Source organism: Corythoichthys intestinalis, chromosome 1, assembly GCF_030265065.1.
Source record: "Corythoichthys intestinalis isolate RoL2023-P3 chromosome 1, ASM3026506v1, whole genome shotgun sequence".
Taxonomy (NCBI): domain Eukaryota; kingdom Metazoa; phylum Chordata; class Actinopteri; order Syngnathiformes; family Syngnathidae; genus Corythoichthys; species Corythoichthys intestinalis.
The window spans coordinates 56,982,142-57,126,320 of NC_080395.1; the positions used below are offsets into that span (position 1 = coordinate 56,982,142).

General features: G+C 38.7%; 2 protein-coding genes and 1 long non-coding RNA gene across 7 annotated transcripts; 1 reads left to right on the plus strand and 2 right to left on the minus strand.

The window, feature by feature from the left end:
• The first annotated feature begins 16,778 nt into the window (after positions 1-16,778).
• On the plus strand, positions 16,779-30,581 carry LOC130916114 (uncharacterized). Its single transcript, XR_009063228.1, has 4 exons — positions 16,779-16,927; positions 17,100-17,173; positions 29,466-29,575; positions 29,840-30,581. It is a non-coding gene; the product is annotated as an uncharacterized LOC130916114 (long non-coding RNA).
• LOC130916094 (C-Jun-amino-terminal kinase-interacting protein 1-like) lies at positions 18,250-78,194 on the minus strand. 4 transcript variants are annotated; one of them, XM_057836531.1, is made up of 14 exons: positions 78,050-78,160; positions 72,859-73,041; positions 71,328-71,384; positions 63,828-63,939; positions 55,979-56,233; positions 44,451-44,532; positions 40,784-41,920; positions 37,203-37,278; positions 32,892-33,064; positions 32,487-32,590; positions 32,262-32,378; positions 28,158-28,228; positions 27,709-27,807; positions 18,250-22,659 (listed from the first exon to the last, which is right to left on the minus strand). In XM_057836531.1, the coding sequence occupies exons 3-14, from the start codon at positions 71,381-71,383 to the stop codon at positions 22,587-22,589; spliced, it is 2,355 nt and encodes a 784-aa protein (XP_057692514.1). In that variant the 5' UTR covers position 71,384; positions 72,859-73,041; positions 78,050-78,160; the 3' UTR covers positions 18,250-22,586. The 4 variants fall into 4 exon arrangements, with proteins under 4 accessions (XP_057692514.1, XP_057692507.1, XP_057692500.1 ...); XM_057836524.1 differs by having other exon boundaries at positions 71,328-71,490; XM_057836538.1 differs by lacking the exon at positions 71,328-71,384 and having other exon boundaries at positions 18,251-22,659.
• Positions 78,195-83,267: 5,073 nt separating this feature from the next.
• Positions 83,268-90,719, minus strand: LOC130914374 (guanylyl cyclase-activating protein 2-like). Of its 2 annotated transcripts, XR_009062916.1 has the most exons (5): positions 90,455-90,719; positions 90,210-90,359; positions 87,419-87,537; positions 85,318-85,426; positions 83,268-85,226 (listed from the first exon to the last, which is right to left on the minus strand). XR_009062916.1 is itself a non-coding variant. In XM_057833531.1 (4 exons), the coding sequence occupies exons 1-4, from the start codon at positions 90,650-90,652 to the stop codon at positions 85,099-85,101; spliced, it is 585 nt and encodes a 194-aa protein (XP_057689514.1). In that variant the 5' UTR covers positions 90,653-90,719; the 3' UTR covers positions 83,270-85,098. The 2 variants fall into 2 exon arrangements, 1 of the variants encoding a protein (XP_057689514.1); XM_057833531.1 differs by lacking the exon at positions 87,419-87,537 and having other exon boundaries at positions 83,270-85,226.
• Positions 90,720-144,179: the final 53,460 nt, after the last annotated feature.

Here is a 144,179-nt window from a genome sequence, read left to right on the forward strand (position 1 = left end):
ATAATTATTTTTTTGTCATGATGACAGGTGAGGCTCTGCCTCCCTTGCCTCCCCTGACCACACGCCACTGATTATTGTACATGTTTTTATTTGTTTTGTTAATGAGTATTTTTTTATATTTCTTGGACTCCAACTATAACCGATAATTAAAATTATACTGTATATCATATACTGAGGATGAATGTTGTGATGAACCACTGCGAAAGCACCTGGGTGGGAAATATAAAAAAAGTAAGCAGGGAAAATATAAAACCCACAAAATTACACATTACTACATGGTAATTTTCATGTGTGCTTTGCAGCGTTGTGCACCCACAGCATGCACACTCTTAATTTGGAAGCTTTTTTTTACGCATAGCAATGGGCTACAACTCAAATGGTGCAAATTTTTTATTGATCTAGTGTTAATATTGAAAACTCATACTGCATACTGGCAGTATCGAAAGCAAATTGTTCCACTTTTTCATGAAAAAGGTATAATAAAAACATCAGCCGTTACTATAGTATGATACTACATTTAACTCTCTCTGTGATATGAAGAACAAAATAATTCTGAGCGGTTCACTTTCTAGATAATGTGACATTTTTTGTATGTAAAATATTTACCTTTCCTCAATAAAGCTTGAGAAAAACTATGTTACAGCACTCATCCAAACACCACGACCTACAAAAATTCAGCATTTAAAAACACCTGACCAGAATATTATGAGTACTGACTTGCCCCTCCTTCACCATATAAGACCTTCAGCAGCCCAATGGCAGTCACACTAAGTGTACAGTTGGCAAAGATGAAAGTCTGTCCGGCTTTCACCTGTCTTGGTGTAGTGATTTTTCCTCAGCTAGGACTTGTAGGATTTATTCCAGCTAGATAGCTAACCTGCTCAGCCTGAGGTCTAGCTCTGACAGCTTCCATCCTGATAGTTCAGGTGGATAACTCCTGTTGCTCTTGTACCCCTACAATGTTGGTTACTCTCCGCAAATGCTTCTGCAATGGTGCTGCCCGGATTACCATCTTGTGATCATCTTGTCTCTGTAAATCAATGACTATTTGAAATTGGCTCCTACATGCTACTGCCCCCCCATCCTTCCTGATAATTCTGTTTTGTACCATATTAATTAACATAAGTTAAATCATTACTTAATGCATAACTAGACAGTAACTAATGGTGTGGTAAAATTCAAAATAAGGGACACGTGTGCTACCTTTACAATAAGGGTCCAAAAAGCATTCAGTAATGGTTAATAAAGGTTAAGCGTATGTGGGGGACTTAAGCATTTATAATTTCTTAGCTAAGGGACATGTGTGCTACACTTTACAGTAAGAGTCCAAAAAACATACAGTAATGGTTAATTAAGGTTAAGTAATACTTATGAGGTATGCTCATGTGAAATAATTCCATACTTAAGGTTAGGTTAGCAGCACCCAAGGACTCACAGAGCAATGTTTCTTATTTTAAAATAACAATCACTTACCAGTATACATTAATAACTATTTATTAATGCACTAATGTATATGTTAATTCATGTTAAGTAATGTATAATATATATATTATATATTATAACCTAACCTTAAGTATGGTATTATTTCACGTGAACGTACATCATAAGTATCACTTAACCTTAATTAACCATTACTGAATGTTTTTTGGACCCTTACTGTAAAGTGTAGTACATGTGTCCCTTAACTAAGAAATTATAAATGCTTAAGTTACCAAACCCTAACCCTAAACCCTAACGCCACTCCAGCTCTACTGTTGTTTTGGTTAGAGAAAGTGTAGAACGGAAGTTGCGAGCAGAAATGTGGAAGTAAAGTGGAAGGATCTCGGAAACTTCTCTATACAGAACGCATTAACTAGTAAATTTTGTAGGTAAGCCTCCTGACATGATTTACATGCTCTATTTTTCGGACTTTAAGGTGCATTTAATATCCTTTATTTTTCCCATAATTCAGTGTCCCTTATGAATGAATGCTGTTGGTCCTAATGACCTTGAACCTGTTTTATTGAAACATAATTACTAACAACAAAAGAAATACAGCATATTGATGCTCTAATGCAGCTTATAATCAAGTGCACCTTATGTTTGAGAAAAAAAAAAAACCTATAAAAATCAAGTGCACTTTTTAGTCTGAAAAATACAGTATGCACTGCTATTGTTTTAATTATGTATGCACTGCAGTTTACAGTCATGGTATTTGATAGCAAACAGTTGAGTGGGGTGTGGTTTCAGTGTGTTCAGTTGACAAGCCCACAGCATTTAACAGCAGAGACGCCAGGCTGATTTTTTTTTTTTTTTTTACAATTTCACGATATAATTGATGATTTTTTTTTTTTCATTCATTCATTCATTTTCCATGCCGCTTCTTCCTCACGAGGGTCGCGGAGGTGCTGGAGCCTATCCCAGCGAACTATGGGCAGTAGGCAGGGGACACCCTGAACTGGTTGCCAGCCAATCACAGGGCACAAGGAGACATACAACCATTCACGCACACACTCATACCTACGGACAATTTAGAGTGTTCAATCAGCCTACCATGCATGTTTTTGGGATGTGGGAGGAAACCGGAGTCCCCGGAGGAAACCCACGCAGGCACGGGGAGAACATGCAAACTCCACACAGGAAGGCCGAAGCCCGGGATTGAACCCTTGATCTCAGAACTGTGAGGCAGACGTGCTAACCACTCAGCCACCGTGCCGCCGGTGATTATTTTTTAACCATTCAAATATCGCAGATATATTAACAGCCCTCTGTTGTGCGTCAAAGTTACAGCATGTTTATTTTTGCATTACAGATTCGTCTAATATATCTAGATGAGGTTATTTAATCAAACCGATGAAACAGAATCCTAATTCGGAAAAAAAGATACAGTATATGTATGCATACGTAAGCTCTGTGGGCGTGAGCGCGCGTGTGTTTGTCATGAAAAGTGGTTTGTGAACTTTCCCTATTTGAAGGCGTTCAGAAGGCCAGCTGACTCTATAAATACACTGCAGCACTTTACATAAGCTTGGCTGTCATTAATGTGGCTCACTTACCTCCTATCCAGAAAGCACGCACCCCCCCACACACAAACATACGGATAATTTCAGATATTTTCCTTGAAGAAACCAATCATGCATCATAATTGCATACTATTCTATTAACACAATTACTGTGTAATTATTAGAGATGTCACACAACCATGATTATAGGAGTTAAGAATGGAAAACAGGAATAACATGAAATTATCCTAACAATTTTTTTCTAATGTATATGACAAATACTGCAGAAAACAAAATTAGGGACTTAACATTGCTGGAATTTGATTCAACTGGCAAGAAGAAACCCCTCAAGATTTATCTCGGTCAAACAATACGACTGAAAGAAAGTATCCAATGTCATGCTGCGCACCTCAAAATAAAGGCTGCATGCATGTCCTGCACTTTGGCCCTGTATATCAACTTACTTTAAGCGTAAATTTGGCATGCATTGTATGATCCATTTTACAGTATAAAGGAGTATAGTATAAAAGAATAGTAGACACTGAGCACAGCATGTGGCAGTGAAAGAAGAAAATGGGTTAAAAAAAAAAAAGAAAAAGGAAACATCAAAAGAAGATGGCTTGATGGCGCAAGCAGGTGGGGGTGGGGCAATAAAACACCTCCTTTATGTACACAAATGCTTACTGTGTTTCACTCATATGTCAGAGGACAGTCCAAATCCCCGCAGGAAATTAATAACCTAGTGCCATTAATATGAGAGATTTGGGATTCCCCCTCCCCCCTCTTCTCCTAGTCAGTGGACAAGCGCTTCTCCCAAGACATTTTACTCTCAAACTATTTCAGATACCTGCAGGGCAAGGAATTTTAAAATAAATCATATAAGGAGGAGAAAACAAGCTACACCCCAACTAACCAGAATGAGCTTTACCTAAAAAAAAAAAAAAAAAAAAAAAAAAGATACATTGTTTTGTGATTTGTTGTTGTTATTTGCATTTCAAGGCATTTGCATCATATGCATGACTCAACAATGTTGATGGCAAGAATTGCCATGTACTTGTGTTATTGAATCTTGAATGGGCACTGAAAGAGTAATATATAAACACATAATACATTTCATAAAACACTGTTACATTGAAAATCTTTTCCCCTCTTTATTTTCTTCAGTAGTGTCACTCGGCTATGCAACCACGAGCCATTTCTATTTTCTATATATTTCCAACTACTTAAGTTAGACTCTTGTTTTTCAAGAAATGCTCTTGAGGAGATGGACAGGAATATAATTAAATATGAATGACAAGCTATTAAGATAACTCTAAAAAAGTTACAATATTTCACTTATTACTAATTTACCGCATTTTCCGCACTATAAGGTGCACCGGATTAAAAGGCACACCTTCAATGAATGACATATTTTGAAACTTTTTCCATATATAGGGCGCATAGAATAAACACTACAGTAAAGGCTGGGGTTATTTTATGCATCCATTAGACGGTGCTGCGCTAAAGGGAATATCAACAAAACAGCAACACAACAGCAAGGTAAACATTTTGTGTTAGATGGGTTATAATTTTTCCACTGTTTTGTAATGTATGCACTGTATTTGACCAGAGCATGTATAAAGGCCAATAACGCCTATGACTATACCTGCTGCTTATGTTGAATTATCAAATATAAAACTATTTATTCAAATTTTGGGGGGATTTTTTTTCTCTTTTTGGTCCCAAAATGTTGATTTATAATTATTATAAATGTTTAATTTATAATTGGTCGGTAAAGAAAAAAACAGTTTGGAAATGAAGTTCAAGGTGTCCTGAAAAAAGGAACCAAACCAGGCCATTGTGAACAAGATTTTGTATATTATTATGGAGAGTGTTATTTATGGTTTTCTTATAATAATGGTGCAATTTTGTAAGCCCGTTTTTGTTTGCAAATTTGTATAAATCTGTCAAAAAAAAAACAACAAAAAAAAACTTGCGGCTCAATATTGATTCATATTTAAGGCGCACTGGATTATAAAGCGCACTACTGGCTTTTGAGAAAATTTAAGGCTTTTAGGTGTGCCTTATAGTGCGGAAAATACGGTACACGTATTTCATTGTTATTTTTAAAGTTAAATAATACCCTCTAGGCCAAGGCTACGTGTACATTAAGATGAACGTCATACTGTATTTCACACCTGACTTTATATTACACAGATGTTTGCATTTCACATGTGTGTGGAAAAAAAATAGAGGCAATGCCACAAAGTACTGTCACCTTGATTGAAAATAACACATTGATGATCCTGAAATGAACATGATCATGTCTTGAAATAAATGAACACCAGTATTAAATTGAGTGAAGAAAACAGCAATTTTACACAGAAACAGACAACAGGAAAAAAACGAGTATCCATCTCAAATTGTCACAGTGAATAACCCGAGAGCTGCCATAACAGAATAGTTTTGAGGGGCGGGCGGTTATTTTTTAAAACTACTTGTTTTCATTATTATGCCTGAACGTCTTAAGTTGTATCTCAAACAAACCTGCAAATACTTATAGATAAAACACTAAATTATTTGATTCCATGTAAGCTCATAGGCACACCCTTTTGTTGCTATGGCCTCTCCATTGTCATTAAATGACATTTGTGTCTTTTGACCCTTGTTTAAATAATCTTTAAGTGACACTATGTCAAAGATCGGCCACGTCTTTTCCCATCGCCTTTTGAAGTTCATACCTCTTCGTTGTACAGCGTAGAATCATTTACAGGTGCTATCAAAACTGTCAGTCCGTAACTCTACACAATGGCAAATGTGGCTCAAGGCCAAATGTGTATGAATGATACAGTGTAGCCTGTGACATGACTATGATCAAACTCAACACAATGGTGCTTTGTGTATATACGCGCGCGAGTTTGGTTGTCAGATAGGAATGTGGAACGAAAAGGATGTGCCAGATGCCCCTGAGTGTTACCTGAATTTACTCTGAATACTTAGTCTCTTGTTTCTGTGAATTTCCCTGCCGCAATCTCCTATCTTCCTTTTTCTTAAACTCTTCTCTTATTCCATATTTATCTCCTTCACACTAGAATATCCATTGACACATTCTTTCACTGTTAAGAGGTAATGTGACTTGCTTGGGGGGGGGGGGGGGGGGGGGTCAAAGTGTTATTTTGGAGTATGATGGTCCAATTTCATACATTTTCTAAAGGCATGGTGGCCGGGTGTTATATTGTGTGAAGCCTTCTGTGAAAGCTATTGAGATTCAAACAGCGATTAGCATTACATTAGGTATATATTATTTAGCACAGAATATAACATGTTGTCACACTTAGACAAAGTGGAGTAGTCCTTTTTCCATTTGAACACATTCGAAATAAGAGTTAATTGACAGATATCACTCGGTCACAATTTAGCATTACCTGTTTACAATTCAGGCATATCGGATTTCTGAGAGCAGTGGTTAGAAAAGACAAAAGTGGGACAAAATGAATCCATGGGTGAACATTTGGATCTCTTGTTGGATCATTAATACTTGCTCTGGATAAATAATTAATATGAGGATATGTTTTTTAATTGTTTGTTCCTATAATTTAAAAAAAAAAAAGTTTTACTTTTTTTACTTACTTAAAATTTATACAATATTATGTACACTTTAAATGCCCGTTCAACTAAATCCATATTAATGACAGTACAATTAACAACAGTATCTATGAATGTACCAATGACAATGATATCAATTTATTTAAAAACAAGAAAAAATATAAATGAGAGGATGTTGTACAATATCATAATAAGTTCCTCAACTGACACAGTGGGGGACAGGAGGATGATGGTTAAGCTGTCAACTATGTTGGACAACCGTACCCAACCTCTCCAGGATACTCTGAGAGCTCCTTCAGCGATAGGCTTTTTACTCCCACAATGTGTGAGAAGAGATTTTGCCGCTCCTTCCTGCCTGCAGCTGTCAGAGTATAACACTAGAACATTGCATAGTTGCATAGATTGTCTTGGATAGATTGGTGTTTGCACAGACAAAAGTTCATGATTCTATTTTGCGCAATGTGTTTGTTGGTCGAATGTAGCTCTTGTATGCTATTTTTATGTACTGTATCATCTTTTGTTTCTAGAACAATTTGTATTTTTTAATTAATGAAGCTTCATTTATTTTATTAGATCTGAAGCATATCCAGTGCTTATTGAATCCCCGCCCTTAGTGTACAGAGAAGGTGTAAAATAACTAATGATCAAGAATTTCAGCCTAAAAAACAAATGAGTGCAGCATGTTGGAACGGCGCTCTCTGCTGTCACACAGTGTTCTTATTTACCCAAGGCTCCCCAAAGCCTTTGATTAAAGAACTTGGTCTGGGCCTGACAGACACAAGTCTCAACAAGCTAGTGAAGCAGTAGATCTGTCACGCAAAATTTAATGAGCATTACTAATTGAGTAATTACATCATAGATGTTGTTGTTGTTGTTATTGAATATTGTCTGACTGATAATTTTAATTAATTAAACAAGTTCATTTTAAACTTTAATCTCACTCCCTAAACATTTCAACAGGCCAGACGTGTAAAAAGCACACCTGAAGAGTGTGACTGCCATCTACTGACTAACTCGGGAACCTACTGGCAGCAATAAATCCCAAATTTTAATAACATTATAATAACTATCTGATATAACTACAGTATATCATTACTAAACTGTTAATAAATAATTTATTGCTGAGTTGTTAAGTGTGTGATAACAGTTTGTTAAGCATTTATAAGGATGCCTTATAGATGGTCAATATATCATAAATAAACTGATGGTTAATGAGTAATAATTGACTTGTCAGCTGTATGTTAAATTATTTATGCCTACACCTTAAAAATTAGTATGTTGTGTTTGTTAACACTGTGTTCAAAATTTATAATGATGCCTAATGGAAGAAATGACTTGTGACTTGACATAGTTATGTCAATCATTGATACCTACTCCTTATAAATTATTATTACATTATGAACAAGCTATTAATAACTTACTGGCTAGTGAATTACTAAGTATCAGTTGATAGTTTATTTATGTTATTGGGATGTTATTCTTAAGTTGCAACTACTCATTTCTTAACTGTTAGCAAATGAGAAAAAGTTTAAACTTTAGACTAACATTCCAATAACATACATAAATAATACTTAACTAATATATTAACTCACAATTTACAGATCACTTGTTAATAGTTTGCTAACTATCTTCTAAACCTTAAAGAACAATAAATAGGTTGAACAATAGGTTGAACAAGTTCAAGGTACAGAAATTTGATGTGATATTTAAAATATTTAAATTTTATCATAATCCAAAAAGACACAAAACCTAAGCTTTCTTAGACCGAAGAATCAGTTCCCCCTTTTATTTTGCTGTTCAACATCCATTATAAATAATTATAAATGCTTAAATGTTTACAATTAACAAATCAACAATAAATCATATATTAACAGTTTACTAATGGTCTATTAACTAGTTATAATGGATAGTTACTCTAAAGTGTTACAAAAAAAAATAAAAAATAAAAAAAATCTAAATCGAGATGTATGCATTCCTAAAATATGCCTACCAAGTGTCATTGTGGTCGGTCTATAAATAAAGGATGAGTTGTAATTTTTATTAGTGTCCTCACTAAGAAGAAAAAGATAAAGGAAGCGAGTGTGAACATTAGCTCTCCTTCCCTGTGGTCTACAAATTGCTAGGTATATGCATTAGGGTTTTAGGTTTTAGTACAAAAATAAGGCTGGGCTGTCAGGATTCGGAAGCTGTAGAAGTGTCTACAGACTGTGCTCAACCATGCCTTGCACTGTGCCAAATATCATTCAACTATCCCAACTTGTTACAATATGGAAAATGGATGCCATCAAGGCTTTTGGGAGTACATCCACAGCGAGAAGTCTCACTGTCCCACTTCCATGTCACCTCGGCTTTATGTGTGCATACTTGGGGTGAACATCCTTTCTGAGCCACATTTTAAGCACTCCTCGCTTCTACTTCCACAAATAATACTAGTATTCTGGGCATAACTTGCTCATTATTGTGTGATATGGTGGTTGCTAAAGAGCTTGCCATGTTAAGAATGGAGAAGTTGCACTAGCACCGAATGGCTACAAACAGTGCTTGCTTCTTATATAGTAGGAGGAGCAGGCCATGAACTCAGGGATCTGCAGATGTCTGCCCACAAAATTTGCCTGCTGAGGAGGTGAAGAGTAAGTCTAAAATTTTACACAGTTCTCAGCATTTGTCACTTTTTTTCATCATTTATTTTTAGTAAAGACCTCCATGAACCATGTGAGTGTGTTGGCATCAAGTGAGTGAATGCTTTGTTTAAGCAGAAATAAAGATTTTGTAAAAAGGAAGTCATAAACCATCGCCTCTTGACTGAAATACACCTCTCTGCGTGCACAGAATTCCGCTGAAGCGGGTGTGTGAAGTGGTTGAATATTTTATTTTTGTATAATTGTGAATTAGCAAAGTTTGGAATCAATTAGGGGAGACTGTAGTCTCCTCTCCGTAATGTGTGTAAGTCATCACACGCATTGTCAACGCCCAGGAGCTACCCACTGACACACTCACTCCACTGATGGCCAAAAGAGTAAGCAAAATAGCTCCTGTCAGCCGCATAATAATGAGAAACTGGATTTTGCAGAAGGGCTAAGAAAAAGCCTAACTAAAATGGGAAGAAAAATGACATTCTGAGCACTGTTATGCAAGGTTATGAAAAATAACATTTAAAAAAAAGAAACGAGTGCCATTTTTGATAAGTAATTACAACAAAGATTTTACAGGATTTTTAAGGATGAGAAAAAGTCACACAAAACATTTATGGTGAAATATTTGACTACAGTTCTACAGGAAATAATTCATTATTTTTTTTAAGCCTATTTTTAAACAACGTATTTCATAGTTCCTTTTTAAGGCATGTCATGGAATGTTATTGACAGGCCAATGACTCATCTCAAATGATATGAATGCTTCCAGTTATTTTAGCAAAGTTTACCGTGTGTAATAAGAACAGGAATTTTTCTAAATTCTGACCTTAGTGGCCTTTTTGATGAATCGAGGTTATCACAGCCTGAGTCTGGAATCTCCAATTACAAGAAAGCCTATTTCAAGTGACTAGTTATTTGATTTAGGAGAGGTAAGATGAACTCACTTGGATAGCCAAAGGGCTGTTTAGGTGATAACAACATTACACATTAAATATCATAATATATCATCAACGGACATTTAACAACTTGAAACATCTGTATTCTGTTAATCTAAAAAGCGTTTTTTCCTCTGGTGTGCACATACACTAGTAGTTCAGCAGATTCAAGTATATTTGGGTCAGATGCAGTGCCGTTTGACGATGTATTAATATTTGAGATGGATTTCCAAATTAGCACAACATAGTGGCAAAAAGCAGCACATCAGTATCCGTTTTACACACATTATATTTGGCCTTTAATGTACATTATTTCTTGATTTCTTGATTGTCTTTGTATTTCTTACTAATTTTGGCACTCCTGTGACTCGATCATTAAGCTACATTCACACGCAGCTGGTGTCATAAGCGGCCAGGCCACCCTGGTGGCTGAAAAGTCTCATTGCATGTAATTGTCTTTCCTATACTGTATATGATTTTAAAATTAAGAGTTTTCTGGTTAAATATTGTCTGTAAAGGTTGTAAAGCAATAATACAAACAACAAAAATGAATGAAATTAATAAAAAAAGATATTTTTTTAATGGGTCAAAATTATTTTTCGAACAGATCATGTGACTAGCACCTTAGATGTTGCCAGCTATATCATCTGGCGACTGTTCGGCGGATAAAATTCCTAGGGCGGAGCAAGCCACAGCAAACAGACATCAAAGTGGACCAATCAGCGACGGGCGGACGTGCCGTTGATAAAGCGACAAGAAACTAGTGCAAGGGAATGAACATGAAGTTTATTCAACATGGCTAGCGCGAGACAGACTGATGGTTTTAGCGACTTGATGTGTTTTTGGTCATTTAAAACTGTATTTACCGCGGACGGAAACATATTCTCGGCTCTCCCGTTCGCAATCTGTGTTGTTTTGGAGACGACTTCCAATGTGCAAGAGTGACTTTGCTCGTTAAGAAGACGTCATGCAAATAAATGAATGTGATTGCACGGATGATTTCGTTCGGGCTTTAGAGGCCAATAAGGAGATGGGTCCCAGACTCTTCTCACAGTGTTTGAAAAATACAAGGGGAATAGTCTGGCGGTGCCAGACAACCTTTGATGGCCATTTGCTTTGCTTAGGCAAAAGCACCCGAGGACCTATAGGCAAAATATACCTAGTTTTATTTTTTTAACTTAAGCTTTCAAAAGCCACAACAACTACTAAGCAAGAACCAAGGATTGAAAATGTGGACCATCAAACACTAGAGACCATCGTCAAAATGGTGAGCGAAGTTTCAATTTGCCCCACTAAAGACGCTAATTGTACAACAGAGCCATCACGGGGTCTTGCCAATGTAGTTACCCCCGTCAAAAATTGTGTCCCCTGGCCACTGGAGCACACACAGACGCAAACCAGTTATGAGTTATGTTAACTTAAACAATTAATTGAAGCCAGAAAAGAACCACAATTATGTATTTTGGACATCGACGTATAGTAAACTGGAAATACTCCATACAGGACTTGAATTACATTAATAACAGTTATTGGTCATCCTACGAGTAAAACAGTGAAACATTGCCTTTTTTTTACGTTCAGTACGTATGTCACATTATACAACAGAAAAAAAGTTTATTTATTTATTTTTTTTTAATGGATGGACCATGTTTTAAAACATCGTAGATAACTACATCACCTAAACAGGGAAATCAAGCAAATCAGTGCAGCAGCGCAGTGGCTCCGCCCAGTGAATACAATTTTTGACGGGGGTAACTACATTGGCACGACCCCAACGGGCGTACGATATTCAATGGATGACGATCTTGCCGTAAAGTATAGCTGTCCTATGCAGCCTGATATAGAATTCCCCTCAGGAATGATGGGAAACAAAAAACGCTCACTTTTAACGTATTATTATAAATATTCTTTTAAGTTCATTTTATTGTTCACGCTGCATCTTGGGGTCATCAACATGCTGTGCCCCCCTGGCACAAAACTCAAACTCCGCCCATGTAGAGACTGTTTTAACTTTATTGTAGTTGTCAAATGTCTAGGTCTTGTGCAAAAAATAAAATAAAATAAAATAAAAAATAAAAAAAACATTTTAATTCAGGCTTATAAAGTGAAGCATTGCATATATATTTGAAAATGTTCTTTAATATTTTTAATGCAGTTGGTGATGGTGTAGGTGTACAATTGCCCTACTTCAGCGCAGGCAGTGTGAGATCAATTCCCACTGAATGGAGGTGTGATTTTGAGTGCGAATGGTTGTCTGTCTGTGTGTGTGACCTATGAATGAATAGCGATCAGTTAAGGGTAGGCCTGTCGCGATAACAAATTTTGGTGGGTGAGAAATTCTCTCATAAATTATTGCGATATGCGATATTATTGCACCCCCCATTTTTTACAATAACACAGTAAAAATACAGTATATATTAACAATACTAAGTAATATTAAGTACACCCATTTAAACACAATGAACGTTTAATCTTAAATTCAAAAATACCTTTTAAGAAATCCCAACTAAAAACAATAGACCATGCCTCATTTAAGTACAGTGGGGAGAACAAGTATTTGATACACTGCCGATTTTGCTGGTTTTCCCACTTGCAAGCCATGTAGAGGTCTGTAATTTGTATCATAAGTTCTTTTCAACTGTGAGGGACAGAATCTAATACAAAAATCCAGAAAATCACATTGTATAATTTTTAAATAATACATTTGTATTTAACTGCATGAAATAAGTATTTGATACATTACCAACTTGTAAACATTTCGGCTCTTAGTTCTTTTTTAAGAACCCCTCCTGTTTTCCACTCATTACCGGAAGTAACTGCACCTGTTTGAACTTGTTACCTGTATAAAAGACACCTGTTCACATGCTCAAACAAACAAACTCCAACCTCTCCACAATGGCCAAGACCAAAGAGCTGTGTAAGGACATCAGGGATAAAATCATAGACCTGCACAAGGCTGGGATGGGCTACAGGAAAATAAGCAAGCAGCTTGGTGAGAAGGTAACAACTGTTGGAGCGATTATTAGAAAATGGAAGAAGTTCAAGTAGACGGTCAATCTGCCTCGTTCTGGGGCTCCATGCAAGATCTCACCTCATAGGGCATCACTGATCATGAGGAAGGTGAGGGATCAGCCCAGAACTACACGGCAGGACCTGGTCAATGACCTGAAGAGAGCTGGAACCACAGTCTCGAAGAAAACCATCGGAAACACATTACGCCGTCATGGATTAAAATCCTACAGCGCACGCAAGGTGCCGCTGCTGAAGCCAGTGCATGTCCAGGCACGTCTGAAGTTTGCCACTGACCATCTGGATGATCCAGAGGAGCAATGGGAGAAGGTCATGTGGTCGGATGAGACCAAAATGGAACTTTTTGGTCTAAACTTGCCCGTCGTGTTTGGAGGAAAAAGAAGGATGAGTACAACCCCAAGAACACCCAACCGTGAAACATGGAGGAGGAAACATGATTTTTTTTGGGGCTGCTTCTCTGCCAAGGGTACAGGACGACTGGACCGTATTGAGGGGAGGATGGATGGGGCTATGTATCGCGAGATCTTGGCTGACAACCTCCTTCCTTCAGTGAGAGCCCTGAAGATGGGTCGTGGCTGGGTCTTCCAGCATGTCAACGACCCAAAGCACACAACCAAGGCAACTAAAGAGTGGCTTCGTAAGAAGCATCTTAAGGTCCGGGAGTGGCCTAGCCAGTCACCAGATCTGAACCCGATAGAAAATCTATGGAGGGAGCTGAAAGTCCGTGTTGCCCGGCAGCAGCCCCGAAACCTGAAGGCTCTGGAGAAGATCTGCATGGAGGAGTGGGCCAAAATCCCTTCTGCAGTGTGTGCAAACCTTGTCAAGGACTACAGGAAACGTTTGGTATCTGTAATATCAAACAAAGGTTTCTATACCAAATATTGTTTGATTTTTGTGATGTATCAAATACTTATTTCATGCAATTAAATGCAAATTTATTATTTAAAAATCATACAACGTGATTTTCTGTTTTTTTTTTGTATTAGATTCCGTCCCTCACAGTTGAAGAGAACTTATGATACAAATTACAGACCTCTACATGCTTTGCAAGTGGGAAAACCAGTAAAATCGGCAGTGTATCAAATACTTGTTCTCCCTACTGTAAAAGACAACAATACCAATACTGCAAAGAAACAGAATAAATAAAATGTTTTTCAAGAAAAAATAAAATTGCACTTCAATAACTTAAGCATTTAGGCACATAGGCATAAAGTTGTAGTAACACAAACAATTGCACTTCAACAACAACAGAGAAAAATAGATTAATTAAGTAGCTTTAACAACAATTTGGCTTCACTCAGGCTAGATTCATACTGCCGGTCTTAATGCACAAACATGACTTTTTGTCATGTCTGGTTTTTTTTGGTGTGCCCGTTCAGACTGCCTTTGTCCATGGAGCCCGTTCAAGTATCATGCATGATCACTAATTCGCTGTCTGAGATGAGCTCAGCAAAGTGACCCGCATGCCCAGGAGCATCAAAACAAATTAGACATGCTAGCTGTATGTCATTCCAGGGTGATCATATTTTGATTTCCAAAAAGATGACACAAATAACAGACATTAATAATCCCCATTTAGTCTTTTTTTTTAAAAAGTTTATATGGACTGATAGAACGCATACACGCACGCACATAAGCATTGACTTGTGTGCGTGACATGACGTAGGTGTGTCAATTTGCCCGTCTCAGCCATGTAAGCAATACAGTATAGAATGAAAATCAAAAATTGTCAGGCTTATCCTTTTCTTCATTATTTTTTTTATGACTGTGGTCAAGCCCGCTTCGTGCATAAAAGCAAAGTTCAAGCTAGAAGCTAATGCTCAGCTACATCGCTCCCGTCCTGCCTGCTGCTTTCGCTTTGCTGACTTCATTGCTGCATGAATTCCGATTCAGGAGACTTGAAAGTTCAGACCGCCAGCCAAATTCTGGAAAAATGTGGCCCAGATTGGATTTAGACCTCATACGAAAGTAAACCAGATCAGATTTGAAATGATCCACTTCTATGCGACTTGTCACGTTCAGACTGTCAAGTTAATGCTTCACTTGAGTCGAAAAAACACGAAAAAAAATTGGATTTGTGCATTAAGACCAGCAGTATGAACCTAGTCTAAGTGTTAAACAACATTAAACAGAGGTAAAACAGTCTCATTTCTTCAGCAATGTACGCTGACAATGTACTCGGCCCCGCCTCCCCCATTGAATGATGGTCACGCAAACTCAAATGTATAAAACGAACATACCCAGAAGTCAATAAAACACAAGGAATCCTCGTCACAGCATATTACGCTGTTGCTAACAAACAAGCCGAACTTTTAACAGCACGTCCGCCGCACACGCACGCACGAGAGGTGATAAATCGCAGCGGGAAAATTACCGCCTTCATTTTCATTTACCGTGCGATAAACAGAATTATTGCATATCGCGACAGGCTTAGTTAAGTGTGTAGTCCACCTTTCATTTGAAGTTAGCAGTGATAGGCTCCAGCACCACGGACAACCCTGACAACTTGACAAGGCCAAGTGGTGTTAAAAATGGAGGGGTGGTTGGATATTTTGAATGCACACCACTCCTCAAAAGACAAACAATAAGAAAAAAAATCAAATTTTAAAGCAGAATTTTGAATAGTTTATTTTGTAGTTTGATCTATTTAATTTTCAAGCGCTCTGTTCCAAAATAAAAAATAATGGTGTGCAGACCCTAAAAGATTTATTTTAGCCTTGTTTATTGTGGTATTTAGCAGATTTGGAAACATCCACTTTGTCAGGAAATGCGAAAGAATGACGTTACTCATAGAAGGCAGGGCTTTTTTTTTTTTTTTTAAAGACGTTTTATGATTATTACCCAAGTTGTCTATTATTTTGAAGCAATATTATTTAATTCAAATACTTTAATAACAAATCTATTGTTACCCCGAAATGCTCAGTCTAGCTGAGATGGGAGGTCATCATCTTATTTCCATATTCTATGGATCAATGCAGGTAAATGTCTTTCACTTAATTTCCACCTATAAACAGTACGTGAGCTGTGCGAACTTATTATTGTATAGACTGTATCACTCATGGCTTTTGGCGGAAAAAAAACGCTTTGAAGATGATGTAACACAGGCAGTTCTCAGGGTGCCACACATGGCTTCATCTCCTACTGTGTATTTTACTCCTATTTCCTTTTATTTAAATGCTTCTGAGGCATCTACAGAATGAACAGTCTCCTCCCAATAATTGTGTTATGGCTAGCAAGGATTTGGTTTTCGATGCTGTATAGGCTCTATTACAGCCAGAGATACAGTTCGGTGATGTGTCTTCCCTTAAGGAGAGACCGCTTTTCCCAAATATCTGTTTTGAGTGTGTGTAATGCTCGTGATCCTTCAATATGGAAGCTGTACTATAATGTGCTGTATTGGAGTATAATATTTATTAGGCAACATTTTCCATAGATATTATGAGTGTTAATGGTAGTTTGTCTGTCATTCTTGATCCTTTTCATATCAGTTACATCACATCTACATGTTTTTCGCATTCTTGATGAGCTGTGAAGTTGCATCATTTAACATCATCGCAACTCTTAACTCAAAGCTCTATGATGTGGTAATAGTCTGTAGTAGGTACTGTGCCAAGGCCGAATGTGTGAGAGTTTCAGGTATTTGCAGTTAAAACAAAACAAAAAAAAAAAGATTATTAAGGCACGGTAAAATTACAGGAATGTTACATCTCCTGCTTCTCGCTCTTTTGCTCAGGGAAAGTATGGGAGGTCCCATATTTAGAAGGTAAATTGTATGTTTTTAACGTCATTACCTAAACCTATGTCATTCTATTGTGGAAACTGCAATACCGAATTTGAAATATCCCTTGATATTATATAACATACATGGATGCTACGTAACAAACAATGCAGTTTTGTTAAATCAACAGCATACATTTGACATCTTTTTTTTCCAGGACTAATGATCGTACTCCAGATACTGAGTTCTATTATTCCAGCAACCTTCGACCCTATATTGGTCATACTGATGGTACGATACTCATCTACTCAACTACCATTCTTGCTGCATCAGTTGCATTAACATTGGTTACCAGGAGCTTAGCACTTTTTCATTTAGGATAGCTTTTTATCCCTTTTTGTTTGCAGCGTTATCTGCCAAGGAAAACTATCTACCATGTAATTTTTTTAAATTGCAGATTACGGCGAGAAGCCCCTGTCTTATGTACGTGATGCAGAGAATTCTTATTCTCCAAAACTTGAAGATTAATATTATTGAAAGAAACATATTCAGAGCTTTCCTCATCAGATAGAAATGATCACTTTTTAAATTATTTAACCATTCCACAATTGTTACTTGTTGTGAAAATAAAATATCGGCAAATCATTGTCACCTCTTGGCACAGCCCAGGGAGACACAATTAAGTATCAAACATTAAGTGAACAACATGCACACTAAAGCACAATGTTTTCATCACTTTTAATGATTTACTGATTGTTTAAAGTGTGTACGACAGGATAAAAAAAGTCTTAAATAGCATTATTATGTGAATTAGAATCATATTTTGAGACAATTAGATTATACAGTGGTACCTCTACATACGATCGCTTCGACACACGAACTTTTCGACATCCGACGTAAAATTTGACTCGCCATTTGTTTCTACATCCGACGACATGCTCGAAATACGACGACAATGGCAGCACCGCAGACGAATGCACGGCGGATTTTCTTGTGTGACAAATCAACACTGGTTTCAGAAAAGGTTGGTACAGGTGGTGAAACAAGGAAAAAGTTGACACTTACCTTCTAAATGAAGATGCAAATGACAGAAAAATATGAGCGTAGGGTGGGCATCCGTGAAATGGCTCAACAATACATCTCCACGGTCCTCCTCCGACCATCGTTCGCCAGTCTTTATAAGTTAAGCTGACAATTCCTTTTGTGGTAACATCTCCAGAGAAATCGCCAACTTCGCCACGTTTTTATCATTTATTTCACAACTTATTCAAAACAAAAACACCTTCTGTCTGCCGCAATTGAGGTGTTCTCAAGAAAACATTCAAAGTGAAAGTGAAACTCAAGCTCACCGGTCTGTCTCTGGCATGTGAGCCCCGCGGTGCGTTCAGGGTCAGCAAAAAACGTCCGCCACATTAGAACCCGATTCGTTACATTAATACAGGAATTATTATTATTATTATTATTATTATTATTCCGATTTTGATTTATAATTTATTTGTTTTGCTATGTGTAATTGCCATTTGTAATAGTACCAGCAGTATTTTTTAAGGATTTAGTGAAGGTTTTTGGGCTGTGGAACGAATTAATGGAATTATAATGTATTCCTATGGGAAAATCCTGCTCGACATACGACCATTTCGACTTACAAACAAGGTCCTGGAACGGATTAACTTCGTATGTAGAGGTACCACTGTATACAACAATTTGTCAAAGCGCAGATGATGAGAAATTAGTCTTTAAATCTGTCGTTTAGCCACGCCTACCATCATAGGGCTCTAGCGTCCCCAACAGGAGGATGACGTCGGCAGGGTTATGGTTTCATCTGATTTAGAATTCAGCCCATTGAGGGGGAATCATTCAGAACGAGGAAAATGCGACGAAGAGAGCCACAAAATGTCATTGTTTCCGTCTCTCTACTCCAATATTTGTACAGGATATTCTTTTTATCGAAGTATTTTTCCCCAATTGCTAAGTAAATGGCATGGTCATGACAAATAACAGTCTTGTGCTAAATGGAATATGAAATAATACAAATGCATTTATTCAGTACATGGAAAAATTACTCCATAATGGTCAAAACTGTCGACTTCACCTTTACTGTCGCACCTACCGAGCGATATTTTATGCCACCGTAGTTAGTCAGGCTTTGTCATTTCCCTGCCGTGGCTTCGGAGAATGTAAACAAACAAAGAGGCTTGACAGCTAACAGACATGCTAACCCAAACCGGGTGACGTCTCAAAGTCCTTTTTTTGATCATGTCACACGGCGGCGGGGTTGTCGATTGTCTTCGCCGATCGGTAACCTGCCTGGCACCGAACAACTTACAGTTTGTTACCCTGCTATGGACAGGAGAGCTCGCTGGGGAAGCAGCTGGAGAGTACCGCCGGAAAAACCGGCCGACGTCGGAGGAGCGGGTAGCTGCCAAATGGTCAACATGAATATGGTGTAAAATAATGTTTTACTACACGGCGAAGACGTAAACGGAGAGCAATATGCAGTTGTTGTGCAGCTAACATGGCAGGATTTGTCTGAGGAGAACTTTTCTCTTCATGTCCATCCATGATCAAACTTAAGTAAACAGTCCTTTATTCAAAGTTTGTAGTGTTTACTTTGCAATCGCTGTATTCGCGTCCATTTTTAACACAAAATTCTGATGGGGCCTGAAAATTTGACAACACCAGGCACATGAAGAGGGCAATAAGCCGAATGTAGCGCTCTTCCGGCGGGGGTGGGGGTGTGCGACAAGCCGCTGGTCATCTGCCGGGTGGCATTTTCGGTGGACAATCAGCCACAAAATGCAAGCCTCCGTATTAAAATGTGTACCATGATCCCAGTATTTGACAAAATACAATGTTTACTCACTTTCTCGTAAGTCCAATGGTCCTACAGTAGTTGGGCTTGTTTTGGCCCATAGCCGCGATGAACGGGAACCTTTTGAAAACCAAAATGGCTCACACGCCTCTCCCTGGTGCAACAACAATTTTCTGCAGCCGTTTGGCTGGTGTGGAGCGAAAAATAAACAAATTAATCCGCAAAATCAGCTGAATTGCAGTCCAACTGCATGCTATAAAGCAATGCTGTATTGTGAAATGCTGACCTGGGTGACGTCACATTCGCATTCATCCTAAACCCGAGACTGAAGCCAGAAGTCACTCATTTTCATGGTGGGGGATACAAAAATTGAATATATAAAATGATCGTTTCCACACACATCCAAGCAGTCCATTTCATTCAGGAGCATAAAACACCACGTGAAATATGAAATAAACATGCTTTTTGGTGTCAAACGCACTTTAAAGCACTGGTCCTGAACCCTTTTCTTACTGAGGACTAGTAAAGGCATTCGAATTTTTTTCATCTACGACGGGTAGGGGGGAACACAATCGCAAAAGACAGGCCTCGCCGCAGCCAGGAAAAGAAATCTTAAGTACAAATACATTTATTTTTCATTGTCGTACGAGAAAGCCGTGACTTTTATCATTGCAAAGAGGAGGGCAAAATTGAAAATGCCATACTAGATTTGGTGAGACCGTTGTGCTAGAGCAACTTTTTGAGCATCCCACATACAAAATGAATGGGTTTTTCCATGCTGCAAGCTGGGCACTGATGTTGCAACAGTGGTGTTCCGCGCAGTGTTCCGATGACTCCTGAGAGTCTGTTTATTACACACCAAGCACCGTTGTGACTGTTACCAAAAGATGAGCTTTTGAACTCTACTCAAAGTGTGCCGCCATATTTGTTGTATGAAGAGCACATGTCCAGTGAGTGTGTCGGTGCAGCAGTGTTGACAGATTGGGTAAACTTGGGTAAACAGATGCGGTAAACTGAGGTGCAGCATGCTGCTGAATCCGAATTCCCCATATTTGAGTGTTGATGGTGCACATGATTTAAAGTCAAAATATGATTTCTCTTGCGGACCAGTACTGGTCCCTGGACCGGTGGTTGGAGACCACTGGTTTAGAGGATGTTAGAGTTGCGATTTAGTAGTGACAAAACAATGACCATTTTTAGTGACCAGTACGGGAATTAGTAGTGCAATGTGTAACTTAATATGATTGTTTTCAATGTGTTATGATGTAATAGTAAGAGGACACAATGATTTACTTATTTTTTAATAAAGAAGTCACATCTGGGAAAAAAAAAAATCAAAAATAAATATTTCACTTCCTACATGTTAAATTGATACAATGTTTTGAATTACAGATATTAAATTTATGACAGATCTGTACACCTTTTTTATAGCCCCCCACAGCTGAATACAGTATTTTGTCTGGATGCTCGACTCGCTGTACAAAGTCACTTCATGATTAGCAACAGCAGATTTTTTTATTCCCAGGAATTAACTGTGTGGGGCTTTAAAATGGCCATATCCTATATATTAAAAAAAAATCATGTATTAGAAACATCCCGTTAAATATACAGTATATCCCATAAAACGATCTCTTACAAATAAATGTTAGTGAAAGGATGTAGAGAGTGGTTATTTTTTCCCTACTGCAGAACAACAGTGCTGTGCTAGTCATTGTTCTGTTTGGCATCTATTTGATTACCCTTCATTGCAGAAAACGATCTTTGGGGTAACAAATACATACTGGGAAACAAGGCATGTTTTGAATAGTGTCTAGCTCCAACAAAACTTTCACATGTTGCCATACATGGACTGTACTTGCTAGCATGTGAGGGGTAGTGGGGCAAAAGCTCATTAAACACTACATCATCAATATCATCATCATCATCATCATCATCATCATCATCATCATCTATCAATCCCACACTCAATAACGTCATCACCTAGCATAATTGCAAATGTTGTGGACATGATAGAGGAAGGTCCTAATAAAATTATGAAAAAGAGGCACTAGTAGTGAAGTTCTCTGCTCCTGTGTATCTGCTGCACAGGGGCCTGCTGTATCTTATTCAGTGAAGTGACTCCCCCCCACCCTTATTCTCTCTAAACGTGATTTCTTATCTGATATCCTCGTATCCCACATACTGTAGTTGACAATTTATTCGATTCCTGGTCTTCTAAACATTCTTTGATGTGATACTTGTATTTTTGTAACACTAGTTAAGCACAATATGTCTGGGTTTTAAAGGTAAGTTCTAAAAGTATCAGCACACGATGTCAAGTACTCAATAAGTTGTTTGCATACAATGCCTAACTTTAACTTGACTGTTTCATCCTTTACTACCTACTGTTATTTGGGTTGGTAGTTTCCTTCATAACATAATGACTTTCATGCCAGAGAAAGCCAACTCATGCATAGAACCTCATTAACGCTGGATTCTAGTCTCTTGTCTGCCCGTAGTGTCAATGCAAGAATGGTTATTTATATATACACCATCATCATTTTTTCCACATTGATCAAGTCCAAGGACAAGGCAGTTCAGCTTCATTTTAACCTTTTGAAATGTTTGCTTCTTTCCTGACTGGCACCGCAAGGGCTTCGGTGATTTATGTGCTTCTTCATGGACACCTTTTTGTTGCCGGTGACAATTTGCATAATATTTCTTGCCTTTGAAACGCTTCTGGCTTCATCCTATCTCCTCTTGCTGCACAACCACCCTTTAAATACTACCTTAGTCCACTTATTTTCCTGCTTGCTCCTCAGAAGTGTTCTTAGTTTTCTTAGATGTATCCTTCATGCAACATCATATTATACAGTGTACTATACAAAGGCTGTGGTTGAAAGCAGGACTGGGCTACTCCAAGTAGATATCTTCTGTGGGGCACGAGAACTCCACAAATTCTTTGTAATACAACTGGAAGGCTTTCCTGTAAGGTAAAACATGACAGTGAAAAAAAAGATCATACATTGAACAAAATAATTATATATTATTATACAGGTAGTCCCCCGATTACGAACGAATTCCTCTCCTACCCTGGCGACGTAACCCGAATTTCCGCAACAGTCGGAATTAACCCTTTAAGTACCCTTAAATACCCCTTAAATCTCAAAATAACTATCCAGAAACATGTATTATATGTCATTGTACTGTCCTCGCTAAGATGTTGGAGCTAAGTCCTAGCTAGACAGCGAGCTAAGCTGTAATCTTTTCCCTCGCTCTCTCATTTGGCTGCGCGACTTCTTCATTGGAGCTAATTCCTCATATGTGCGTGTGTACTTTTCTTCGTGTATGCAAATATGTTCTTCCTTATGTGTACATGTGCTCTTACTCGCGTGCGGAAGTAAAACTGGTCTACGCTTCCTGCACCAAAATAAAGCATGCATCACAAAAGTCAACATTATAGTCAAATACATTTTTTGCCAAAAGGCAGAATATTCATATTCATAAAATTAAGTAAAAAAAAAAAAAAAAAAAAAGATGCTTTGAGGTACATTTAGGCTGTATTGGCTGAGCAAAATTGTGTTGTTCGTTCGGCTCAAATGGATCTACACTGCTGGCCAAAAGTATTGACACCCCTGTAATTCTTTCAGATAATGCTAAATTTCTTCCAGAAAATGAATGCATTTACAAATACTTAGGGAGCAATATCTTCATTTATTTTGCTTGCAATGAAAAAACACAAAAAAGAAAAAAATAAATCATTATCATTTTGCACAAAACTCTAAAAATGGGAACATAAACTCTGCTTCATAATATATATACGTTGCTAATTAGTACCCAAAAAAAAGTTCTACTCAAGGTTTCCAGTCTTTTTTTTTTAATAATTAGCATTTTTCTGTCTTTTTTTTTTTTTTTTTTTTTTTTACTGTGGCACAGTGATATTGATATGGCGGAGTCGGATTTGCAGTGCATAAAGTGGTTTTAGGTCACGTGCACCAATAGGAGACGAGAATTGTTGCCATGGTTTAAAAAACACACAACATGGCTTCGATTGTGTCCAGCTCCGACACGAGCGAATATGAACAAAAAAAATAAGGAAGCCGCATTCCAAATTTAGTCAAAAGGCATCGAAACAATGCTATATGTATCTCTCATCTGTCCAAGGGGTGAAAAAGTGCAGGAATTTAGACAAAAACAGTGGGATACTTACAGAGCCTGCGTCAGACAATGGCTTTGTCTCCAGGCTCCGTCAAAGGATCTTGCTAAAAATGATGAACATTGCGTAGACGTGGATTTTGTTAACAATATTGACTACAGGTAAGCCACACACACACACCTTTTGTTATGAATAATAATGGGGCTTGGAGGGCTTCTGGTCAGATCACATATGAAGTTAAAACTTAAAATGTGAATTCTGGGCTGTAACAGTGATGGTCATTTTAAGAACTCACCATTATTATGTTTGATTGTTTTACATTGTGCAAAAAGTTTGAGACTTGTATAGCATTGCCATTAAAAACCTGGGAGGGGGTCTTTTGTGTTTTGAGATGGTACAGCATATAAAATAAAAAAAATGAGGCTTTGACAAAAAACATAGTCTTTAGTATGTTTAATTATAGTTCCAAAAACCCATTTCATAATTTTATTCAGGAAAAATGGGAGGATTAGATCAGATTGGATAATTTTGTTTGGATGGTTATGCAAATATGGCATGGATAAAACGGTTCCCACATGGTTTATGTGTGACACAAAAACGCTAATTATTAAAAAATGACTGGAAACCATGAGTAACACTTCTTTTTGGGTAATAATTAGCAACTTATATATAGTATAAACCAGAGTTCATGTAGATCCAATTGAGTGGAACGAAATACATTTTCTAAGCACTTTTTCCATGGTCCCCATCCAGCCTAATTAAGTTACTGTTTACATGTAATAAATGAAAAATAAAAATAAAAAAGACGAGACAAAATGGCTGACGAGTAAGTTAGGTACGTCGTAAATCGGGGACTACCTCCACTGAAATTATTAGAGGGGACATTTTATGAAAGATTTGACAAATAGAACAAATGTGCAAATCATTTACTCTGCCAAAAAACTTTAATAGTTTCATTAGACCATGTGGAAAAAAACCCTGCCTTTTTTTTGTCAAATAGAAGCTCCTCAATTTACGTACTTTAATGATGAGACAAGATGCTAAAAAATGTTAGTAATGCAATGCTTTCATTTTTTTGGCCTGAGCAAAAAAACTGGATTTGTATAGACTAGTAAGCCAGCCTGACTTTTTGCCATGTACAAAATACATGGCAAGTCAATCTGGTGCTCTGTGGAGTGGGTTGTATTTCAAAATTGATGCTAGAGGTAGGGCTAACAAGCACAGACTGAATCTGAGAAACATTCAAAGAAGCACAGGAAATGGAGCATGACTCATGCTGTTGGTTGTAGTCAGTGATGTGCCGTCAGAGAAGGCAGGATTTGTCATTAAAATACTGGGAAGAGACTACGCAACGGACACTGAGGAACATAGCACAGCACAGTGCTGCACCGCCTACATCCGGAGGCCCGGTTTGACTGGTCCTCATATGAGGGTGGTGCTCTCTCTTTAAGTTGCTATTATGTTCAAATACATATACTATATGAACTACATTTTCATAGTTTAGCTGATTTATATACAGTAATGAGCCGTGTTTTTTTCAGCAGCTATACTTCTGTAATGTGTTTTTTGCCATACAATCGATGGCATAAGGGAGCCCAACATTTCTCCGGCCTTGTGTTAGAGGGCACTAATGACAGCAGGGACAAGCAGTGGAATAAGCGATTTACAGATAGTGTGTCAAGTGGAGAGGCGATTGCTCTAAGACTGTAAAAGGAAGCTCTGCTTCCCCTAAAATAAAAAAAAAAAGAAGTGATCAAATGCATACTGTTGTATATTGACAAAATATGCACTGCAACGCGCTCAGCTTTTGTTCAGAATCAGATCCTTTATCACTGATTAGGACGCAGCTTATATTTTGTTCATTAGTGAATATTCACAGTCCTTTAAACAGTGTGGATGCTGTGCATCTCCAGAGTTGTGAGTGCATTGTTCCACTACTGTGAAATGAGAAGAGTCATTGACTGAATGCTAGATTTATCCCGCCCGCGTCTCTGGAGGTTATTAGGCAGTGGGCGGAGCTTGGCCGGCCAGGATGCTCAGCTTCTCTGCATGATGATTGGATGATCTGTTTGAGGCTAGATTGACAGCAAAATGAGCAAATCAGCATGGGAAGAATTTTTCAATTTTATTCAGTTGTTCTGAGTTGAACTGGAGACTTTCCTAATCATCCTAGCGTCACTTTCTTTATTAAAAACGATAAGTGAAAAATTGAACTTCTATTTTTATTTTTATTTTTTTCAATTTTTTAGCCGCTTGTGTTTGGAGACTAACTTCTACTACTCTAGTTTCTTTCCCTACCGAGCAGCAGGTGTCGTCGAGCCTCTCCACCATCACAAAGTACTCACAGGCGGACACAATTTAACCTTCCCATCCTTGAAATACCAGCATCCGCCACTGATCAAGTGCTGACTGATTTTATTTTCTTCTCGCCTTGCTGTACATTTAATATACGTAGAGGATTATATTAGAAGCTAAAATAACTTTGTTTTCAATTTTGGATTTCCTCTTGAGCAGGAAATAATATCCAAAGGAATACTGATGAAGGTAGTTTTTCTTTCTTCTCACATTGCTGTACATTTAATATGGAGGATTATATTCAGAAGCTAAAACAACTTTGTTTTCAACTTTGGATTTCCGCTTGAAGCAGGAAATAATATCTAAAGGAAGACTGACAAAGGGAGCTGAGGGATTTGCTTCAGAGCGCGGTTCAGAAAAAGTTGCTCATGCTCGTACCCACGGTCCCAGCTACGACTGTGTCAGTGGAGAGGTCATTTTCAGTGCTGAAAATACTTAAAACACAGAGAACAGGACTGACCAAGGACGACTTTCTCCCTGGCACTGATTTCCATCGAGACAGAACAACTTTTAAAACCCAAGGCAGACAAGGACGACTTGTACAAGCAGGTCATCGATGCATTCATTCAGAAGGAACAGCGTATGGACTTCATTATTAACGTAAGACCGTAATGACATTTTCTTTTAATTAAATGTGCTTTTTTGTAAGGGTAAAGAATGCAGATGGAAAAATTTAAACAAAAACATTTAACTGCTGCCAATGAAATGGTGAATACGTTGCTCCGGAGAACCCATATGATGTTTGTAAATCTTACTGATGACGTCAGTGCCTCCCCAGCCATGAGCCTTACCGCATGTTACTGGTTGCAGTTCTCAAACAATCATGGCACGCTGTTATGATAACTGCTGATTGTGTGTGAAAAATCTATGGATATATGGTGTATTGCCAGGTAGTACTTGTTTTTGAAAAGAGAACAAACGATAAAAGTTTGTTCAAACGATTTGCGGACTTAGGTATGCCCCTTTGACTTGGTGTGCAAAGTTGTGCAGTTTCTTGTTCTCTTGCGCTTTAAAGAAGACTTTATGTTGTACAAGCAAGAGCAGGACACTGTAAAAAATGCCATACAGAAGAAGCCTCTTTGTAAGATATACGAGAAAAAAGACAACACCTTCCCAAAACTTGCAGGAGTGTAAAACAGATTTGCTGTCGCTCCCCATCGTAACGCATCACCAAGTCCCACCTTGCGTATTTGTCGGTCTATATTGGACCAGAATGGAGAGCCAATTGAAACCACAGGGCACCAGAGTGAATTCTCATATATTTTGTATATTGCACAAGGCTGGCTCACCAGGCAAGAATTTTTAGCAAATATCAGAAGATTGCTTCCCTAGATGGAAAATAATGAAATGCTGTGAAAGAATAGATGGTTGTTTTGTCCGCTCACCCCAAAGAATAAATGAATAAAAATATGTGGCATGGAAAATGAATTTATGAATGAAATAAATCTGTGACTTTGCTAATTTCTGAATGCTGGAGCACAACTATGTAGGGGTTCATTGTATAAGAAAAAATGACAAACTTACCCAACTGATTCAGCAACAGCCTTGGTTGAATCTTCAGACACAAACACATGGCAGGCAAATCTCTGGTCTGCCGGGTGCTTGGTTATAAACCCAAAATATCTACGGAGAGGCAACAAAAGAACATCACACGACGTCTCCTTTGTTTTTCAACAAAGTGACCCTGGCAGTCACGGTTGGTATTGTACTGAAGAGATGTAATGCTATTTACCTTAACCAAAAAAAAAAAAACAACAAAAAAACAATACAAAACCAACTGAATAAGACAAAACAAAAAGCAGCCATGTATGATAATGTCGAAATAAATAAAAGTAAAAATAACTCTTATGACAACATGATTTCAACAAAGATTAAAATCTAAAAAAATCTAGCTTACACATGATCCAAAAATCTTTACAAAACAAATAAAGATAAGAATCTGGATGGTTTACTTTACAGTATAGTTGACTCACTTGCAGTTTTTGGGGTGATAACCACAGAAGGAGACATTTTTTAACTGGAAAAAGTGACTGCATTCGTTACTCTAACAGAGACATAAAAGGAAAAGGCAGGGTTAAGCACAGAAAAAGCCCCAACAATGTTTTAATGAACTGGAAAACCAATTTGTAGTCAATAATTGCAATGCTGTATATGTTGCAAAGCAAAAGGTGCTGCAACTTTCACTTTTATATGTTAATCTATAAACCTCTTTTGAGTTTACTTTGCTGTGTTTTGTCCTGAATTTACTAGTACCAATACGGTTTGACTTTGGGGTTACTTCAACCAACTGCCAGAATGAAGAATGCTATAAGTACATTTCATTTGAGAACATATTGACCAAATCCATATAAATACAATTTGTGTACTTGTTCAGTAAGACTGTACTCTCCACTGTAACACTAGAGCACACTAGAATAGGGGTCCTTGCTCGAGTCCGGACCCCCACACCATTTTGTGGTGAAACATTTTCTTTCAAATCAATAAAGGCAAATACAGTATTACTTTTTTTATTCAAGAGATTTTTGAATAGCTGCATGGAAGGGCATCTATGCTGGGTCCTTTGAGCAGAAGCCCAGATGGACTGACCTCCAAGCGGTCACGGTTGTGCTGCTGTTGTCGTGAAATATGCAATGAGAAGCTTGACTGAATCGTGCTGTTTTTTAAAATTAGAAAAGTGAGCTCTAAAAGAGAGATGATGCTAAAAGGTAAACTGCACACAATGTAGGAGTCACAAAGTTACGCATGGGTTTTCTTGAAATACTTGTATACTTCAGTTCATTTAAGTTAATGCGCCATCTGCTGACTTACTAAGGCGGGATTTTGTCAAGCAGAGGAAGCATTTTTGTCATTGTTTACATCACTAAATTGTGCATCTTGACTAACTATATATCAAGCTCTGTAAATATTGTAGTCTCATATTTGTATGATTCAAATTTAAATTTAAAATGTACCTTCCTCAATTTATGACCTGAAGTAAATATGTGTGTTGTTATTTAGTATGTTCTTAACATTTGTGTGAACATTTACTTGGCTTAAATTACGTCAATAAATAATTGCTTTAGACATGACAGATATACTGTGACACTAGGGGTGGGAACCTCTTGGTACCTCACAATACGATGCGATTTGTGATACAAAGCTCATGATAACGATTATCTCACGATATGGGGATACAATTATCGATACATTAGTTAGGAAATTATTCTAGGATATTCTACAAAACAACTAATAAACAAAAAAGAGCTATGTTCGTCCTTCTGATGTACGTTTATCACTAATAGAAGGACAATCCATTTGAACTGAGAAGGTGGCAGCGAATGAACCCCTCCTACTTCAAACGAGCCCCTCCCACTTCTATGGCCATCAGTGACAGCCAATGCCAGGCAACGAGGTAATTATGGGCCATTTCTGGTCATTACTTATTGATTTTCCTTCACTTCCTCTGGATTTTGGGGCCTTTTATGGGTCACTCCCTGTTGATTTTGGGTTACAGAAAAGGAAATGACCCAGGAATGAAAACGCAGTGACTCAAAATCAACAAGAAGTGACCTGTAAATGCCCTAAAATGAACAGAAAATGCCTTGAAAATCGGAAAGAGTGACCTTGAAAATTATTGTTTCGATTGAAAGAAAGTTAATTTGCCCTGGAACAAAAGTTCCAGCATCATCACCTTGTCAAGAGTCAAGAATCTGCATTGGACAAGGTGATGACGCTGGAACTTTTGTTTGGTGCCGTTCCAGTGAGATTTACAAAGACGACTGCCTGAAGAAAACATCAAAATTCCTTCATTCCTTGATGATATGTGGCTGCATGTCAGGCAAAGGCACTGGGGAGATGACTGTGGTTAAATCTTCAATAAATGCACACGTTTACATTGAAATTTTAGACAGCTTTTTTATCCCTTCAATTGAAAATATGTTTATCATTTTCCAAGATGACAATGCATCATGCCACAGAGCTAAAACTGTTAAAGCATTCCTTGGAGAAAAACTCATCCAGTCAATGTCATGGCCTGAAAATAGCCCAGATCTCAACCTTATTGAAAACCTGTGGTGGAAATGGAAAAAAAATGGTCCACAGCAAGGCTCCGACCTGCAAGGATGATCTGACAACTGCAATCAAAGAGAGTTGGCACCAAATTGATGAAGAATACTCATCATGACCATGCCTCAGAGACCGCAAGCTGTCAGAAAAGCCAGAGGTGGTGCTACTAAATACTAGAGATGTGTTTTGATTGTTTTTTTCTTTGTTTCTCATGATTCCATATATTTTTCCTCAGAATGGAGTGATTCCATATATATTTCCCTGCACTTGCTCTATAAAAGTAACATTTACTGACCAGCACAATGTTTTTATTCATTTCTTTTAGTCTTTCTGAATGCTAAAGAGTTGCACTTTTGAACAAATTCATTTTTTTTTCAAGCTTTTTATCTGAGTTTGTTCTACATGATAAAATATCTGAGTGAATACTCGTCCGAGACTGGTTGTTGTATACTTTTTGCTAGGGGTTGTAGATATACAGTGGGGCAAATAAGTAATACCACACAACCACTAATTGTGCAAGTTCTCCCCATGAATATATTAGAGAGGCCTGTAATTGTCAACATGGGTAAACCTCAACCATGAGAGACAGAATGTGGAAAAAATATCCAGAAAATCACATTGTTTGATTTTTAATAAGTATTTGATCAATAACAAAAGTTCATCTCAATACTTTGTTATGTACCCTATGTTGGCAATAACAGAGACCAAACGTTTTCTGTAACTTCACAAGCTTTTCACACACTCTTTCTGGTATTTTGGCCCATTCCTCCATGCAGATCTCCTCTAGAGCAGTGATGTTTTGGGGCTGTCATTGGGCAACACGGACTCTCAACTCCCTCCACAGATTTTCTATGGGGTTGAGATCTGGAGACTGGCTAAGCCACTCCAGGACCTTGAAATGCTTCTTATGAAGCCACTCCTTTGTTGCCCTGGCTGTGTGTTTGGGATCATTGTGATGCTGAAAGACCCAGCCACGTCTCATCTTCAATGCCCTTGCTGATGGAAGGAAATTTTCACTCAAAATCTCTCGATACATGGCCCCATTCATTCTTTCCTTTACACAGATCAGTTGTCCTGGTCCCTTTGCAGAGCGGGTATGGTGTTCTTTGGATGCAATTCAGTATTCTTTCTCCTCCAAACACGAGAACCTGCGTTTTGACCAAAAGTTCTATTTTGGTTTCATCTGACTATAACACATTCTCCCAGTCCTCTTCTGGATCATCCAAATGCCCTCTAGCGAACCGCAGATGGGCCTGGACGTGTACTTTCTTCTGCAGTGGGACACGTCTGGCAGTACAGGATTTGAGTCCCTGGCGGCGCATTGTGTTACTGATAGTAGCCTTTGTTACTGTGGTCCCAGCTCTCTGTAGGTCATTCACTAGGTCCCCCCGTGTGGTTCTGGGATTTTTGCTCACCGTTCTTGTTATCATTTTGACACCACGGGGTGAGATCTTGCATGGACCCCCAGATCGAGGGAGATTATCAGTGGTCTTGTATTTCTTTCATTTTCTAATAATTGCTCCCACAGTTGATTTCTTTACACCAAACGTTTTACCTATTTTAGATTCAGTCTTCCCAGCCTGGTGCAGGTCTACAATTTTGTCTCTGGTGTCCTTCGACAGCTCTTTGGTCTTGGCCATAGTGGAGTTTGGAGTGTGACTGACTGAGCTTGTGGACAAGTGTCTTTTATACCGATAATGAGTTAAAACAGGTGCCATTAATACAGGTAACGTTTGGAGCCTCGTTAGACCTCGTTAGAAGAAGTTAGACCTCTTTGACAGCCAGAAATCTTGCTTGTTTGTAGGTGACCAAATACTTATTTTCCACTGTAATTTGGAAATAAATTGTTTAAAAATCAAACAATGTGATTTTCTGTTTTTTTGCCCACATTCTGTCTCTCATGGTTGAGGTTTACCCATGTTGACAATTACAGGCCTCTCTAATCTTTTCAAGTAGGAGAACTTGCACAATTGGTGGTTGACTAAATATTTTTTTGCCCCACTGTACAGTATAAATCGAGGAAGCAGTCTTACTCGGTCACAGGCGTAATAATCTTCCTGAACAGCCAATTTGATTCCCTTCACGCTGATTTCCAGGATGCAGGATGAAGGCGGGTTGTGCTTGACCGTCATTCTTCTGTTTGTAGCAATCTGGGAAAATCAGTTATCTCATTAAACTTTGACAAATTTTGAGTGCCTTTTTAGACATACTGTAAGTGTTAAAAGACCACATCGTGCCAACATGGAAATAAACTGTACCTTTTGCATAGCTGCGCAAAGAACGTCGTTTCCTTTGTGGTAGGGCACTTGGACTGAGCCCAGGAACTTTAGCCGATATCTATCGAGCCACTCACTGCTCTTTGCTGAAGTAGATAAAAGATCTTAATAACATCAACATTTGCGCTGATTTTAAAATGATTTATTAACACATTATTTTATTTACTAACAACTGCAAAAAAATGTAGATTTCGAACTAAAAAACACTAGCAAGCAATAATCTACACCTATCAGTGTGTGCCCCTTGCTTTGACTGTAAGGAGTTGCTTTTGTTGTTACCGACAGATGGCTTTTATGTATTGTGGTGTGTTCTGGTTGACACATAATCGGGTTATTATTATATCCTTTTTCTTTGTGATGGATTTGAATGTTTGATGTGCTAATTACCTTTAAAGCTCTCAGCCTCCTTCGTCACCTCTATAGCATAGTAAGCAGGGAAGATTCCCCGGGCACCAGTTCTCATGTTGAAGCCCTCATACCAGTAATCCTCCCCTTGCACCTCCACCAGCAATGGATCATCCACTTCTAGCTCCAACTCATCATCATGCCGAGGGACAAACCTGTGATTAATAAAAAAGAAGAAAAAAAAAAGAAAAAATGTGATGAAGCTGAAAATCTGAGGGAGGTTGTACAGTATATGCTAGCTATGTGTCTGTGAATATTCTCATTCATCCAGGTCATTTCATTGTCATTGCTCATGACATTGTTTCGATCAAATACACATTGTGTGTCTTGGATGATGTTTTGACTCTCTTCTGTGCAGGCTTCATAAAAAAACAAACAAACAAACAAAAAAAAACTTGTGATATTGGTGGAGGATTCTTTCAAATGTGTAGCTAAGAGCAGAGATCACTACAGCTCAATTGGCAACTTTTTTTTTTCCATAGTCTGTTTCAAACTCTTGATGGTGAGTAGAACCTCCACTCAATATATTTTCATTTTTGTTCTTTTTTTGTCAGTGGAACAGAAATCGGGCACTTTGATAGGTCTGTTTTATTTATTTACAGTATACAGTGCTGCTCAAAAGTTTGTGAACCCCCTCAACATTTTGGAATTTTCTATTATTTCAACCTGATTTCCTAATCAATCAATTCAGTAGTTTTTTTTTGTTTTTTTAACAGTTGTGTTGTCGAGACTAAATTAAAAAGAGTTTTCATCAACTGATGTAGGTGCAAAATTGAACTGTTTGGTCACAACCAAAACCGCCATGTCTGGCGAAAAGTCAACACTGCATACCACCAAAAGAACCTTCTCCCAACAGTGAAGCATGGAGGTGGGAATGTCAAGATCTGGGCTTGCTTTTCATCCTCAGGACCTGGACAACTCCACATAGTCCAGGGAATCATGAATTCTGAGGAATATTGTCAAATCCTAGAACATAACCTGACACCATCTGTTTTGAAGTTAAAGCTTGGCAGAAGGTGGATCATGCAACATGATAATGATCCAAAGCATTCCAGCAATACAACCAAGGAATGGCTGAAAAGGAAGAAGATTCGTGTTCTGGACTGGCCCAGTCAAAGTCCTGACCTAAATCCCATTGAAATGCTGTGGCGGGACCTGAAGCGAGCAGTTCATGCCAGACGCCCATCAAACCTCTCTCAACTGACTGCGTTCTGCAAGGAAGAATGGGCAAAAATCCCCCAAAGTAGATGTGAGAGGCTGATTAGTCACTACAGAAACCGTTTGGTTGAGGTAATCTCTGCAAAAGGAGGCGCAATATCCTATTAACTGAAGGGGTTCACATACTTTTGCACACATGATACCTGAGTTTTTCTTAAATCAACCACTTTTGTTAAATAAAGAATGACAATATAGCTATTTCTTTTGTTTCAGTCCATTATTTGGAATGTCAGTATTGTGGATTTGGGTATAACTTAACGTTTAATAAGGTTATTTTAGTTTTTTTTTACAAAAAATCTGACCATCCCTGTGGGGTTCACAAACTTTCGAGCAGCACTGTATATTATCATTAACAGAAGCATGAAAAAAGTTCAGTGTCCAATACTTGTATTGCTCAGAAATGTCAATCAATGATTCATGGCAAAAAAGCTTTTTCATCCAAATGAATTTGACATTTTTATATACTCATATGACAACAATGGATGAAGGGAAAGAACTTAAAATCAAGCACAAAACTAAACACAAAGAAGTGGACAGTGGAAACTCCTCGAGGAAAATGTAAAAATCCTAATCACAGTCTGAGGCCATAGCAAAAGATCATTAAAAGAATATACATAATGTGCAAGTAATGTAGCATACACAACATCATTCACTTGAAATTTGGTAGAACGCCCCCTGGATGGGTGATGGTGGGGACAGAGAAAAACCTGGAGTTCATTGAGGAAATCCTGCTCCTGACCATGTTAGATCCATAACCCAATTGCCTGAGGAACACACGTGGGGTTTTAGTTACACCTCTTTGTGTAACATGCTCGAGCTTCCCCTCGCTCTTAGGTTTGATTACCTCTCTTTGCACAACCAGAATCCTGGAATTACCCTTATTGCAAAGTTAATAGACTCTAACGTTTCATTAAATCTGCTTTCTGAAATAGAATCCTGCTGGTCAAAAATAATGTTTTCAGAGAGCACTTGGGACCACACACAACTATGAAAAATGTTACAATTTACGAGGAAATTGGGACTTCAAAGAACCCAGATAACGTACAACCAGAAAAAGATGTGCTTATCAGTATGTGTGGTATGACTACTGAAGAAATTTAGGGTGGATTTAAAATAATGTACAAATATGGGACACTTTACGAAACTGTATAAAGGTATTATTTTCCAAAAATATAAGAATAAGGGTGATGTGGATAATAACTAGGGTGTTGTGACAATTGTGACACATAGTTTGACGTGGAATATTCGTGTTATTTATTTATTTATTTATATATGCTTTTCCGGGTTTGATTTATGGACTAGGCTTTTGTGACATTTGTGTATAGGTAACATGTAGGGTTATATGGTGGGATTGTATACAGTATGTATTAAATAATCAAAGAAAAAACATGTTCAAACAAACAAACAAACAAACAGAAATACAGGGTGAAAAAAAAAATTCTTGAAATGCGAATTGCGTGACAGTGACCTTGAACAAGTAAACACTCCACCATTTTAGTAATCATGGTGAATTTGGAATGAAATTTACAGTGTCGCAGCTGGAATGTTGCTATGTTAAATGAGGAATCTCAACAGCAGATTTCAAGAATTCAAAAAAGAGGACAGGATCTAATGGACATCATTTAAAAAAAAAAATGAAAATCATTGTTTCTTAAATGGTATGTTTTAAGATTTTAATTGCTATGAATAAAACATTTTTCTTCCATCACACTTGGTCTATTGGATTTACAAAAAAAGTTTCCGCTTTTTTGTTTTCCCCTCCATGCAACAGAATATAAACAGTAAAGCTTCTATTGTTTTGTGCAAATGTTCATTGAGATTAAATGACTAAACCCAAAATTTGTAGATACTATTTTTTTATGGCATTACATGAACAATAGGATTTGACCAAGCCAAACACTGTTGTTGTGAAACAGTTGACTAATTGCACATTTTTCAAACTGTTAACACAACACAAGGATTTATTTCCACAGAATTGTAGGCAGGCAGCATAGAGACAAAAAAAAAACAACAACAAAAAAACATCCTAGGCAACCACAATGACATTTATTGTAGTGTATTACCCAACATTGAAAGGAGGTGGTTGGTCAACACTCACATAAATGCACAGGTGATAGGTCATAGTCAGCAGTCAACTGTGCCAAAATAACATCTCTGCTCTCTTTTAAATTTTGTGCTTAATGTTACTCAATGGGTGACTACATCCTCCTATTCAGCCATGAATGTTTGATTCAACACAAATGAATGAGAGACATGCCTCAAGTGAGTCAAACCATTTTATCATTGCAAGGATACACTTCCGTTAACATGTTTCCAAATTCACTGGCAATGTTAAGTCACTTAAAAACCTCGATCCCATTATTTGAACAGACTACTAGGCTAGGGTAACTACAGACAAGCACGTGCATAGGCCAGGCTTTATTTTGATATTTACAGTAAACGATTGTTAAAAAGGACACAGAAGGTAGAGAAATGGAAAAGAAAGAATAATGTACTTTGGCTAACCCCCAGTGGGACAGACTGAGATGGTGGTCTTTTCCCAGTTTTGGCCTTAAGACAATACCAAACATGTTTGATGTAATCAAAAGTCTTTCAGGTTTTTTTGTGACGTCACACAAACAACAACCAACAGATAAGAGCAAATAACACAAGAAGCATGAAACTGTAGTAGTTTTCTGTTAAAAAGGTAGGAAACAATCATAGCAGTCAAACTCAAACCTTATGTGACAGATAAAATGAGTTGGTCAGGCAATCATTACTTAACAAATGTCCACTCCAGACAAACTCTCTGATCAAAACACTATGCTTGGTTATGTAAGCAGTGAAGCACACATTATTAGAGATATTTCTGGTTCCTGCCAAATCAAAGGGTTTAGATAATCTGGATTATCTGTTGGTTTGCTTATCCTTTCCAATCCAATGAAAAAACACATTTCTTGCCCTGAAATAAGGGGTCATTGTTCATGCTTTTGTTTGTTAAATAGAAATAAAATGTTCAGCAACTTGAAATATTTTCCCCATCAGTTTTAAAATAGATTTTAGGTAGCGACACATTTTCAGACATTTTCTTCTCACCTGTAGACAGCTCTATGACTCTGATCCTGTTCCTCTCCATTTATGGTGCAGGAAAATAAACCAAAAGACTCTGCACCTAAATCACCACAGAAATCGAGAAACAAATTACATCAGATTTAAAGACACAATTTCCAGCAAACATGCATGATGATGACAAAACAGTTACAGGTTTTGCTTTTGTTGCATTCCAACTACTAGGACCTTAAGCAAACCTGTACAACACAAAACAATGCTAATTTCACCCGGACAGAAAGTAAATTTAAAATCAAATTTAATACACCACAGAGAGGAGTGTTGACAGTCTCTTAAATCAATGGAAACATATCGGTAAAGGTATTTCAAGGTAGTTCAATAAATAATAAGTATTTACAACAATCTGGTGAAATGTTTTTCAATTGGTGAACTGAACGCAAAGTTAGAAACTTGATGACACAAAATGTCTAGAGGGCTTGTTGGAATCTTAACTTTTTGAGTTCTATGACAAATTGTCAGTCAGGTATCAAAAAATATGTGCCAAAACAAAGTCTAAGAGATTGTGAGAGGGTAAAAGATGTTCTAATGTCGATTTTTACACCCTGTTGAGAAAATGTAATCATAATAAAAAATAAAAAAAATAAAAAATGGAATGATTTTGATTAAAGATACATATTATGATACTTATTGTTTTTAATTAAGTTCAGATAATTGAGGGTCATTATATTTTGGAAATTAAATAACTAAGAAAGTCTTTTATGAGATATAAATTCTGCAACTACAGTGGGGAGAACAAGTATTTGATACACTGCCAATGGGTTTTCCCATTGGCAGTGTATCAAATACTTGTTCTCCCCACTGTATGTCTGTGAATGTGCAATTTTAAATTTTGCCGGATTTTGATGACAATTGTGCTAATTTAGATCCAACCAGTGCTGTCACTAACGCGTTCCTAAATAACACGTTATTGCAATCTGATTACTTTCTTTCAGTAACGAGCAATCTAACGCATTCCTTTTTACAAGCCAGCAATCTGATTAAAGTAATTAGTTTCCTTAGTGTCAGTGCGTTACTAATTTGTTATTGCCTCATAATGTATGTAGAATGAAGAATATTGTAGTCATGTATGAAGAGAATTTCGAATAGAAAATGTTGCGCTTGAGTTTGGGATAGACATCACATGTCACGTTTTTTCATCGGAGGACAAAAAAAATGGGTCAAGTGAATCACCATGCTGTGTGAGCGCTGGGAGTCTGCGGCCAAAACAACATAGCCTAACTACCTCGTAAGGACACAAATAATGAAAGAGGCAAGAGAGATACCGCAAACGACTGCATTTTCTCACTGGAAACACAGCCATTACTGTATTTTTTTGTCCAGTAAAGATGACAGAAATATCTCCTTGCGTTGCAAACTTTGCTCTGGCTCAAAAACACTGTTGACCGCTAAAAACTCCACATCCAATTCAAGGAACCACTTGGAATTACAGCACAGCGCGATACAACTCAAAGCAAAGCCTACAGGTAACGAGACAGCCAGCGCTTCTACAGTTTGTAACCAGCCTTTATGTAGATTTTATTGATAGTTTGTAACCATAGGAGGAGTTTGACTTTTGTGGGGGGTGGGGGGGGGGCAAAACATGTTGAAGACCATGAAACGCAGTGTCAGCAATAAAATGAATGTACATTATATTAATTCATTCATTTTCCCAGCCGGTTATGCTCACGAGGGTCATGGGGGTGCTGGAGCCAATCCAGGCTATCTATGGACAGTAGGCGGTATATACAGTGCCGCCATAAACATAAACACATATTATATATATATATATATATATATATATATATATATATATATATATATATATATATATATATATATATATATATATATATATATATATATATATATATATATACCCTTGATCTCAGAACTGTGAGGCAGACGTGCTAACCACTCAGCCACAGTGCCGCCATAAACATAAACACATATATATATATATATATATATATATATATATATATATATATATATATATATATATATATGTGTTTATGTTTATGGCGGCACTGTGGCTGAGTGGTTAGCACGTCTGCCTCACAGTTCTGAGATCAAGGGTTCAATCCCGGGCTTCGGCCTTCCTGTGTGGAGTGTGCGTGTTCTCCCCGTGCCTGCGTGGGTTTCCTCCGGGAACTCCGGTTTCCTGCCACATCTCAAAAACATGCATGGTAGGCTGATTGAACACTCGAAATTGTCCGTAGGTATGAGTGTGTGCGTGAATGGTTGTATGTCTCCTTGTGCCCTGCGATTGGCTGGCAACCACTTCAGGGTGTCCCTTGCCTACTGCCCGTAGTTAGCTGGGATAGGCTCCAGCACCTCCGCGACCCTCGTGAGGAAAAGCGGCATGGAAAATGAATGAATATATGTTTATTACGTTTACGTATATATTTTGTACGCATTAGTTCTGCAGGTTAGCAAGTTTAATGTTATACTAACTGTGATGCATGTCGGACTTTCAGTAGCAAAATTATTGGTGTGTCCCCCACCTCTACAACATTGATGTCTTTAATATGATTTACAGTGGCTGCTGCTGGCCCCCCCAAAAAAACTTCTAATATCCCTCCTCTCCGAAGGGGGTGGAGGAGGTGGCATATTGTCAACATGAATCTGTCAGGGCTGTGTGAGTATGTGTGTGTGTCTTTGTGGCGGGACAGGGGGATTCAAGTCATCAGCCAACCAAACGTTCGTTTGAGGGGGGAAAAAATGGACCAGCACATTCAGCAAGTGAAAAGGGATAAATGTAAGTCTGAACATAATGGAAATAATTCATTTAATAATGGTAGGGTCTATTCCATCCTTACAACATATGGGAAGACAATGTCATTTACCTATATAGCTGAACTCTTTATATAAGCAAATAAGGTTGCTTAAAAGTTGATGGGGACAATTTGAGCATCCTGAAAAGTTGGTAGTGTTAATTCCTTATCGTCCCTATGCAAACCTACACCCTTGTCTTATTGCAACATTCTACCTCCGCTCTCAGTCATCATGGTAACAATTTCTAAATTGTGAAAATACATGGTTTGTCTTTTAAAATAGACCTCACAGAGAAGTTTCCTAATACCTGCTTACTTTTTTATATATATATTTATATACACAAGATGAAGAAATTTATTTGACTAGATTTAAGAAAAAGAATCTGATGAAGGCATTATACATTTGCAGTGTAATATTTATTTAAAATAAGTGGAATAATCTGACAGATTAATCTGTTAACTTGTCTTTAACACTCAAAACAAGATAGAGACAATTATTTGACTATATTTAAGAAACATAACATCATTAAGACGTTATAAATTTGCAGTGTGTTTGACTGTATAATTAAATAAACCCTTTTCCTCCCCACTTTACTCATTCAGCAGTGCACTTGAATCTCAGTCGAAACATGAAAAACAAACAAATGAACATGTGACAGCTCAAACCTAAAAAAAAACAAAACAAAAGCAAAACATAAATTGGGGCACACACTTGTAAGTGGTAAAATTACTGTACAATTTCATTATTTCCAATTAGTTGCACCAAAATAGTGTGTTTAGATGGTATTGACTTACTTGATGAGCTAGACCGTCCGTTCATAAAAACGTTAAGGAACTTCTTGGAAAAATGGAGGTCAACATCTGGCGTGGAATCTTCTGAAAGACAAGCTGTGGCCTCTCGTCTCACTCCCCCCAAACGATGGCAATCTTCCTCCTCGTCTCCCTCCTCATACTCTTCCCCAATAGCAGATTCGTAGGGAGAGGAGACGCAGTTGTCATAGACTGTGGCTGAATCACTGTCGTCGCTATAACCTTGATAACATTGTCTTAAACTTACAAGCTCTAGCTGAGAGTGTTCATCCACCACCAGAGTGTATTTGACCGAGTCATACGACAGGCCACTGGCATCAGAGCTCATAGAAGTTCTTAGCAGGGTGGATCTACTGTTGGCGCTTTCCACCTTTCCAACCACTTTTTTTATTCTTTCATCCATAATTATTCTGTCCACATCCTCATCCTCCCCACAGTAGCTTTCGTCCGTTGCGTCAACATACTCTACCGATGAACCAGTTCTCAACATTGCCCGTGCGCCTGTTCCCAACCCTTTGAGATTGAAATCCAGAGCCAGGCCAGGATGAGATGACAGAGCCATGCTAGGTGGCGTGATAAGCGATTCAACACAGGACGCGTAAGAAGGTGGGGCGATATAGACTTCGTCCTCCTCGTAAATGGAGGGGTTTGACTGGTCAGGGAGTGGCTGGTAAGGAGGTGGGCCTTCTGTGTCAGAGCTAATTGACATACGACCCTGTTCGCTCAGCTGCGAAAGGAAAGGTCGGTCGTGCGTGCAAGGAGGCTCCGAGGGGTCAGAACAGCGCTGCACTGGTGTTAAGTAAATTTCCTCTGTGGGTTCCAGAGGAGCTTCTAAGTGGTGCTGGATCCTTTCCTGCTGGTAGCTGCTTCCATCCACTTTTCCAACTGGATAGAGAGGAGCTGGCTTATAATTCTGTGGCGGTGGCGGCGGCGAAGGTGGCTTCTCCTGAAACTTTGGTCGTGTCGACGCTGCTGTTGCAGAACTTTGCGAATGTCCAGACGTGTGTGATTTTCTGCAAGGAGCGTCAGTGGAAGTGCCTCGATCTTTGGTCTGTGCCCCGCCACTCCGTACCTTGTCCTCGTCACTCAGGCATCTGTGCTCACGTGGAGGTGTTAGCTCACCTGGAATAAGAAAAAAGACACATAGCAAGAAAAACATGAACGTGATGAAGACCAGCAAAACCGATGGATCAAGAGTGACGATAGACATGGCACCAAAGTACGGAATGTGGAAAAGCAAGAGAGGAAAGTATATAAATGGTTAGGTTACATATGTTAGGATTACTCAGCTAAATCTCCATTACTCATAAAAAGTCAAAGCATGCCTAAGGGATGGTGATTGACCGGTTATGTCATAATCCAGTGGTAGGAAGTGCAAGCACTATCATTTTACTCGGGATGACAGGCTGACATCGGCCACAGATTAACACTCTCGAGTGAGTATTTTCATCCAACTGAACATTTGAGAACCAAAATGGCCAAATGAGGATTTGCACTGTAGATTGAGCATTATCTTGTCACACATTTTTTATTTGAATGTACAAAACTAGTTTTATTTAGAAATAGTAAAATTCAAGTCTATTTTTGAATAACGTTTTTTTAAATAGAGATTACACTTTGGTTCTAAATTATGTTGGTAATTTTTAGAATTTTAGTTTTAGTTTGTCTTTAAGAGACCAGTTAAAGAAATACTAATAATGAAATTAATACAGGGTGTCCATAAAGTCTCTTTACAATTTCAAAAATTTATTAAAAATTAAACTGATTAGATATTTTATTCAGATTTGTTCCATTGTATTCAGTGTTTATTGAAGTTTTTTTTTTTTTTTTTACCTCTTTTAATACACTTCTACATGGGCACCATTAGTTGCACGAAGCACATCAAGACGGTACTCGATTTCTTGCCGTGTTCGCTGTAGCATAGCCTCATCAATTGTGGCAATGGCATTAGTAATCCTTCGCTTAAGGTCAGCAATGTCCCTTATCGTTGTTCGATACACGGTATCTTTAACATAGCCCCATAGAAAGATGTCCAGGGGAGTGATATCTGGTGAACGTGGCGGCCAAGGAATTGGCCCATCCCTTCCAATCCATCGGTCTGGAAATGTTTGATTGAGGAACCCACGAACATGCAGCCCCCAATGTGGTGGTGCACCATCTTGCTGAAAAATGATGGTTGGTTGAAGGTCATTCAGTTGTGGTGCCACATATTCAGTTAAAAGGTCAAGGTAAACATTTGCAGAAATTGATGTCTCGATGAAGAAAAATGGACCAATTATTCGATAAAAAAAACTTTAACAAACACTGAATACAATAGAACAAATCTGAATAAAATATCTAATCAATTGCATTTTTAATACATTTTTTAAATGGTAAAGAGACTTTATGGACACCCTCTATAGTTAAATAAAAAAAGTAGTCAAAACATAAGTATGCAATTCCACTAAATAGCAACTAGTTTGATAACTTTGACAATGCCCAAAAAGATATTGTTTATGATATTATTGGAATGATAATGTTTTGGGACGTGTCCCAATACAGATTTCCTGTGCTATGTCACAAAACTCACTTGATACTGTATGGCTACTGTATGTGGACCTTATGGAAGCAATGATGCATTGTTATTGAATCTTAAATTCTCTATTAAAATCTAAAATTTTAATAAAACTGAAATATTTCTTACTGAATTCTAAGACAAATTAGGCAATAGAGACAGAATGGTAAGGTTTTATAAGAGAGCTGCCATTTGTGGTCAGTGAGAGGCACTTTGATAGTTGCATCAATAACAAGGTTCATGAATGAAAATAAAGAAAGCACTGGTACTGTATTGATTTAAAATGAAGGTGAATTTTCGATTGTGGATAATGTTTGATTTTGAGTCTATAACCTCAGCTGCTGCTTGAAGCTGCAGCGATTAATGTGTAAATTTGCCATGAAAAAACTAAATATTACCTAAATATTAAATAATTAAAAAAACAACATCAGATTTAATTTATGTTATGAAGCAGCAGCGATTAATGTGTAAAGTTTCCATGAAAAAAAAAAAAACTTTATCCTTAAATAATTAAAAAACAACATCAGATTAAATTTTTGTTATGATGCCCCCCCCCCCTTTTCATTATTCATCTTCGAATGTGACCAACTGTTTCCCCTACACAGGTAAAAAGAAAAAATATGACAAGAACACATTTACCCTTTTGTATAGGTACAACCTCACAAGGTGAGTCAAATAAGTTGAAATAATAGGAGCGACAAACAAAAATGGGACAAGGACATGAGAATTGCGTGTGTTAGCTGGAAAGACCTATCAGATGTCCAATCATGATTTTAGATATTCAGGAATATCGTTCCTCCATTCATCACCAGTTGTAATACTCTTGTAATTGAGGGCCTGAGGCCAGGGTCACCTAATATGTTAAAGGAGCTCTAGCGATGACTTGTGAAAGCTCACTTTTTTGCACCTATCCACACAAACATTCAGCAGTTTGACTTGCTATTCAACACGCAACAATGACTACCGGTATAAATCTTAATATTATCATTATTATCTTGGAACAGATGTTAATGCTAAGTTAAATCTGGAAAATGCACATATGGTTCTCAACATCAGCAAGGAGATTGTTCAGATAATGTGTGAGGCACAAAAACTTACCAGTTTTGAGAGGTGAAGATGAGCCTGAAACCTTTTCCTGCCATGTGTACTTCTTCCCAAATGAGTTGTTGTTTAATGTGTCCTGAGGAAGAATAAAACGCAAATGAGGGAAGTGGTGGGAAAGCAGAAGATGAAAAGCAAAAAGGGACTAAACTCTGAAATCCTGAGACTCCACCTTTTGTCCCCAACTCACCACACAAAACACACAAAGCTTTTTTCTGGTGAATATGCACTGAATGAGGCTTTTGTCTGTGTGTAGTGGTGTGAATTTAAAGGGAACCAGTCCTTTTCCATAGTGAGAAGAAGTAAATTATTTAATTTTCTACTCAATTTAAATTTTTTTGTTGAATAAGAATTGTGAAGTTGAATCCCAAATATCATCGAGCATCACATGTCAATTGCGGTTCTCTATTGAATTGATTTCTACTCTACTCACACCAGAAAAAAATTATTAATCTTTAATCTCTTTCCAAATACTGTTCAACAGATGGTAATAGTAAGTTCAATTACAGTGTCAAGTTACGAAAAATGGTATGTGGAAGAAGTCTACCTATATCGAAGACACATACTAGTGTTAGTCGCTTACTCACAGTCAGGGGTGAAAGTGGCTAGAATATCTTGCCGGAACTCCGTGACATGCAGGTCACCACGAAGCCAACTTTAGATTGTATCTATATATTTTATTCATTTATTTATTTATTTTTGGGTGGGGGTGTCCCAAACCTACTAAAACCACAGAAATGCAGATAAAACTGCTTTTGGCAGTATTATTCCTGTAACACATACAAACAAAAAACTGATTTTCATTCAAAAATATATTTTTTCAATGATTTGCAAAATGATATTGATTGGTCAAAAAACAGCAGTAACCCCCCCCAATTTCCTAAATGCAAAACCTCAATCTTAACTACTGAAGAACACTGGATGTACATTACATAAAAATTGAAGCAAATGCAAACATTTACTTTTCATTTTTCTTTTAATAATAAAGATAAAAGTAACATACATAACAGGCCAAAAGTTTGGACAATCCTCATTCAATGAAATACAAATGAAGGTTCCAACCCCATTGATAAAGCAGTAAATTCCACTAATCAACCCTGAAAAGGCATACCTGTGAAGTCAAAAGCCATTCTAGGTGACTTCCTCTTGAAGCTCATCAAGAGAATGACAATAGTGTACAAAAATGTAATCAGAGCAAAGGGAGGCTACTTTGAAGATACAACAATATTATACATGTTCTTAGTAATTTCACCTGTTTTTGCTGAGTACATAGTTCCGCACATATTCATTAAGCCTCTTCAACTTTTTCCTTTCTTTTACAGAGCTGATCATTTTGTCTGTTGCATTGCCCTTTTTATCGCATCAATTCAACAAGGTTTTTTTTTTTTTTTTTTTTTTTTTTTTTTTTTTTTTTTTTTTTTTTGTGCAGTTCCAGAAAACGTGCATTTGATTTGTCAGTATTGTGGTCTAAGGAGTTAGAACTACACTACCCAGCATGAAGTGCTATTACCGTATTTTTCGGACTATAAGTAGCAGTTTTTTTCATAGTTTGGCTGGGGGTGCGACTTATACACGGGAGACTTATGTGTGAAATTATTAACACGTTATGATATCATTTCACATGTTATTTATGTTCTGGAGTGACACTGATGGTTTGGTAAACTTGTTAGCATGTTTTTTATGCTATAGTTATCTGAATAACTCTTAATAGCTTTGACCACGTTCTGCCTTCGGCAATGTGTGTTCAATTGTATTATTGACTTTTTTATATTGAAATGCATGCTTTTAGTTTGTGGCACTTTCACGCCCAAGTGGGGGCGCACTCACACTTAATTACGCGAAGAAGAGCGCTCACATGCCAGAAGAAGACGGACAGCTATGCAGTGACTGAGCGAGATCGAGTGGGTGAGAGAGGGAGAAACACGGCTGCGAACCTATGTTCATTGTTTATTCTTGTAAAATATCTCTACAGATGCAACGCCTGTGTGTATCATCTTTTCTGTTGTTGTTGTGTGTTTTCCACCCGCGATGGGACACTTAGAGCCAGTTGTGTAGTTGTTGTTGTTGTGTAGATGTGCTAATGCTAGCGAACGCATGCTAACCGTTTGTGTCATTGCTGTAATAGCAGCTAATTATCATTTATTTACGTTGATACGAACCTGTTTGGTATCGAGGACGAAATTGATTTGTATTATTTCTATTTTTAGTTTCACTCTTCAAATGATGGTGTCATACCGACGGCAAAATAAAGTCAGCAAATTATACAGACGTCCAGTATCGTCATTTGGGAGTTTAGCTTGCTGTATAGCCAGGACCAAGCCGTAGCGTCCTGGTGAGAACAGTATATTCGCATTTCGTTGTTCATGCATCATGTAACATTATCATACTGAACACTTATTCAGCATGTTGTTCTCTATTGTATTTTTATATTAAATTGCCTTTCAAGATAACATATCTGTTCTATGTGTTGGATTTTATCAAGTAAATTTCCCCCCAAAACGCGACACATATATATTTTTTTTCTCTTTGTTGGGCATTTTATGGCTGGTGCGACTTATACTCATGTGCGACTTATAGTCCGAAAAATATGGTACTCATTGAGTCACATGATGTTACATTGAAGGAAGCTCAGTCTTTACTGCGCGATTGGCGCGGGTGAAACCGAAAGTGTTTATTAAAGAAGCATTACAATGCCTACGTATACTTATTAAGACAATAAGATAGACAACACAAGTATGTCAGCCAGTTGAACGGACAACTAAGTCCAAGGCAGAGACGCGACTCGTCAGACTCAGTAAACTGTAGTAGCTGGGGAAGCTCAGTGCCGTCCGTGGAATAATAAAAATCGGTGGAAATGGATGACGCTATGCAACCATTTTATTATGCTTATTGTTAACAGTTTTGTATGGAAATCTGACGTTGGTACATTGTTTTCTTCTTGGAGATGAGATGCGTCTGTGGCAGCCTGGCATTTTTTTTTTTAATTACATTGGGTTTTGACAGTTGCCTGCATATATTCGAAATCAAAACACCGTAAACTGGAACGATATTCTGGCCCAGAATCTTATGCCGGAACGCTGTTCCGGATCGTTCCGGCACACTTTCACCCCTGCTCACAGTACTGACTCTTCACCTTAAATAAATAACAATAACAACAACAAATAATAAGTAGTGTTAGCACAGTATAATGATTAATAAGAATACTTAATATATTGTCATTAATGCCAGGAACACAAAACTACAGCTTCGAAAAAAGTAATATACATTCTTCAATTCCTAATTCAGATCCAAGATGAGTAAAGGCAAAACATATAAAACAAACAAAAAAACAAAACAAACAAACAAAAAAAAAGCATAAAATGTGTACTTTATCCAAACACATTTATCTCCTTTTTGATACAAACATGTACTTTAACTGAACGATGCTCAGTGCAAAACTAGTGCTCAAGGTTCCATATGTGACACAGGTATGCTGAGGGGACTAAATTAAGAACTGGAAACTCCTGTGATCAAAATATTCTTTTTCAAATATGGTTCCCTTTTCTACGTCCACCCACCGAAGGATGACTCATTTCCCGGTCTTGTGTACCAGGCAGGGATTGAGCCATTGCCATGGTAACGAAAGACGTGGATATGACTCATGTGGTGTGCGTATTAATTACTCAGATATACATATTTTAAAAGAGACTCCGTGCGTGAGATATCATCTGACTGAAAACTAGACCCCCCATAATCATTTATCAAATCGAAATAGTTTCACATGTAGATATTGGTAATGTAATAATAATGAAAAAAAAAAATGTCTACGAATTAAGCTTAGCACAGGTAGGTTTTGCCTGCCAGCCCAGACTCAAACAAAAGTATTTACAAGTGTGGCGCAACCAGATGGGAGATTATAAGGACTCAGGATTAAGCCTGATATCACGTCGGCCTCTCTGTCTGGATACATTTACTCAAAGTCTTAGAGACAACAAACACCAAAATAAAAGCAACCATTAAAGTATGGGTTTAAAGGGACTCAATAAAATAATATATTCAAAAACCCAAATGCTGTGGCATGTCACACTTTTTCAGCCACGCTTGTTTCAGCCACTTAGGTCTATCAAATGAAGCAGAGCTTTATTATAGTTTACATTTTTATTTATTCATTGACCTGGAAACAGTCACCCAGTTTCCTCTGTGTCTCTGTCTTTGTAGAATACTAGTACTCAGAAATGGTTGGTCTTCGTGCCTTTTATGTAATCTTCTCACGGACAGGGATAATGGTTTCACATTGGATATTAGGTTTGTCAGCATGACAGCATGGCTGATTACGTTACATCATGGTGTTTGGTGATTGTTTGCAATATTTGTTTAATTGAAAAAAATATAAAAATATATCAAATAAGTGTTGTCACACCACCATGGATATTGATATCATTACAATTTTAGGGGCGCGCGGGCAATGGTGTTTGGTTTAAGATGAATGATTGCAATGTAATTTGATCAACTTCAGTAATAGAAATAAAAACTTCACTGTAATTGTAGTATAAGAGTGTGTGCGTATGTGCACAATTGGAATGCAATATGTCAACAGTAAGCATATTTCTCTCTTTCACTCTTTTTTAAATCTGACATAATTATGGTAATTAAACAAGGAAAGCACACCTATTAGATAGTCAAAGGTGCATATATAAAAAGTCTTAGCTGCTGAAGAAAGTGAACAACATCCTAAGAAGACTTTCGAAGCAATTGCTTTCTTAATACATTGTGTTCAAGACAGCACAAACACAGACAGGAAACTGAGGAGAACAATGGTCATGTACAGTAGCTTCAATAGTCACGAACTAAGACAAATGTGAACATCATTTTGACAGCCCACAAGCCTGGATGAGTGGGTGTAGAGTCAACCCAAGTTATGCAATGTTTTTGTAACCTGACATACAAATAATGTGCATTTATACATATATATATTAGGGCTGTCAAAATTATCGCGTTAACGGGCGTTAATTAATTTTTAAAATTAATCACGCTAAAAGATTTGACGCAATTAACGCAGGTGCCCCGCTCAGACAGATTTAAATGACGGTACAGTGAAATGCTCACTTGTTGTGTTTTATGGAGTTTTGCCGCCCTCTGCTGGCGCTTGGGTGCGACTGATTTTATAGGCTTCAGCACCCATGAGCATTGTGTAAGTGATTATTGAAATCAACAATGGCGGGCTACTTGTTTATTTTTTAATTGAAAATTTTACAAATTTCATTATAACAAAAACATTAAGAGGGGTTTTAACATAAAATTTCTATAAATTGTACTAACATTTTTCTTTTAAGAACTACAAGTCTTTCTATCCATGGATCGCTTTAACAGAATGTTAATAATGTTAATGCCATCTTGTTGATTTATTGTTATAATAAACAAATACAGTCCTTATGTACCGTATGTTGAATGTACATATCCATCTTGTGTCTTATCTTTCCATTCCAACAATAATTTACAGAAAAATATGGCATATTTTATAGATGGTTTGAATTGCGATTAATTGCGATTAATTACGATTAATTAATTTTTAAGCTGTAATTAACTTGATTAAAAATTGTAATCGTTTGACAGCCCTTTTATATATATATATATATATATATATATATATATATACACACACACAGATTGTTGTTGGAAACTATAAACTTAATTAAATCAACACTAGCAGACATATTAGTGTGTACACCTAAAGCACAATGTTACTTTGTCTAACATATCAACCTGGGAACATACTCAAAATACCTTGTGAAAATGCTGGCTGAAGTTGGTAAGAGAGTGTCATTGCCCATAAAGAACACAACTGTACAAACATGGATTGCAGATCCACACTTCATGGAAGAAACCATTACTCTATATGAAATCCAAAATCACACATGTACGACAGGGTCTCAGTTTTTGGAGACCTGTCTTTTGCTCTGACAAAACTAAAATTAAACTGTTAAGGTAAGGTTAAGGTAAGGTCATTACATTTGAAGGAAAATGGAGAAAGCTTGTGAGCCTGAAAACAATAGCCCAACAGTGAAATATATAATTGGAGGCAATCTTTCAGCAACAGTAAAATTTGACTCGTCATTTGTCTCAACATGTGACGAAATGCTCGAAATAGGACAATTTACAACAGCGCCACAATGTCATTGTTTTCCCGCAGGATGGCCAATTTTCTTGTTAGAGAAATCAACATTGGTCCCAAGAAGGTCATTATAGGTGGTGAAAAAAGGAAAAAGGTGACGCTTCCAACTGAAATTGAAATGACAATAATAGAAAAGTATGAGTGAACTGGTTCAACAATACGGCCAGAATATGTCTACGATTTCGACGGTCCTCCTCCTCTCTACCTCCACCCGCCATCTCCTCCAACTTCCATTCGCCAGTGTCTACAAATTAAGGTGACAATTATTATTATTGTAACATCTGCAAGGAAGTTGCCAGCTTCGGCAGGTTTTTTGAATAATTTATTTCAGGAATTGTGCAACACAACATGCCTACTGTCAGCCATAGCCAACGCCAACAACAACAGGACCATGAAAAGATAGTAAAATCGTCCCACTCTTCCGCACCTCTCTCGCTCTCATCAATCACACGGTGCATTCAGGAACAGCATGCAAAACACAACTGCCACGTTAGAACCTTAAGTATTAAATCACTATTACTATATTATTATTATTCCAATTTGTATTCATAATGTATTTCTTTTGCTATGTGTAATTGCTATTTGTAATTGTACCTGCAGTATTTATGAAGGAGTTAGTGTAGGTTTTTGGGCTGTTGAATGAATTAATTGAATTATAATGTATTCTTATGGGAAAATCCTGCTCGACATACGACCATTTCGACTTACAAACCAGGTCCTAGAACGAATTAAATTTGTATGTCGAGGTACCTCTGTAATTGTCACCCAAGCCACCACGAGAGAATATGACACAGTGGTGATTAAACCAATATTATTCTCCTCCACCATCTTGCTCTATTTCTTCAGTATTTGATGTTTTGTGTCAATCTGCAATTTTCCCATGGTGGCACGCCAAAAATGACATATAAAAAATAAATAGCTTTGCATGATGGTGAGGCAGGGACTTGGCATAGTTTACATCATATCAAAGCTTGAGCTCTGTTGTTGTAATATAATCCTGGGCACAAGATACGGACTTCATCTTTACGATAAATTTAATTAAAAAGATTAAACACTGTGCACTCTGCGCACATATTTTCCACTCATTTACATGTAAAGTCTCCAAAACAGTGGTAAGAGGAGTTAATGAGATGCTAAATTTAGTCCCAACTCATATGTAACAGTACAAAGTCTCAAAAGAATACTAAAAAAAGGGGAGGAAAAAAGCAGCAGAGAAAGACGCATCAGCCACAGCTTCAGAAGTTGCAAATATAAAATTACAAATTCAAGAACAGTTCCGACAAGGATGACTGTGGATACTGCCCAAATACCAGCCTGATTAGAAATAGCTTAAACTTGTACTTTTATTAGAACAGAGAGAGTTGGACTCTGCCAAGGCTGTCCTATGTCACCGGTTCTGTTCATCCCCTTTATGGACAGAATAACTAGGTGCAGCTGAGGCACTGAGGGGGTCCGGTTTGGTGGCCCCAATATTGCATCGCAGCTCATTGTATCTGATGTGGTGTTGTTGGCTTCATCGGGCCATGACCTTCAGCCCTCAATGGAGCGGTTCGCAGCCAAGTGTGAAGCGGTTGGGATGAGAATCAGCACCTCTAAATCCGAGACTATGTCCTCTGTCGGGAAAAGGTGGATTGCCCTCCCTGGGTCAGGGATGAGGTTCTTCCCCAAGTGGAGGAGTTCAAGTACCTGGGGGTCTTGTTCATGAGTGATGGAAAAACAGAATGTGAGATCGACAGGCGGAATGGTCCTGCATCTGCAGTGATGCATCGGTCCATCGTGGTGAAGAGGGAGCTGAGCTGAAAGGCGAAGCTCTCTATTTACCAGTTGATTTACATTCCTACCCTCACCTATGGTCACGAGCTGTGGGTCATGACCAAAAGAACAAGGTCCCGGATACAAGCGGCCAAAATGAGTTTTCCCCCTAGGGTGTCCAGGAGATAAGGTGAGAAGCCCGGTCATCTGGGAGGGGCTCGGAGTAGAGCCGCTGCTCCTCCACATCGAAAGGAGCAGGATGAGGTGACTTGGCCATCTGATTAGGATGCCTCCGTGGCGCCTCCCTGGTGAGGTGTTCCGGGCACGTCCCACGGGGAGGAGGCCTCGGGGCCGACCCAGGACACGCAGGGGAGACTGTCTCGCGGCTGGCCTGGGAACACCTTGGGATCCCCCAAGAAGACCTGGCTAAAGTGGCTGGTAAGAGGGAAGTCTGGGCTTCCCTTCTGAAGCTGCTGCCTCCGTGACCCGACCTCGGATAAGCGGGAGAAAATGGATGGATGGATGGATGGATGGATGGATGGATGGATGGATGGATGGATGGATGGATGGATGGATGGATGGATGGATGGATGGATGGATGGATGGATGGATGGATGGATGGGTGGATGGGTGGATGGATGGTATGTACTTCTAACACTTTATTGAGTACCTGATCAAGATATATTCCTGGAGAGTGAAAAAAAGATCTAAAATGCATTTTTAACAATATAAAGTGTTTATATATCCATCAGGAGGTCAAGAAATGGCAAATGAAAGCCAACCGAATTGGCTTCTGCTATAATATTTACAATCATACACTAAAGGGGGTATGAAGATTTAAAAAAAAGGGATATATCACTAAAATGTGATGAGTGATGAGTAAGTATAGACCCTACTCACCAACGTCACAGAATGACGCCATATTGTCTGTCTCTGTTTAGCCCTATTCTCAATGGTTTCAATTAGTCGTTCAGTTTATAGGGCAATTGATGGAAGCCCCGGTGCTTTCAGACGCTGTAAACTCATTGGATGCGTTGCATAAAAGGCGTTATGTGGAAAAGGTTCAGTCTATCCATTTGCCAGATCCATATTTGATGCCTAAATCGATATTTTTCGACCCACTGTCTTCGCCCTCTCTGCCTGACATCTGCTACCCTGATATCTACAACTATCTTGTCCACACAAAATCAGCCTATTCTCACGAAAGTTTGAAAAACTTTAAGAGCAGCACTCTAAGCAACATTACCACGTGTGACCCTTTACTTCCAATTTTCTAAAATGGCGACAATCAATTAAAAAAAAGTTGACTGCGATGGCCGACACTTCAAGGATAGGTGGATATTGGACTATTTCTTCAATAAAACACGCAACAACTGTGTCTGCCTCATTTGCAAAGAGACAGTCGCTGTTTTTAAAGAGTTCGATGTGACGCGATAATATTACCGAACAAGACACGCTGACATGTACAACATTACAGGGAAGATTCGCAGCGAGAAATTATAGCAACTAGAAGCTAGTTTAATTTCACAGCAGCAGTATTTCGCAAGAGCCCGAGTGTTGAAAGAGAACGCCACAAAGGCGAGATTGTTGAAATTATGAATTAATGAAAAAAAAAAAAAAAGTACATGTGACACACAGAAGGGCTTGCTAAAATTTGTTTAAATATATTGCTCTATGTCAGGGGTGTCCAAACTTTTTGCAAAGGGGGCCAGATTTGGTGTGGTAAAAATTTGGAGGGCCGACCTTGGCTGACGTCCTTTATGTCGAACAATATATTTAAGCTAATTTTAGCAATCCATTTTGTGTGTCACATTTGCTTTATTATTTTTTTAATTAATAATTTCAACAATCTCGCATCTAACTTTCGACTCTCGGGCTCTTGCGAAATACTGCTGCTGTGAAATTAAACTAGCTTCAAGTTGCTTCAATTTCTCGCTACAGATCTTCCCTGTAATCTTGTCGTACATGTCAGCGTATCTTGTTTGGTAATATCGCCTCACATTGAACTCTTTAAAACAGCAACTGTCTTTTTGCAAATGAGGCAGACAGTTGTTGCGTATTTTAATGAGGAAACAGTCCAATTTCCACCTATCGTTGACGCGTCGGCTGTCGCAGTCAACATTCTTTTTTTTTTGTTGATTGTCGCCATTTTAGAAAATTGTGAGTAAAGGCCACACGGGGTAATGTTTTTTAGAGTGCTGCTGCCTTTTTGTGGGTAAATGAGGAGCAGCATTTAATGTGTAAGATACTTCATATGCTGGTAGCAGTACTGCTGACCAATTTATTAAGTCTGCGTGTGGGCCAGACGTTATTGATTTTATGACAGATGCTGGGGGCCGGATGAAATTTGTTCACGGGCCGCATTTGGCCCCCGGGCCGGACTTTGGACATGTCTGCTCTATGTGAATCAGCCAAAGTAGCCCCCTGCATTTTTACCACACCAAATCTGGCCCCCTTTGCAAAAGGTTTGGACACACCTGTTTAACTGATGATCCGTAGACGAGGCCAGCTTCTTTCACTTGGTACCAGCTAAATATTATTCAAAATGTAATGATGATGGAATGAATAAGCATCTTGAATTTGAAACTGTATGTTGTCGGCGATTAGCCCCGCAATGATCTTAATTGTGGTTGTCAGCCCAAAACCCTCTAAATATATATTAAATGCATCTTACCAGATATAAAATGACTACTACATAATCTGTGGTAATCGTTTGGAGCCCAGTTTTTTCGTCGAATTGCAGCAGTCCATCTCGCTCTCCTCTCCGGGTCTCTCGGAATATGGTAGAACTTCAAGTCTCTCCGTCTATCTTCTCTGTTACTGCAACCAACCGCCACACACGCCTTCACCATTATGATTATTAATGTTAACGAGCAGAAAAACACGCCATAATAGGAGGAATTTACGAAGCGGTAATGCGTTAACATGACGAGTAGACGGACAACATGGCGCGGAGGCGTGGTTGTGACATCATGTGAGTAGGGTCTATACATTAACCAGATGCCAGAAACATTACTTGAATGGACATCCACAAAAAGACCCCACTCTAAATACTGACAACACTGTACTAAAAATAGGTAACAAAGTCATTTAACAAAACCTCACACCATCACTAAAACTTGCCTCTGTACACATCCATCACCATCTACAAACGACTTAATTCAAGTTTGTTCTCCTTGTCTTTGCGGATGCCTATTCCATGGATAAATGCAATGGCAGTGGACAGGCTGTCACTTCATACTTATACTCACATGCTTACATAAGCTATTGTTTACTTGTGAGGTTCACCCTGAACAACATCATATATTGTATTCACAGTGAGCACATAACAAGGCCACAGCTGGTTTTTACATTTACCGGTACATACAACAATTGAAATGATACAAGCCCCAATGGTGGAAAAGGCTTGACAATAGATATTGTTGTCCAGCTGAGAGAACAGATCCTCTCAGAGCAAATGCAAATACAGGCAGAGTATCTGACCTCCTTTGTCCAATACGTTTTACTCCAAAGGATACATCTGTACTCCTAGAAAAAAAATCTCTCACAAAACCATAATGAATTTCTTACTCAACTGTGTTTACAGTATACGATAAAGTATGCCAATAAGAAAATACTTTACCTGCGTGCGGGGCACAATTGGAAATAGGTTAAGGGTTGTCGGCCTCTTGGGTCTGTAGGTATCCATGGTAACAGGTAACGGAGGGTCCTTGGAAACTGTTGGAGGTGCAATGGAAGTCTTAGAGGACTCTATATCACTGCAGAAACCGTCAGCACCATCAATGAGATCCAAATGCAGCATCTCTGCCTGGAGCTGTCCAACAGCACCGAGCTCTGCCCTCCCCGCCCTGCTATTGGTCCCTCGTCTCATGTGGCCCTGCAGTTATTGGAAGACAAATGCTGTCATTTGTACCAGAGAAAAGAAAACTCACAGAGTGGGTAAAGGAAAGAGGGAGTGTACATAAATGAAATGAGGAGACTGAACTGGCCAATTAGAAAATGCACTGGCTTGGGCTAGCAGCACTCTCACTGGCAACACTGAGCTGCTTAGCAAAGACATCTGAGGATATTCTCTGGTGAGGGATTGGACCCCCTTGGTCTACTGCACTACACAATGTTTATCTGAACAGCTTTGCTCTATTTTCTTCAACAAACACAGATGGCACATGCTGACAGTCTGACTTGACCTAAAAATCCCGGCTGAATAACCAGTTAGCAACATTATTAAGACATTAGCTTTTAAGCAGTAATGGGTGTATCAGTCACTCAATGTTACAGTAAAGTACAGCATTTAGAAGAACAGTTTTATTTTTCAGTAATGACAATTTATAGTAATAAATGTAAAGTTGGGCAGAAAAGAGACTAATTTAACACAGAGCACAGTTTGATTCAGCAGGTGTAATGCTGAATTTAATTTAGACCCAAGTAAAATGAAAGTTAACCAACGATATTTGAAGTATATTACAGTGTTTCAAACCTCAGATTGGGAACAGGATCATCTTCCACATCAAAGTTATTTTAAATCATTACCTATCACTAGTTTGTGGTTCTATGTCAGGACTGACAGATTCTCTCTGTGATTGTGCACGCTGACTGACAGATGGTGAATCTCCTCAAGGACCCTTACACGGTGACGCCACAAGTGGGTGCAAATGTCCCATACACACACCAATGAGTAACAGAGCATGCCCTCAGGGAAAAAAAAAATTATGTTCAAAATCATCACAATTTTCTTTGGAGAAAGTGGCATAGCAAACCCAACAGCAATGCCACCTAGAACCAATTTATATTCGCAAGTGACGGTAAACAACACTGTCACTAGGTGGCAACAAAATCTGATGACCACTCTTTCGCTTTAATTTTTGATTTGAAAAAAAAAAAAAAAAAAAAAAAGGCGTGAGCCGGTGTTTTCCGAAATTCTCGGGTTCGCGGTGAATCAGTAACAGGCACACTTTTGCAAAATAGACAATGTTTATTGATTGGAAAATGCAGAATAAATGAGATTTATTGATCACAATCCCACAAAAGCAAGCAAACAAGTATCAAAAACAAGCATAACAAGGGTAACGATGACGCTAGATTTGAGTTTGTCAATCCCAGAATCCCTGCGTTCCCGTTACCATTGTTTTTTATACTTGTTGCTTGCTCTTGTGGGATTGTAATCAATAAATCTAATTTATTCTGCATTTTCTAATCAATAAACATTGTCTATTTTGCAAAAGTGTGCCTGTTACTGATTCACCGCGAACCTGGAAATTTCAGAAAACAGCCGGATTTTAATATTTACCAGTAATTGCTTGCGTTTCCATGACCCATTATTTTGTTACAATAGCTAGCATTTCAAAAGCTATGTACCATATGTAGTATTTTAACTTGCCATTCATCGCAACAAGTCGGCCTACACTATAATAATCAATCTGTCATATATATCAAGCGCAAAATGTTTGAAACACTATCTTAATCTGTTTCATGGATTACATCTGATATGAAAAATATGCTTTTGACATGGTCAAAACCAGTGTGTATGTTTTCTCATGCTATATATTTGCTTACATTTATTATAACCGCAACAAACTCACAGAATTTCAGAAGCAACATTTTAAAAATACAGTATATTTCGTTATGATTTGCAATTCAACATAACGCAACAAATGTGATCAACTTTCCATAGCAGATTATGTAATGATGTTTCATCATACAACATACTATTTATTAAAGATGAAAACCCGATTCGATTTGATTTTCGTCTGTAAAAGCAGAAGATACAAATATGTCCGAAGTAATCCAGAGATTCGATGTCAAGCTGCATTTCTGCAGTAAAATATTAATTGAAATTAAAGTGAGTTGCCTTTGAAGATAAAGCGTATATATTCATAAGTTTAAAGTGTATTTTTACATGTGATACGAATGGTCTAACTACCAACATCATATATATGGTGTCATCTTAAGTAGTATGTTCTATACGCACCAGGGTTTTTTCTAATATAATACCTATGAGAACTTCAATATTGCTTCTCGTGTCATAGTACATTCAGCAACTACAGTAGTTTGAATTCTTAAAAGGCTCCCTTTGACTACAAAGCAAAGATCAATATCTACTAATGCAACCTTCTGCTCATCCTCTTGTGGTTTATGGCCTCAGTTTATAGCTGGCCCCTTTAAAAGAGCGCTGCTCTGTTGCTAGGAGACAAGTGACGACATGGAGATGGATGAGGAGTACACACTACTGGCGCCCTGACGACGCTGCAATACTGTGATGTTCATCTTTCAGCCAATCAAAGAAGCTAAAGCAGGGGAACACTCCCAATCAGCCTAGATTGCAACCTGATGACTCAAAACTGTCTTAAAAAGATTTTTATTAGCATATTTATTGCGGTAATATCTTGCTGATGTTTCCAGAACAAAGATTAAATCAGCACATCTTTCATAAGTAACAATATTCTACCTATTCTATCGATTACACCATCAAATAATAGTATGATTTTGTACACAAAGCACTTTTCTGTTTGCCTTTGCCTTGATGAGACCGGGTCCTTTCTGTCTACGAGCAGATAGCATGATGTGAGCAGTTTCCATGGAGGTAGTGCAAACCACCACTTGGTTTATTTTCAGCTCAAAGACGTGTGAGTGGGGAGTAAAACTAGGTTGCCATGGAAATAGCTCTGATATCTGTTTTGCTGAAGCATCTCTTTACACGCCCTCCCTCACATGGAGGCTGCTGTTTCATTCCTATTAATCTCCTTGACGCTTCCATCCAGCCTTTGTTTTGTTCGTGATTTGATTTTACTAGTTACATTCTGAGACCATTAAGAACAGGAAGCGTTCACTTACTTGGCCTGGTCAGGCTTAAATTTATAGTTTGGGTGAGCAGATTCAACGTGCAAATTGTGTATAATATATATATCTTCCAATATCTTTCTGTTTTACCGTAAATAATCTTTTTATATAATCTGTTGCCCACTATAAGGGCATAGAGTTTCCAGTTAATATGCTGTGCGTTTTCAATACCAAACTAATTGGCTATTTCATCTGCAACAAGGGTTAGGTGACTGCTGATCAAAGCATGGATTCCTAAACATGAATTCTTTCTCACATTCCCTAATACACGTTGTAGCTTATATCTCTGAAGACCCGCATCGTCATATCACACTCTCGTCTGTCCTTCTACCAGGGAGGCTTCTCTTTTATCTGTTTTGACAGTCTGCAAGCTTAATTAATAAGAAACTATTTAAATAGAAAAAATATCCTACTTCATAAGTAATGCAAAGAAATGTGACAGCATAGTGTAAAGAGACCCCCACCCCACCCCACACACACACATTATTGAATGAATGCACACGTGGGTACATGAAAACACATGAACAAACGTATACAGTACATACATACATAAACAGTATGCATAGTCTCTTACTGACACAGACAAGATGAGTCCTGAACTGGGAAGGTGAGCTCAGTGATGAGGTCACCATCGTGGGTTAGTGTGAATATAGTGTATAAAAGATCTGAGCTCAGGGACACAACCCCTTCCACTCCCCTGAAACTGTATCAACCCATTTATGCATTATTAAGCAGGGCTGGGCTTTCTTCACTCATAACTGAAATAAGACTAGAAGGTGCAGAACATGTGTCTTCCCTGATGATAGATTCAGTGGTCCTTACTTCTGTTATTGTTACAATTAAAATTCTGAAAATTGACAAATCCAAGCAACTAAAAAAACACCAGATCACCCCTGATTCTCAATCACACGATTGTATTAGGAAAATGTTATCTGAAAAGCAATGTACTCTGGAACACCCTGTTCATCCAGATCATATCTAAAGCTTTCTTCCATCTACAATTGAAACAATTTGGTCATGTACTTTTTCGAGAAAATTGATGTAGGTAAATAGATTTGTCGCATAAAAAATATTGGATCAAAAAGTCCTCATTGTTTATGTTTGGGATAGGCTTTCTCATATATGATAGCATGACAAAGCACAGAGACCCAAAAATATCAAACTCTAATCTGTTTGGACAAATGTCTCAGGGGAAGAAAATATTTCGACCCATCCGTTGCCTGGGTTACAAATAAAGAGATGAACAGTATTGTTGACTAGGGAGATGACATAAAAGGATTCTGAGAGAACAGAGTCGAAGAGATCTGACAGAATAATACATTCACCTCTCACTTTTTCTCATACCTCTCTGGGTTTGTAGTTTTTAGCTCAAACAAGATATAATTAAAAAAAAAAAAAAAAAAAAAAAAAATATATATATATATATATATATATATATATATATATATATATATATATATATATATATATATATATATATATATATATATATATTCATCATCTATTTTCCATTCCAGTATTTTGAACAACACAGAGTGCTTCAAAGTATCACAGTAGCTAATACTTGCTCCAAGCTAAGGAAATAAACATAAACCTCTAAATGTCAATGATTAAATTGGGCATGATGCAGTGCGTAGTTCATAGCACACTTGTACAAGATGTCACTTATACATTCGGCATTTGGCGCCTAATTGGTAGTGCAAGGAAGTTATTTGTAAGTTAAAAGTAAGTGAGACATGGCAAACAGATCAATTTCTCCTATTGAGATGGGCACTGTATTGTATTGTTAAAAACACAGTTGTTTTAAATTTAAGGAACACAATGAAATGGGACTTAATCCATTAAAACACCATCAAGGCCATGTAACTTAAAGCTTATTGTCACTCGATGAAGTAAATTAAGTCTGCCATGAGGGATTCTGTTTTAGCCCTGTAAAAACTGGCACTGGCATTCATGCTATAATATGATAATTATCAACTATCAATGTTTCATATTTAATGTCTTTATGATCACACTAAGCTGTTAAAACACAAACCCACTCGTTGTTTTCATACCGTCTTCAGGTGCACATTCCCCAACCCTCCGACTCATTGTTCCAATCACATTCAGATATTTGCTAATTCAGTCCTCATCCAGTATCAGAGCCTTGCAGAGTCAGAACTTGTTAAACAATCACACCAATGTTCATAATACAATGGCAGAGGTGCTACTATAAATGTTATGTAATCATGATGAAATAGTTTGAAAAATAAACAGGAGGAGGGAATACTTTGCAACAATGGGTTGTAGCAAACCTGCAATTGTGTGCAGTATGTGGATTTTACATGATCATGATGTCGGAGAAAGGTGATTGGTTGAGTGAGTTGCTAGGTAGGGCCAGTGGAAGGGGGTAAGACAATTGTAACAGCATCAAATATCTACGGGAGAAAGGCTGATGGGTGAGAGAAATGCAAATTGGATTTTTTTCTTTAGCAAGAATAATTATTTATTTTAGCAATGAATAGGTCAATACAGACCACCCCTTGTCTCCAGAGATGCTACAGTATGTTTATCTGTCATTTCACTTTTACAGGAAGTTGTTGGTGGAATTTGCAGAGAATTAAAAGCTGCTCATCAGTCAGCACGTAGCTGAAGCTTGTAGCTGACAGGAATGCACCTACTATGGGCCAGTGCTGCATGACCCACTGCTTGTCAACGGTGCCATGTTACCGATCAATATTGGCCGGCTATGCTTTGTGCAGTATTACACAAAGCCAAAATAACAGAAAAAAACAAAACAAACACACAAGAGATGATGGACTTGATCGCAAAGTGCATTAGGAAGTTGCAGTTCTGTTGAATGACCAGTGAAGGAGCTCAGCCTGTATTTAGCAGGAGGGGCGGGGCAGAAAGCAGAGGGCTAGGTGACGTCACCTGGCACCCTGTGTACTGTATTTTTTTAATTCAGCAATATATTGCTCTCAGCCTTTGCACATATAGCATTTATCATCAAACATATTTCATGGATTTAGAAACAAATCATCAAAATGACTGAAAAGAGAAATTTGCCCAAATGTTATTTTTCATTCCAATATTCCTCATCTTTATCATCTTGTGTAACATACAGAATATTTTAATCGTAAGAAAAACTGCTTTCAACACTATAAGATGGGAGAACAACAATGTCAGGTCATAGACTTCATAATGATTAACGGGTCAGATTCCACCTTCACTGCGCAACGCCATCCTACAGTCCGCCTTAGTTATTCGCAGTCGGTCGCAGAGTCAACACATGCAGTCATCCAATGACTGATTCAGGATTGAAAAAGTACGAAAGCTGTACTGCATACAAACAGGAAGGATTGTCTCGGGAGGGATTTGTTTGAGGATTCAAGCCAATGATTATATTTTTCGTACCATGCATGCATTTTGAAACGTGAAAAAAAATCAATGGGAGAAATTAACTGCTACGGACTAGCATCATTCTTCAACATATTTACACAAAGTAAATGCAAATTGCCCAGTTGTTTTGCTTTTAACCAAGAGCCGAGACTGTTTTACGTCCATGTCTATAAAGAATTCAGGGATTTAGGCATTTATTCACGAGAATTTTCAACAGAAAAAGCTCTTTGTTTACATATGGCGGCTGCTAATTTCCTTACAGACTAGCCTCACAGTTTGCAATATTTACGTAAAATAAATGGTACCTACACGTTTTTTTTTTTTTTTTTTAACAAAGAATCGAGTGTCCATATCTTATAAAGAATTCAGGGATGTACGCATTTATTCACAAAAATTTTCAACGGAAAAAGCCATTGTGGCAGCCCCATTATCACAACAAAGAGCTAAGAGACTAGTATCATTCTTCGGCATAGTTACGTACAATAAATGCTAACTGCATGTTTTTTTTTTTTGCTTCTAAACAAAAATCGAGACTGTTTTACCTCCATACCTATAAAGAGTTCAGGGATTTAAGCATTTATTTACAAGAATTTTCACCGTAAAAGGTCTGTTTACGTAAGGCGGCCACTAGCTACATCTACTATGAGACTAGCATTGTATTTCGACATATTTACAGAAAATAAATGCGAACTGCACTTTTTTTTTTTTTTTTTTTTTAAATTTTAAACAAAAATCAAGTCCGTTTTACGTCCATATCTAAAAAGATTTCAGGGATTTAAGCATTTATTCAAAAGAATTTTCAACAAAAAAAGCTCTTTGTCTGTGATTCCACTCGGTCAGCTTTGACAGCCTGACCAAAAATGCAAGCCCTCTATTTATCGGCCCTGCATCCCGTGTCCTGTCAATACATTATAAAGTCTTTAGTCAGGTGTTAAACTCCACATTCTTTTCTTGGCTTTCCGCTTTTGTCTTTCACACAGCCTCATACTACATTTGAAAGCAAACGAATGTTTTGGTCATGCATTTATATCCTACAGAAAAGCTACAAATTGAAAATGCTGGATTGGATGTCGTAGCGGAAGCATGAAAGTGATTTTAGTCATGCCCAGCTTTGTCTCTAAAATTTACAGTATAAACTTCATTGAAATGGAATACAGCATCCCTAGAGGAAAATACACTGGACTACAAAATGTACAGCTAATAAATATTTACAGAAAAAAAACAACATTTAATTCCTGATCCTCTGGTCTTACCTTTATATCTGGGCCATTGCAGTTGAGGCTCATCCCCCGCTCATCTGTGATCTCTGTGATCTCTGACAGGTCATCATCTTCAAACTCACCCAAGCTAATGTCGTGGGTCAACCTGTTCAAAGGGAAAGATTTAAGACAAAGTGAAATACAATAGATCAGAGAACATATACAGTACTACCCAAAAAATTTGAATATCAAATAAAAGTTTTATTATGGCAACTTAACATGAAACATGAAAGCAACCAATTTGATTTAGCCATAACACTCAAATTGACACGCTGTATCTCAAGCAGTTCCTTGTTGTAACTTTCCTGATTAAGATTTTCAGTGCATTAAAACCACAAACTTACAAAAAATGTGAAAAGCTTCAGTTTTGCACACAGTCTGCACATGAGTATGTAATTCAAAACACCAGCAGAAGAATGTTGTATCAAGCTCATGTGCAGGTCGGTCTTCCTCCACCAATCTTCCTAGATTTTATCCAAGGTCAAGTCACGAGGGAAGTAGTGTCAGCAGGGAAACCCAGACTTCCCTCTCCCCAGCAACTTTATCTGGCTCCTTTAGGAGGACCCGAGTCATTCCCAGGCCAGCCATAGTCTCCACAATGTGTCCTGGGTCAACTTCAGGGCCTCCTCCTTGTGGTATATTCCAGGAAAACCTCATCTGGGAGGCGCCCAGGAGACCTCCTGATCAAATACCTGAGCTACCTCATCTGGCTTCTCTCAGTGGGGAAGAGCAGCGGCTCTACTCCGAGCCCCTCCCAGATGACCAAGTAACCCACCCTATCATCTCGTTTGTATCCAGGATCTTGTTCTTTGGTCATGACCCACAGCTCATTATCATAGTTGAGGGTAGGAACATAGATCAACCAGTAGATAGACAGATTTGCCTTTCGGCTGATCTCCTTCTTTACCCTGAAGGACCCACAAGGGGGCCTGGTGCTGGTTGTCAACTGAACCAGGGACCTCCTGATCAAATACCTGAGCTACATCATCTGGCTTCTATCAATGGGGAGGAGCAGCGGCTCTACTCTGAGCCCCTCCAGGATGATCAAATATCCCACCCTATCATCTCGTTTAAGCTGCTTGTATCCAGGATCTTGTTCTTTGGTAATGACCCAGAGCTCATTACCATAGTTGAGGGTAGGAACATAGATCAACCGGTAAATAGACAGATTTGCCTTTTGGCTGATTTCCTTCTTTACCATGAAGGACCAACAAGGGGGTCTGGTGATGGTTGTCAACTGAACTGCTTCACACACCGCTGCGAACCACTCCAGTGAGAGATCGTGGCTGTGATGAAGGCAACAGAATCACATCATCTGCAAAAACAGTGATGCAAAACTGAGGCCACCAAACCGGACCCATCAGCTGTGCCTGGATATTCTGTCCATGAAAGTTATCAACAGAATTAGTGACAAATGGCAGCCTTGGCCAAGTCCAACCCTCACTGAAAATAAATCCAACTCAAAGTTGGCAATGCGGACCAAATTCTGTACAATATCGGTCGCATAGAGACGGAACCGCTCGTATCAGGGGTTAACAGATGCAGTGGTATCTCTACATATGAAGTTAATTCGTTCCAGGACCTTATTTGTAAGTTGAAATGGTCATATGTCGAGCAGGATTTGCCCATTATAATACATTATAATTCCAATAATCCATTCCACAGCCCAAAAACCTACACTAAATCCTTAATAAATACTGTTGTTACTATTGTAAATAGCAATTACAAAGAGCAAAACAAAACAAAAAAAACATGAACAAAAATCATATTAATAATATAATAATAATCATAACAATAATAATAATAATACCTGTAATAATGTAACAAATCGTGTTCTAATGTGGCAGACTTTTTTTGCCGTACCTGAACGCACCGCTGGGCTGACGTGCCGGTGAGCAAGAGTTTACTTTCTGTTTTGATGCTGGTGTCCGCTGCTGTTGCACAAGTTGATGGAATAAATGATTGGAAACCTGACGAAGCTGGTGATTTATTTGATGTTACCACTGTAAGAATTGTTACCTTAACTTATAAAGACTGGCGAACGGATGAGGACCGCTGGCCGACATCGATATTCTACAGCCCTATTGTTGACCCAGTTCATGGATGCAAACACAATGCTTATTATTTGCTATTATTCAAATCTTCATTTGAATGGTAAGCATCACCTTTTTTTTCTCCACCTGCACTAACCTTTTTGGATCCAGTGTTGATTTCTATCACTTGAAAATCAGCCGTGCATCTGTCTTCCGGCAAAACAAAGAAACTACAGCACTGTCAAAAACCGTCGTATTTCGAGCATGTCGTCGGATGTAGAAACAAATGGCGAGTCAAATTTTACATCGGATGTCGAAAAGATCTTGTGTCGAAGCAATCATATGTCGAGGTACCACTGTGCTTCCAGAGCACTCCCCTCAACATGACTACCTAAAGTCTACACTACAGGTCGAACTACAAGCCCACAAAACACAGGTAGGTCTATTTAGGGTCTTCAGAAGAGGAGTGTTCGTTTGGAGGGCAAATCTCAGATTCAGGAAGAATTTTACCAGCTCACCAGGGAGGTGTCCGGAAGGCATCTTACACAGATGCCCGAGCCACCTCATCTGGCTCCTCTCAATGCGGAGGAACATTTGATTTGAGCGCCTTGAAAGGTGGAAAAGCGCGATATAAGTATAACACCATAACCATAACCATAAGGGTTCGGAGTAAAGGCCTTTTTTCATATGCTACCTAAATCTAGATCAGGGTAAAGCTCTCGCCAAGCAAAGAAGTGTTGTAAACCAGGTTTTGTAATTTCATGGACAGGCATGAGAAGTATTTTTGCAATCTGTTAGAGAGAGGTAAAAACAGCTGCAATTCAGGCACCAATAGCTAGGCTTCTTTACAGCTTGTGCTCTACCTGGGCAGGTAGACTGTTCTACGGCTAGGCAAGCCCCAACAGGAGGAAGATCAGATCATGAAGAAGAAACTATATGTTTGTATATGTGGCGTAAATAAATGTTTAACGGCATAGGGAAGACGTTAACAGTGAGAGAGCGGTGTGCAGTCGAGTTGAACACAGCCACAAGGTACAATGTGTGTGATTAGAACTTTCCTTCCTGTGCCCCCATGACCAAACATAAGTACATATTCCTTTCTTTATAGAAAGTTTTTGGTGTTTGCTTTGGAATATGCATTCGTGGCTCGTTGTAATGTTACGTGTATGCGTAGAACCGCCAAGTTCCAATCTCTGATGTGGTGCAAAATCTGACAGAACACCGGCCCAGTACCAACATTAAAGTGGGTTTTATGAACAGGTCACTACGGACACAGATTTGAAATTGAATATGAAGATTAATCCGACACAGTTTTGGTATTAAAGTGGATAAAATAATTGCTGTCTGTGGTTCTACTGTATATTGATTCTGACAATAATAGAAAATGATAAAAAAATTTATAGTGTAGGTCTTTTACTCTCTTTTAGCAAATGTTGATTAGATCCTGATAATGCATGCCCATGTTACTATTCAATGTCTTTTCAGATTAGGTTCTTTATCATAATTATATATGGAACAAAATGGTATAGGCCTAAAAACATTGAATTTTTCCTTTCTTTTAAACATCTAAATGGAGTAACTAACAACGTTTAACTTTACCAGCCCCCTTTAAAAAAAAAATAAAAAAGATTATGATATTTGTAAGTGAACTGCCAAGATCCAGAACTACTATTATGCATTTTAAAGAGAAAAGTCTCTCTAGGGTGGACTTTAATATTTAATTAGCTGTTCAGTAATTTTGGACCTATTTCTACAATGTCCACTTATTCTCCCATGACAGCACTATTAATTAATACTTCATTTAAATCTGGTCGAGGTCATTGTCTTAGAGAGTACATGCCAGTGTATATTCATGATTATCCATGGTAATACAGTATACAGTATTTGTCTAAAAACACTAACCCCCTCCAAAAAGTTTATGTTTGGAAATAATTTTGAATTTTGTCATGACAGGTGCTCAAGTCAACCCACCACTGAGTGTAGTACAGTGTGCTCCACTGGCAACAAGGAGTAATAGCATTGTGGGAGTGATGTCTCAGCATTTCAGATAAATGTCAAGATTATTCTGAGAGCAGGGATAACATGGGCAACTTGTAGTGTTTGTTCCCCTTCAGCCTTGTGTTAATGGACAGGGCTAAACTTTTCAGTTATGTACAAATGCAATTTATTTGAGTCCACCTAGGCCTGTCGCGATAACAAATTTTAGTGTGCGATAATTTATTTCATAAATTATTGCGATATGCGATATTATTGCACCCCCCCCCAATTAAAAAAAAATAAAAATTACAATAACACTGTGAGAATACAGTATATATTAATAGATCATGTACACCCATTTAAATGCAATAAATGTTTACTCTTAAATTCAAAAATACTTTTTAGGAAAAGACAACAATATTAATACTGCACAGAAACATAGAAGAAATAAAATGTGTTTTTTAAGAAAAATAAAATTCCACTTAATAATTTAAGCATCTCGGCAAATGAAAACGTTTCCCCTCATAGCTTCTGCTATGGCGTTCCATGTGTAATACAGTAGTACCTCTACATACGGAGTTAATTCGCTCCGGGAGCTTGTTTGTAAGTCGAAATGGTCGTATGTCAAGCAGGATTTTCCCATAAGAATACATTATAATTCCAATAATTCGTTCCACAGCCCAAAAACCCACACTACATCCTAAATAAATACTGCTGTTACAATTGCAAATAGCAATTACAAAGAGCAAAACAAATAAAATATGAATTAAAATCAGAATAACAATAATATAATAATAGCAATAATAACAATAATACAGTACAGTACCTGTAATTATGTAACGAATCGGCTTCTAATGTGGCGGACTTTTTTTTAGTGTACCTGAACGCACCGCGGGGCTGACGGTGAGCAGGAGAGCGCTATTTCACTTTCTGTTTCGATCCTGGCGTCAACAGCAGTGGACACTCGGCGAGTTGATGGAATAAATGATTTGAAACCTGACGAAGCTGGCGAATTCTTAGGCGATGTTACCACAATAAGAACTGTCACCTTAATTTATAAAGACTGGCGAACGGAGGGGGACCGCCACACCGGCCGAGATCGGCATTCTACGACCCAGTTCATGGATGCACACTTCTATTTTGCTATCATTAACGTCTTCATTTCAATGGTAAGCGTCACCTTTTCTTTTTTTTTTTTGTCCACCTGCACTAAACTTAAACTGCACTAAACTAAAAACAGAACTAAAATGCATTTTGCGTAGTTGGTAACAAGGAAGCCGAACTTTTAACAGCACGTCAGCCGCACGCGCGCACGCAGGTGCACGCGAGGTGATAAATCGCAGCGGAAAAATTATCGCCTTCATTTTTATTTACCGTGCGATAAATGGAATTATTGCATATTGCGACAGGCTTAAGTCCACCTGCATGTACTGTTTGTTAATCACGTGTGGATGTCATGGCATTCTGTGTGATGAGTTAATGTAAAAATGAAAATATATAATCAGGTGCTTAAATTATTGTGCCCCTTCATGGTTCATACTAAGGAAGTCATTCATCTGTTTGCTCTGTTGTATAATGTGATATATTGAAGATACAGTGCTGCTCAAAAGTTTGTGAACACCCTCAACATTTTGGAATTTTCTATTATTTCAACCTGATTTCCTAATCAATCAATTCAGTAGTTTTTTTTTGTTTTTTTAACAGTTGTGTTGTCGAGACTAAATTAAAAAGAGTTTTCATCAACTGATGTAGGTGCAAAATTGAACTGTTTGGTCACAACCAAAACCGCCATGTCTGGCGAAAAGTCAACACTGCATACCACCAAAAGAACCTTCTCCCAACAGTGAAGCATGGAGGTGGGAATGTCAAGATCTGGGCTTGCTTTTCATCCTCAGGACCTGGACAAATCCACATAGTCCAGGGAATCATGAATTCTGAGGAATATTGTCAAATCCTAGAACATAACCTGACGCCATCTGTTTTGAAGTTAAAGCTTGGCAGAAGGTGGATCATGCAACATGATAATGATCCAAAGCATTCCAGCAATACAACCAAGGAATGGCTGAAAAAGAAGAAGATTCGTGTTCTGGACTGGCCCAGTCAAAGTCCTGACCTAAATCCCATTGAAATGCTGTGGCGGGACCTGAAGCGAGCAGTTCATGCCAGACGCCCATCAAACCTCTCTCAACTGACTGCGTTCTGCAAGGAAGAATGGGCAAAAATCCCCCAAAGTAGATGTGAGAGGCTGATTAGTCACTACAGAAACCGTTTCGTTGAGGTAATCTCTGCAAAAGGAGGCGCAATATCCTATTAACTGAAGGGGTTCACATACTTTTGCACACATGATATCTGAGTTTTTCTTAAATCAACCACTTTTGTTAAATAAAGAATGACAATATAACTATTTCTTTTGTTTCAGTCCATTATTTGGAATGTCAGTATTGTGGATTTGGGTATAACTTAACATTTAATAAGGTTATTTTAGTTTTTTTTACAAAAAATCTGACCATCGCTGTGGGGTTCACAAACTTTCGAGCAGCACTGTATGTTCCCGTACAAAATAAATTTCAGTTTTATGAGAGCATCACTTTAAATTCTGGTGGTGGGACATTGCAAAATGATTCCGAAGAAAAAGTTACCTTGGAAATCCTGCCAGCATCATTGATCGAAAACTTTGAGGTACCACTGAAGCATGTAAAGTTTCCTGAAGTAAAAGTAGAATTTTACTGTAACGGTTTATATTGCACTGGCTTGCAAGCACTGAGTTTGTGAGGCAAAGGGACACTTTGAAATTACTTTCGTAACATCTGACACCAGATGCTAATTTAGATGACTATAAATGTTCAAAAAGTACATCGTATTCATGCTGTTCTCTTAGATTGTGTTATGCACCTAACAAAATGACCAACAACACCACAATTCCCTTATGTATGTCGAGCATCATACTAAATAACCTGAACCTGGCATTTACCGTAGTTGTTGAATCATATGCATGTGTACCTGCACCAGTCCCCAATGTTTCACCCCTTTATACTTCAACTAAGAGACTACAGTGGTGCAAGCTGCTTGCAATTCATCAGCTTTGCCCTTTCAAGGACACACTTAGGACCCAGCGCAGGACAGTCCTGTCAAATACTACACATCAACATAAGTCATCGTTTGATGAATGAAAACAAGCCCAACACAGGCCTATTCACACAGTGCTTTTCCCGCCCTTATGCTACTGTCATAACATTATCCACATTAGGTTGTTATGTGCTATAATGTGCAATCCCTTGTCATGCTATTTTTGGTCTGCAGGCTCTACATCTCTTCCTAGGAACACAAAGGCATATGCATGAACGTCCATTCAAGGGCAAGCCTGCCCAGAGCAAAGTCGGCAAATAGGAAAAAAAGCATGTTAAGAGTGGCACACAAACACAAGGTCTCACATCCATGTTGTTGCATGCCAGTACACGCACAGAAAATTTGTCTAGTGTCTTACCATTTTTCCCACTGGTCCTCCATCCAACCCTCTTCTCCTTCCCCTCCTGAGTCCATACTGTAAGTAAGGAGGGCATCCGAAGCCGAGAAGAGGAGAAGGAGCAAGTGCTTTACAGAGGAAAGGAGGGAGGTAGATTGAGGGGGAGGAGCATCAAGGAGAATAGCTGGAAGAAAAGGGTGGAGGTGTGGCTCGTATGGGTCAATCGCAGAAGCGTTAGATTCCTAGCTTGTTCTTGCGTTTGTTGCAGCGAAGAGATGGTGAGGGAATTATTAAGAGCAGAAGCCGAAGCCATCAGAAGGGAGTGTTATCTAATCTGTTCCTGCCTCTCTCTTTCACTCTGCTGTTTACACTGTCTGTGTGCATCAGATTTACTATGCTATGGCAGGAAAATGCTGGCATTAGCAGAATACCCGCTGGACAGAAATCCCAGACAAGAGAAACATTAGCACAATAGGGCACTCCTCTTGCTATGCACCATAGTGATGCTCAATAATTCATGACGCCCATTGATCACGTAAGGCTTGTTCCTCTCTGTCATTCAATGGCCCTTCACATAAGTAAAATACTGTAAATCATTGTAACAGAATATTAGGTTTTAAGGAGTAACCATTATTACTTGAAGTTAAAACGATCTGAAAATAGAGAAAAATATGACACAACAAAAAAGTGGCTCACCCATTCAAACAAATCATGATGTTTGATTTAAAAAAATATATACAGTTAAATGTAGGATCGAAATATTGAGGATTAAAATTTTAGAATATAGAAAATAATGAATTTGTACCGGCATTTAGATATTTAGATTTAATCCTCTTCCCCGTAAATATCTCAGATTTTTTTGACAAAAATGTAAATGTCCAGCCATTTCTTCATAATGCCACTGATTTGGATTTCAATGTATGTATATTATACTGTATTGTAGAAGTTAAGATGAAGTGTTAATTGCCTGTGGAACAAATTACCTTGTAAATTTGCATGTACAATTAAGTTGCTGTCGTGCTAAAGGTTAAAATTTCATTATGAATTTAGAAATTATTTAATATAAATGTTATTGTTATTATTATTATTTTTAAGTAATTTACTTATACATAATTTGTAAATATACATCATTTTCCTTCCTGCCCATAGTCCGCTGGCATGGGCTCCAGCACTCAGGCGACCCTTGTGAGGATAAGCGGTATGAAACATAAATGAATGAACATCATTTCCCCTCACAAAAGTCCCTACTTAAATAAAAAAAAATACACAAAAAAACATAATTTTGGCTCAAGACGTATTTTACTAAATTATGGGTTTTATTTATTGTGAACAATGCCACCTCGATTTGCAGCCATTAAGCAGTCAGCTTCACAGTAATTCATTCATTCATTCATTCATTCATTCATTCATTCATCTTCCGGGCCGAAAGTTCTCACAGGGTTACATGGATACTGGAGCTAATCCCAGCCTATACTATGAGCAGTAGTAGACGGGTTGCTGGCTAATAGCAGGGCACAAGGAGATTAACAACCATTCATTCACACACACATACCTCGGGACAGTTTAGACCAGGAGTCTCCAAGTTATTCCACAAACGGCCACAGAGGGTGCAAGATTTCTTTCCAAGCAAACAAGACGACACGTTTTCACCAATCTTGTGTTTTATGAGTGTAATCACTTGATTGGAGCCTTGTTTTAGCATGCTTGTGCTGGGGCTAACAAGCACAGACCGAATCTAAAAAAAAAAACAATCACAGAAGATGTCACGTAAACGAAATGCAACTCACAACATCTGCTGTCATCAATGTGTTGTTTACAAACAATGATGAACGATTACTGACGTTTTTGTGGGAAAGAATCGAAGAGTAAATGGTTGAGCTGAATGACATGGGAAAAAGATAACATTGTGACTTTTTGGAGGTTTGGGATATATTGCGATACACTGTAAATGCCGATAATAGAACTACAGTAGAATAATTTTCACCAGATAACTTGAATAGCTGTTTGAGATGATTTTGGATGACTCAAAATGACCACAAGGTATTGTTTAACTCAGACTAAGGGGGTTCATCTGTGAACGATGAAGATTGCTGTATACAAAATAGATTATTTAATAGCGGGAGAGAGGCTGTGCGGAACATGGCTTGCTGCTTTTATGAAGAAAAAAAAATGTTTTCGTGTTAAAAAAAAAAGAACAAAAAAAAAACAATTGCACGTACTGCAATGGGACTTTCGCGCATGCGTACATCACAATGGCGATATTCAAATAATATATCGTGCAGGCCTAGTACATAGTGTATTGCTGTGTAAAGTAGTTGTTTTGGAAAAGATAATAAATGGCACAGTAAGTCACATGTATTCACATCAGAGGTGTTGACAAAAGATGAAATGCTGAAATCAAAAGTTACAATGTAGTTGAATGGGAGTTTGCTCTGTTTTGATATCTCCTCCAGTGACAGGTTCAGGTACTGCAGGTTTTTAAGACCATTTTTCCCCACCAGTGTTGCACCTCGCACACTATCGACACCTTCTATTTAAGTAAATTCCATTTTCACTGCGTTACAAAAATAGCCGACTTCATCAATTTTGAAGCATCTATATTTTTCCCGATAGTGAGAGTTAAAAACACTGTTACAAACATGAAATTTGCATTCTTAACAAACGAGTGATGTGCTCCATGCCGAGTAAGGTTCGGCTTTATCAGGTGGAATGTGCAGATGCAGCAGAATTGAGGGAGAGGGAGCGAGAGGGCGGGAGAGAGAGCAGTGGTCATCACAATGAGATGTGCAACTGTAAACGACTGCTACATGCTTCAACAAAGAGCTGCTTTAGATAATTTCTCTAAATTATTGAACCGCACAAATCAAAATAATGAAAGATAACAAAAAAACAATAATGGCTTTATGACCCTTAAAGACCTGCAACATGAAGCAATTATCAGAGAATCCCAAAATTTGAAACATAAGGTCCTAATTAAACCTTTTTTTCAAATTTGTCAAAATAAATGTCAAAATGAATATGTGTAATAAGCGCTCTAATATCTATAACCCTAGCTAAATCCTGTCTTTTTTATCATGGAACCTGCAGATGCATGTGTTGACTTGACATCATTTTTTTTTTCCAAAAAGAAATGTCAAAATTCCGAATTACTCTCAAAATCATGAAATTTTAGGTGTATCAAATGTGATACATTTGGCAATAAAGGACAGTGACTGACAGTTACTGCCAGACGTTGACTGGTTTAATTATAATAAAGTGCAGTGCAAAAGTTTGTGGATCCTCCACATATGTACTTGTTTTCCACAACTGCCAAAGCATATTTTTAGAAACCTTGTTAGATATCTTACAGTAGCTTTTCTCAGAATCCATTAAGTATTCATAGTTTTGTGTTTTTCAGGTGAACAGTATGTAAGTCTTCAGAATACATTATACACACCACTGTACACAATGCAAACAGTACAGAGTACATATTACTGTAGTCCTATAAGTAGATTAATGACAATACTGTAGAATCCAACACCACAAGATCTATTACACACAATACTCATTGAAAACAATGTTCACGGCATTATGTTTTTTTTTTCAATCTACGTACAATATGTAGGCCTCAGGTGTACCCAAGTACGTCCACAATTGCATTAGTGAGCAGACACCCACACGCCTAAAACATGCACATACGCGCACATATGCGTAGGTGCGTATCTGTGGGCCCCACACATATGCACCCTAGACTGTTGTTTTAGAGTGGTCTGTAAAACAATTATAGTAAAATCAGGCCCATAACAATGCCGCCATTTAGTATGTTCATTTGGAACCATCAGCAAACTCCATCCTGATCTGGCTTTATACTGTAGGTGTGATCACATCATTTGGGTCAACTGTCTTCAGTTTTGAGCAGTGTTTAATAAATGACGCCAGGTGTGCTCATTGTGTTCAGGTTTTGCAGCCTGTGGCAAGCATTATTTTAATGTGAGAATTTGAGCAAAGTTCTTTTTCAACGTGTGTTTTAGCAAGGCAAATTGATGTTCAGATTTATGAGAAAGGGGATTGTATTGTATTGTATTTTATGAATTGAGCCTAAATGTGAAATGTGTAACAAATTGGGGCAAGATTTATGAAATATGTTTAGATAAAAGCTTATTTAGTTTAGTGAGTTGGCATTTTGTTTTAGCATTTTGGAAAAACTGTAAATGTAACTTTTCAATATGAAGTATCACATACCATATACTTGTGAATGAGTACAAATAAACCATATTCTGATTTTATTCTTCTTCTTATTATTATTATTATTATTATTATTTTTATGGAAGCAAATCAAACAGACAAATCACCAAGGGTGAAGTAAGGGTGTGAGAGAGGAAAAACAAGGTAACAACATATGGCTTCATTGGGATGAAGCCAACTTTAGGGCTAAGGATTATGCACTAACCCTTCTGAGTAAAATACAACACTGAAAAACGGAGCTAGGGCAAAAATAAACAAACAAATAAATAAATAAACGCAAATTGAACAGATATTTACTTGTACAGGCAAGAGATACGAATGTATCAATGGCAGGGCCCTCAATTGATACAAAATTGGCCAGTAATCCAGAGATACAGTGATCATTAAGATGTGGCTATGCTGAAGCTAGGAATTGGTTACCAAAAGACTGTTGTTTCCAAAATTAGTGTGATGGTAAGTTACTCACACACTGAGTAATAATACTCAGGCAGAATTGTTGCACTGTTTTATTCATTTATTTATTTTTTATGTATTTATTGCGTCATTGTTATGTTCGAAGCACAAGGACAAAATGTATGCATGCATCAAGTCTTTTTTTATTGTTGCTGTCAATATCATACTTTACCATAGATCTATATATGTTATATCTTCCAGGGTCATAAAGATACAGTGCTCAGCAATAAATACCTGTTTGAAAATATTATTAAAATGTCATTTTATATGTACATAAATGGGTTATTGATGATTATGTCGCCATATATCTTATCACTTTGTTTCCAGATCTTATCAAATTGTATGGAAATTGAATCATCATTATCCAAACGTTATAGTATGTCTTTAAATATATTATAGACTACTTTGGCTGAGGGTTGCACAATATTTTATGAAGTCACCCGAGGTGGGTAGAGTAGCCCAAATTTTACCCAAGTAAGAGTAACGTCACTTCAAAATTATATTACTCATGTACAAGTAAAAAAAATATTTGGTTAAATAAATCCTCATGTGATGATAAATAACACTGTTAGTAAGTGCTTATGATGTTTGATTTTTCTTTAAACAGTGGTATTTTTTTTCCTCAGCGCAAAGTTATTGATATGAACCTTTATTATTATACTGTACTAAAACCTATTACATAACCACATTAGGCCAAATAAATGCCCCAAAAAAGAAAAAAATATATCCGGAGAGAGAAAAAAAATGTACAGAAATGAAGCATCATTCGTCCAAAGAGCATGAGTGCCCTCTAGTGGAGAAAACATATTTCCTATTATGAAATATAAAGGATCATATCTCCGGTTTTCCGTGGTCCACCGGTGGCAAATAAGAACTGGGAGAGAGGTTAAAATCCACGCTTTTGAGTCATGTTGACGGCAGCACTCTACGTGAGGCTGGCATGATCATAGAACGGCAAGCTTGTGTCTGATTGGTATAATGGAGTCATGTGATTATTGTTGCAACGTCTCATTGGTGAAACTGGTAGAGCCACTGTTGGTGTCTCTGGCAAAAAAAAAAAGTAAAATGTAATATTGTCGGATAAAAAAGAAAAATGTAACAAGTGTAGCCCACAGTAGTGGAGTAAGAGTACCGTTCCTTCTTCACTCATCTACTTAAGTAAAAGTAAAAGGTACGGTTTCATAAAACTACTATTAGAAATACATTTTTCTCAGTAAGTTACTCAAGTAAATGTAACGGAGTAACTGTAATGCATTACGACCCACCTTTGGAAGTCACAGCAAAGTTCTTTCCTCAAAAAATCTACAATGTTCAAAGTTGAACTATGAGTTCAAGGTATATTTAAAATAATAATAATAATAATAATAACAATAAAAACATTTAAAAAAAAAAAAAAAAAAAGGGGGGGGGGTAATGTGTCGGTTGTCACTGGGGCTCCAAAAATTGTGAATTAATTGTTGAATTTAAAAACAATTACAAGTAGACAGAATGACTTTGTAACAATAAAAAAATGGTTTGGGTTTTAATGGTCTATAAACTTGTGTAATATTAGCAAGAAAATACAGGTGATTGATGCTAGACTTTTGTGTGGTAGTATGCATTTATGTTCTAGTAAATAATCATTTACATTGTGAAAAGGGTGTTTGATAAGTGGTTTGGAAAAATTAATGTCAATAGTCATTATTGATTTAGCAACTCAATCATGCATGCTTCCCAGGTACAGTGAATTTGTATTGCATTGACCAAAGTTGTGCTCTGACCATCTCCTTCCTATATTTTTGGGCTATGAACTATGGAAATTGTGATTTTATTAACTCTGCCTGCTCTGAACCGTTTCCACTTTTTATGCAATGCTGTGGAGCTAAAGATTGAATCTATCGCTTACTGAATTGCTCGTTTTATTCAAAAGCTCCGCACGCAACAACACTTACACAACCAACACAGACTACATCCAGTCGGAATAGATAGCAAAAGAGCCCAGTCCCATGACCACAGTCCTTGCATGTCTCCCAACAACCAAGCCGCTCAGCCCCTTCTTACCGTTTCACATCCGTGAGATTTCTTACCTACAGATAGCTGGAGACTTCACTCCAAGGTTGCGGTCTGACTGCTGGCTGGCATCCCGCTTTTCTCCGTCTGCCATGCCGCTCGGCTCTCATTCCTCCGTTTGAGTGAGCTCTGAGCAGTGAGCAGTGAAACCGCCTGCGGTTCGGACCGCGGCACACCTGAGACGAGATGTAAGATGCTGCCTCTTGGGGCTTTGGTAAAAAAAAAAAAAAAAAAAAAAACGGAAACTACACCATGATGCTCAAACATGTAAAAACATTGGTGACGTTACAGATACCCCTGTAATAGTTTGTAAATATATATATATATATATATATATATATATATATATATATATATATACTGGACTGTCTCAGGAAATTAGAATACACAATATTCTAATTTTTTGAGACAGTCCTGTGTATATATACAGGACTGTCTCAGGAAATTAGAATACACAATATTCTAATTTCCTGAGACAGTCAGGAAATTAGAATATTGTGTATTCTAATTTCCTGAGACAGTCCTGTATATATACACAGGACTGTCTCAAAAAATTAGAATATTGTGTATTCTAATTTTCTGAGACAGTCCAGTATATATATATATATATATATATATATATATATATATATATATATATATATATATATATATAGTGTGTGTGTGTGTGTGTGTGCGTGTAATAAAAAAAATAAATACATGAGTGTGGATTATTCAAAGTGTATTTGATAATGGGTGCATAGTAGTGCAGAACAATCTACACTTTAGTTTAGCTTTATCCTATAAGGATTAATACCATTGCAAACAGCGGCATCATTCAAAATTATGAATAAAATAAAAAATATAAAATTATTATAAATACACAACACGTGTTTGAATCAAACTTTATTCGTAACACAACAGTCATTTAACAGTTATTCAAATAAAACTATAAAAGATCGATCAAATTTTTCCTGGGAACTTAGCAACAATGGTTCATGTCGAAGGCTTGAAATATTTTATCCATGTGCTCAGTACATAGGCAGAGTTTGACTTTTGGGGCAGGGGGGGCACAGCATGTTGATGCCCCCGAAAAGCAGTGTCAGCATAAAATTAACTTACAAAAATATCTATGATAATAAGTTGAAAATGAACGTTTTTTGTTTCCCATCATTCTTGAGGGGAATTCTAAATCAGGCTGCTTAGGACAGCTATACTTTTCGCCAAGATAGTCATACATTGAATATGGTACGCCCGCCGGTGTCGTGCCACTGTAGTTACCCTCGTCAAAAATTGTACCCTATGGGTGGAGCCACTGCGCTTCACTGATTTGCTTGATTTACATGTTTTGGTGATGTAGTTATCTACGAGGTTTTAAAACTTGGCCCATCCATCAAAACGTATATATATTTTTTTCTTCTGTCGTATAACGTAACATCCATACTGAACGTGAAAAAAAGGCAATTTTTTACTGTATTACTCGTAGGATGAGCTATAACTGTAATTCAAGTCCTATATGGAGTTTCTCCAGTTGATATAAACGTAGATGTCCATAATATATAACTGTGGTTCTTTTCTGGCTTCAGTTAATTAAGTTGACATAACTCATGACTGATTTGTGTGTGTGCATGCTCCCGCGGCTAGGGGTTACAATTTTTGCCGGGGTAACTACATTGGCAAGACACCCGTGGTGGCTCTGTTGTACAACTAGCATCTTAAGTGAGGCAAACTGAAACACCGCTCACTTTGGTGGTGCTCTATTGCAGTTCATGGTCCACATTTTCAATCCTTGGTTCTTGCTCGGTAGTTGTTGACGCTTTTGAAAGCTTAGGTTTGAAAAAATTAGTTATATCCATCTTGCCTCTTCGGTCCTCTGGTGGTTTTAGCTAAGCAAAGCAAATCTAAGGTGCTAGTCACATGATCTGTTCGAAAAATAATTTTGTGATAATGTGCGCCCAGCGCAGTTGAAGGAGCGATGCATACACAGCGAGTCATTTCTCTTTTAACTTAAATCAAATGCTCTTTATCCAAATAAAAGTAACAAACCAAAACACTCAAAAACATATTCACAATGGAACAAACATTCCTTTCGAGCACAATGCACTAAGCCACAGTAAAAAACTGTTTTGATTTCCTAACTAACAACCCCTGTGTCATGATTGCTGTCATTTTAAGTGTACCGGGGCAGACTCCAGGTCAGTGGAAAGAAACGTTTGACATTCCCTAGTGGCAAGGAGTAAAATTACAACAATAACACAAATCAGGAATATGGCTCATACAAATTTTGACCTATTATAAAAATATCTTTTTTTGTTAATTTTATTCATTTTAGTTGTTTGTTTTATTGCTTTACAACTTTTATAGACAATATTTTGCAGGAAAATTCTCAATTTTAAAATCTATATAATATCTAGGAAAGTAAATAACATACAATGACACTTTTGGGCCATGGGGGGGCTGCCCCCCCCTTAAATTCCGCTTATGACTCTGTACTGAGACTATTCAAACATCCAATCAATCAATTTCATTCACTTCACTTTCACCTGTCCGTCTTATTTGATTTGACTGTGTGCGAGGTGTCCCAAATTTCTATTTATGTAGGGATACACAATTAAGAAAAACGACTGCTTTTTTTAGCCACAAATAATGAATACTTCATTAAAATAATATCTTCCTGTGATGAATAATTCAGTGACCTCTTCATAGCGTTGGATGTGTAGGCGGTTAGTGAGTCGAATAACTGATTCATGTGCTGCCTTCAACCAAGCGGTTTACAGTATTTTTAGCCCTGGGTTTTATCTGTTTACCCTTTAATCCAGATGCTTTATCCCGTTCTGACCTTTGAGTGGCCACAGTTAACCTGCATTTAAACAAATTGTTGATTAAACGATCAAATCAAAATGACGCCATAAAGTTGTCAATTCGCATATGCCATTTTTTGACCTGAAATATCCTTTTAATATGTCTTATGCATCTTGAATTAGGTATAAGATCCAATTTGTTTGGATAATGCTGCTGAAATGATAAGGTTTTGTTCTTAGGCAAGGAAAAATGGGACGAAACTGCGGAGCTGAATAGTAATAACTAGTTTGAGTAAATCACTTTTAAAATTACAAGAATTAAGTGGCAGTTGTGAAGCCAGGGTTTGTGAGTCAGGACCCCCTAACTTTATTCATAGAAAAACCTACAACGGACACTGAAATAACCTGAAATGTCGACTGTGGTTTCACAACTGAGTGCACAGCAATTAGCTGCAGGTCCGCTTGGAAAGGGATGAGAATGACGTGGTGGTGGTGCATGTCTGGGTTCACCCATCGCCGGCGTGCACTTCTATCCCTGTGGCATGTTCTCAAACACTGTGCTTACCTGAGCCCCAACGTGTCTTTAACATTCCACACCTATTTTAATCCATCAACTGTCAAGTGTGGGGCTAAAGAAAGAAAGAAAGAAAGTGTGCTTCATGTCCATAGCTGTATATGCGAAAGTTACTACTTGTAGACCTGTTTGAAACACCTAATGAATCCCAAGGATCTAGAATAGAACAGGTATTGGCAGATGACTAAAAAGTAAAACATAAAATCTGGGAAAGGGTCTCCAGAAGTATAATGCACACAACTAGTGATTTTTTCTAAAGTAATTTGTAACCAGAATAATTTGAGACAGCAATGGTATACAATGGTGAGATCACTATACTTGCTTCATAATTTTCTATTATACCACATACTAGTAGAATATATCAATGCAAAACAATAAAAATGGCTTCAGCTTGAATAGATAAGCATTTGTATATGTTATATGCACACAAAGCTTTTAGAGTATACTGAGTATGTGAGACTCAGTATGCTAATGAAATGAAAGATCCCTGCATTGTTCATCACTTATTTTAACCCCACAGATTATATTATAAAAAAAAAAAAAATCTGTAACAAATTGTGGCATTTTACACATATTACTGTCAGCGAACACAGAACTACATGCAAATATAATTTGCCATTGCCAACTCCGAAGGGCCCAAGGTCCTGACTTTGCTATGAGTTCAGCAAAATGTATGACATTGTACAATTGACTACTGGACTCAGGTTTAAGTGTAAAATTTCAAGAATTTACATGAGACTGTCTCTGAGTATCTCACAGATCTTTTATAGACACGTTCAATTATATTGGTATCATTTTTCCGAGAAAAGTATGAAAAAAGTTATGACTCTTAACAATCAATGAAAATGCAACAATTTCTGGCCAATGCAGATCCAATATATGTTCTACCATTGGTGTGAATTTCTTTTTTAGATCTGAGCTACAACCTTTTAAAACTTTATTGATCCTGATCTATTTTCAAAAGGCATTTTTTCTCTGAAAGCTTGCTTCACACAGAAACAGACAACATATACTATTGATGAACAAATTACCTTGAAACGGATGAGGGGTTTAATTTGGCACACCAACATGCATTGGGAAAAAAATAGTCAAATACAGAAACACCCCAACTATTGTCAAATACATATTGTTGAAAGACATGAATATACACATTTAACAGGCATTTGACATTGATTAAAATTCATTAAAATGGTGTTAGAAACAATGAAAATTATGAGCAATTATGAGGGCTCAGCGAAACATTACAATTGACCTAGCAAGCGGCACATCTCCTCTTCATCCATAAAAAAATTATACGATATGAGCTGAGGTTTACCCATGTATTTGAACAGGAAAGACACATAATTAGCAGTTTTAATGACAATATTGTGGACATTGTTGGTGAAAAAAAAAAAAAAAAACATTAGATAGGACATACACCAGAAAACTGAAAATGAAAAACAAAAAAAGTATTCTTCATTTGTAGGTGACGTTTTGATTCCCCGGCCTCTCTTGATTGTTCCTGCTTGGTGCATTAAAAAGTAGGTTTTATTAAAGCCAATGAACTGCACGCACAAACTGCTAACTAGCCATTGTGTGTGTGGACATTTGTTTTGTATGTGTTTGTTCATTTTTGGGTGTTTATTATTATTATTATTATTATTTTTTTTTTAAGTTGTGAGGGTTAAATGTTAAACATAAATTAAAAATGAATACAACAAACTAAACTCAAGGAAAACATGTTTTCAACTGTTCTTATCATAATTCCTCAATGGGCAAATATTTACCACCATGGATCATACAGTGGGGCAAATAAGTATTTAGTCAACCACCAATTGTGCAAGTTCTCCTACTTGAAAAGACTAGAGAGGCCTGTAATTGTCAACATGGGTAAACCTCAACCATTAGAGACAGAATATGGAAAAAAAAAAAAAAAAAAAACAGAAAATCACATTGTTTGATTTTTAAATAATTTATTTCCAAATTAGAGTGGAAAATAAGTATTTGGCCACCTACAAACAAGAAAGATTTCTGGCTGTTTCTTCTAACTTCTTCTAACAAGGTCTAACGAGGCTCCGTTACCTGTATTAATGGCACCTGTTTTAACTCATTATCGGTATAAAAGACACCTGTCCACAAACTCAGTCAGTCACACTCCAAAGTCCACTATGGCCAAGACCAAAGAGCTGTCGAAGGACACCAGAGACAAAACCACCACGCTGGGAAGACTGAATCTGCAATAGGTAATACGCTTGGTGTACAGAAATCAGCTGTGGGAGCAATTATTAGAAAATGGAAGACATAAAAGACCACTGATAATCACGGGCTCCATGCAAGATCTCACCCTGTGGCGTTAAAATGATAACAAGAACAGTGAGCAAAAATCCCAGAACCACACGGGGGGACCTAGTGAATGACCTACAGAGAGCTGCGACCACAGTAACAAAGGCTACTATCAGTAACACAATGCGCCGCCAGGGACTCAAATCCTGCACTGCCAGACGTGTCCCCATTCTGAAGCCAGTACAAATCCAGGCCTGTCTGCGGTTCGCTAGAGAGCATTTGGATGATCCAGAAGAGGACTGGGAGAATGTGTTATGGTCACATGAAATCAAAATAGAACTTTTTGGTAGTAACACAGGTTCTCGTGTTTGTAGGAGAAAGAATATTTAATTGCATCCGAAGAACACCATACCCACTGTGAAGCATGGGGGTGGAAACATCATGCTCTGGGGCTGTTTTTCTGCAAAGGGATCAGGACAACTGATCTGTGTAAAGGAAAGACTGAATTGGGCCATGTATCGAGAGATTTTGAGTGAAAATCTCCTTCCATCAGCAAGGGCATTGAAGATGAGACATGGCTGGGTCTTTCAGCATGACAATGATCCCAAACACACAGCCAGGGCAACAAAGGAGGGCTTCATAAGAAGCATTTCAAGGTCCTGGAGTGGCCTAGCCAGTCTCCAGATCTCAACCCCATAGAAAATCTGTGGAAGGAGTTGAGAGTCCGTTTTGCCCAACGACAGCCCCAAAACATCATTGCTCTAGAGGAGATCTGCATAGAGGAATGGGCCAAAACACCAGCCACAGTGTGAATAGCTTGTGAAGAGTTACAGAAAAAGTTCGGCCTCCGTTATTGTCAACAAAGGGTACATAACAAAGTATTGAGATGAACTTTTGGTATTGACCAAATACTTATTTTCCATCATGATTTGCAAATATATTTTTTAAAAATCAAACAATGTGATTTTCTGTTTTTTTTTTCCCCACATTCTGACTCTCATGGTTGAGGTTTACCCATGTTGACAATTACAGGCCTCTCTAATATTTTCAAGTGGGAGAACTTGCACAAATAGTGGTTGACTAAACACTTATTTGCCCCACTGTACTACAGCTAATAGTTTGATTTACTGTGTTCAGAGTGGCAGGAAGGCTGTAACTCGGCTTTTTATTATTTTTAAACTGTGGCAGCCAAAGAGTTAAAGCACTTGGTTGAGGTTTACCTATGTTGACAATTACAGGCCTCTCTAATATTTTCAAGTGGGAGAACTTGCACAATTAGTAGTTGACTAAATACTTACTTGCCCCACTGTAGCTTAAAATTTGTCCTGGCCAAGGGATTGATTAGACGCATAACATCCTGTGTTTGTCCACTGTCATTTACAGATACTGTATTTTTGAATGTCATATTAATTGCATAAAGGCCTTATATGTGGACTTGGCCTCTCCAGAATTAAAAGTGTGCACTCTTTCTCCTTTTGTCGAGAATCCATAGCGAAGGATTTATGTCCAACTTCAACATGTTAAGGACCCAAGGGTCCTGCTGTGCACCTCTAATGAACTCTTCCATATTGATACAACCTGTAAAACAAAAAAACACCATTTAATGAATATACTCTGACTTTATGGCCCCTTTGAGATTTTATACACAGAAAGTGTGATAAATACTTACCATCCCCATCACTATCAACAGCCTTCAGTATTCGTTCCACAGCATCATCTACTGTCAAGTGGGACTCATTTGTGTCTGTCTTTGTGCCTTTGTTTGCACAATAAATGCTCTATATAGAAAATATCAAAATATAAAATCAAAAATAAAAATAAAAATATCAAAAAAATAAAAATATCAAAATAAAATATCAAAATCATATCATTTATTATTTATATTTATTTATTTATTTATTTTTATTCATTTACTTATATTTATTATATATATCTTTATTTATTTATTATATTTATATATATTTATTATTTATATATCATATTATTTATTATTTATATTTATATTATATTATATTATTATATTATTTATATTTATTTAAATGATGTTTTTTGAATTGTAAGAATGAGACTGGACAGCAAGATAATCTATAAACCATAACCATATGATTGCTTATATTTTAAGTTGTCCAATATTAATGGGTTGTTGATAATATCTGCTTATGAAAGCATTTTAAAATTATATCGGACAATATCGATATCGGTTTTTCATTATCGGTCTTGGGCCAATATGCATATGGCAGTGTTGTCATGTCCATTTATTGCTTGCCTGTGGTTTTTTTTTGTTTTTGTTTGTTTTTTTCCCACAGCTGGCGCTTCAGTCGAATTAGTTTTGATAAATTTTAGTACTTTATGCTGACATAATGATATGTCTACGCAAATGCATTACGAATAGAGAGAGCTAATTGGACGAGCTAACGTCTGCAGCCAATGTACCATAGCAGTTCTTGCCATCTCACCGCGTTGTGCCTTATCCAAGCATTGCTTGTAAATTACTGCATATTCTTCCTGTTTTATATTAATGAGCATTGTGTAGTATATTGGAGATATGTATATTTCGTTTTGTTTGCATTTGTGGTAAAACGTGGTTACAATATTTCTGAACTACCAGTTACTATTTAAATTGACACGTGGTGTATACTTTGCGACTTCATTTCATGTTATTGACACAATGTTTTATTGTTTTCAGTCTTACAAAAAAGTATCAGCAAAGCCAAATCATCTTTACTCCAGCGTCTGACTTCTCTGTCCATATGTGTACCCACACACTGAAGACAGAATAAGTGCCTTATTATGTTTGCGCTTGCACTTGAGCCCCCTCAAAAAACGATGTTTGGTCCATTTTGATTTCAACAATAAATATAGTGCCGCAATATAGTCACTTTTCCCATAACTTCAGTTGAAGTTGTTCTGTTATTTCTCTTAGATTGTTTATTTGGAAAACCTTGAAGCTGTTAAATCTATCATTAGTAAAGCATCTAGTTGGGCACCACAGTACAATTAGCCATAATATGTTAAGTCCACGACCGCATATATCGGTATCAGTTCAATGTCGGTATTGGATTTTTGGAGTTGGACAATATCAGGATATCCATTATCGGTGAAAAGTCATTATCGGGCAACTCAACTAATACATAGACTTTACAATCAGTTGACGGGAAATGAGGCGCGGGGATGCTCCGTAGTGGGCCTATTTTCAAAAACTTAAAATTCAAATATTTTCAAAACCAAAGCCGCGAGCAATCCAAAACCAAAACAGGCATATATGAGTCTCCATGAGCAGCGGTATCAAAAAATTCAAAGTCGTTCCGAAATAAAATTCCAATTATTTTTTTTATATAAGAAAACAAAATGCACAACAACATGAAATATCAACAGTTCATAAATCACAATTTTCACATCAGAAACTTAAAACTTGAGGAAAGCATGCAGAATCATCTTAATTTTACTCAACAGATGCAAATTTTTGCATTTTTTTATATACAATCACATCTAATTTAGATTGAATTCTGATGTCACTTTTGGCTCAGCACAAGGGCGTAGGTTTGCATAGGGACCGTAGGGACATAACACTAGCAACTTTTCAGGATGCTCCAATTGTCCCCACCCCACCAACTTTAAAGCCACCTAATTTTCATTATATAATGAGTTCAGATATTTGAGTAATGATTGTCTTCCCATAAGTTGTAAGGATAGAATAGACCCTACCATTATTAAGTGAATTACTTTCATTATGTTCAGACATAGACTTCATAATGATATTGATGGGATACCTTCCCCAGACACTGCGCCATGCCTTCAAGTAGTGGGCCGTCCCACATTCCGCTTCAGGCTGTTGAAGTCGGCCGCAGTTAATCTCAAACACATGCAGCGATCCAACGCTGGATTTAGGCTGAAAAAAAGTATGAAAGCTTTACCGCATACAAATAGGAAGGATTGTCTCAGGAGTGATTTGTTCGAGGATTCAAGGTAATTATTACATTTTCGTACCATGCATGCATTTTGAAACGTTGTGCAAAAAATCAATAGGAGAAATTAACCGCTACTGCATTTGAGTCATAATTCGCGATATTTACTTAAAATAAATGCTAACTGCTAACTTTGCTTTTAACCAAGACTCGAGACTGTTTTATGTTCATATCTATAAAGAATTTAGGGATTTAAGCATTTATTCATAAGTATTTTCAACATGAAAAGCTCTTCGTGGTGATAAGGCGGCACCACAGTGGCTTAAAGACTAGCAGCACATTTGACATACTTATGTAAAATAAATGCTGCCTTTTTTTTTTTTTTTTTTTGCTTTTCACCAATAATCTAGACTGTTTTATGTCTACTGGACTGTCTCAGGAAATTAGAATACACAATATTCTAATTTTTTGAGACAGTCCTGTGTATATATACAGGACTGTCTCAGGAAATTAGAATACACAATATTCTAATTTCCTGAGACAATTTCCTGAGACAGTCAGGAAATTAGAATATTGTGTATTCTAATTTCCTGAGACAGTCCTGTATATATACACAGGACTGTCTCAAAAAATTAGAATATTGTGTATTCTAATTTTCTGAGACAGTCCAGTATAATTCAGGGATTTAAGCATTTATTCACAAGAATTTTCACCATAAAAAGCTCTTTGTCTTTGTTTCCACTCGGTAAGCTTTGACGGAGATAGGCTCCCTATCAATCGGCCCCGTGCCCCGTGTCCTGTCAATATATTATGCGGTCTATAGTTCAGACTTACATTTATCCCTTGTCACTTTCTGGATTTGCCGGTCCATTTTTCCCCTCAAATGCACGTTTGATTGGCTGATGACTTGCCCCCCCTGCCCCCTTCACCCGCCACACAGATGCACTGACACACTCACACAACCCCGCCGACAGAAATGCAACATGCCCCCTCCTCCACCCCCTTCCAAGAGGAGGGATATTAGAACTTTTTTTCGGCCAGCACAAGCCACTGTATGAAATGTAAAAAGACGTCAATGTTGTGGAGGCGGGGGAAACATCACTAATTTTGCTACTAAAAGTTTGACCTGCATCAGAGTTAGTATAGCATTAAACTGTGTGAACTTGCTAACTTGCAAAACTACTGCGGTCAGGCCAGCCTCCACAAGGAACAACAAAGTCAAGATAGCCATCCCTCATTTGGATCATTGTATACATAATGTGCAATAATTGTTTAATAATCTGTTTGGTCTTAATGATGCCCTGTCCCCATCAAAAAGTATACATGCAGATTATGCTGTTATAGCGTCCCTACCAATGTTGAGACCAAACCTACGCCCTTGCCTCAGCAAGTCTTGCTGGTGTTCTAACATATCGGCCCTCATTGATTTTAGATTGAAAGGTTTCATAAAATAAAACAGGTAAAAGCCGATTGTTTTGCATTGATGCAGAAATGTCTAAATTACTAGATTTTTGCCAAAAAAATGGGCAGTTACCCAAAAATACTTGATTACTTGAATGTAAAGTTACGCTATCTTGTATGGATACAAAATCCAACATGGCAGCCATCACAAAACAAAGAACTTTTTAAGTTGAAAATTATTGTAAATAAATACATAAATCCCAGAATTTCAACAGATATGACTGTAAAACAGTTTAGATTCTTGGTTAAAAGCAAGCAAACGGGCAGTTATCATTCATTATAAGTAAATATTTCGAGCTAAAGTTATGCTAATTTTTTTCCAATCATTTCATCTTTTCACAGCGTTTCAAAGTCCATGCATGGTCCTATTTTATATAATAATTACCTTGAATCTTAGACCAAATCACTCTTGAGACACTCCTGCCAGCTTGTATGCACTGAAAGTTTCATCCTGTTTCCACTTAAACCCGGCGTTAGAATGCATCGTGTGTTTGTGTTTATTCAAGTGAAACCTGCCACCTTGCTCCGCTTGGCCCAGCGCCCTACGGGAAGCCTTGGCGCAATGTCTGTAGGAGCTGTCTCGTCAACTGATAGTGAAGTCTATGACTCATATTTAATACTTGTTATTTATGATGTTCTCTCTATACTATGTGATCACTTTAGATTCTTAACCATTTTCCATACACATATTTTTATTTTTACATCCATTTATCCATCTATTTTCTACATTGCTTATCCTCTTTAAGTACAGGGGCAGACTACAACCTGGATTGCATTATTGCAATTCAATCATAGGCCTACCAGCCTTATGTGTTATTGTTTTGAATTAAAACATTCTATGGTATCAATGATTACTGTTAAATAAATAATTCAAAAAAATAAAAGCAGGATGGTAATGAAATATGCTTTAATTACAATAGGTCCAAAAATGGTTTCCATGGAATCTAGCAGTTGCCTCATAGAAAGTACTCTTAATTGAAATAGTAGTATTAGAAATGACAATTTTGTATAAATAGTTGAAAAGGATTGACTTTCGTACGTTGAGTTCCAGAAAATTTTATTATAATCCAGTTATTTAAACATTTTGGACATGACAGGAGTTTTCACTTTAATTATTTCAAACATTTTTTATTACATTTTATGTTGTGGCAGTTAATGTCCTTAGATAAGTCACTTGCCTTAGAGTTAAACTTACATTGATTATTGACCGGAGTTCATCTTTGTCCACGTAGCCATTGCTGTCTTTGTCATACACCTTGAATGACCAGCGCAATTTATGCTCCATGTCACCTCGAAAAACAAGATTCAGTGCAGCTACAAATTCGAGGAAATCAATAGTGTTGTCCTAAAAGGTTGGATAAATTAAGACCATTGAAATTAATTTAGTATTTTTTCACACATATTAAATGTCATGTGCTATATTAATTAAGCATGTCTCACCCCATTACTGTCAAAAGCTCGAAACATGTTCTCAGCGTAATCCGATGCTTCACCGGTTGGGTCCACGCCAAAGAAACGCTTGAATTCATGTAGAAAAAGTACTCCACTCGGGCATTCTGTCACAAATTTTTTATACATATCCTGCAGCGCTTTAACATCAATTTCTTCTGCGTTCTCTGTTTGCTGTGTCTGTCCCATGATTTTTATTTAAGTAGAATACTGTTCCTCAGTCTTTCGGTACGTCTTCCATCATGTAGTGTCCTGACTAGAAATGGACATCTGATTTACTTCAGCATTCTATAATCCTGTGGAATCCCAAAGATCCAGTTTACATTGGTGATTAGTGTGGCCTGGAGATTAAGACTGGATTACCTTGTCGGGGTTTCCTCTCAATCACTTAGCCTCAGAGTTAAGGGTAGTCACACCCACAGGTAGGCTTGCTTGTCTAAGCCCTTTTCTTCCACGTTAGCAGGGAAATTAGTTAAATGGAGGGGGAAAAAGGCTTTTCCAAAAATATATATCTAGGATCTTCCAACCTCTTTGATATCATAACTAACAGTATATAAATAGACATGAGACACACACACTATATAATTCTAAACAATTTTGTTATTGTGAAATGTTGTTTGTGAAATGAACCAATATACTATGAAATAATCAATTTCTTTTATTTAAATTTTGATGGTGATTTGCAAATTTTAAGTATGGGTAAAGAAACACTTTAAATAAGAACACCACCGTTATGTGTGTCAGGTCATCACAAGCCTAGCAGTATATGTGTCGCAAGAAAGAAAGAAAGTGTTTTCTCTTTAAATTGTACATACACTATCCTATTGATCCTTTGACCTCATCTAGTTTTATTCTTAGTAGACTCTTAACTGTTGTTCAATAACAACAAGCTGGTAGCATAAGATGCTCAAGGCAATTCTCATTTGGAAATGGTATATCAATCTCATCTACCGTAATTAGATTGCACTAGGCAAGGGAGACAAATCCTTCATGAGACATGGATTGAGATCTCTCTCGTTAGGTCAAACTTAAATAAGGAGTACAATATTCACTTACACAGCATTTTAACTGTTTAGGATTACGGTACTTGTATAGAAAATAGGTAAATAATGAATGCAAATCATTATTTCATTGTTAGTGTTTTTATTTTGCCTTCTGGCTTGGTCAAGAACAGAGTTGTCAAATTCATTTGGGCTCGTGGGCCACATTCACCGCAATTACAGCACAAGTGCGCTTGACCAGTGTATTTTTGGCCTAAATAATTATGCATAACAACAATAAATCTTTTCCACCCATTATTACAAATAACTGAATATAACTACAATGTTCACATAAAGTATTACATAAGTATTCACATTTAGACGATTATTTTGTTGTGAATCTTTTAAAATTTGTATGTTATTCAGTGTGTACTTAAATGATTACCTGATTTCATTTTTTTTTTTTTTTTTTTTTTTTTTTTTAAACCTGTCCTGTTCAGCTGTTTGACACAGAGAATGGAAGTCTAAGTGCCCAGATTCTGAACAGTTTTAATGTTTCACATGGAGAGTCTGACATACTCCCATTGTGATCCTTCAAAATACCTTTTTATTATGGCAAAGCAGCGAACAGGAAGGGATTATGGGGGGACAGAAGAAAAGAAATACAAGAGAAGAAAGAAAATAAACACATACACAAACAACAACAAGAAATACATTGAACATCTAAACTAGTTACTAATATGCTGGTGCTATCGTCAGCGAGATGTATTTCCGGTTTACACCATGTGGGGGCCAATTGGCCAGTGAAAGACGAGAATGGGGGTGGGGGTGTCTATAAGACTATAAGCTAAGTGATTGAAAGGGGTAGAGTGTACACAAATCAGTTCTGTGATCTAGAACCCAGTAATCGTGTGAATCTCTTATGAGTGTAAGCCCGTTGGCGACCAACCCTACGCCGCCGCATCGCCAATCCCGGCACCGGAACCCCCAACCCGAGCATGCCCTACCACATCCAGCAGCACGCAAGCCCCACCGGGCGCGCGACAGCCACGCAGACGGGCGGAGAAACCGCGCGGGCGCCAACCCAGGGCCACGGCCCCCACCCAACCAGCCCGGGGAGGGAGGGCGGGCAGGGGGGTGGGGGGGCCATGCGCAGCCCACCCCTCCTCCCGCCGCCCAGCAAAGGAGCCACCGCCCCCCCCCCGGGACCCAGGGTGGTCCCCTGGGCCACCCGCGCGCCCATCAACCGGCCTTCAGGGATGGCAGGAGGGGACGCATCACCAACCCCACGCCTACACCCACCACCGCCCGCCCACCCGGGCCACGAGCCACAGCCACAGCCCCCCAACCGGCACGGCACGCCACGGGACCCCCAGCGGCCCACCAAGCCCCAGGCAAGGCAGGGTCCCCCGCCGGTGCAGGCGACACCCCGCTGATACACCGGCGCCCAGCCAGCGACCCGCGACGGAGCGCAGGGCGGATGCCCAGCCAGAGAAGAGAGGGGAAGGCGGAGGCAGGAGAACGCCCAGGAACTGCCACGGGGCGATGCAAGATCGGAGACCCGACCCCCCAACCCACTCCCGCGGCCGGCAGCCGAGGCAGAGGGGAGGCCACACCCCGGGAGCCACGCCATATAGAAAAAGTGTGGGACCCACCTACCACCCTATTACTGTGGCTGCCAGGTTCCCGACTGGCAGCCATCACCCAGCACCGTGATGGGGGTGTGAGGGGAGGGTAGTGCAATGTATGCATTAAAATAGGAGAGCTTGGCTTGGGGCAGTGGGACCGCAGCATGGAGTTTCTGTCCAGCCGCCCGTCCCACCGCCCTTTGCCGGAGCTCTCCTGTGGAGTATGATGTGTGTGGTGCATTTAAAAAAGGTGCAGGGATGGCGGGGCCTGTGGTGAGGAGGCAGCCGTGAGGCCCCCCCCCCCCCCCCAACAGGTCCCAACTATCCCACAACCTTGGTGTGTGGTGCATTAAAAACAGGGGGGAGTCGGGCTGGGACTGTAAAGCCCCGTCCCAACTCTACCTGGAGAAATGTATGAGCATGTAAGTGCCAGGGTGAAAAATATTTACAGTGCCGAAGTGAGAAGTGCGTGAGTTAAGAGGCAGGCTCCCGTGGGCGTGGCCCCGTCCACCAGACCCACCGGCCCCAGGGCGGAAGAAGCATCAGGGCCCCAATCAATCCCCGCCCCAGACCACCCACGGCGCCTCCGCGACCGCCCACCCCCCTCCCACCCACCGAGCACCCACCCCGCACCCCGAGCAGGCGCCACACCAAGCGCCGGCGACCAGGGGGCGTCCACCCCACCGGCAAGGGACAGCAAGCCTCATCCTAGGCCCAGCGGGCCCCAAGAGGCCCCGCCAACGACCCCGCCGGCCAGGGGGCAGCCGCGGCCGCCGCGGCCTAGGGAGGCGGACAGGGCCGGAAACAGACCAAGGGGAGGGAAGCGCACCCCCCACAACCCACCCCCGGGCCAAGAGGGGCGCGCGGTATGGCACCAGAGGGCACCTCCCCGGCACCCGGTACAGGGAGACGCGGCTCCGGCCGGGCGGACCTGGGAGGGAACCATGGCTGCCGCATACACCCCCCGGCCCCCACCCCAACTCCACCCCACCCCGGCCGGCCGGGGAAGGGCCGCGGCCCCGGACCGGCACCCCCGCGGCCCCCCCACCCGCCCACGACACCAGCGCGCGCCCGACGGGACCCCCCGCACAGCCAGACGCAACCAGACAAGCCCCGGCCGAAAATCCCGGGGGCCAAGACCGGCGGCGGGACGGCCCAGGGCAGGACGCCAACCAACTCCACCTGTAAAGCTGATAGAAGAAGAGGTTTATCAAACACCATTAGATGTATGCCAAGGACCAGTGAAGTGTATTATTTACGCATAGTTCCTTAATTGTTCCAAGTCTGATAAGTAATATATAGGGTGTTCCAAAAAAAGTTGCATATGATCCCCAGCAGCTGGAAACCAAATTGTCTATGAGTATCCTTGCAAAATAAGCCCATTGACCGACAAAACTGTGAAGGAAGAAAAATTATTTCTGTCAGGGAGTGCGGGCAGGCAGGCAGGATGTGTGGACCCAATTGCAGGGAAACAAAAAGCGAGGCAGATAGGGCGGTGCAAAAAATGATTTAATTAAGGCCGACAGAAAAAACTAAGTACAAACCAAAACTGAGGTGATTCCAAAAACACAGCAGCAAAGAAAACTCAGGTTACTAACAAAAGGTTGGGTATCAAAAAACTTACTTGGAACACGAGGGCTTGGAGAGACATAGACGCTGACACTGACATAGACAATGACGCAACAAGGAGTGACAAGGAACTGGGTCATTATATACGCAGACAAGGGGTAACGAGACGAGGAACAGCTGGGTAACACAGGTGGATGCAGATTGCAGGATACACTGGGAAAACACACACAGGTGAGAGCAATGGGTAATCACAGGGACAAGTCACACAAGGAGAAACCAAACACAAAACCTAACAATTTCTTACATGCTGTTGGGAGTGTATAAAACAGTTCGGATTTAAACATGTCCAGTTTTAAGCTGCAGAAGGATGCATACAACTTCCCTGGACACCCCGCATACATCCATTTATGTATACATTTCGATTATTTTTGTGGCATTCCTTCGCAGGTGAGAGAGAATCCTTATTCTATGTTCATCATTCTTGCGACCGTTTCCCACTGTTGTTCGTATTTGACCATTTTATTTGTCTGTTTGGCAGATATTTTCTCTAATGTTATATATTCAATGATTAGATTTAGCCATTGGTTAATGCTAATGTTTTGTTTGTTTTTCCAATTCAACAATATTGTTTTTTTGGCTATCGTTAGACTTGCTAGTAGTGGACGGGTTTGACGGATAGAGACATTGACTGTATTCAGATCGCCAAGCAGACAAAGAGTTGGAGACAATGGAATCCTGCAGTTTAGTAGGAAAGAGAGTTTCTTCGTTACCTGTGCCCAGAAATCTTGTATTGGTTTACATTGCCAAAGAGCATGAAAGTATGTATCTGAAGTATCTTCGTTGCAGCTTGTACATTTATCGGATTGGGAGAACCCCATTTTGTGCATTTTAGATTGAGTAATATGCCTGTGCAGTATTTTGAACTGTATAAGCTGAAGGTTCTTATTCTTTGTCATTATAAATGCATTTTTACAGATGTTGGACCAATAGTTATTATCTAATGTTACCGAAAGTTCGTTATTCCATTTTTCAATTGGTAGGCAAGTAGAGTTGTTACATGAGAGGGCTTTATATACTTTTGAAAGTATTTTTTTTTGTTGAGGATGTATATTTACGAAAGGTGGTGGGTCTAACGTACCCGTTAGTGATGGAAATTTGCTTCTGATGGCTGCCCTGATTTTATTGTATTGAAGGAAATTGACCCCTTTGATCTGGAAATCTTGTAATATTTTTTCATATGACATGAATTTATTATCTTTAAACAAATGCTGTAACTGGTTTATTCCCGTATCATCCAATGTGCTGAAATAAATAGGAATTTTATTAACTCCAAAGTCTGGGTTGTGCCTGATTGGTGAGAATTTACACGGGGCTTGTTGTGATTGCGTAATTTCCATACCTCTCCACCAGGCTTTCAAGGTACATGCTATTATTGGGTTTTTGAAGCAGCTATGGTGCTTAATACTAGAACTAATAAAGGGGAGGTTTGCCAATTGTATTTGGTTGCAGTCTGTTTGCTTTAATTCTAGCCATGACTGTTGTTCAGTGTTAAGATATAACCACCTAATAAGATATTGTATTTGATTTGCTATATAATAGTGTTGGAAATTAGGGGCCTCTAGACCCCCCTCTGGTTTATTTCTTTGCAATTTGGCAAGGCTAATTCTGTTTTTCTTGTTTTTAAAGTAGAATTTTGTGACGGCTGAGTCTAGGTCTTGAAACCATTTTTGAGTGGGTTTAAAGGGGATCATTGAGAACAAATAGTTTATTTGTGGTAATACTTTCATTTTGACTGTTGCTATCCGGCCCAAAAGTGAGATGGGTAGATTATTCCAGTGTGTCAAATCTTCACATATTTTTGCTAGGAGGGGTGTATGGTTTAGTTTAGTTAATTCTGTAAGTTTTGGTGAAATGTTGATTCCAAGATACTTTATATTCCCTATTGGAATATTGTGATTTTGATTTGCAGGATTCCATGAGTTTGTTGATAAGGGCATTATAATTGATTTTGACCAATTTATAGCATAATCTGATATTTGTGAAAATGTCTTTATTAGTTCAAAAGTCTCATGTAGGGAGGATTCTGGTTTTTCTAGATATAAAAGTATATCGTCTGCGTATAGGTTAATTTTGTGTTCCGATGTGTGCGAGCAGATCCCTTTGATATTAGCGTTTTGTCTTATTGCAATTGCTAATGGTTCAATAAATAGAGCGAATAATAGGGGTGAGAGTGGACAGCCTTGTCGAGTTCCCCTTTGAAGACAGAAACTTTGTGAAATGACCCCGTTTGTGTTTACAGTGGCTTTTGGGGCATTGTAGAATATTTTTATCTAGCGGATAAATGGCTCACCGAAGCCAAATTTTTCCAAAACTCTGAAGAGAAAAAACCAGTTGACTTTGTCAAATGCTTTTTCTGCGTCCAAAGAGAGGATAATTGCTTTCTGTTTATAATTCTGTGCAATATTAATAAGATTTAACAAGCATCTTATATTGTTTGTAGAGTTACGTCCTTTAATAAAGCCGGTCTGGTCTTTATGAATTATAGTGGGAAGAGTTTGTTCTAATCTAGTAGCTAAAGCCTTTGCAATAATTTTAATATCTGTATTCATTAAGGATATTGGTCTATAGTTTGCTGGTTGGGTTAGGTCTTTCCCTTCTTTTGGCAGTAGTTTGATTACTGCAGTGTTCATATTGTCTCTAATTTGACCCTTGGCACTGATTTCTTGAACCATTCTATAGAAAAGTGGTGCCAGCATATTCCAAAAGTGTTTAAAATATGATGTCGAGAACCCGTCGGGCCCCGGTGCGCGACCTATTGGCATGTCCTTTACGGCATTCCATAATTCAGCGAGGGTAAGTGGGGTATCTAGCAATTGTTGGCTTTCTAAAGTTATTTGGGGGATGTCAAGATTATTAACGAATAGGTCAATGTCTTCATTATGATCGTTTGTCCCCGAGTATAAGTTTTTGTAGTAGCTATAGAAAGTTTCGTTAATTTTTTCTGGTGATTGTGTTATTATGCCGGCTGAATCTTGTATTGTTGTAATTAATGTTTTTTCTTTGTTACATTCGAGTTGGTTTGCTAAATATTTCCCGGATTTGTTATTATGCTCAAAATTGGTATATCGTAGTTGTTGTAACAGAAACTGAGTTTTTTTAGACAGAATACTATTGAGCCGTTCTTTGGCGCTGAAAAGTTCTTTTGTGGTATTGTCTGTGGGATTATTGGCGAATTCCTCCGTCAGTTGTTTGATTTTCATTTCTAATTCGTTTTCCAACTTCTGTTCTTGTTTTTTTTTTATATGATGAATATGAGATAATCTTGCCTCGAATTACGCATTTTCCTGTTTCCCAAAGCAATGACGGTGAGATGTTTGGGGAATCGTTAAGTTCCATAAAGTCTTTCCATTCTTTCTTAACGAATGTATCAAATGCTGGGTCATCTAATAAGGAATCATTACAGCGCCAGGTTGCGTGGGGTATCGTGCAGGAGTCAGTTTTAAGGGCTAAAGAAATTGGTGCATGATCACTGATGATTATTGGATGTATTCTTGGCGAAATATTATTAATAGCGGAATTATTCGCTAGAAAAAAATCGATTCTTGAGCACGAACCATGGGCTAGGGATTGAAAGGTATATTCCCTTTTTGTTAAATGTTTTGCTCTCCAGACGTCACTTAAGCCAAAATCGTCCATATATTTCCTAATGGTTCTTGCAGTTTGTGACTGTTTAGTGAGTTTATAATTGGAGCTATCTATACTTGGATCAAGTGTAGTGTTAAAGTCCCCTCTTATAATAATTGTTGAGTTCACTGACATGTCACTCAGTTTACCAAAGATATTGTGGAAGAACTGTGTATCCTCGTTGTTTGGGGCATATATGTTCACTAATGTGAACAGTTTATTACTTATGGTAGCTTGTACTATTATGAATCTACCTTCCGGGTCTGCAATTGCACTATTTAATGTGTATGAGATCCTTTTATTTATTAATATTGATACTCCTCTTTGTCTGCTGTTATAGCTGGCTGAATACATCAAGTTAAAATTTGAGTGTTTAAGATATTTCTCTTCGGATTTGGCTAGATTTGATTCTTGCATGAAGAAGAGGTCTGCCTTTAATTTGGTGATGTATTCCATAATTTTAGTTCTCTTTGCCTGCGATCGGAAGCCATTCACATTAAATGAAACAAAATTTATATATGTCATATGCGGATATTTCTAAGTATCTTAAGGAAAGTAATGATCTCAGGATGTGTGTTATAATATTTGGTCCTGAGTGTCATCAACCATTCACATTCATTAGAAGCCATACGAGTATGTAATAAATCAAATTCTAATAGAAATGAATGCAATTTTTTGTAAAACGCTTGGCATAATTCACACGACATTAAGACGTTGTTAGAAGGATTAAATACATGGGTAGCATCATCACTAAACATTACAATTTTAAAGCGTGTACTTAGTGTGTGTTTGAAAACAGCGGTGTGGAAAAGGTGAGACAAATAACCCAGAAAAAGAAAAGATATGAGCGCCAGTACAGAAATGTGTAGTGTGAGACATGCGTGACTCTTAAAGACTAAGTGATTATCATGCAACCCTGATCTGTACGTGTGCATTGTTGAAATAAAATCGACTTAATACGGCATTGTGTACATATTGGAAGTGCTTAGGAAGTACAGACAAAGTGATTATCATGCAATCCTAATCTACACATGTGCCTTGCTCAAACAAAAAACCACTTAATTCAGCATTATATACGAACTGGAAGTGTTTCGAAGGTACAGACAAAATAGTTATCATGCAGCCCTAATCTACATATGTGCCTTAATCAACCCAAAACAATTTAATTCAGCATTATATGCACACTGGAAGTGTTTAGGAATAGCAAACTAAATATTAAGCATCCCTAATCTATACATATGTCTTGCTTAAATTAAGACAGCTACATTCAGCATTGTATGCATAATAGAAATATTTAGGCATTACTTATCGGTCAGAATAGCCATGGGGTGAGCACTTGGTCTCGGTATAGTTGACCATCAATGAAAAGTTTGTCGAGCGTGATAATTGCACGTTTGCCCTCTGCTCTGGACCGCTTCAGAATTGGATAGAGGATTTTCCGTCTTTCGTTGATCTTGCGCGGGAGATGATCATTCATACCGAATCTTGTTCCTTGTAATTATCTTCCTTTGGATTTCACCAGTACTTTCTGCTGGTAGAGCTTGAACTTGGCGATTATTGGACGCGGACCGCTTCCTCTTGGCTTCCCAAGACGGTGTACCCTCGCAAACTTGATCGAATCCACCATTTCCTTGGGCAGCTTGAGAGATGTTGCCATAAATGACTTAACGAGGGCTTCTGGTTTGTCTACTGTGTTTTCTTCGATGCCAGAGAAAATTAAATTGTCCCTCATGCTCCTTGATTGAAGGTCCAAAATAGATTCTTTCATTATCTTGTTCTCTTTTTTCAGGGATTGTAATAGACCTGTCGTCGACTCGAAGGCGCCTTTAAGGATATCGTTTTGCGACTTGAGATATACTACCTCCTGCTGAGTAAACACGAGGCTTTCTTTTAACTCTTTAATCTCGGCTTGAAGGATTTCTAATGCTATCGATATTTTCTTATCGATTGATCCAATTCCCTCGCTAAGTGACTTTGTGTATTCGGGTGGGCTTGCTAACAACAGATCGTCGGTCGATGTAGCCGAATCAATAGAATCTGCCTTTTTACGCTTCGCCGGGAGATCACTGCGTTGACTGGATGTTGCCATGGCGTTTCCTTGATGTGTGGCGGAGTCGGCGAAAAAAGGTAAATCACGATCGTGAAATTTTTTAGGGAAAAATTAGTTGAAGTCTTCTTGCCAGTTGATTGCGTCATGCGTCTACGGAGTCTCGCGAGAGTAACGACGTCACAGCATGCTCCTGAATGGATTCTTCCCAGGTCCTTGATGATTACCTGATTTCAGATGTATTGCAAATAGAATTTAATTAAAATTTGTACTTAAAAAAAAAAAAAAAAAAAAAATTTTTTTTTTTTTTATCTTAAAGATTAGAATTTAAAAATTTAAGTACAACTGAAATGTACTAAAAAGTAACGTACTATATTTGAAAAGCTACAAATATGGCTACTGGATTTTATTGAGTTTTTTATTTTTTAATTTTTTTTTTTTTTAAACCATCTTTATGCATGGCCACAAACTTAATTGTAACACGGTGGTTACAATTCATGTTCTTTTTTGTTTTAGTTTTTTACTATTCATGTTTTAGTTATTGTCCATTTGATAGTCAGTGATTGTTTGGTGTATCACCAGAGTGAGACCAATGGTTGTACTCATATCACACTTTGAAAATCACTGATCAAGAACACAGATGTTGTTATTAGTCTAGTTTACTTAAAAAAACGAAATAAATATATCATTGTTTGGTTCTGAAATTGGCTGGTACTTAGTATCTTTTCCAGTATTTAGTAAAAGCAGGTATAGCTTGTGTTGGAAGGTAAATGATTTTTGTTATGAAAATGAGCTAACAAAGCTAACAAATACCTTGATATTTACACTTGTCTGAATATCATTGTGAATGCATAGAATAGTAAGAACGAAGTTGGATTATGGCCTTAAGTGGAAAAAATGGTTAACACATTATTTTTAATAATACAAAAGATGATAACTAATACTAGTATATGATGCCTGTTCTAGTGTCATTCATCTTCAACTGTTTTTTGATCTGAAGCAACTAAACCATACTGTTCATTCTTGAACAGGGATTCTCTCAGGGTCTGCCCACAGATGGTAATTTGAAGTTAATCTTCATGAACCCTAGCTTCTGGTTTGTCCAAAATAGAAAAAAGAAAGATTACAGATATGCATATTCGTTGTTATGACCTGGTCTTCCGCCCAAGTTACCTGCACTCCCCATGACAATTTGGAAGATTAAAAAAATAAATAAAACATATTCTCGATCATCATTGCTATCCTTGAGCAAAGAAGTGCTATTGTTAAATTCTTTGTTGTTGTTTTCTTGATTGATGTTGAACTCATCTGTAATCTAGAAAACAAAGTAGATTACAAATGTTTGTGTGTGTTAGGATTGGCTAGCCCTGGAGGTGGCCCTGTTTTTATTTTGATTACAGATTGCACGACAGACGGGTGGAGCGGCCACAGGTGATGATAATCAGCCCTCTTTAAAAGCAGTGGACGGCGCCACCTCGTCGCCCGATCAACGTGTCTGTTTGCTAGGTCCTGTTTTTTGCGCGCCCCTCGTCGGATTTCATGCCTGCCTCCTTCCCGAGCTTCATCGCCTCACACCCACTCAACTACCCCGATCAGGAAGTTCCACTGCTTTTGTGTTGGACACAAATAAAGCATTTTTATTCATTGCCACACTGTGCCGGTTTCTGCATTAGGATCCTCTCCAACCCACGAATCCTAACAGTGTGTAGGTGTGTGCATGTGTGTGTTACTCTTAGAGATTATTCATTCATTTATTTATCAATACCCCTGTTCAAATAAAAAATATATATGAACAAACATTGTGGCTCCACTCGCAGTATGACTTAAATAAGCTTAGAAAATTGTATTACACAATTTTCTATAACGGTAAAAAATGACCAATCATGATTAGGTGCAGTTTTAGGGGTCAACATAGGGACATGTATTGGTAACACAAGTGACCTAGTAAATGGCATGGCCCCACACCTAGACCCGCTAGTGTGAATATTTATACTCTGCATTAGTTTCTTCTATTTTAGACAAGCAGGAATGTGAGACTTCCTGAAGATTAACCTCAAATGACCATCTGTGAGGACAAGGTCAAAGTTCATATTGAGTACTAAATGAATGAGTGTCAGACCCCTCGAGGAGAATCTCTGCTCAAGAATAAACATGATTCGGCTGTTGTAGTTCTTTTAGATCAATAAGCAATTAATTAGTAACAACAGATCTAATGCAACTGTAACTGACTGTAAACTGAACATGAAATGATAAAACTGGTTGTCATTAGTACTCTTACTATAAAATAATGATGTGCCATGCAGTTCTCTACTAAAAGTGAATATGACACGAAAATGCGTGTTTATTTCATGTGTTATTTTATGCTCCTGAATAAAATAGACGGCTTCGCTGTGCGCGAATGCAGTCCTAACCCTAACCCTGTTTATTCAACTTTCTGAATGAGTGAGATGAGTGACTTCTGTCCAGAGTCTCATGTCGAGGAAAAAGCCAAATGTGACGTCAGTGAATGAACGCTTCACCTGACAGCCAGATTGGTTTTGGTTTAAGTGCTGTGGATTTTGCGTAGTTTTTCCTTTATTTTTCACGTTGTGCCAGCCTGATGTGCCGCTTGCTTGTGTTATTACACCAGGGAGAGTGGTGTGAGCCTTTCTGGGTCCTGTTCGCCGCAAAGAATGGGCAAGTCCAACAAAGAAAGGATCATTGGTCACTGACAGGCGCATTCTGTAGTTGTTGTGTTCGGTCGACTTTCCAGACGAATACTTGTACTGCTTTTCCCTGCTGAAAGTTGAGAAGCGAATCTTTTTACGTCAGTGCACAGAGCGGCCAAGAAAATCCATCGAAAAGGAAGTTGGCAGCCACGGAGAAACGGACAAGGAGAGAGATAGACAGTAGAAGTAAGTAAGCATGTCACATGCCTTAATAAGGAGGTGGCTTTCATTTTGTGGATGACCATGGGCAACCAGTGGCCCCGTCACCCGCTGGCTGGGTCACGGGGGTTCTGTAGTCTATCCCAGCTAACTATGGGTCGGTGGCTGGTACACTCTGAACTGGTTTCCAGCAAATTGCAGGACACATATAGACAAACAACCGTTCATACTCATAATTGCACATATAAATTTTATCGTGGTTTTTTGGGGGGGATGTGGGAGGAAGCCAGAATATTCGGAGAACATGCAAACTCCACACAGGAAGGCCGAAGCCCGGGATTGACCCCTTGATCTAATGGCACCACCAATTTTTGGCCTTCCCACTGGCCAACCTTTTTGCCAGTGTAACGTTAGATTGTAGTAGCATCACTTATGCATTTCGTCCCAAATGCATAGACAGACAAGCCGCTGCTATTCACCTTCCTTGACCAGAGTATTCCCCTGCCCTCGTCGCTGTTGCATGCTCCGACAGAAACGGTTCAGGGTGTGCGATTAGGTAGCACAAATTCAAAGGTAGCTCATTTTGATTGGACACCGGTCAACGACACGAGAATTAATATAGAAAAAACCTGAAATTATGGCTTTTAGATTTGTTGTGTCATCCCAAGATTCTATGTGGCCCCATCTGGCATCCCTATGAAAAATTTCTGGAAGCGCCACTGCCTTGATCTCAGATATGTGAGGTGGATATGCTTAGCACTCCTCCACTGTGCCCTATTACACATCATAAAAACGGGAAAAAAACCCCAAAAAAACCTTTTTTTTTCAAATTGTTAAACAAGATTCTTTCTGCTGGGATGCAATTAATCCAAAGCTATAGGCTAAGTGGTGTGCGAGCCCGGAGCAAGCAAGCTAGTCTTCTTTTTAACAATGCATGTGTGTGAGGTACTCAAGGACTGATTGTCTGTACAAGACCTCTCTCTCTCTCTCTCTCTCTCTCTCTCTCTCTCTCTCTCTCTCTCTCTCTCTCTCTCTCTCTCTCTCTCTCTCTCTCTCTCTCTCAGCACTAAATTTACGCCAATGTCAAGACCGTCAATAGTCACTGTATTAGAAAATAATAAGAAAAAATAGCTTTTAATTACACAATTTAATCCGTTTATATTTTATAAATGACAGAAAGGATTAACACCACCAATGCCACACTACTGCACACTGCTAAGTCTCCATTTGCTGACACGCTGTGCCACTCGCCACCAGATGGGGACAAAAGATCACGTCAATGTTCCAATAACGATTCGTATTTTTGACCTCGTTCCTACATTGATGAAATGTGGATGGATAGAAAAAAAACCTTTTAACTGAAAAATTACTCATAACCTCTAAAAATGTAAACGTGACTCTTCATTTACATCCCAGCATTCTGTTGTTCTTTCTATGTTTTATCTCCATCAAAAAACATTTACTATAATGTACAGCAGAGTGTACTAGGAAGAAAGAATTAATAAGTATAACAAACACTAATATGTCCAGTCATTTATTTCTTATAATTCACCATATAAAGAATAGATATATAGGTATTCACACTGATACTAATATTAGTATATAAAAATGACTCATCACTAATTTGGAGGAGTAGTATAAGACCTCTTTATTTGAAACAGATGGGAAAGTGTGAGGCACTTGGTTGACACCGTTTTTGTGTAATCCAACTCCCAAACCCATCATAGTTAAAATACATTCATTCATTGTATCACCCGATGCATACTGTATACTAAAAGTCTGATATGCTGAGATTTATGTACTGAACTTCCAGCACCTCTACCCTGTAACCTTGTGACCATCTCCAACGTAACCATCAACTAGGCCTTAACAATATTGGAAAAAAAAAATATCATTGCGAGTTTTGGGGGTTTGCGATATATTGTGATATGATTACTGTTGCACCGATACCAGCAGCAACACACATTGAGCCACTTAGCTTAGCTTACTTTGCTTATTTCAACAGCACTTTTGAATAGGCTTACCACTTGACCTTTGAAATAAGGAATTGTTCTGAATTGGGAATTAAAGTTGTGTTACGTATTGAACCAATATGGAATATACTCTATATATAAATAGCTACATTTCTATGCATTTTAGGAGTTTCGGGGATATCCCTTTTTTTTGTCGCCTGTAGCCTACGGCTTTGGGGTTGAGGGGGGTGTCTCTTATTTCTATTTCTGAAAAGTGGCAACCCTACGTTTGAAACAGGTCTCAAATTACTGCAGCATTTCTCTCAGTAAAAGACAATAAAAGTAAAGTGGACGAAGTGAGCTGACCTTTCTCTTGGTAGCAATTTCTGCTGTTATAGCCTGTGTTCGTTCACATTTCATTAAAAATGTTTTATCTGCTTCGAGTTATTGAAACTGGCCGATTCAACTCCACCTCTCGAAACTTTAAGGCCCCAAATCTTGCATGCAGCCATTGTACTCGAAGGAGATTATAAACTGAAATATTTCCAGACCGCCGACATTTTCCCCTCGTAGTTTGTTTTTCTACATATGAAAAGTCTGTCCCGGCATTGGTTAAGAGTGGCAATTGGTCCGCTCTCATTGATCTGGAGCAGGCCAACAGCAATAGCTGCTTGGCATGCAAAGTGATCACGTGTCATCCAGTGTTGTTAATAACGGCGTTAGAGTATAACGGCGTTACTAACGGCGTTATTTTTTTTCAGTAATGAGTAGGGGTGTAACGGTACACAAAAATCTCAGTTCGGCACGTACTTCGGTTTTGAGGTCATGGTTCGGTTCACTTTCGGTACAGTTAGATAACAAAATGCAAAATATAAATGTGCTAGTTGTTTATTACACACCTTTATGCTTTCAACAATAGGAACATTAGCCTACACAAAGCTAGAATTGTGCTAAAAAAGTAGCGGGTATTTAAAGATAATCCAACAACAATTTACCTTTCAGACCCCGCGTTTTGGTCAGCTTTCTTTCTGAAAGAAAGTAGAAAAAAGAAGTCCTGTGCTAAAGAGAAAAGCAATCCCAATGACAAAGATTTTAACATGTATTTTACAAATGAAATGCCTCAATGAATCTTTTTTTTTTTTCTTATGAACGATTTTCAAAAGTTTTATTGGTGGATTTTCTCAAGTTAAAGCGCCACACAGAAATTAATAAATTTAATTGTGTAAGCAGTATCTGTGTATAATTCTTATTATTTAATTCTAGGTGTTGTAGCTCATTTCAATGTATTTTATTTAAATGGGCTATTATTTATTTTGTGTTTATATTTTACAAATGTGATGTAGTATTCATTTATATTGTATATTTTATGTTGTATAACTTTAGTTCCTATGTGAATATTAGTTCCTACTTGTTTTGTTGTGGTAGGAGGGTTTTGTATTGAACACGGGGCTGTGTTGGTTATTAGTACAGCAGAGAAGACGGAAGTAAATCAACAAAGACAAGTCAACTGTGCCCTGATCTACCATTCAAGAGACCTGATGAACTCAAAAAGTGGGTTACGATTGCATATTAGTTTGAAAATCGACCAGATCCACCGTATTTTTACACGAGTGACTTCCGGTCTGCCCGATCCTAGCTACCAGTAGTAGTATTGACGCAGGAGGGTCGCGTCTCGCGTCAAATAATAAATTCTGTCGTTCTTTTCACGTGCGTCGTGTTGAGCCGCTTCTGGGACGCGTCTAACACGCGGCCACACTGTGACTGGTGTGCATTGGCTGATTGACTTTAACGCACGCGTGTCGCTGCGTTCTCGCAGCGGCCACGTTGTCGCGCCGTTGACGTTTCTGGGTTATGCTGTCCTACTGTGTTGGTCATCATTATAGTAGAGAAGACGGAGTAAATATAATCTACACAAAGAAACTGTAACCCGATCGACTCACGGCCTCGAAAAGTAAGCGTTACATTACATCAGAAACTCGTTCAGTACGCCACCGTTCCGAACCGAGCACCACGTACCAAAACGGTTCAATACAAATAAATGTACCATTACACCTTAGTAATGAGTAATGTAATTAATTGCTTTTCTCATCTTGGCTACGCCGTTACCGTTACTGAAGATGTAAAGGTGTGCGTTACTATCCGTTACTACGTTGCTTGAATGACGCGAGAAATGTCTGAGAGACACGGCCTCACGGGGACGAGAGAGCAGAGCAGGAGTGGGGAGGAGGGAAGGGAGTTGTGAAGCCAATGCTACGCGATGCTAGTTGGCTCCAATACCTGACTGTAGGCGATTGCCTACAAACTACGCCCACATGATGCTACAGTAGAGATAACATGTACATAGAACTAGATTCGAAATACTAGACTCGCCGGCGTTAGTAAGCAGTTGCCATCTTAAAGCAGTAGACTTCCCAGGAAGGCTCTGTTGTAGTGAACCTTCCTAGCAAACTTAAGTAACTTTTTATCTAAAATACTCCTAAATCGGCAAAGTCTTGACTTGAATCTATCTTTAAATGATGAAACAGTTTTAAAACTTTCACGTCGAAATGAGATAGAAGGGAACTAATGCAATAACGGGAGCAATTTTAACAACTTTAACTGTTGATTCACAACATTAAATCACTTCCAAACATAGCCGTGGTTACATGTTTTTTTTTTTTTTTTTTTTTTTTTTGGAATGAAAAAAAAAACATGAAAGGTAACACCAGTTACTTTGTCAAGTAACTAATTACTCTTACATTCAGGTAACTGAGTTACTAACGCAATTACTTTTTGGGAAAAGTAATTTGTAACTGTGATTAATTACTTTTTTAAAGTAAGATTGGTAACACTGGTGTCATCACACATCAGAGAACATAGTGAGCGTCAGGAGAACAAAAAGGCTGCGGTCACGGGTTATAATAACAGAACGGTAAATGGTATCGGCGCCCTCTTTGTTGGTACTCGCCAATACCATTACCACCATTTCGGGCCGGATCGCCCCCTCCCACGCCGTTACTGGTATCATTATCGGTACAGCTTTAGATATTATACTGCCATATCAAAACTAGAATCTTTTTCACTAAATCGCTTGAAAAGCTTTGTCTGGGATAGGCCTGAAAAAAATGGAAAAAATTAACATTGCGATATACAATATATTGCCAAGGCTACTTACTTTTTGCATTGGTTGCACTGGTACGTCTAACTTTTCTCTTAAAGGGATCATTTATTTTTAAGACAAGTAATTCTTAAAAGATAAATGTTAGTATTAGTTATAATAACGATATCAAAACCTCTCTTAATGTTTTTGTTTTAATAAAGTTTGTAAAATTATTTTGAGTGATAGGTCGCCATTCTTGTTACGTCGCAGTGCGTGACGTCACTGGTTCCGTTGACAAAATTCCAGCGTGTCACTTGTTAGCTTTCCCAACATGTCGTCAGTGCTGCCCTTCCTATTTGAACCAGATCTGAAAAGTGAAGAGCAGGACAGCACTGTCAGTCGTTCAAAAGACGAGCTTCAGGGAAAAATGCGTGCAGCAAATACCTGATAAGACAAAAGTTGGGCAAAACTGGTGATGTGAGAGAGTCCTGTTGGGAACTCCGGTTGGGAGTGAGAGTGTATGCTGTCCGGTTTTATTAGCATATATTCAAGGTAAGCATATTGCGTTTTCAAACTTATCCCAATATAATTATGTAGATTGTTAGCATCCAGAGCTGTCGTGTGCTTTACATACAGTACAGGCCAAAGAGCACATCGTGTGTAATCCATGTCTTGTACATTGTAACGCATGGTAGCTAGGATACATGTATAAAAGTACCAAAAAGGGGAGAAGCTTCCACTTATGCACATTTATTCACCAAAAAATAATATTTCCACCTTGACCACTCTTCACTTGAGAGCTCAGCAGTACGCAAACACGCGTTCCCTGACGAACTCCAACACTGCTGTAAGGTCCACGTCAGAGTCACTGTCGTCACTGTAGCGTGCTTTAATTATTTAGTATGATTTGGGGAAAACTCCCACGAAGAATAGTCAACAATAAAAGATAGCAATAGTAATCCGAATCCGCGTTTTTTACTAACTCGAATATCCAGGAATTAGACCGATCCCATGGCAATGTCGTAGCTGCGATCAGGCTGTCGATTCCACAAAATAGACTGATCCGAAAAGCCGCTGTGGGACCGACGAATCAAAAAAATGGACAGATCCGAAACCAACATTGCAGACGCGGTGGGGCCGTCAGATCCAGAAAATAGACGGATCCCTTACTTGACTGAGGATCCAGGAAAAATGTTCGGGCGCCAGTTGTAACGCGTGGTGGGTAGGATACTGCATACAGGGACCAAAAAGGGGGAGAAGCTTCCACTTATGCACATTTATTTACTAAAAATAATAATTCCACCTTGAAATCTCACTTCACTCCCCTTGTTTCCATTTGACTGGAAATTGCATCCAAAAGCAGCACATCGTGGCATTTTACTTCACGAGTTTAGGCAGCAATAAGCAATTGTTGAACACGCTACACATTTGGAAAGATCCCAATGACGTCATCACTGCGAGCCTGCAAACCATGGCGCCAACTAACGGTCAAAATATGGACTAAATATTATAAAATATTGCCATTGATTTAACATTTTATGTGTTTCTAACAACATATTTTAGGACAAGAGAACAATTGTGGTTTATTAGCGCTTACATGTATTGAAGTTAGAGGATCACTTTAAGGTCCACCAGCACAAAATGTGGGTGTACCCACGTTTTATTGCATGACCTTTAACACCATACTTTGAATCACTCTCCATAACATTCATATAATTCTTTCATTTATTCATCTTCTGAAACACTTATCCTCATGTGTATCTCAAGGGGTGTTGGAGCCTATCACAGGTAACTCCAGGAGGAAGGCAGTGTACACACTGAACTGGTTGCCAGCCAGTCACAGGGCACATGGATACACACAACCATTCTTGCACACACTCAGACCTATGGACAATTTAGAGTGTTCAATCAGTATACCATGCGCATATTTTTGGGGATGTAGAAGACCCCTATAGAAAACATATGCACAACATTGAACCCACGATCCCAGAACTGTGAGGTGGACATGCTAACCACTGTTCCACCGTGCTGCCTTCATAACGTTAAATATTTTTAAACAAGAATAAAGTAGAAAAATACTTGTCTTTATTAAATGCTTCATTGACCGAGTTCATTCAAATTCGCTCACGCTGCTGAGAACAGCCACTCACTTACATGATGAATGAGTTGCCACAGCGTGTAACACAGTGTGTAACGAGCTTAACGATGTTAACACGTTTGGGCCTTTGATCGTAGAGCTACAGTATTCTCTGACCAGATCAAAGCTACAAACCAGTCAATCATTGTTAAGTTCAGCTGTACTGGTGAATAAGAAGGTGAGGATGAGAGGCTGTGTCGCTGAAAGAACAAGAAGCGGAAAAACAAGTTTGTGTAATAATAATAATAATAAAAAAAAAAAACATATTATACATATTAAATATATATATATATATATACAGTGCCTTGCAAAAGCATTCGGCCCCCTTGAACCTTGCAACCTTTCGCCACATTTCAGGCTTCAAACATAAAGATATAAAATTTAAATTTTTTGTCAAGAATCAACAACAAGTGGGACACAATCATGAAGTGGAACAAAATTTATTGGATAATTTAAATTTTTTAACAAATAAAAAACTGAAAAGTGGGGCGTGCAATATTATTCGGCCCCCTTGCGTTAATACTTTGTAGCGCCACCTTTTGCTCCAATTACAGCTGCAAGTCGCTTGGGGTATGTTTCTATCAGTTTTGCACATCGAGAGACTGACATTCTTGCCCATTCTTCCTTGCAAAACAGCTCGAGCTCAGTGAGGTTGGATGGAGAGTGTTTGTGAACAGCTGTCTTCAGCTCTTTCCACAGATTCTCGATTGGATTCAGGTCTGGACTTTGACTTGGCCATTCTAACACCTGGATACGTTTATTTTTTAACCCTTCCATTGTAGATTTGGCTTTATGTTTTGGATCATTGTCCTGTTGGAAGATAAATCTCCGTCCCAGTCTCAGGTCTTGTGCAGATACCAACAGGTTTTCTTCCAGAATGTTCCTGTATTTGGCTGCATCCATCTTCCCGTCAATTTTAACCATCTTCCCTGTCCCTGCTGAAGAAAAGCAGGCCCAAACCATGATGCTGCCACCCCATGTTTGACAGTGGGGATGGTGTGTTCAGGGTGATGAGCTGTGTTGCTTTTACGCCAAACATATCGTTTTGCATTGTGGCCAAAAAGTTCAATTTTGGTTTCATCTGACCAGAGCACCTTCTTCCACATGTTTGGTGTGTCTCCCAGGTGGCTTGTGGCAAACTTTAAACGAGACTTTTTATGGATATCTTTGAGAAATGGCTTTCTTCTTGTCACTCTTCCATAAAGGCCAGATTTGTGCAGTGTACGACTGATTGTTGTCCTATGGACAGACTCTCCCACCTCAGCTGTAGATCTCTGCAGTTCATCCAGAGTGATCATGGGCCTCTTGGCTGCATCTCTGATCAGTTTTCTCCTTGTTTGAGAAGAAAGTTTGGAAGGACGGCCGGGTCTTGGTAGATTTGCAGTGGTCTGATGCTCCTTCCATTTCAATATGATGGCTTGCACAGTGCTCCTTGAGATGTTTAAAGCTTGGGAAATCTTTTTGTATCCAAATCCGGCTTTAAACCTCTCCACAACAGTATCTCGGACCTGCCTGGTGTGTTCCTTGGTTTTCATAATGCTCTCTGCACTTTAAACAGAACCCTGAGACTATCACAGAGCAGGTGCATTTATACGGAGACTTGATTACACACAGGTGGATTCTATTTATCATCATCGGTCATTTAGGACAACATTGGATCATTCAGAGATCCTCACTGAACTTCTGGAGTTAGTTTGCTGCACTGAAAGTAAAGGGGCCGAATAATATTGCACGCCCCACTTTTCAGTTTTTTATTTGTTAAAAAAGTTTAAATTATCCAATAAATGTTGTTCCACTTCACGATTGTGTCCCACTTGTGTTTGATTCTTGACAAAAAAATTATACTGCACGTCCTTGTGATGCAAGTATTGGGCATCCGCACATCGCGATCACGATGTTCAAACGATATATCGTTGAGGCATCCCATCAACCTATTCTCTTTACATTTGGCATACATCATATAAGACCCAACAGCTAAATAGACATTGCCAGAACACATGTAAAAGGTAAATTGAGGGACATCCCCAAATTCACCCTCACCCTCAAGGCATAGATGAACTATCAGCGCTGTTGAATCAAATGAAAAAATTAAAAAAATAAATAAATAAAAAGATTTCTGAACCAGCTGCAATGTAACTCTTGTTTGTCTATGATTACACGATTAAACATTTTGAAGAAACATATCAACAAAAGAGCAACATCGCCAAATTAATCAGTCACCAATCCGAAATAAATCAACATTAAAAGTATAACACCATTTACCATTTACCATTAAAAAAAAAAAAAAAATACATATAGGAGCGGGATGAAAGACGCTTCACACTTATTGATAAAAAAAAACAAAAAAAAAAAACATCACTCTATTACCAGCAACCATGGGATGACTTTACATTGGGCAAACACAGGCAATACCCAAAACCTATTAGAGTTACAGGAAGCCCCCCCCCGCTCAAATGATTTATGAATATACATCAGAGTTAAGTGGAGCGAAAAAGAGGAAAATGCAGGAGGAAAGCTCACAATTTTTATTCAACCTAGAAAAGGTTTCAAACTTTCACAGTGACAAATGTGGTTAAGTTTTAGAGCTTCAACAGTGAGAGCCAGACGCGATTGTATATAGTGCTGTTGTGTGTCAGTGTTAAATTGTCAAAAAGTTAAATTGAAAAAATATATATACTGTATATATTGCAGTTTATCCCATTCCCGAGCGCAATAGACACCCACCGTACAGATTACTATCATTGAAGATAATAAAAAGAGATGCAAATATTGATAGTAAATTTAAAACATTCAATTTTTATCTAGAAGGTTTTTTTCTGTAGGGTTGTATAATTTTTGGATTAGATGAAAAAGTTCAAATTCAACTCCTGACTGATGTTTCCGCCTGGACTAAATAGACTCGTGATGGTCACTTTAATCCTCAAATTCTCAGTTTGTCCTCCACAGTCTCCTTGAGCTTGAAAATAAACTGCCAGTTGCTCCTGATGCTGCATCATTAGCTTGCCAATGACCTGGTATCATGATCATCTTCTTTAATATTCTTGTTGATATTAATGGCAAGGAATGACTTAGTCACATGGAATTGAGTCCTTGAAAACTACTGAAAGGTCAAAAAGTGCTACAGTGCCTTGCAAAAGTATTCGGCCCCCTTGAATCTTGCAACCATTCGCCACATTTCAGGCTTCAAACATAAAGATATGAAATTTAATTTTTTTGTCAAGAATCAACAACAAGTGGGACACAATCGTGAAGTGGAACGACATTTACTGGATAATTTAAACTTTTTTAACAAATAAAAACTGAAAAGTGGGGCGTGCAATATTATTCGGCCCCCTTGCCTTAATACTTTGTAGCGCCACCTTTTGCTCCAATTACAGCTGCAAGTCGCTTGGGGTATGTTTCTATCAGTTTTGCACATCGAGAGATCATTGTCCTGTTGGAAGATAAATCTCCGTCCCAGTCTCAGGTCTTGTGCAGATACCAACAGGTTTTCTTCCAGAATGTTCCTGTATTTGGCTGCATCCATCTTCCCGTCAATTTTAACCATCTTCCCTGTCCCTGCTGAAGAAAAGCAGGTCCAAACCATGATGCTGCCACCACCATGTTTGACAGTGGGGATGGTGTGTTCAGGGTGATGAGCTGTGTTGCTTTTACGCCAAACATATCGTTTTGCATTGTGGCCAAAAAGTTCAATTTTGGTTTCATCTGACCAGAGCACCTTCTTCCACATGTTTGGTGTGTCTCCCAGGTGGGTTGTGGCAAACTTTAAATGAGACTTTTTATGGATATCTTTGAGAAATGGCTTTCTTCTTGTCACTCTTCCATAAAGGCCAGATTTGTGCAGTGTATGACTGATTGTTGTCCTATGGACAGACTCTCCCACCTCAGCTGTAGATCTCTGCAGTTCATCCAGAGTTATCATGGGCCTCTTGGCTGCATCTCTGATCAGTTTTCTCCTTGTTTGAGAAGAAAGTTTGGAAGGACGGCCGGGTCTTGGTAGATTTGCAGTGGTCTGATTCTCCTTCCATTTCAATATGATGGCTTGCACAGTGCTCCTTGAGATGTTTAAAGCTTGGGAAATCTTTTTGTATCCAAATCCGGCTTTAAACTTCTCCACAACAGTATCTCGGACCTGCCTGGTGTGTTCCTTGGTTTTCATAATGCTCTGTGCACTTTAAACAGAACCCTGAGACTATCACAGAGCTGGTGCATTTTTACGGAGACTTGATTACTCACAGGTGGATCCTATTTATCATCATCGGTCATTTAGGACAACATTGGATCATTCAGAGATCCTCACTGAATTTCTGGAGTGAGTTTGCTGCACTGAAAGTAAAGGGGCCGAATAATATTGCACGCCCCACTTTTCAGTTTTTTATTTGTTAAAAAAGTTTAAATTATCCAATAAATGTTGTTCCACTTCACGATTGTGTCCCACTTGTTGTTGATTCTTGACAAAAAAATTAAATTTCATATCTTTATGTTTGAAGCCTGAAATGTGGCTAAAGGTTGCAAGATTCAAGGGGGCCGAATACTTTTGCAAGGCACTGTATTAGCATCTATGCTACTGTAGTCTACATATTTGCTTCCAGCTTACTGTAAATCAATATGGACTGAGCTATCAGCTATCACCTTTGAGTCCTTAAAATCACCACAATACAACCAAGCCTAGCCTAGGGTGGCTTGGCTGCTGCAATAACAACCATCAACAGTTTACAACTTAATTCACGAACTGGGCTCTTTTTCTACGCTGTCGAAATCTAGACCATTGCACGTCTGTGCCCAGAAAAATGGCTTGTTTTGCCATCTTTTGTAATGAATAAAAATGCAATTTTCTTCACGAAAGCAAACCAGGGCTGCAAGTAACACCAGCGCCACACTGGTATTCCAATATAATAATGATGCAGACAGGGCTACCAAATGCCCCAACTTGAGTGTCATTGTTTTTTTGCTGTGACAAAAATACAAAACATTGCATCATCTAGGAAAATAGAGACCATTGTCTATATCATAGTATTTGTCAGAATTTCTATCTGGAGATCTGTGTTGTAAAAGATGTCAGTTTATTTATCTCCCAGAGGATGAACAATAAAGGTGTTCAGTTTTGGTGACGCCACGTTTCATTTTTCCCATTTCCCCGTTTCTTTTTGCATCGAAGCTTCAATTTTAAATTGGAATTAACACATGCTACGATTTAGTGACAATTTATTTATTCATTTACTTGTGACTCATGAATTCAGTGGCTTACAGTTGATGTTTGGTAGATGTCAGGGATTTCAGGAGGGCAGGCGATGTGGACCCAAACGAAGGAAAGCACGGAGGCGAGGCATACAGGTGTGGTGCGAAAATGGTTTAATGAAAACCAACAAAAAAACTAAGTACAAACAATAGACAATGGGATCCAAAAAACACCAAGGCATCTAAAAGACAGGCTAACAAATAAACCTACTGTTAGAGTCCCAGAGCAGGCCTGTATGCCTTTTCCTTATTTTCCCTCCAGTCATCAGCACTAATTCCACACACCTGTCCTGCACACCTGGTCATTACCACAGCCTCCCTACATAAACACCCATAGCCCTCTGCTTCATTGTGAGTTTGTTAGCCCTCACTGCAACATACGAGCAATTCTAGTTACCCTGTCTCCCCGGATTTTGAAACTTTTTTGACCGTGCGGATTTTTTGCCTCCAGCCTGCTCCTCGTCTGTGCTTCTGCCTTGTTTCTGCAACCTGCTACAGGACCGGATCTGGAACGCCTCCTGCCTGGGCCTTAGCATTGCTCGTCCCCCCCTGCTCGAACAGCCCTCCAAGCCTCAGCAAAAGCCAAGACCTCTGCCTCTCAAGATCATTGTCAATAAACCTGCTATGAGCACTGCAATATTGGGTCCGTTTGTTCCCTGATCCTTGTCACCTACTAGGAAACGAGGTAGTACAAGGGCAAAGGAAAACACGCGGAGCTCAAACGATGATATCCACTAAACACTGGCAATGTCGCAAAAAGGACTGAACAAAAACGGGGAGCTTATATACACAGACAAGGGGTAATGAGACAGTGAGGCACAGGTGGGTGACACGAGAGGAAGCATATTGGTGGATACACAAGGAGCAGGCACGACAGGTGAAATCAATGGGCAATCACAGGGACAAACCCCAAAAGGAGGAAACAAACAAAAATCCCAAGCAGTTCATAAAAATAGTGTGAACAGTCAGCCCTAAATATCAGATTTGAGGAAAAACCCGAGGTAAGCAAATGTGCCTGCAGTCTGACCGAAGCCTTAATTATCTGTATCCGTAATTGTACTCAGAGGGGCGGGGACCTAAATAGGAAGTGGGTGTGGTTTTGTCAGAAATGAGAGTGCTTACATTGGCATTTTTTAGTGTGACATAAATATTGTCGTGTCAATCGGGGAGTCCTGTAGGGGGTGCTTCGGGACAAGGGGGAACCGAGCCACCTGGTAAGGGCTGTTCCGTCCCTGTTTGACCGGTGTCAGAGTTTGGTCCGCAATGGAAGTCGGATTCGTCCCAGTGAGGGTTGGACTCTGCCAAGGTTGCCCTTTGTCAGCGATTCTGTTCATAACTTTTATGGGCAGAATTTCGAGGCGCAGACGCAGCTTTGAGGGGGTCTAGTTTGGTTGCCTCAGCATTGCATCTCTACTTTTTTCAGATGATGTTGTGCTGTTGGCTTCATCAAGCCATGATCTACAACTTTCACTGGAGCGGTTTGCAGCCGAGTGTGAAGCGGTTGGGATGAAGCACCTCCAAATCCGTGACTATAGTTCTCAGTCGGAAAAGGGTGACGTGCCCTCTCAGGGTCGGGGAGGAGATCCTGCCCCAAATGGAGGAGTTCAACTATCTTGGGGTCTTGTTCTTGAGTGATGGCAGAAGGTAGCGGGAGATCAACAGGCTTAAACAGAATTGCACAAGATTGGTGCAGCGTCTGCAATCATGCGGACTCTGTCCTGGTCCATTATGGTGAAAAAGGAGCTGAGTCAAAAGGCAAAGCTTATGATTTACCAGTCATTCTATGTTCCTACCCTCACCTATGTTATGACAAAAATAATAAGATCCCGGAGACTAGCGGCCAGAGTGAGTTTCCTCGGCAGGGTGTCCGAGCTCTCTAGAGTGAGCTCGGGGAGGGACTCTGGGTCGAGCCATTACTCCTCCGTGTTGAGAGAAGCTAGCCGAGATGGCTCGGGCATCTTGTTCGAAAGCCTACTGGATGCCTCCCTGGAGAGGTTTTACAGGCATGTCCTACTGGCGGGAGGCGTCGGGGACCACTCAGGACACGCTGGAGAGACTGTCTCTTGGCTGGCTTGGGAACGCCTCGGGATCCTGCCGGAGGAGCTGGTTGAAATGGCTGGAGAGAGGGAAGTCTGGGCTTCCCTGCTAAAGCTTCGTCTAGGTTTCACATTAATCAGAGCTTTAACCTTTGAATATTAACTAGTATGTCAGAATTATTTTCAATTTTATATATATATATATATATATATATCAATATATTTTTCAATATACTGCACCATATATAAACAACAGCGTGTTGAATGTACAGTATATGAGAATGTAAAATATCAGTTTTTCACTACACTGGAAATGTTTGTTAAGGCATGCATAGCATTTGAAAAACAGCACTAAGTGCAAAGATTCAGTAATTACAATTTTACAGCAACAGTACTGGAGGAAACAAACCTCTAAATTGGCTAAAGACCAAGACCCCCTTCTGCAGTGAAACGTAAACACGAAGAAAAAAAAATCCTAGGCTGCGAACAAGAAAACATATAGAGGCCAACAGTTTAACTCTTGTTGACGAATTAAAGTGCATCGCACAAAATACAAGCTTCAATTCAATCCAATTGTTAGAGTTTCTTGCAACTAATGTTTGTTCGCAGGAAAATACGCTGCTGGGTAATCACTTCCAATCAAAAGGGCTGTCTCCTTCTAAAAAACGCTTGATTAGACTTCTGCTGACACAGTAGGTGCTATCATATTGAAACGAATCCTCCAGATCTAATCTAGTAATTAATTGCATTTTGAAAGGAGCCCAGGACAACACTGCTGCCTGATTTGCATTCACTTATTTTCAAACAAAATCATTTCTTTTGAAGACTGCTCATTTACTAACAAATCTAGGCATTTAAGTTCAACTCTTGTTTTGGGGCCTACATCTAAATAATGAACTTTTGATTCACGTCCAAAGACGTTTTAAAAACTGCATAAATAAATTTTTTGCTGGTTTTCTATGCTTCAGGCAAATCCTCTTTATACCCAGAGTCAGAATCCAAAGGCCGTTTCACACAGCCCAGTGTAAAATGGTGCCACGGCAACACATTCATTGTGTATGTGGGAGAGGGTGCTATCCACGAAAATGAAAGTTGGCGGGCATTTTGGATGGAGTGGCAAATCTTGAGTGAATTTGCATAGAGGGTTGGGTCCCAAAACAGAAACTGGTTCTATTTTCATTACTATGACTGAAATTTATCACAACAGAAGTTGACCTTAACTGTAGTGGAAAAGATTTGAAAAAAATACATCTATAGCTATCTAAAGCAAATGTTTAAATATACCCATAATGAGCAGCTGCTGATGCCAATAGCAGTTCTTCAAAAATATATATATTTTTTAATAGCAGAATTTGTTTTTCTCCATAATATCAATTTAGATTTCGAAGTCATTGGAGAAATAGAGCGATGTGAGTTTTTTATTCCATTCCTTTCTGCATCTTCTCAACTGAGCTCCCCTTCTCACTGTCAATGTGTGACAGATCGATGCTGTATCCTTTCAGCATACCTTTGCAACAATATTTTCCTGGTAATTGAGCTCAGATGGTCTCTCAGGGGACCACCAGTTTTCCCAGACACTGCTGTGAGCTCGCACTCAGGCCTCTTCTTTCTACTTGACTACTTGCTTTAGAATAGCAAGCAGAATTTGACCTGTTACACCTATTTCCAGAGCATGGATAAATTTGATCTTTTCACGAGTTGCGATTAGTTACAATGTAACAATGGTGGACTATTCATTCATCCATTCATTCATTTTCTGAACCACCCATCCTCACAAGGGTTACGGTGGTGCTGAAGTCTATCAACGGGTAGGAGTGTATGTATAATATATATATATATATATATATATATATATATACAGTACATTTACAAGACTTTGTCATATAATGTATATTAAAGCACTTTGAGTGACCTGAGAGGAGAATAATTGTTAACACTTTATTTGACAGCGGCATCTTAAGACTGTCATAAGACCGCAATGATTATGACATGACACTGTCATGAGCATTAATGAATGCTTATGACAGTTGTCATGAAACTATCTCACTTTTGAATGGATGTAAAGTTTCTGACAGGGCATGAATTGAGTTTGTGACAAAATGACACTTAATGACATCTGTCATCAGCATTCATCAATGCTCATGACACTGCCCACCCACGGACATGCTCTGCCCACCCAAAGAAAACTGGATGTAGTAGTAACGGCAGTCTGGGCACCGTGTATGGTATCCCATTCATATAGTACTGATGTGTTTTAAGTTTTAACCTTTGCGTTGCTACCTCCTCTTTCACCTTTAAAAAAATATATATATAAATAAATATGAAATAAAATGTTGGTTTTGTTCTTAGGGGGCTTACGCATATTTTGATTTTATTTCTTTATTAATTTTTTTACATTTTATCAAAGTTTTCATCAGTGTTCACCTGGCTGTTGACTTTGACCCCCTCAGAATGCTTCAAAACTCACCAAAGTAGGTCTCAAAGCGTTGGCGGGACAAAGAATGACTGCTTAGGGGCGTTACATAGTGTATTTGGAATTTGTCTTTACACTGTATCAAAGATTGTACCTGTCTTGACCTGCCTGCTGATTTTGGTGCATTTTGAAGCATTCTAAGGGGGTCAAATTGAGCTCAAAAGAGCTGCGGAACAAAGAATAACTATAAAAATAATAATAAAACCGAGGAACAACAATAGGTTACCTAAAAAAACTTTGTCACCTGCATGTCCATACTGTTCAGTTATGGATGTGTTCTAAGTCAAATAAAATCAAATTAACTTTTATTTGTTTAGACCAAATCACAACAACAGTTATCTCAAGGAGAAAACATGTTTCAAGGTGCAGTAGCCCTACGCTGGATTTTGACCTATCTCAAGCCCCCCACAAGGTAAGACTAGTGCCCACCCACACCTGGCATCCTGGTAACACCACTGGCGTGGATACACATATTTTATCCTCTTAATACAACATTTCGCACATTTAATGAGAGTCCCGGTAACAGAATTAACAATTAATTACATGGCGCCATAATGCCCCCTACTAAAAATCTTGGCTCGAAAGTTCTTTGTGATTTTTGTAAGCACAATACTGTAAAGGAGTCATTTTTAATTACGTGTCAATGTTGGATATACTGTATATTGTATTGGCATAGTTGTGGGAAAGAGGAATCAAGATGGATAGTGGAGAGGATACTTTTTTTTTTTTTTTTTACACTCTTGACACAATACCAAGCGCAAACGGATAAGATCTCTTCTTGGATATAATGCTACCTTTTCAAAAAAGACAGGTACATTTACAAGAGGGCCTTGATATGATAAACTAATAATAAATGGTGATATCCTCAGAATGAGCTATGCCAGGGACATGTGCTGGTGATAATAAAATGAAGCTGTTGATTTGGAGGTGTGAAAAAACCCCACAATGATGTATGTCAACAGAATATGCTTTCATTATTGTGACAGTTGCACCAGCATGTCAGTGTGTCTCATGCTACCCGTATTCAACAAGTACTATTTGATTATTTTATGAAAACAATGCACATGCATACTGTCTAGTGTTGTATCGGTCGCGAACGATTCGGTCTTTTTGAACGAATTGTTTGGGTGAACGAGACCGAACTAATCACCATCTGCACTGATTCGTTCTATGAAGTTAGGGCTTGTTCGCTGCGTGGGAGGGCGTTGAGCAAGCGGCAGCGTCTTCTGACATCACACACGACCAATCAGACGCCAGCCTCATCGCGGGCAGGGGAGGGAGCGGAAACAGAATCAGGGCGTCTGTCACTCACTTCCACGTGTCGCCAATAAGCAGCCAGCGTGCACGCAAGGGGGCAAGACTGAGTTATGTCACTTCCCGTTCAGTGACTCGGTCCTCCGGTTCCTGACCTAGCTTGCTGCTAACTTGACTTTCCAGTAATGCGGTGAACGAGTCAAAAAATGGAAGGAAATGACTTTGTCACATATTTGTTAATGTGGAGCCTATCAAATGCTGCTCAAACAGACAAAACACCACACAAATCTAGCGAGCATGGTTTAGTGTACTACTTTTCTCAACAGACTCGGGACTACCTATGACTGACAACATACTATCAAATTTACAGTAGTTAAAACACGGGTAGCTAAAAAAAAAAAAAAAAAAACACGGGTAGCTACGAGGCAAGCAAAAGTGAGCTGCGGTCGCGTGACGGCACTCACGTCAGTGAAAGGGGCAGAGAACTGTCACTATACAGAGGCTTCATGGCAGCGATATTTACCTCATATGCGCACAGAAAAAATATTTAGTATTATCACATTAATACTGATTTGCAATGAAACTGTATATACATGTCAATTTTTTCCGACTTTTTTTTTTTTTCATGTCAGAGCGTGTTGGGTGTTGATTTGACAAATTATGTCCATCCGTCCATCATGTGCTACTCAAAAACAACGCACGCGGACACGGGAGATGTCGCAATATGTCTACATTTTTCTTAACAGACTAATGAGAGTAGAAAGGCAACATCGTAAAGAGCAAACAATTATTTCTCGTCAGCATTTGACAATCTGAGATGAGGGGGCGACAGGGGAGCTGACCGGATTATTTTATTTGTTAATACCAGTGCAAAAATTCAATACGATCATCTTAATACTGATTTGCAATTAAACTGTCGAATATCAAAATGTAGTATTGTTTTTATTTCAGAGCAGCACATTTCACAACTAGCTATTTACACTTCAGTTTTAACAATAGTGACCTAAAATAATAGTGATGAGCATAAAAACAAAAATACAACAGAGTGAGAGGTAAATATGATGTGTTAGTCGTTCCATATTTAGAAATTAAACTTTCGATTTATTTTTATTTTCGTGACAGCAAGCATGCTGCGTTGGCTGGTAGCAGGCTAGCAGCAGCACTGTATATGTGATCAAGAACATGCTAAAGAAAGTCCGTGCGCCCCAACCCCAAACCCCCCCCCACAAAAGGAAAATGTTTAACCGTGTCCTAAATCGAAATGCAAGCACGAGCCATGACTTTGAGCCCATAGAACTAGGATAGAGGACGCGGAAGTTCTCCCTCGCTTTTGCAGCAGCAGGAGGGAGACGAGGCTGTCTGTGAAAGCAGAATGATACCACCTGTCACTCATTTCTGAAACTACGACGAGCGGTGCCTGTGTGCAAGAGAGGGAGGGACCAAGCAATGTCACTTCCCGTTCAGTTATACTGCGAAGCGGTCTTTGGTGATTCATTCGGCAACGTCACTTCCCGTTCAGTAACCGAACGATTCGTTTGGGCGGGGAGGGAGATGAGGGGGGCGAACGATTCGTTGAACGATTTGTTTGAACGAATCTTTTTACTGAACGAACCGGCATGGATTCGTTTACTCAAGTGAACGACAGATCCCGTCACTAACCCTGGTCGCTAGTCAGTCGTAGGGCACGTACCGTATTTTTCGGACTATAAATCGCACCTGAGTATAAGTCGCACCAGCCATTAAATCCCCAACGAAGAGGGAAAAAATACATATATAAAGTCGCACCGGAGTATAAATCACATTTTTGGGGGAAATTTACTTGATAAAATCCAACACATAGAACAGATACAGTATGTCATCTTGAAAGGCAATTTAATATAAAAATACAATAGAGAACAACATGCTGAATAAGTGTACAGTATGATGTTAAATGATGCATGAACAACGAAATGCAGATATACTGTCCTCACCAGGACACTACGGCTCGGTCCTGGCTATACAGCGAGCTAAACTCCCAAATGACGGTGCTGGACGTCCGTATAATTTGCTGAATCAATTTCGTCCTCGATACCAACGTACCATCAACCATCAACGTAAATAAATGATAATTAGGTGCTATTACAGCAGTGACACAAACGGTTAGCGTGCGCTCACATGCACTAGCACATCGTTCAAACAACCACACAATTGGCTATAGGTGTCCGATCGTGGGAGGAAAACACAAAACAGAAAAGATGATAAACACAGGCGTTGCCTCTGTAGAGATATTTTACAAGCATAAACAATGAACATAGGTTCGCAGCCGTCTCTCTCTCTCTCTCTCTCTCTCTCTCTCTCTCTCTCTCTCTCTCTCTCTCTCTCTCTCTCAGATACGCTGCGTAGCCTGTCCGTCTTCTTCTGGCGTGTGAGCGCTTTTTTTTGCGTAAGCGAGTGCGCCCCCACGTGGGCGTGAAAACACCACAAACTAAAAGCATGCATTTCAATATAAAAAAGTCAATAATACAATTGAACACACATTGCCAAAGGCAGAACGCGAACGTGGCCATAGCTATTTGAGTTATTCAGATAACTATAGCAAAAAAAACACGCTAACAAGTTTACCACACCATCAGTATCACTCCAAAACACCAATATAACATGTGAAGTATCATAATGTGGTAACAATTTCACACATAAGTCGCTCCTGAGTATAAGTCGCACCCCCAGCCAAACTACGAAAAAACTTACTTATAGTCCGAAAAATACGGTACATAGACGGAAAGCCATTCATGATCACATTTACCCAGTCACTGAGTGGAAAGTGATCTTCCTCTGTCAGGCAGGCGAATATACCAACACAGTATGAGCGACCCAGTACAAGAATAATTGCAAACTGAAATTTAACTATACTGGATGTATGAGTACTAGAGTGGGGAAAGTTGACTGACTGTCAGTCTTTTGATTGATGGATCATAATTCCTGGGTCTACAGCTCCTTGGGCTCTAGCCTCCCCGTCTACCTTTGTGAAATGCTGACAGCATGTTTGTATAATGTACAAGCATACACGAAGGACCATGGAACAAAATAAAACATATAGAAAATCCCAAATCTGCTGATAAGAAAAAAATGCAAATACACAAGAAAGCCTTTATACTAGACACAAAGAAAACATAACAGATTCCCAACTGGAGTATGAGATGAAGCTTTCTTTTTACAATTTCATCCATCCATCCATTATCTATACTACTTTTTGCAGTTCATTTTTATAGCCAAGCCAGAAGCTGTCCTTGAGGAAAACTCACATACGCATAGACGATCATGCAAGATGCTGTAATGATTCAAAACCTAAACCTTTTTGCTTGCGTGCTATTTTTTAATCTTTGTATTAAACATTTTTTTTTTTTATTGTGAAATGACCTAGTAACTAAGAAATGTCTGAATGCCCACATTGAAACGTCTGGCAAGAACTGGAACCAGAAAATTAATTAAACCTGAGCTGACTGACAAACAGTGGCAGGGGAAGTGGGGTGGGGAGGGTGCTGCAGCATTCTCTGGTGTTTGGGCAGAAAAAAGTTTTTCTTTCTTTCTTTCTTTTTTTTTTTAATGAATCAATAAATAAAACATATTGAAACAATAGCGTATTTAAATCTGGGAATTTTTTTTCCTTTAATAATATGGTCACCACCTGACACTTTGCTTGCTACCAGGTCACGTTGGATAAGGCGCTTTTGGAAGGGAAAAGTTAACTGTTGACAAAGGCGGCGTTAACATGGCCCAAAAAACGAATGAGCGATTTTTTTATTACAAAAACAGCAAATTTTTCTAAAATTTAATTCGAGATCGAAAATGAAGACGATTATGATAGTTTATAATATTTCCCAGCGAGGAAAAGTTAGCTTCAGACCGTGGAGAACTTCAAATAGATTGCAATGTAGCCATATTATTGTTTTCTGTTGCTGTTGGGCTGCCGCCGTGCAGAGCACTGCTGGATATTCATGTACAATTTTTTTGAGTGCTGTGAAAAGTTGGTGTTAAACCGAGGCTTATTGGACCTTTTAGTTTTTAAATGTGTTTGTGTGTCATTGTGCCGTCTGGCTGCAGGGATTTGCAATATAGTACAAGGGTGCTTTTATTTCCAATACAAAAACTCCAACACACACTGTAGGTGAAACAGAACACTGTCTTTGTAGTAGCCTAGTAGTAGTACATAAACTATCCAGCATGCGTGTGTACTGCCAGTGTGTACTGCCATTGTGCACGCCTTGTATGGGAAAAAAAGCGCGAGCATGACAAATTTGGACAAAAAATTGTTGTTTTTGGATGGGAAAAATAATAATAAATAAGATCCTCAGCACCCCCTGCTGTGAGTAACTTCCAGCGCTCCTGTTCACAAATCATCACTGATAGAAAAACTGCTCCCGAACACTTAGGGATCCAAGCATGTACAGCTCAGAGGGAACAAGCACTGATGCCCCATCCCTGTCAGATGCTTTTGACATCCCTCTCAGACGTCCTAAACAAAACCCAATCTGTCAATCTGAGGAAGGATAAACTGACCCTATACTTTTCTAGTACAACAAGGGGGGTGATTGATAGAATAATTGAATTTCAAAGTACTTGACAGCAACAGTGTATTGACAACTTCAAAAGTTTCTTTTAAGAGCAAATGAATAGAGTGCAAATGAGTCACAAAATCCCTGTCGAGACAGGTTATCCTATTAAGCACTAAATATCATGTCAAAAAACATGCCAATATAAACCAGAAATTAGTGAACATAGAGAGTAGTGAAACTAATCTGACTCAAAATAAAGTCAGTTATTATTTGCTGGATGCAAAACTCAAAACAAATACATATCAATTATTTGTGGTTGTACTTTGCGATAAAGTTAGGCTTCAATATCTTTTGGTTGCCCTTTACCATCACAAAACAGTAAAAGAATCGGAACTCTAGCAGTATGATGGTTTACACCAGTGGTGATTTTTTGACAGCCCTTTTGATTTTTGTCTTAGTCCTTTGGATGATAATACTTATTAGTCTTAGTCAAATTTTAGTCATTTCAAACTGTGTTTGTCTTCATAAAGTTTTTGTTGACAACAACTCAGACTAATTTCGTCTAATTTTAGTCAACGTTTACTCAATGTTTTCGTCAGTAAAATTCAGAAGTTTTACTCCAAAAATAAATAAAAGGTTTTCAACTTTTTCAAATGGACATTGACACACAAGCATGCAGTATAGTGTAGAATCTACAAATCAATCACCAACTTGGTGATAATACTCACTCAGCAGGAAAACAGTACATTATTTTAATTAATTATGCCCACCTGGACGCAAAAGTTAGCCGTTAGTTTTAGCCTAATGCTAACGCAAACGTGAATGCTATGCTAATGGTACGAGTAACATTTAGTGTGTGATGATCACTCAGCATAGACCTTTAAAGGCTAAAGCAATGTTGCATATTCTCGATGCCAAGATAAGAAAACAAATCTTACTGTGTGTGTTTCAAAACAAGCAATGGGGAGAATGGAGAGGACACTGGTGAGTTGGAAGGGGTGCAGCACATCACATAAGTGACACAACCAGACACTGCTACAATGCAGGCTAACTACACATGAAATGTCACACATTGTGAACATGTGACAGATACTATGGTGCGTTTTCATCTCGTTCTCGTCTCGTCAGACGAAAACTGGCATTCATCTCAATGTTTTATTCTCCCAAGAGACATTTTTAGCTCGTTATCGTCTTCTCATCATCATGGAAAAATTGTTAGTAGACTAAATGTTTTCGTTATAGTCATCGTTGACGAAAACAAGTTTTACATCTACGGTAAATGTTTTCCGATGATACATTTGTACTGAGTACAAGTTGAACCATCCAAAGGTTTTATACTATTGTGATTTTTACTTTTTTCACTTGCCTTTTTAGCACTTTGGGACTCAAGTGAATATAAAGTGCATAATAAATTAAACCCATCATTATTATTATTATATTTATCATTAGTATTTGTGAGTTAATAGCTTTCTTAATGCGTTCAAAACTGAGGTATAGTATATTAATCTTGTAGGATAGCAGCATATTGTTGTTGAAGCTTTCTTACGGAATCATGACAAAGGACTTTATGTAAGTGTTGTGCCATGAATATCACAAAGTCTAACAGTCCCCCTTAGGAGTGAGAAAACAAAAGAACTGCCATCAGTTTAATGTTTTTTCTGCCATGTTATATACACAGTAGGTATTAGTAAAACATAAGCGTAAAAAGCATTAGTAAGTAATTCTTAGTGATGCACCTGAAAACATTTTTACTAAAAAGTCATTGCATCAATATTTACTATGCTCATGTTTACAATCCCTCGCAGATAATTACTTGCAACAGGGAATGAATAGCTTCAAATCACCCAGGGGACCTGTGGGTTCTCACAATCTGCTCTCACATGTTCATCCAGTGTGTCCAACCAGTTACTGCTGTCCCCTGTCAACACACTAGAGACCCTGAATAAACAAGCACGGAAAGGTTGTGTAGAGCAGGAAATGCAATCAATACAGAACAGTGATATGTGCTGCTGGTTCAGTGCCACATTCAAGTCTGGAGGCCATTTTTACTACGATCGATAGATATACAGCTCTCCCGTGACCAGATCAGTGCTACCAAGAGGGAGATGAGATCCAGCAAAATGACACATTTACTCATGATGAGAATGAAGTAAAAATAACATGGACTGCATTGATATAAAATTAACTGGTTATTTAACACAGCTACAAGTCCTCTGCATAAGAATCAGTTTGCATCAAATAACAAGTCTGTCACACAAAGGAAAATAAACACCAAGAAGCATGGCTGAGGTTCTTGATTATAAAGCAGTGTCGCAATACTGACGCTAGTCGAGGTGTTGATAGTTTAGACACAGCAGCAATTACATTTTCTTACAATGACATTGTCTAAAGAAGTAAAGGTGATGCAGTTGCAGCACGACTGCAACTCATCACTGCTGTGTTTTGATTCTTAACATAGAAATTTGTTAAGGCAAGGCAGGTGAAGCCGATGGGGACCAAAGTGCAACCAGGAAACGGATATAGAATGAAGGCATTTTATTTAGCAAAGACACGGTGTCGAGTGGCGGGCGGGGGTGATTGATCAATGGCTGTAGCTTCGAGGACTTTACTGAGTGGGTGTCCTGATGGCAAAAACAGAAACAAGGCAACGCTTCAAAAATCAATAGTTCTCAAAAAGATCAAGACTTTGTCAACCAAAGTACCGCTTGTAACAGGCAGAATCATGTGGCAAATGCTTGCTTCCCAGGCCGCTCCTTAAAAGCTGTGTTGATTGCTGATGAGCTGCTGGTGGACTCCCAGGTCTGCCACACCCAGCCTGCCAAGGTTGAATTAATGACACATGTCAAAACAGGAAGTGTTACAATAATAAAAGTAGAATTAGAGGGGAGTCTATGGAAGGACCACCACAGAAAATGTTCCACATCATTCAAAGGGAACAACTACAGTTGTACTCCTACTTATGGAATTATTTGGTTTTGGTTAGTTTTGTAAACTGAAAATTCTGTAAGTAGAGATGTGTTTTCCATGAAAATGCCCTACTCCATTCCAAGCCCCCCAAAATTCAGACATGCTTTTTAAACATTGGGAAGCAATGTGTTAGTGAGTAGCATATTTGGCTAACCATCTGGTGGCGTGTAGTTTAAATTTCAGCGCAGGTCTTCCTGAATGAAGTTTGCTTGTTTTAAAGTATTAGAGTACAATTTTCTACAGGTAAATCTGGCTTACAATAAAGAAAATATCTGTAGGTTTTTTTGTTTTTTTTTTAATCGTCATTTTCATGTGATTCTCGTTTGATCCTCTTTTGAACTCAGTTAATGCTTTAATAATGGAGTTAATGCAAAACTTCTTTGAGGCCGGTGTTCTGTCAAAATTTGCTCCCTTATAAAATTTTGCTCCCAAAGCTTTTGTGGCGCTGAAAAAGCCCTCTTTTACATTCAGTTGGACTCTTAATGTTATCCAAAGGTGCTAAATAAACTAGATACATCATAAACATACATGTGCAACACGAAAATGGCGTAAATTAATACTTAATGACACGGCGAAGTCGTTAATGGTGAGAGAGCGGGGTGCAGTTGTTGTGTGCACCTAACATGGTAGGATGTGTATGAGGAAAACTTTTCTACATGTCTTTCCATGATCAAACTTAAGTAAATATTCCTTTCTTTAAAGAAAGGTTGTAGTGTTTACTTTGGAATGTCTGCATTCGCTGCCATTTCTAACGTTACGCTCATGCACTGAACCGCAAAGTAGCCATTTTTGATGGGTTGCAAAATTTGTCAGAACACCGGCCAGTACAATGGCACTACACTATGGAAAGAATTCCTATATCCTTTTGAAGGCTGCGCGGAGGCAAATTATTGGTCAGAAAGGACAATGACAACACAGTTAAAATTCTGTCTAGTGGCGGCTGTGGGGGCCATCATTCACCGTAATCCTCGCTCATATCAATGGAATTACCGCCGCCTAGTGGACGAACTGGAATCTGCATATGGTCCTTCATCTGATCATGCTTCTGCTGTCGTGGAGCGGGTGCGTAGACCGGGGGAAGCCCTACTCGTATTCTGCGATGACGTTTTTGGGAGAGTGGCGGTCGCTTATGGTGACAAAACAGAGACTGAACAAGATTCTATCGCTGTTGAAGTTTTCACCAACGGTTGAGGGGATGCAGACCTTGTTCAGAAGTTGTTGGAGAATCGCCCATCCACAACATATGACCTAGCCCGTCGACATGAGATTACAAAAAGGGCTGCGTTGTATGTTACAAGCACCATGCAGTCAGTCACCCGCAGAGCTTCTGGGTTTCGACCCCGCTCTGCTGTCGTCTGAGAGAAGGACAATGACACGGCGGCTGAAGATTTTTTCTCAACCAGCCATTCCACCTCATCACCGGCACTAAGCACCCCTTTACACGGACGATCAACCATCTCAGCCGGAGTATGTACAGCAGATGCGGGATCGGCTGGAGCTGGCCCACCGAATTACCCGAGATGTCTTGGGTGAGTCAGTCATGCGTGCAAAACGGCAGTATGACAAAAACTGTTTCCAGATGCAGTACAAGGTTGGCGATCCTGTGTGGTACCTTGTCAAAGGAACGCGTCTCGTCAAAGACAAGGTGAAGAAGTTCCTCCCATCTTATGACGGACCGTTCTTCGTCCGTGGTCAGTTGGATGATATGGTTTATCGAATCCAGAAGAACTCAAGATCCAAGCCAAAAGTTGTTCACCATGATCAGCTGAAGCTCTACCACAGTCGAGTGCCGTTAGAAAACACCTGGGCCCTGTCCCAGTCACGGACATGAGCACCCACCAAAGTGGCGCCTCCAGTTCTTGTGGAGGATCAAGCTGACTCGGAACGGGATCTACAGAACCTTTTCTCCAATTCGATGGTGTCCAGCCTTGACCCTGTGCCCTCGTCTGTTTCCACTTTCACCGACACCTCTCTGGTAGGGCTCGGCCCATCCTCCTCTTCCCATGTTGATCATCAAGCTGGTGGGGGTGTGGCGGGCGAGTCTTTCCAGCTGGTGGGACGAAGTCAACGACCTGGACGTCGGACCAGGGCCCTGGACCGTTATGTTGACTGGGCCACGTAATGTTGCACTGTTCTTTTGTGCATTTGTTGTTATTGTTGTACCGGCTGTCTCTTGTTACCTGCCAAGTGTATTTGTTTGTTCATTTTGTGTTATAATTGTCAGAATGCTGGAATGTTATGTTTCAATTGCCATCCAGAGTGGGGGTAGTGTATCAAGTGCTGCCTAGGAGCCTAAAGGTGTGTGTGCATATGTGCGTGTGAGTACGTTCGAGGCAGCGGGACGCGTGTGGGTACTCGGCAATAAACGCCACAAGTTAAAAAGTAATCTTAAGCTGTTGTGATTTCCACCTGTCACTCCAAGAGTCACACAAGGGAGGTATCACCTTGCTTACCGCTGTGTGCGTGTCATTATCTTTGTGCTCCAAGACGTTTGTTTGGTTGTAAGTGAGTTTGATCAATTTGATTTTTTGTGTGCTCTATTTTTCTATAAGACGTCATGATCGCATAAGTTGTACTTCTACTTTGTTATACTTGCATTTTCTGGCATGCTCCCTGAATTATACTATACTTTGTTGTATTAACGTTTTCAGGCGTCCTCCCTTAGTTGTACTGTGTTATATTCGCGTTTTGTGGCGTGCTCCCTTTGTTATACTTTGTTCTACTCGCGTTTTTTGGCGTGCGCCCTTGGTTGTACTTATTAAATATAAATATTCGCTTTTTGTTATACTCACGATTTTTGGCGTGCTCCCTTGGTTATACTTATTGAATACAAATATTCGCTATTCCTGGTCTCCGAGCCTGTGATTGGATCCACATCATCGGCTTGCCTTACATTACACCCGGCGCCGTGCGCGGCTCTCAAGTCGCTTGAGATGCACTATATGCAGGCAAGAGCACACAAAAAATCGGGGTGGGTCCCCGTGTCAGGCGGAACATCACTTTTTACTTTATTTGCCCAAAATGTGGCACTCTAAGGCGGATTTTGATATTTATTGTCATTTATTGGGCTGCAATGCACAGATAAACTGTGAATGAACGTGAGGAATGAAAGAATGTCAACATTTCTGAGCATCACGAGAACTTCCAGCACTGGGGCTCCAGGCGGTTCGCGCTCCTCAGGCACGTGGACACGGAGAATCTGGGTGAAATCCATGTACTCAGGCAAAACGTAACTTTTGGTGTTTTCCCCCAAAATGGGGCTTTCTGTGGGGGATTGACTAGCGCAAATCCCTCCTCAAATGCACATATGATGTAAAGTGGGGCAAATAAGTATTTAGTCATCCACTAATTGTGCAAGTTCTCCCACTTGAAAATATTAGAGAGGCCTGTAATTGTCAACATGGTTAAACCTCAACCATGAGAGACAGAATGTGGAAGAAAAAAAAAACCAGAAAATCACATTTTATTTGCAAATCATGGTGGAAAATAAGTATTTGGTCTATACCAAAAGTTCATCTCAATACTTTGTTATGTACCCTTTGTTGGCAATAACAGAGGCCAAACATTTTCTGTAACTCTTCACAAGCTTTTTACACACTGTTGCTGGTATTTTGGCCCATTCCTCCATGCAGATCTCTTCTAGAGCAGTGATGTTTTGGGGCTGTCTTTGGGCAACACGGACTTTCAATTCCATCCTCACCCTGTGACGTCAAAATGATAACATGAACGGTGAGCAAAAATCCCAAAACCACATGGGGGGACCTAGTGAATGACTTACAGAGAGCTGGGACCACAAATCCTGCACTGCCAGACGTGTCCCCCTGCTGAAGTACACGTCCAGCCCGTCTGCAGCATTTGGATGATCCAGAAGAGGACTGGGAGAATGTGTTATGGTCAGATGAAACCAAAATAGAACTTTTTGGTACAAACACAGGTTCTCTTGTTTGGAGGAAAAAGAATACTGAATTGCACCATAACCACTGTGAAGCATGGGGGTGGAAACATCATGCTTCGGGGCTGTTTTTCTGCAAAGGGACCAGGACGACTGATCTGTGAAAAAGAAAAGAATGAATGGGGCCAAGTATCGAGAGATTTTGAGTGAAAATATCCTTCCATCAGCAAGGGCATTGAAGATGAGACGTGGCAGGGTCTTTCAGCATGACAATGATCCCAAACACACAGCCAGGGCAACAAAGGAGTGGCTTCGTAAGAAGCATTTCAAGGTCCTGGAGTGGCCTAGCCAGTCTCCAGGTCTCAACCCTATAGACAATCTGCAGAGGGAGTTGAAAGTCCATGTTGCCCAACTACAGCCCCAAAACATCACTGCTCTAGAGGAGATCTGCATGGAGGAATGGGCCAAAATACCAGCAACAGTGTGTGAAAAGCTTGTGAAGAGTTACAGAAAGCGTTTGGCCTCCGTTATTGCCAACAAAGGGTACATAACAAAGTATTGAGATGAACTTTTGGTATTGACCAAATACTTATTTTCCACCATGATTTGCAAATAAATTCTTTAAAAATCAAACAATGTGATTTTCTGTTTTTTTTCCCACATTCTGTCTCTCATGGTTGAGGTTTAACCATGTTGACAATTACAGGCCTCTAATATTTTCAAGTGGGAGAACTTGCACAATTAGTGGCTGACTAAATACTTTTTTGCCCCACTGTATGTATGTACCGGTAAATGCTTTGGAAGACAAGCATTTTGGTGAGTTTGTCAATTTTGTCTAATTTTTCAATTTTTGGGGGAACTTTATTTCATACAAAATATTTAACCAATGACAATAAATGTTATATTTTATGATGGTAATAATGTGTAAAGAAATGTAAAGTATAAAAATAAAAATAAATAAATAAATAAATAAAATATATAATATATAATAAATAAAAAAAATAAAAAAAAAAAATAAATAAAAAAATTAAAAAAAAAAGATAAAATACAAGTGCTATATTGTACCTAAAAAATAAAATGGAAACTACATGTCGGACCTGTGCTTTGAACCTTTGATCTGAGAACTGTGAGCGGACATGCTTTTATTTGAATTTATTTGGGGGGAAATGAATGTTTAATTCATCCCCACGAATGTAAAGTTGCCAATGCTTGTTTCTGATGAGGCTTAAATTGGAATTATGTAAGGTAAACACATCAGTCTACTCCTGTGCTAATAGGTGCACATTTAAAACTTCAAATATAGATTCAATTTTGCATTAAAAAAAAAAAAAAAAGAGAACAGTAAAAACCAAATGTGATCAATCGCTAGTTATTTTCGGACTGCATTTCATAAATCATTTAATCGCTTGGCGGCACTAGTATGAAAATTTAATACAAAAATAATGGGACAGAAATCAAATATTTTTTTACATAAAAAAGTGAGTTAACTATGGGTTGACTATGCAAAAATGTGATTAACTGCGATTGAAAATGTTAATTTCTTGACAACACTAATTCATTCATTCATATATACACATAATCCAATTCAAGGGCTACTAAAATTTTCATAGATCGCTCCTTGAAACTTGACACATTTTGTGCAAGTGCCTGCGCCAGTGTTTGCACAGGGACTAATTCTAGAGTGCCAAACATTTAAGCGCTACTGTACAAAGAGAAGCAAAAACAAATTGTTTGCCCGTGCAAATTACACAATGGACCTCTAGATGAAGTTTGTGTGTCATGCCCAGTTTCAGGTAACTGTCTGTATTTTAAATGCATACAGTACAAGGAAACATTTATTCAACTATGTTTACGAAACTAACGAGACTAACTAAACTTGACTTAAGTTGCTTAAATTGAAGCAATTTCTAAAATGCTGATACATTTTATTATATAAGTTCTGACATATCTGTTAACATGAAATAAATGCCCCATTTTCATTCAAAGGTGAAAAATTGAGGCTAAATTGGGATTTGGTGTTTCAAAGGATGAACACCTACCATCTTGGCCTAACAATGCTTTGTATCTTGCTTTTTTTCTTGTTTTAATTATCGGTCTGAAAATGACCTCGATGCACTAAAGATGAATTATGAAATTATTTCACCATAATGTTATGTCACTACAGCTGGGCTCAGCACAGTTCTAATTAGAGCAAAATCTAATGAATGCAATTCACACCAAAGAATAAAATAAATATCTGATGAACCACAAAGGAGGAGGAAATAATTACACAGATGTCACCCCATCACAACTGGAGCTAAAGGTGGCCTCATGACAGGTAATATAACCCTTGTTCCCAAAAGGTCTACTTCGAGAGCTATTAAATGTTCACATAACAACCCCCTCCCCAATCAGAAATACTTCATTCAAGCATTCTCAATGTAGGGTACAAATGTGCAAATGTTTACAGTCAGAAACTTGAATTTAAGTGAGATATATGTTCCTGAGTTAGCGGTTGTCTTTTTTTTTTTTTTTTTTTTTTTCAAATACAGTAACACTTGACAAACCCCACGTAGGAGACAAGAACATATCATGTGTAGCTGAGGGCCAGCATAGGTACAATGCAGTCTGCATCAAGGATATGACGTGTGCACAAAATCGCATTTACTCCTGCAACGATCCCATTATATACTCCTACATAGTGGTACCTTTGATGTCTTTTATGGAGCTATGCCGTCAGTATGAATAACAATGGAATTTAACAATCATTGTGCATCGAGTAAACAGCAGGGAAAATATCCAATCAGCCATCAAATATGAACTACAGTGAGTTGAGCCATTCTTCCCCAGCAGCAAATTAACAAAAAAGAATAGATACTGTTAAAAAACAAGTCAGAAGGCTTCTCTTGTGAGAGGAAGAAAAGCCATGCTCCATCTACCCGCCCCCTCTCATCTGTCCCAGTCTTTCTTCTTTTCCCGCACACTGTTATTTTTGCAGGTGCATCTGCAGTGATCTATTTTCCTCTTCAGATCTTTTAATGATTCATGCTATGAGGTTTCCCACCCCCTCATTCGAAAAGGCTTTGTGAACAAAGACACCGAGCAAGAGGAGTAGTGATCAGGAAAAAAAATATGTATGTATATATATAAATATATATATATATATATATATATATATATATATATATATATATGTGTGTGTGCACAGTCATCAGGATAGGAACGAAGCATGGAATGAAAGAAACAATCAATATATAAAAGCATTAGTACAAAAATAGGAAAAATAGAACTTGTAACTCCTCTCTTTATGCATCAGTGTAAAATTAATTCCAAGAACAGAAATTCTTACCACGGTATTTTAAATTGCTATATCTTGCAATATTAATGACTGAATCTGTTTGAAATGCGAAAGAAGCAGTATGCTGACAAATCTCAGCTATGGTAGTCTCCAATATGTCCTTCTTACATGTGATAGAACATACGAGGAAACAGATTATACCAACATTATCCCAGACGATAAACTCAAATATTATGGCTACTTGAAAGAAAATAGGACCTTGAATACATTTTATTTTTTTGTCAGCTGGTTTAACACAATTGGAATACATTAGTCAATCATCAACTTATAGAGTTGTTTAAACGTAAATGCATTTTTTAACTGACATAAATATGACAGTATTGGTATAAAACACACCAAATTCATTTTTGGCAGTACTGTGATAGAGGTTTGGCTCGTTGAGTTCAAACTCAACAGATGTAAACACCATAGTTTCCAACGTGGAGTTTGCATGTCCCCTTCTCTAACGTGGGTTTTCTGAGGTTACTCTGTCTTCCTTCCCTCATTTCCCAAAATGTTCATTAAATTTCATGATGGGCTCCAAGTTGTTGAATGTGATGTGTGATTGAGTGGATGGTGACCATTTCAAGGTGTAACCCACCTGCCACCTCAGGTTTGCTAGGCTAGGATCCAGCTAACCCATGGCACTGAAAAAGACGAGATGTTCGGAAAATGGATGGATCCCTCAGTTTAAGTTTAGTTTGGTTTCACAAACCACCATTGAGCAACACTTATGTGGCATTGCCAGAATGCCTTGTCTGATAAGCAGATCATGTTTAAGAGCAGGAGTAAGAAGACCTGTCCTGTGGTAAGACTCTTAGTATAGAAGTTTGATGTAAGAAAGTACAGAGGATATGGAAACGCCACAGGACTGTTTTGACACCACAGACATTTGTAGAGGAGACAAGAGCTGAAGAGCTGTCATACTGTATCTCCTTGACATGCTCATCCTACAATTGCAACAAAGCGGTTCGTAAACAGGGGCTCAGAGAAAAGGTCTGCAAGTTCAAGATGGAATGGAGAGTAGTGGTTCGCTGAAAAAAAAATGGTTTGTTAATTTTTTTTTTCTTGTGGTTTGGCAATGGCATGCATGATGAATGACATTGTTTCGCATTTGAAACTAACAGTATTGTCTCTGAGTTTTCCATGGTATATCATTATGCCTACATGGTAGTGATTAGTTGGTAGGATGTTTTTTTTTTTTTTTTAATGACTTTTCCCAACATGCATTTCTTCATTTTTGTTCAATTGTGATGTGAAATTCTGCGACAAATGTGTTTGTCTTTGTCATTGTACGAATATATACTGCTCACATAAATTAAAGGAACAAAGTGTTCCTTTAATTTTTGTGAGCAGTATACATACAGTACCTGTCAACCCAAGGCCGTTGGCAATCTTACACATAGTGACGTATGCCCTAACAAATTGGTGACTAATCTTACAACGTTGTATATAGCGTGCAATATGAAACAAAAATAAAACTACATAAAAAAAAAATAAAACTACATTTTTAAAATAATATGAATGTATTTGTAATATTGTAACTAGGGCTGTCAAAATTATCTCGTTAACGGGTGTTAATTATTTTTTTTAAAATTAATCACATTAAAATATTTGACGCAATTAACGCAGATGCCCCGCTCAGACACATTTAAATGACGGTACAGTGAAACGCTCACATGTTAATTGTGTTTTATGGAGTTTTGCCGCCCTCTGCTGGCGCTTGGGTGCGACTGATTTTACAGGCTTCAGCACCCATGAGCATTGTGTAAATAATTATTGACATCAACAATGGTGGGCTACTAGTTTATTTTTTGATTGAAAATTTTACACATTTTATTTAAACAAAAACATTAAGAGGGGTTTTAATATAAAATTTCTATAACTTGTACTAACATTTTTCTTTTAAGAACTACAAGTCTTTCTATACATGGATCGCCTTAACAGAATGTTAATAATGTTAATGCCATCTTGTTGATTTATTGTTATAATAAACAAATACTGTCCTTATGTACCGTATGTTGAATGTATATATCCATCTTGTGTCTTATCTTTCCATTCCAACAATAATTTACAGAAAAATATGGCATATTTTATAGATGGTTTGAATTGCGATTAATTAAAATTTTAATCGTTTGACAGCCCTAATTGTAACATATAATTTGGTGCAATCATAGAAAAATCAATATCTTCAACTACATCATGATTACTAAAATTTAACAGTGACTTTTGTTATACAGTAATTGTATGTAGCATTTTTGGCAATTTCTATCATGTCTTGTTGGCTGCACTTCATGGCACTTCAGCTTGCAATTCAGTTTGACTTGAAGGTAGTTTGTTAGTGTGTCCAATTATAAATTAAAAAGGTCAATTGATAAAATTAACTTACCAATGCAATATTTGAGTCAGGGAACGTTTCTTTTGCTAATTCTGAAAAGTGATCAGCAATAGTTGCAGGCAAATTGTGTTCGGCAACAAATTGGCAGAATGAAATCTCCGCTTTCGTGACTTTTCATTCTGCAGACTTCATCCGTATGACCAGTGTTGTTAATCTTACTTTTAAAAAGTAATTAATTAGTTACCAATTACTTCTCCCAAAAAGTAATTGAGTTAGTGACTCAGTTACCTGAGGGTAAGAGTAATTACAGTATTTATTTGGCAAAATAACTGGTGTTACATTCCATGTTTTTTTTTTTTTTTTCATTTAAAAAAAACAACAACATAACAACATAGTAACCTTTCCTATGTTTGGAAATCGTTTAATGTTGTCAATCAACTGTTAAAGTAGTTAAATTGCTACCGTTTTTTGCATTAGTTCCCTTAAAGTTTTAAAACTGTTTCATCATTTAAAGATCGATTCAAGTCAAGATTTTGCTGCTTCAGGAGTATTTTAGATAAAAAGTTACTTAAGTTCGCTAGGAAGGTTCACTACAACAGAGCCTTTCTGAGAAGTCTACTGCTTCAAAATGGCGGCTGTTTATTAACGCCGCCGTCTGTCATTTTGCATGTACATTAGTTCTATAAGCATATGATATTTAGGCATAGATTGTAGGCTGTCGACTACAGTCAGGAAATATTGGAGCCACCTAGCCTAGCATCGCGTTTGCTACAGCGTCACAACACTCTTCTCTCTCAGTGTCTCTGATTTTTCTCACGTCATTCAACCAACGTAGTAACGCATCGTAACGCACATTGTCTCGTTGCGGAACGGTGACAAAATCCGAATGGAGACAAAAAAAAAAAACGTAATGCACGAAAAATGTACAGATTTTGAACGTACAGCGTACACATTTAAAAATCAGTGCTCACTTGTACAAATCCCCCCGAAACCGTACAACTTGACAAGGTATGAGTATATTATTTTGCCCTTATGAATTATGTAAGCAGCATTAAAAATCCATTTTTGAAAATGACAACAATCAAAATAATTATAATGGTAAGCAAGACATCTTAAAAAAAAGTGTTGCAGTCATCAATTCATAGGGCACATCAGCTTTTTGATAGGGTAAGCAGTTTCTGGTGGAAGTGCAATTAGTATTCATTGTTCAAATCAATCCAGCTGCGTATTAACAATAAAATATATTTTGAGCTGTAATCTGGCACAAGGGAGCATGGTGGGTTAGTGGTGAACACATCTGCCTCAAAGTGCTGAAATCAAGAGTTGAATCCTGGACTCCGGCCTTTCTGTATTATGTTTCCATGTGCACCAGTGTGGGTTTTCTGTGAGTACTCTGGTTTCCTTCCAAATCCAAGAAACATGTGGTAGGCTGATTGATCACTCCAATTTGTTCGTAGGTATGTCTGTGCGTGTGAACGGTTGTTTGTGTCGTTGTGTTCTGCGACTGGCTGGTAACAGCTTAGGGGTATGGCCTGCCTACTGCTTACAGTTAGCTAGGATAGACTCCAGCACCATCACAATCCCCGTAAGGATAAGCGACACAGAAGATGAATGAATGAATGAATGAATGAATGAATGAATGAATGAATGAATGAATGAATGAATGAATGAATGAATGAATGAATGAATGAATATAACATCACCCAGGACTCTGATTTTTTTTTTTATACTTTGACATTTGTTCACAACAAATTGTTGGTAATGCCACACTGGATTCGTCCGCAATGCCAACTTGCCTTTAATGAACTCCCTTGTGCACGTTTGCTTTTCCCATGGGTTAGGTTAGGCTAGGTTAGGAAGGTTTCTGTTTCGCGCTTCATTTTTGCGACTTTTTTGCAGCAATCTTTCAAGTGAGGCTGGTGATACCATTTGTAATACTCAAGCTATGGTTATTTGGTCACTTTAAAGCATAGAAAGAAGTGCATTCCCCCATCTGCCTTGTGGCAGTAAATAATGTAAGATATTTCCTGCAGATAAACAGAACATCTGAAGCTACAGTTTGTCTCTTAGCTTTTTGAAGAAACCCTATCATAAACACTCATGAGGCAAAGGAATAAGTTTAACACATCCTCTCTTTGCTGTTGGCAAATAAATAAATAAATAAATAAAACACTTGCATGTCAAAGCACACTAAAATATTCACGTTCAAGTTGTGAAAGTTGTGGGTGAATACACTATAATGCAGTTATTACTTTTCATATTTAGGTAGGCGTGCCCCAAATATGGTCTTGAAAGAAAAGGAACATGAAATAACATTTTGAATTCAATAATATGTCCTGAGAGCATGGAAATCGCATGCAAGTATAAATACAATATACAGTATTTGACTGTAGGGAATTATTCTACGGGCAAGACTGGGTTACTAAGGAGGTAGAAAAGGCTTGAAAACAATTCACAATGTTGTTTGAGGACAACCAAATAAAAAATTAATTTGAAATTTAATTCCGTCCCTAGTAACCAAGACTAAAGGTGGCAGGGCAGGGTGAAAATGGTCTAAACCAGGGGTCGAAAACCTATGTCTCGCGAGCCTTATGTGGCTCTTTTGATTAGTGCATCTGGCTCTCAGCAACCCGTAATTTTATTAAATGTGGAACCGGCAGGATCGCTTGACATGAAGGACCTGCGATGAGCTGATCGTTCATTCTCACATTTTCTCGCTCTTAGCGTACAGCTTGATGTCATCCATGTAGAGGGGGTGACAGACTGTGGCTCCATTCTTAAGTCTGTATCCATAGCCGGTCTTGTTGATCAATTGGCTGAGGTGGTTCAGGCCTATGCAGAACAGCATAGCACAATTGGCTCAAAGTTGGCCTCAAGGTTGGTCTGCCATAGCCTCATTGAGTTTGCAACAAAGGCTCTTAGTGTGGTGTTGACCTTATACAGCTTCAGACATTCCAGGATCCATGTGTGTGGCATTGAGTCTTGGACTGTCTGGCCATCAATCCAAGCAGTGCACAGGTTTGTCTGTGTAGTTTTGCAGTCTCGAGCGACAGTTTTGTCAACCAGTAGTTGGTGTTTGGCTTCTCTTGTGTTTCGACCAATGCCTTTTTGTGTCTCTGTCATGTATTGACCATTGTGCCCACTTATGTTAGCTGTTATTATGCCTGACAGGAGCTTCCATGTTGTGGAGAGACAGGTTATTGGCCGATAGTTGGATGGGACTGGTCCCTTCTGGGGGTCTTTTTGAATCATGACTGTTCGTACTTTGGTCAACCATTCAGGGTGGGTCCAATACTTCAGCAGTTGGTTCATTTGTGCTGCTAGGCGCTCATGGAGGGAAGTTAGCTTCTTTAACCAGTAGCTGTGAATCATGTCCTGGCCAGGTGCTGTCTAGTTCTTCATACCTGAGATTCTTTGTTGGATTTTTGCCACTGTGATGGTTACTGGGACTTAGGGAGGGGGGGGGGGGGGTGGCGCTGTGGTCTGTTCTAAGGTCTTTTAACCACTGTGTTTTACTGTTATGTGATGCATCCCTCTCCCATATGCCTTTCCTATATTGTTCGGTCTCCAGCTTTGGTGGGTGAGTTGTTGCGGTGTTGCCCTGCCAACAGCTGGTTTATTTTCCTGGCTTCTATTTCTCCTGTGCATCTTCTCAGTCTTGCAGCCAAGCCTTGGAGTCTTTGGCAGTTTTTTCAGAGCCATGGGTGTTTAGACCCATGGTCTAAAAATGCTAAAAAGGTCCCTGGAATAGAGTTTAAACCTCGATGGTTAGAAAAAAGGAATATGAAGAGACATGCGGGTTTAAATTGAGTCATGGGCAATGTTTCATCCCTCAGTTGCTTGGCCACCAACCAGAGCTTTAGTCCCAAGGTAGTTGGTGCCTGTCATGGTGACAATGCCTGAACTCATTGGTGGACATCAGCAGAAGGGGTTTCTGAAGTGGAAGAATGATTTGGGGCTTTCTGGGCAGTAGGACACCTGAGGCAGCTGAGGGTTTAGTGGCTGGCAAGGCGAAATGCTGCTTTATTGATCACTGAGGGGAAAAAACCTAGGTGTGGGAGGAAGGCATGGCCTCAGATGAACGGATGAGATTGGATGGCTGGATAATGCTTAACGTGGGTTATTGCCATAATGCAGGGCTCTCTAAAACAGTCTTCCAGGGCCATTGTATGCACTAGTTTTTGTTTCAACTGACAGTTTAACAAATTAGGTTTCTGATGATAAAAAGTCAGCCAATCAAATGTGCGTTTGAGGGGGGAAAAAATGGACCGCCACATTGAGAAAGTGAAGAGGGGTAACTGTAAGTCTGAACACAATGAAAATAATTCACTTAGTAATGGTAGGGTCAATTCTACCCTTACAACAAATGGGAAGACAATAGATACAGTAAAATACCTATATAACTGAACTCATTATATAATGCAAACAAGGTTGCTTAAAACTTGGTGGGGACAATTTGAGCATCCTGAAAAGTTGGTAGGGTTATGTCCCCAATGTCCCTATGCAATCCTGCGCCCTTGATAATAATCTACAGTTGATCATCAGATTCAAGATAAAGGACATCCATTCTCATCCGTCCAGGCCATGCACGGTATGCACCACTACTGTATGAATATGGTGAATGTAAGGCAATGTAAAGTGCATTGGGCACTACAAACAATAAAGTGTTGATGCCATTGCTCACCCCTTTTGTTGATTGGTTAGCACGACCACCATAGTCCAAAAGTATTGCGTTTGAATCCAGGTTCTAGCCTCCCTGAGTGAGATTTGCATTTTCTCCCCGATTGCTTGCGGTTTTTCTGGGAAATTATGTTTCCACCCATAGTCACATAGTCACCAAAAATCATGCTTATTAGGGTTAGTGAAAACCTTGAATATTTCTTAGGTGTGAATGTATGTATATATTCATTTTTTTATTTTATTTTTTTATTTTATTTTTTTTTGTCTACAGTGTATGTGCAGTATGTGCCCTGTGAATGGTAGGCTTCCAGTCTGGGGTGTAGCCTGGTTCTCCCCAGATTTCAGCTGGGATTGGCTCCAGCACATCTGTGATACAACTGAGGGTAAACGGAAGAGAAAATGTATGATTACATGGATGGATGGATGGATGGATGGACTGATGCACTGTTGGAGAGATGGATGCCTCTTGCACTCACTGACTCAACAAGAACAACAAAAACAATTTGCTGCTATGCTAAAACTATACTATTGAGAGTATACACAAGCAGACTGTTATTGTCTGTCTTTCACACAACACATACTGGGGCACACGCACTGCCCCTCCTCACACACAAACAAGCTCAGCCTTGAAGATCATCCTTCCTTGGGGAGTTTTTTCAATGCATCAATCCAACACTGATTCTGCTGCTTTTTCTTGGTATAATCTAATCTGCTATAACATGACAAAGTACTATGAGGAGATGTAAACCAATAAACACTCTAGTCATGTGACATTTACATCATGTCCTATTTCAACAGATACAACTTTTAGACAAAGACTACTTGCATTTACTGATTTGGAAATTCAGACTGCATCAGGCAAGCATGATTATTTCCCTCTGTGCAAATGAGGGCTCAGCAGTGAATTCCAAGATGGCAGTGATTATGACACAGTAATTAGTGAGATGGTTATACGGTGATGATCATAATTATTGTATGCTCATCAAAGGCTGTCAATCAAGGCTTCATGTGAAGGTCTTATGAGGAAAAGCAAAAGCTTGACTTTTA

Bases quoted from the DNA above. Each gene is read 5' to 3' on its own strand.
- LOC130916094 (XM_057836517.1), bottom strand. From the start codon at position 78,126: ATGGCAGACGGAGAAAAGCGGGATGCCAGCCAGCAGTCAGACCGCAAC. The intron at 63,940-78,049 runs GTAAGAAATCTC...CCCTTTGAACAG, and splicing joins AAGTCTCCAGCTATCTGTAG to GTTGACCCACGACATTAGCT. The intron at 27,808-28,157 runs GTGAGTCAACTA...GCCTCTCCGTAG, and splicing joins TATCACCCCAAAAACTGCAA to ATATTTTGGGTTTATAACCA.
- LOC130914374 (XM_057833531.1), bottom strand. From the start codon at position 90,652: ATGGGACAGACACAGCAAACAGAGAACGCAGAAGAAATTGATGTTAAA. The intron at 85,427-90,209 runs GTAAGTTTAACT...TTTTCTATATAG, and splicing joins AACTCCGGTCAATAATCAAT to AGCATTTATTGTGCAAACAA. The intron at 85,227-85,317 runs GTAAGTATTTAT...TTTGTTTTACAG, and splicing joins TGTTGATAGTGATGGGGATG to GTTGTATCAATATGGAAGAG.